General features: G+C 52.6%; 1 protein-coding gene across 2 annotated transcripts; it reads left to right on the top strand.

Moving 5' to 3' along the window:
• Positions 1 to 43306: 43306 nt before the first annotated feature.
• LRRN2 (leucine rich repeat neuronal 2) lies at positions 43307 to 105332 on the top strand. Of its 2 annotated transcripts, XM_059146348.1 has the most exons (3): positions 43307 to 43766; positions 51582 to 51767; positions 102295 to 105332. In XM_059146348.1, the coding sequence occupies exon 3, from the start codon at positions 102322 to 102324 to the stop codon at positions 104638 to 104640; it is 2319 nt and encodes a 772-aa protein (XP_059002331.1). In that variant the 5' UTR covers positions 43307 to 43766; positions 51582 to 51767; positions 102295 to 102321; the 3' UTR covers positions 104641 to 105332. The 2 variants fall into 2 exon arrangements, with proteins under 2 accessions (XP_059002331.1, XP_059002330.1); XM_059146347.1 differs by lacking the exon at positions 51582 to 51767.
• The last annotated feature ends 36849 nt before the right edge of the window (positions 105333 to 142181 follow it).

Here is a 142181-nt window from a genome sequence, read left to right as displayed (position 1 = left end):
GCGTGCCCCCCGACATCTTAGCCCAGTCTGATCCCCTGTCCAGAAGCCCAGAAGCCCACCCTTCTCTCTCTCTCTCCCTCTCTCTCTCTCTTTTTTTTAAAAAAGATTTTATTTATTTATTTATTTATTTACTTATTTGACAGAGAGATCGCAAGTAGGCAGAGAGGCAAGCGGGGCAGCGCGGGGGGGAGGGGAGCAGGACCTCTGCTGAGCAGAGAGCCCGATGTGGGGCTCGATCCCAGGACCTTGAGACCATGACCCAAGCTGAACGCAGAGGCTTAACCCACTGAGCCACCCAGGTGCCCCCTTCTTCTCTCTTAACTGCAATCCAGGCTGCTCCTCATGGTCCCGTCTTAACTCCAGTCTTAGTCATGAGCTTCCCCAGGCTTCTGCCGCGGACAGAAATATTTTGCAATCAGAAGCACACACCTTTGCATGTCATTGCCCTCTGTTTCACGTTTGCAAATTCTTGTCTTTCCCCATAGTTGTTAAGCAACGCAAGGGCGGAACACCACAACAGACCTCCTTATATTTATCCCCTCCCAACGCCAAGCAAGCACATTCAATGAGTACCTGTCAAATTGTATAAACCCGTTTCCACCCTTCTTTCCAGCTCCTTCTCTCAACCTACCTTCAGCCCTTCAACCCTCAATCCCGCTTTTCCCTCCTGTCCTCAGGGATTAGACAACCCAGGGCATAGGATCAGGCTTTGGCTTTGGAAGATCAATCGAGGCCCTCTGAGGAGCTGAGAAAGGGGCCCGAGTAGAGGCAGGTCAGCGGCTACTGCAGGACCCAAGGAGGGATGGTGGGAGCTGCCAGGGGTGGAGAGGAGGAGATGGATCATAGAGAGAGTCAGCAGGTCATGGGACGATCTGTGTGTCTCACACCACAGAGTTCCCAAAGCAATCTACTACGTCCTTCATTCGTCTCCCTCGACAACCATGACCGATACTGAGTGGATGAGATTATCCTCCCGGCGTCGAGGATGGAGAGGAAGCTGCAAAGAGTGGGGTCCATCACCCAAGTGTGCACAGCAGGCTAGGCCAGGCTTGGGGCTCCTGTTCAGTCTCCAGTGTCTGGTGCCGGCGCTCACACTGGAGCTGCCACGGGGGTGTTAAACTAAGGGTGTTAAACTAAGGAATCCTGACTGGGCTACCTGCCTGAGGCTATTTACACAGCTTCAATTGATTTGTTGTAACCTGTAATTATTTTTGCTGAATTTTTTTCATGCTCCATTTGTTTTCTTACTCTCCAGCAGACACACTTCAGGAAAAGGCCGGCTGGGAGGTAAATGGGAGCAGAAGAACCTGCCTGCGGTTCTGGGATACAGGGTAAGGCATTCTAGGTGCCGGTTTTCTGGAGTGTTCTGCTCCCCCACCCCCATGTCTCTTTCCCCAGGTTCTCGCCCTCCCCACGCATGGGAGGTGGAAACTCTTGAGCCATGTCTCCCCCACTCAGTGGCTCTCAGGTCTGTCTCTGACCAAAAACCTGCCAGAAGGGGAAAAACCTCCCCAGAGCCCCTCACCCTCTCCCTGCCATGTGGCCAGCTCCCCCTGGGCACATCTCGCAAGATACTGAAGTTTGGTGGTGGGAAAGGGAGGGAACATTGCAAGGGTGGATTGTTAATTTTTTAAATTAAATGTGACTGAGATGTCACCTTCCTAGCTGGCGGGACACCCCACTATGCTTGGAGTAACCCCTTCCCCTATTTGAGGCGGTTTGAGTGTTTGGGATACTTGGTCGATTCTCCAAGCTTCCGAAAGCTTGGGGGAAAGCCTTCTGCCCTTTGTTAAACCCTGTAGGGTTTCTTCAGGGAGGTGGAGGCGGCTCACAGAGTCCAGTCCTTCCATACCGACTTGGCCATAGACCCCGAGACCCCTAAGATGTCCACTCTTGTCCTGGGTAGCTGCATGGGTGTGGAGGGCTAGTCCCCACCACAAGGAGAACCTACCCCTTCCCTCAGTCCTCATTCTCCCCTGGGCTCAAACCACCCCCAGTTCCATCCTGCCCAAGCAGCAGCCTCCCTGTGGACCCAACTCTTCCTCAGCAAAAGCTTTGCAAAAGTTGGTTTTCTTCCGTTTTGTTCTTCAAAATTAGGGTGTGAACACAAAGAAGTTTTTAACACCTTCTAGGAGACAGAAGAGCTTAAAGCTCAGTGCTCAGGGCTTGGATGGCCTTCCCAGAGTAGAGCTGGGGTGAAGTCGGAAATGGCTCCCTGCTTCTGTGACATTCCTATAGTCAGGACAACGGACAGCTCATTTCTCCGTCTGGTTATCCTACCACACCATCATTCGCTAGGTAATTCACCCCTGCAATTTGAGATCCTCACCACGATTATCTCAAGACAGTTACTGTTAACCACATTTGATATGTAAGGAGGCTCAAAGACATTAAAAAACAAAAATTTGTCGGGGCGCCTGGGTGACTCAGCCGGTTAACGCCTGACACTTGATTCTAGCTCAGGTCACAATCTCGGGGTCATGAGATCAAGCCCCAAGAGGGGCTGCTTGAGATTTACTCTCTCCCTCTGTCCCTCCCCTCATGCGTGCTCTTTTTCTTTCTCTCTCTCTCTCTCCAACAAAATGAATAAGAATAAAATCTTTTAAAAATTTTTTGTCTAACAACACACAGCTATGAAGTGATGGAATGGTGACTTAAACCCTGGCCTGACCAGAGGCTGTGTCCACGGCGCCAGTCACCACGGGTGGAACTGAGTTCTCTCCACCAAAGGAATTTTCATTATCAAAGCTGTGGAAAGGCCAAAGAAAGAAATGCCCACATAAAGTCTTTAGGGGTCAGGGTCATGGGAAGCTATTTTCTGGAGGCACCTTCCAGAGCCTCTCAAATGTATACAAGGTCAAAAAATAAATAAATTAGAGGCATGAACCAATATGGGGCTCTGGTGAATGACAAGGGTTTAGAGGTTAATTGCATTGCTGTCCACAATTTATGCTGAAATGTGTAGAAAACTTGAGAATGGACTGATGGATGGATAGATGGACAGATAGGCAATAAAGCAAATATAGCCAAATGTTAGTTATGGAAATCTGGCTCATGGACATAGGGAGTTCACCATGGGCTTCTTTGAACTCCTCTGGATGCTTAAATTTTTCATAATAATGGAGGGAAAATAAATCACACAGGTGAGTCACATCCACTTCCCACTTCCCACTGAGGGAGCTCAGACATTAGGCACTGCATTCTCCCCAAGGAAGAGTCCTGGACTAGACCCTTGGGAATACAGGATAATAAACAGAGAGGCAGTCCCTGCTACGTGAAAATTTAGGATACCTGGGAAAAAATAGGACGGAGTCATAAACTCAAGTCGTAAAGACAGTGGGCTCTTTATTTTCTGCCCTAGCAGAAGGGGAACAGGATTACAAATTGTTTGTAAGTACACCTTGTCAAAACGCTTCTCCTGTTTGACTTGGCTGCATAGCAAGGCCCTCTACAGTCAAAGAGCAAAAAATGGCAGGAGGGGAAGGGGACCCATCAGCCCCCGGGGAGTTCAGAGGATCCCACAATGGAGAGTTTACCTTTGAGCCCCTTGAGGTGTCTCCAAGAGCCAGAGGGGCTCCTTTTAGTGACAGGTTGATTTAGTGGAAGGTTTAGCAGACTAGGAGCCAACCCAGTCCCAATTCCATCCATTTAAATCAACCTGAACAACTCATTGTTCTTCTTTTTTTAAAAAAAACACTTTATTTATTTATTTGACAGAGAGAGAGAGATCACAAGTAGGCAGAGAGGCAGGCGGGCAGGGGGGTGGGAAGCAGGCTCCCCGCTGAGCAGAGAGCCCCATGCAGGGCTTGATCCCAGGACCCTGAGATCATGACCCGAGCCGAAGGCAGAGGCTTAATCCACTGAGCCACCCAGGTGCCCCACATTGTTCTTTCTTGTTAAGATCACTAAATCATTGAGGCACATGGGTGACTCAGTTGACGAAGTGTTGGACTCTTCATTTTGGCTTATGTCATGAGCGCAGGGTTGTGGATTGAGCCCTCGGTCAGGCTCCACTCCGGATATGGGGCCTGCTTAAGATGCTCTCATGGGGAGGGAGACAAAGCGTAAGAGATTCTTCATCGCACAAAACAAACCTGAGGGTTACTGGGGGTCGGGGGTGGAAGGGAGGGATAGGGTGGCTGGTGATGGACATTGGGGAGGGTATGTACTATGGTGAGTGCTGTGAACTGTGTGGGATTGATGATTCACAGACCTGTACCCCTGGGGCAAATACTACATTGTATGTTAACAAAAATATTAAAAAAAAAAAAAAGACACACACTCTCTCTCTCTCTCCTCCTCCCCGCCCCTCCACCAATCACATTCACAAGCATATGCACATTTTCTCTTAAAAAAAAAAAAAAAAAATCCCTAAACCATTGCCTGCAGTCAGAATCTGTCTGCAGCTTGTTTTTCTATGTTGTGCAAATTGAGAATGATTTTTACATTTTGAAATGGTTAAAAAAAATCACAGGAAGAATAATATTTTGTGACACGTGAAAATGATATGAAATTCAAATTTCATTGTCCCTGAGTCAAGTTTATGGGAACAGAGCTGCTCTCGGTCTCTGATGCCTTGTCTACGGCTGCTCTCAACCTGCAGCCACAGAGTTGGGTAGCTGCCGGAGAGCCCCCACGGCCTGCGAAGCCCCAACTCTTTTCCTCTCTAGCTCTTGACACAGAAAGTGCGCTGACCTGGTATGAAGTGGCCCATCTGCTAACTTCACCGCTCCAGCGGCCCCCCTTCACAGAGCTAATATGAGAATCTAGGTTTAGTAAAGTGTAAGGCTCCGTAAGATGCAAGGTGTTACCACTGCCTCGATCTTATTTCTCTCCACACCATCCCTGCAATGGAGGGAGAATCTGGGTGGGATGTCTTCTCTGGTAGATGGCAAAACTGAGGTTTAAAAGGGGAGACAAGGGGCGCCTGGCTGGCTCAGTCAGGGACGCATCAGACTCTTGATCTCGCATCAGGTCTTGATCTCAGGGTTGTGAGTTCGAGTCCTGAATTGGGCGCCATGCCCATGCCCAGTGTGGCGCCTACTTAAAAAAAAAATTAAAATTAAAATAATAATAATAAATAAATAAAAAGGAAGACAAAACAGGCATGCAGAAATCAATGTCCCTACTTTAACCACAAGTCTCCCAGAGCAGGGGCCTCAACTATGTACCTCTGCAAATTCTGGCATGTACGGTCCTGTGTGAGAAGGACTGAATGGGGAGGACCATGCATTTTTCAGGAATTCCGTGAGACAGTTGCTAAAATACAGGCATTATTATTTTTTTTTTAAAGGTTTTTTTTTTTTATTATTTATTTGACAGACTGAGATCACAAGTAGGTAGAGAGGCAGGCAGAGAGATAGGAGGAAGCAGGCTCCCCGCTGAGCAGAGAGCCCGATGCGGGGCTCGATCCCAGGACCCTGGGATCATGACCTGAGCCGAAAGCAGAGGCTTTAACCCACTGAGCCACCCAGGCGCCCCTATTTTTTTTTTTATTTTATATTTATATTTATTTTTTTAAAAGATTTATTTATTTATTTATTTATTTGACAGAGAGAGATCACAAGCAGGCAGAGAGGCAGGCAGAGAGAGAGGAGGAAGCAGGCTCCCCGCTGAGCAGAGAGCCCGATGCGGGGCGGGGCTCGATCCCAGGACCCTGGGATCACGACCCAAGCCGAAGGCAGTGGCTTAACCCACTGAGCCACCCAGGCGCCCCTGATTTTATATTTAAATCCAAGTTAGTTAACATACCATGTATTACTAGTTTCAGAGTTTGAATTTAGTGTTTCATTAGTTGCATAGAATGCCCAGTGCTCATTGCATCATGTGCCCACCTTAATGCCCATCCCCCCATCCCCCTACCCAGCTCCCCTCCAGCAACCCTCAGTTTGTTCCCAGAGTTAGGAGTCTCTTATGGTTTGTCTCCTTCTCTGTTTTTATCTAAACACAGCTATTATTAAAAAGGAAATTACACACAGTTACAATTAAAAAAATGATAAAAGCAAAGGTGATAAATTCTCAAACTTCATCACTTCCTGATTATTTTACTATGTATTATTATTTCCTCTGCTCTGGCAGTTTTTTATGTCTGTTGTATCTGTGTGTTGGAAATACAATGGAACCGTGCCGCTGTGGCTCTCCTCCTGGCTTTGAGTTCAGCCATATCACGTTTGGTATCTTGAACTTGGCCATCGTGGGAGTTTACACCTTGGCAACTGGCAAGCCCTACGCATCAAGCGTTCCCGTCACCTCAAGGCTTGGGCTTGAACATTTGCCTGCACAGCACGGGGACCCGAGCTTCCAGTCACAGGAGACTCACAGGGGTAGAGGTTGAGCAAGTGAGGGAAGAATGACAGAACAGAGGGCAGACATCATGGGTACAGAAGAAAAGGACTGTCATGGCTGCATTTTTCTTGTTCCAAGAAGACTTTGAGCCAGGAGTATTTGGGGACAAAGGCTCCAGTACTCTTCCTGAAGAACCATAGAGCCTTGCTGTTTGCAACCTTTACTGTGATCCATATTTTTTTTTTTGTTACACCCCAGAACAGGGAGGCCCAGAAGAACCTGGCCATGTGGGGGACATTGATGCTGAAAGAGGTGAATGCCTTGCCGGGAGTCAATCAGAGCCTCAGAACCCTGACTCCTTCTCTTGGACTAGCTCTTTGCAGGGCAGTGACGCCTCTTGACTGCAAGCCTGCTGTCTTCCCATCAGTGAGGACCTGGCTCCCTCCCCTTCTGTCAGCAGGCATCTGGAGGCTTCCCTCAGTCCCAGAGAGCCTGACCCCCTGCACCCTCCCAAACCTTCTTCCTTTCCTCATGGCCCCTCAGTCATCTCCCGGGGCTATTTTTTTTGTCCTGAACACAGGCTCATTAAGAACATGGAGATAGGGCGCCTGGGTGGCTCAGTTGGTTGAGCAACTGCCTTCGGCTCAGATCATGATCCCGGACTTCCAGGATCGAGTCATCATTAGGCTCCCAGCTCCATGAGGAATCTGCTTCTCCCTCTGACCTTCTCCTGTCTCGTGCTCTCTCTCACTCATTCTCCCTCAAATAAATAAGTAAAATCTTAAAAAAAAAAAAAAAAAAAGAACATGGAGATGTTCAGCCCGTGAGTGTTTGGCACATGGGTGGGGTGACTGACTGTGGCTTTGAGAAGCTCCTGGTGGCTGTCTTGTCAGGCCAGCTGTCAAAGGGTGTCTGCTTTCCAACAAAAGGACTTGGCATCTTCACTTCTTTCTTCTTCTTTTCCCATTTATTTGCTTATTTATTTTCTATATTATAACCTTTTCATTGAGGTGTAACTGACACATAACATCATATTAGTATTGGGGGTATAAGGCCATAATGATCCAATATTTGTATGCATTGCAAAGGGATCACCACAAGGCTACTCACCTGTCATCCTACATAGGTAACATTTTTTTCCCATCTTGACTTCTTATATTCCTTCAGGATATTACTTGTTTTATATATATAAAATAATATATATAATATATATATAAAATAAGTATTTTATACTTATTTTATTACTTATTTTATATATATAAAATTTTATATATTTTTATATATTTTATATATATATAATTTTATATATTACTTATTTTATATATATTTATATATATATATATAAATTTTATATATATATAAATATATATAAATATATATAAATATATATATATATATATTTATTTTATATATATAAATATATATATATAAATATATATATATATTTATATATATAAAATAAGTAATATATAAAATTATATATATTATATATACTTATTATATATATAATATATAATATATATTTTTATATATACTTATATATATACTTATATATTATATATATACTTATTATATATATTATATATACTTATACTTATAATTATATATATTATATTTATATATATATATAAGTATATATAGTATATATATAATATATATTTTTTTCCTTATATTTCTTCAGGAGCAGTCCAGAAAAGAAGGTGCAGAGAAAGGGGCAGGGTGGTGTTCCTGAAGTCGCCTGGTTGGTAAGCCCATGAAATGATGTTAGTCATCACTTCCAGCATGTAGCATATGACACGGTGGCCTCTTGGAAAGTCACGGTTGGAAGGAACTCAAGAGATCATCTCATCAGGGACGTCAGGTCACAGATGAGGAAACAAGAGCAAAGGTACATTGCTAGCAAGGGGTGGTGCTAGATTCAAACCCAGACCACTCTGAACTTGGTTCTTTTCTCAAAAAGGAGCTAGAACTTGATCTCTGGACTTCAGACACAATTCAAAATCTATAGGAACCATTACTTTTTTTTTTTTTAAGTAATCTTTAGGGGTGCCTGAGTGGCTCAGTAGTTAAGCATCTGCCTTCTACTCAGATCATGATCTCAGGATCCTGGAATTGAGTTCTGAGTTGGACTCCCTGCTCAGTGGGGAACCTGCTTCCCCCTCTCCCTCTGCCTGCCACTCCCCCTGCTTGTGTGCTCTCTCTCTCTCTGTCAAATAAGTTAATATACTAAGTCTTTTTTTAAAAAAGTAATCTTTATTTTCCCTGAAGTATGCTGGGAACTATGAAATGAATTCAATAAATGCTGTTCCTACAGTGTGTAGTCTGGCTTACACTTCAAGACTGAGAGATGAGGAGGGCTGCCTGGGTGGCTCCATCGGTTAAGCATCTGCATCTGACTCCTGGTTTCGGCTCAGGTCATGATCTCAGGGTTGTGAGATTGAGCCCTGAACCAGGCTCCATGCTGAGAAGGGTGTCTTTTTGGGTTTCTCTCTCTCTCCCCCTCTCCCCTTCACCTCACTCATACTCTCTCTCTGTCCCAAATAAATAAATAAATCTTAAAAAGAAGAAGAAGACGACGACGACTGAGAAATGGACATAGACAGAAAGGGGGTTCGGGCTCAGTGATGGCATATGAAGAGAATTTGCCTTCTCTGACTGGTGGCTGAGTGCCAGCTCGCTGTAGGGAAGACACGGGCTTGAGAAACAGACCTGAGTTGAAATCCTGTCTCCACTGTTCATGAGCTCTGGGATCTTGGGCAAATGACTCAATCTCTCAAAACCTCAGATTCTCTGACTGCAATAATATTTAACAAGGATGTTGTGGGGATTAAATGAGACGTTTGTAAAGGACTTAGTATAGTACCCGAAGCCTACCAGATGTTCAAATAATGGCAACTTGTATTACGACCTAGAGCATTAACAGAGAGCGCAAGGCGTCCCTTGTGGGTAGAGCCCGAAACACGGGAACTGGAGAGGAAAATGCTTTGCTCTCTGGTGTCGGTCACAGGAACCGCAAAAATTCCTCGTCTCTGCCTTTCTCCTCTTAATACACGGAGAGCCTGAGAGACAGAGCAGTGTTGGTCCGGTTTCCCAGGCTCACAGACAGTCGTGTTTTTTTCAGTTAAGATTTGTAGTTCCAGACACGTTCTAGATTAGGGGCTACCGTGATGCACAAGCAAAGACTCATGGAAAATCCAATCGCCCCAGACTCTGACTCTAAGCCTGGTGTCTCTTCCAGACCTCACTCCTGGGTTCTAGGAAAGGTCCGGAATACCAGAAATGTCCCTGATTTTGTGGAGGAGAAAGGAGGGATGAAGAGGCTGCCACGTGCTGACTCACCCTGTGGCTCTCCACAGCACAGGTGAGGAGCGGGGGTCCCCGACGGGGGCCTCTTCCCTTGATGGCCCTTCCAGAGTTGGCACACACCCATCGCGGGCTCAGGGAGGCTCGTTCCCTCAGGACAATTGCCGCTGGGCTGCTGGGCCGCTGCTCTGGGCTCTGTGCCAGCAGACTCTGGCATTCAACCCAGTCGAAGCCAAGCGCAGAGAACTACAGACAGGACAGGTGCTGCATGTCAATGGCAGTGGGGTGAGTGGGTGGAAAATGCTTCCTGCTCTCCCAGTCCGCGTGTGCCCTGGCCTGGCCTGGCGAGCGCTTGCGGCAGAGAGAGAGAGAACACGTAGGTGTGCACATGTGGCGCGTGAGCAGGCATCCGAGTGACCAGGTCCGGGCAGGAGCCCTCCTGCACGGGGAAAACGGAAGAGGCACGTATGTTTGTGTGCATGGGAATGTGTTTGTGGCATCGGCGTTTGAGTGCGCGCTGTGTGTTGTGAGAATGGTGGGTGGGTGTGAATGTGTGTGTGAGCTGTACACATCCAAGACGTAAATAGATGGCAGAGAGGCTGATGCCGTAAGCCACAGACAAAAACTTTGCAGATGAATGCTTTCAGCAGGAATCTGGGTGTGTGGTCCGTGCTTGCCATTGCTGTAGAGGTCTGGTCTGGTCAATGTTCTGTGTGCCTCAGAGTGCCCGAGGACACGGGTGAGTGTTGTACATATATGTACGTGAGGTTCTACGTGTGAGTACTCCATGGTATGTGTGTATTTGCATACGTCTGGTTGTGCTTCTGGCCATGGTTGGGGACAGTCACAGGATTCCTATCTTCCTATCGGCCTAGGATTCGCTCTCCCATGGTCTGTTACCATCTAGCCAGCCTGAGTGAAACCCTAAAGGTCTAAGGATATCGAATAAGGCTTTGACCCCCAACTGTATCTGCTCGCTGCTCACACCCTAGTCACCCAGGGACACCTCCCTGATGGGTCCCACTACCCGGAGGAGCCTCCGACCCACGGGCTGGGCAGTGCAGGAGGCTGTCTTTCTTAGCCTTCTCTCGTCTGTCCCTCAGTGAGCAGGGCCTGTGGCTGAAACTGAACAGCTTTGCGGTTTGTCGTCGCCAATGTCCCAGTTTCCCACCCAGGGCCTAGAGGGGCTGGTTGGAAGGCCCAGATAATTTCCTCACTACCTTGTCATCTCTTGAAAGCTGCTTGCTCTAACAGGCCCCCTCTGCTCTGGGGCTGACATTCCTTCTTTGCTCATTTCTCTCCGCTTTTGTCTAATGAGGTACAGGAGGTTGCTGAAACTGACAATAGAATTATCTGGGATGCTAGATTCTGTCAATCTCCATGAGGAGTCCAGGTAGGGAGCAGTCAAAGCTGAGGGACACCTTGGTGCTGTTACTGCAACGGGGTTCCTGCGAGGGCAGACAAAACAAACTTTCCCCCAGACACTCACCCTAGGCCAGTGAGTCAACCTGGCTTCCAGCCCAGGCTGCAGCCTCTACCTCACCCATGCACGCCAGGCTGGGGAGCCGGAACAGAGGAGAAAAGTGCATATCCCTGCTGGGGGTGCCTGCAGGTCAGCGAGGCTCTCACCCTTTCCCAGAAGGGCTGCCTGAGCTTGGCTCAACAACCCTTCTGCACCATAATGACTTGTGCAAAGTCCAAAGCCTTTCTGTAATTTCCTGGGTGATGTTCTATAACTTCCAGTTGTATGAGCTGGCCCAGCAAATGAATGGAACCCCTGATGTATAGCCAGTTGGTCAAATGCACAGGTGATAGTCTGGGCTTATGATTGGCACCTGCAGGGAGAGGGTAGGGCGGTCTTGTGGGACTGAGTGAGCCCTTCATCTGTGGGATCTGATGCTATCTCCAGGTGGACAGTGTTATTATTGAGTTAATTACTTGGCGGTGTTGAAAAAAAAATTGGAATTGGTGTCAGAATTGGACGGTTTCAACCAATTGGGAAACTCAGTTTTTTCCTCAATTGACTAAAAAAGACTACTCAAAGGTTAGTCTTTTCAACAATGGAGCTTAGAACAACAGAATAACCATACCCCAGAAAATGAATCGCAACCTATACTTCACATCTCATAAATAAGTTAACTCAGAATTTGTTTAAAATGGATCATATAAGTCATTTTCCATATGGATGGTACATAGAACATCAAACTGTAAAACTTCTAGAAGAAAGCATGGGAGAAAATCTTCATGACCTTGATTAAGTAAAGAGTTTTTCAACATAATGCCAGAAGCACGATTCCTTAAAGAGAAAATGATAAATCAAATCTTCTCAAAATTCAAAACTTTTGTCCTGCAAATGACACCAATAAGACAATAGAAAAACAAGCCATAGGGGCACCTGGGTGGTTCAGTGGGTTAAGCTTCTGCCTTCAGCTCGGGTCATGGTCCCGGGGTCCTGGGATCGAGCCCTGCATTGGGCTCTCTGCTCGGTGGGGAGTCTGCTTCCCCCTCTCTCTCTGCCTGCCTCTCTGCCTACTTGTGATCTCTCTCTATGTCAAATAAATAAATAAAATCTTTTTTTATAAAAAAGGTAATACAAGCCACAGATGGGGAGAGAATATTTGAACGTCACATTTTTTAAATTAACGTACAGTGTACTATTTGCCCCAGGAATACAAGTCTGTGAATCATCAGGCTTACACATTTCATAACCCTCACCACAGTACATACCCTCACCAGTGTCCATCCCCAGCCACCTTATCCCTCTTGCCCACCCCCCAGCAACCCTCAGTTTGTTTCATGAGATTAAGAGTCGCTTATGGTTGGTCTCCCTCCTGATCCCATCTTGTTTCATTCCTTCCCTCCCCACCCCCCACAACCCCTCACCCTGCTTCCCAAAGTCCTCATGACAGAGAGATCATATGACAGTTGTCCCTCTCTGATGCACATCACGTTTTTGACAAAGGACTCATATCCACACTACATGAAAAGCCCTCAAAATATAAGAAGAAGAAAGTAAACTCCTAGTAAGAAAACAGACAAAAAAACTAGAATAGGGAGTTCTCCAGAGAAGACACAGAGACGACAAAGAGCAGATGGAGAAAGGTTCAACACCACTAGTCATTAGGGAAATGTTACCTTAAAACCACAATGAGGTATCACTTGGAACCTAGTAGAATGGATAAAAATGTTTTAAAAACTTTGACAAAACCGGGGCGCCTGGGTGGCTCAGTGGGTTAAAGCCTCTGCCTTCGGCTCAGGTCATGATCCCAGGGTCCTGGGATCGAGCCCCACATCAGGCTCTCTGCTTAGCGGGGAGCCTGCTTCCTCCTCTCTCTCTCTCTGCCTGCCTCTCTGCTTACTTGTGATCTCTGTCTGTCAAATAAATAAATAAAATCTTTAAAAACAAAACAAAACAAAACAAAAAAAACTTTGACAAAACCAAGTGCTAGAAGCTCCTAGAACAACAGAAGCTCTCCCACCCTGCCAGTGAGACGACTGATGGAACGGCCACTTTGGAAAACAGTGGGGCAGCTCCAGACAGAGTTAAACATGCATCTACTCTATGGCCCTTTAGTCCCACTTTTCTCTGCTTAAGAGAAGCAGAAACTCACGTTCACACAACAATCTGTTCATGAGTGTTTACAGCAGCTTTATTCAAGACCACCAAGAGCTGGAGCAACCCACGTGTTCTTTAACCAACAAATGGGTAAACCTAGCATGGTCCCTCCCCAGAGTGGAGTACACCTCAGCAGGGAACAGGAACAAAGTACGGATTGACGCACAGCGTGGATGGGTCTTAAATGCATTATCGAAAAGTGAAGGAAGTCAGATCTAGATGGCTCTTATTGTGCGATTCCACTGGTAAGACTTTCTGGAAAAGGCACAACTCTAGGGACAACAAGACTAGAGATGGGGAGAGGGGCCCACTGTAAAGGAGCAGGACACGGGGATTTGGGGAGTCATGGAATTGTTCTGTATCATGTCTGTGGTGGTGGAGACATGACTCTGCATTTGTCAAGCCTTGTTACCTCGCGTGCCACCAAGAGTGCATGTCACTGTATACAAATTTTTAAAAAAATAACCAGAGTGTTGGGGGGATCCCATCATGGACTAGAAACTAAGAGATCAACCAAACGAACGTTATGCGTGATTCAGATTACCCACACTGAAGGGGATGGGAAAGAAAAGAACCAAGAAACTTTGGAAAACAGTTTTGACCACACACTCTAAGGCTGAAGACAAAAGCAACTGTCCTCAGGTTCTGTACTCTAGTTAATAAATTGGCTTCTCACCGGGGTATGGGCTAGCCGTTCTGAAACTATGTCATGTCTGTGCATACTAGGGTTTAGCAAACAACTAAATATAATCGATTCTCCTTATTCACAGTAGTTATGGTCTATTAATCTCTGCAAACACTGAATTAGCAAATACCGAAGCACGGCTCCTAGGGGAACTACAGGGTGAGGTTCCTGTGAGCCTCTGTCGCAATGCTTTCATCAATCAATCAATCAGTCCAGAACCTTGTTTTAGGTGTGTTTCTGCGTAAAGATGCCTAATTTAATACATATTGTTGACTCATTAGCATTGAACTCGCAGCCAACAGCCCTATAACTCACGCCTGAACGAGGCTTATCTAAACACATATTTTCTCCATAAGACACATCCCAGCCTTCTTGAGGTTGGAAACACCAGACACTACTTTAGCACAACGCTTGGGGGCCATTTTAAACAGTGAAATCACCATCAAAAAGCACAAAGGTGTGGAAAATGTAGCACTAAATGGACCATGAAATGAGCACTTATTTACAGTCCGAGAGAGGAGAGAAGAAGGCAGAGGGCTCCTCCTTTGACCTCATCCAGGGCCACGTGCCTTGGGCAACTGAAACTCTTCACCGTTCTGCACGTTTCTGTGAACAACCACCCAAGTGCCCTGAGTGTTGATTTTAGTAGTATAAACAAATTTTAATGAATAGACACATTTGCAAATACAGAATCCACAGATAACAAGGATCAACTCTATTGTAGATAACAGGGGACAGATAAACAAGGTGGCAACCCAAGTGTTCCCTGAGGTCAGTTCTGTTTCCTGAGTGCCCTAAACTTTCTGGAGAGGGCTGGAAGGGCCCTGGAGCCCAAGCATTGACCCCCTCTTTTACAGGGGAGCAAAGTGAGGCCTGGGGATGGTAAGGAACTCATCTGGGTTACCATTAGCTCTAGCCTGTCTCTGTTTCCCACAGTGACTCTGCTCACATCTCCCGGACCTGAGCCCTTAAGAGTTTTTCAGGAATGGGGGTGGAGGGGATTGGCTGCTGGAAACCTAGGCCTCAGTTTACCCCGTTTGCCTCTCCTATTCCACCAATCTGCCAGCAAGACCCTCTAACCACTCTGCCTTGGGGTTCATTCTCAGACCTTTTCTCAACATGGGCAAGCACCCCCGAGGCATCTTCTGACATGATTCTCAAGACTCTTCAGTGCTATCTATCTGCGGATCTGTCGTTCCCGTCCAGAGCTCTTCTGAACTCCAGCCTCCAATTCCCAGCTTTCTTCTCGACATCTCTACCTGGAGACCTAACAGGCTTCGCAAACCTAACATTTCCAAAATGGAACTTTTATCTTTAGCCTGACTTTTATCTACGTTCTTTCCCATCTGAGTCAAGGGTAGTTCCAATGGCTCAGGCTCAAACCTTGGCCACCATCCCTCAATCCTTTGTCTCATATTCTACCTCCAATCCAGCAACCAATTGTGTTGGCTCTGGTCGGTCTGCCAAACAGCAGGGGAATTGTCCTTATGTAAAATCGTGCCCTGCCAAACAACAGGGGAATTGTCCTTATGCAAAAGCGTGCCATATCACTGGTCCCTCCAGCCCTCCAATGGCCTCTCACTCAGAGTAAAATCCAAGAGCCATAGATGATGCCCAAGGCCTCCCTGAGCTCTGATCTCTCCTTCCACCCTTCCCTTGATCCCCCAGCTCCCGCCCCAGGCAGGACTCCTCGCTGTTCCTGACCACCCAGGTGTGTTCCCCCAGACCCTGTGCTTCTATCCTTCCCTTTGGGAAACTTTTTCCGGAGAAAAGGTTTTTGAGTCTTGAGCACCTCCCCCACCCTGGATCCCGGGCAGATGGAAGATCTGGGTGGGAAATCTTTACCTGCCGGCAGGGGGAGTCCTGGAGTCCAGTTAGTTTCCTGGTCCGGAGTCCCTCCTGGGCGGCCACCTGCTAACCACCCTCCTCTGTTCGTTCTTTTTCCACTTCAAGGTTGCATTTCCATCTCTCCTCTCCCCACTTTTTGGAAAGTGTCCTTAATCACCAGAGAATCTAATTACCACTCCTTCTAAGAGAGCTCTCAGTCTCTGTTATGCAAATGTGGCTATAATTGTGTCAGGCAGGTTTTGTTGCCATTTCATCTTTCCTCCTCCCAAGTCTCCCCTCACCCTCACTTCGTCCTGAAGTTTGCAGCTCCCGTTGGCCCCCCAACCCCTTCCCCGAGAAGGCCCCTGAGGTCCCCGGCTCCCTGAGCCATGGAAATCACCTTGATTACCCACTCCAGATCCCACAAGCCACAATAGGCCCGCCTCGGGGCAAACAGAAGGGAAAATAAACAGCATTTAGTGGAATTTATTTTATTTCTTTGGAGATGCAAATCAGAACGTTCCAGATGAGCTCTGGGAGTGTCAGTGCGAGGCGGGAGGAAGTTGGCTCTGGGAATGGGAGCGGAGACTGCGGGAGGACAGGCCCCTTTGCAGCCAGAGGGCTGCAGTGAGGTGGTGCGGGGCTCTGAGGTGATGCGGGTGCGGGTGGGGGAGGGAGGGAGGGAGAAGCAGCGCCTCACCCCAAACCCCAAACTATTGCATTTGTTATCTTGTCTCTGAGCAGGGGCTGTTGGGAACTTCCTGTCCCTGACCTTGGCCTTGGGCCTTGGCGTCTATGCTTCCGGGATCCTGGGAGGGGGCCAGGACATTTTCCTCAGATGCCATTTCCTGGTGGCACTCAGTGTCTTCCCCAAAGTGGGCAAGAGCAGGAGACCGGAAGACCTGTCTGAGCTTCCATTTTTTTCATTCATTCACTCACTCAAGCAAATTGAGCGCCCGCTGTATGCCAAGCGATGTTCTAGGTACAGCGAATGTAGCAGGGAACAAATGAGACATAGGCTTTTGCTTTCTTTTTTAAAGATTTTATTTATTTATTTATTTATTTATTTATTTATTTATTTGACAGAGATTGCAAGTAGGCTGAGAGGCAGTCAGAGAGAGAGAGGGAAGCAGGCTCCCTGCTGAGCAGAGAGCCTGATGGGGCTTGATGCAGGGCTCGATCCCAGGACCTTGGGATCATGACCTGAACCAAAGTTGGAGGCATTAATCCACTGAGCCACCCAGGTGCCCCAAAACATGAGCTTCCGATCTAATGAGGACATAGATGGCTCACAAACATACGGATAGATCAGATGAGGTGGCAAGGAGCATCAGGAAGAAAACCCAGGATGAAGGGGCTAGAGAGCGGTGGGATCAATGCAGTTTGGAAAAGGGAGGTGGGGAAGGGAACTTTGAGCACAGCTCTGCAAAAAGGGAGCTGGCCGCCCAGGCCTGACTCCCCCCAGCCCCTGGGCTCTTCCGCTTGTCCCAAACCAGGGCTGAAAGGGTTCAGACCCAGGGCTGAAAGGGTTGAGACTGTGGTTTCCGGATCTACCTCTCCAAGGCCCAGCAACGCACCCACAAAGTGGGATCTGGAGGGCTGGTATGAGCACGTGCAGGTTACACGTGCGGGCAGTAGGCTCAGCTGAAAGACATCTTCCCAGGGCAGTCCTTCCAACCACTATGTTGCTACCAGTAGGACAGGAGCTTGACTCCCTGCTCACGGAGGTAGCTTTTTTGTAGTTGAAAAGGAGGCTTGCCCCCCCCCGGGGGGGGGACTGAGAGGCAGTGTGAGCAAAGATGGAGGAGACGCAAGGCCTTGGGGTGTTAGGAACCCTGGTCTTAGATCCAGCAATCTCACCCTTTCCCTCCCAGTCCCCACTTTCCCCCCTGAAGAAAGCATGCATCATGGGGGTCACCTTGAAAGCACATTGGTGCATCTATAAAACTCAATTGCAAATGTGGGTCCCTGATCGGTAGTAAGAGGTAATTTGTGTTCTACACCTCCGACTGCCTGGGTTATGAGCTCCTTGATGATGGGGACCAGATTTTTATTATGTTTATTATCATTTCTAATTCCTGGCATTTGGCACGTAGTAGGCGATCAGGAAATGCTTAATGAATGGCTCCCCATTTTTGACTCTCTCTTCTTCCCTGCTGCTGTGGCATCGGCCAAAGGCAGGAGACTCTCTGAAACCAGAAATCTTAACTTAAGTCTACAACAGGCATGACTCAGCAAAGGATTAAGGGATTTGGGGGACTTAATCCTCCATACGTGACTCCAGGGCAACAGTAGGGTGTTGGAACGAACACGTCTGGTTTCCGAGAAGAGAGTGCACGGCCCAGGGCTTCTCTAAGAGGGAACAAACTCATCTCAACCTCATGTCTCATCTGGACCCCAATATTAGAAACTAATTGCTCTGATTAGAGAAGACTGTGTCAACGATGCCTCTCCTTCCACAGGGCTATGTGTGTGTGTGTGTGTGTGTTTTCTTTTAAGTTGTGGTTATGAAAGTTGTTCTGCAAGTCTTAGTAGTTCTGCAAGTATTAGCTGAAGCTAAGAGTTTGCGTTCAGCTGGTTGCCGTGGTAACCCCTCAGCTTCCTTGGCTTCGCTCTCTCCCCCTCCGTTACAGAGAGACTCCCTTTCTAACCAGGAGGGCCAAGATTAGGGACAGAAAGCGGCCATTGTCCCCACCAGCCTCAACTGCTCCCAGACATCGAGGCTGAAGAGGTGTTGCTCTAGACCCTTGCACCTATCCGCCCGCAGCCAGGCTCAGGCTGGTACATGGACAGATGGGCTCCTTGCTCCAAGGTCACCCCCACCCCCATTCTGGTTCAGCCCCTGCCCCACCCTGAGAGCCAGGCTGGCGCTGTAGGCACAGCTGTGCCCAGGGGCTTAATTACACACTTGGGATTCGGTTCTCTCCAAGACCAGGTATTAGTTTTTAAAATAGAAGGATGGCAAGGGATTGGAAGGAAGACAGGAGCTGGTGAGAGGCAAAGATATCTAGGAGGAATGACACACAGACAGAGCTGGAAAAAGAGCACAGTCACCTTTTGATCTTTGGCTATTTTGAGCAAACAACAGTCCCCAGAGGTCACAGGTAAAGTAAGGGAAGCCAAGGTCAGGCTCAGAACCAACGTAGCCTTAGCCCAGACATTTGCCAGCGTGCAGGTTACCGCTTGATGGAAGAAAGCAGAAGAACCCACACCTCCCTCTCCCCTGCACTGTATAGGTAAAGGGCCCCACCCTTTCTCTGAATATTTTCCAGTATAGTTACCTTCTTAGAGCAAGGGGACAGATGCAAAGAATCATAGACTTGAGGTTCTGTTTAGACGAGATGACTGTGTTCCAGACACTGCTCTCATGCTATCACAGGTATTAACTCATTTCATCCCTCCAGAAAGCCTTTGATGTCGATGTAATTAAAAGCCCCCATTTCACAGAAAGGGACGGAGAAGTACAAAGTGGGTAAGGAAATTGTCCAAGGTCACACCCCAAGCATGTAGCCGAGCCAAGATTCAGGCTCCAGGGTTTACGTCTGCAACCTCTATGCTAACGTGGCTCAAGAGAACTTAGCTTCTTGTCCAACCATCTCACTTTACGCAGCGTCGGAAGTGACTCGCCCAAGGTCATCCAGCTTGTGAACAGCAGGTGCTCGGGCACGTGCCCAGATAATGAAGCCAGAGCTTATCCCTCCCCTCTGAGGAAGGTCGACAGGGACAAACTTCTTCAATCTTCCAATCCCAGTTGTTTCCCCTTCTAAAGGCCCATCGTCCTGCTGCCTTGGAGGCGCCCCTCCACAGATGCCCCTGCCAGCCCTGCGGAAGCCGCACCTCCTGGGTGAAAGCGAAGAGGCTCTGCCCAGCCGTCCTGCACAGAGTGACAGCACCGCCTACTGCCCTGTCATCTCTGCCTCGCTCGTCCCTGTCAGCCGCCTCCCAGTTCCCAGCTGTCTGTCAGCAGCTGCTCAGGGATATAAATAACCAGCCGTTGGCAGAGGCCCCCTGGCAGAGAAGGGCGGGGGCGGGGGTGGGGGGAGGAGACAGAGCGGGGTGGCCACAGGCAGGGAAGAAACTCAGGGGTGTCCTTCAGGCTCGGGACTCAGGGCTCAGATACTCTGAGCTGCTGCTCAGAGGTGCTCGCTGAGGCCCCAGAGAGGAAGAGGAATTGGAGTTTTGCAGGAAGCCACAGAGCAGATGACCGGAGCAGGCCGGCTCTGTCATGTGCCTGAGGCTTTCTGTCTGTTGGATGCCTGGTGCTACCACATCACCCCATTCTTCTCTCCATCACCCCATTCTTGAGGCAGTACACAGGGGGCTCCTCTCCACACACACACCCCCACAAATGGTGGGTATAAAGAGGCTAATTCTATAGAGTGAAGGGAGGTCTCCTGAGGCCTGACTAAAGCACAGACTACAGTCGAAATAAGGAGAAAGAAAAGGTTTTGGCAACACTGGGAGGACCAGAGAGTGACTTAAGAATCTGTAAACCTTTATCAGGCCCCGACCACATGTTGGGCGCTTCCCCCACCCATCACCCCATTTCCCTGTCTGCGGGGTCTCCCAGGGGTGGGCATTATCTCTAGGTCGCAGCTGAGGACATGGAGGAGTGTTAAGAAGCCAGCGCAGGCAAGCCTGGAAGGAACTTTCCAGAGCATCAGGTTCCATCCCCACGTGCTGCTGAGGAAAAAAGGGTGTCGAGGCCCAGAGACACACAGCAGGGAGTGGCAGAGTGGGCTGGAAGTGGCCAGGCGGCCCAGCTGTGTGGGTGACAGCCGCCGCTGACAGGGCTGACGGGGCTGATACCGGAGCAGCGTCAGGTGAACGGGCCTGCTTAGCTACTGCTGGGGGAAGGGCCTCCCTTGTGGAAACACCTAAGGGAACTATTCTCTGGGGGCCTTTCTAATACCTCTTGGTCTCTCTAGAGCGATGGTTCTCAGGCTTCTGGAAGCAGGCCAGGACCACCTGGAGAGGCCTTAAAAATAGAGCGCTGAGAGCCCCTCCATGGACTTTCTGAGTCTGTGGGTGTTTTGTTTCTATTTTTTATTTTCTGTATAGGATGCGTTGACATCTTTAAAACCTCCTGGAGGACACCTGGGTGGCTCAGTTGGTTAAGCATCCAACTCTCGATTTCAGTTCAGGTCATGATCTCAGGGGCGTGGGATGGAGCCCTGCATTCCCTCCCCACCCGCCCCCGCTCCCCTGTGCTCAGCACAGAGTCCGCCTGTCCCTCTCCCTCTGCTCCTCCCCCTGCTCACTTGCACACTCTCTCAAATGAATAAATAAAATCTTTAAAAACAAACAAGCAAAAAACCTTTCTAGCTGGGGAGAGAGCCCGCCCCTTCTAGGTCGAACCAATTCTTAGAGATGTCTGAGAGCTCAGGGAAGCATGTCTTTGAGATGCAAACTCACCCTGAGCACACATCCTCTGCCTGTCCTCTGCCCAACCCCATTCACTCCGGGAGGCAATATTCCTCTGCTTTCGCCATCCCAGTGCCAGGTCACTGACAGTCCGGGACCACCCCTACCACTTAGAGCCCCCCAAAATGATTCGAACTAGCCCATCATACCCTGTTTGCTCTTTGCTCTGCTCTGCTTTGCTGTTCCCTCAGAAACCCGGATAAAGGCTGTGGGCCAGGCTCTACCCCCCCACCCCCCCACCCCACCCCGTTGTTCCTGCTCCCTCCGTCTCCTGACAACACTGCTGTGGCCCCACGTGGCTCTGCACCATGTGCTTCTGTTTCTGGAAACTGTGAGTATAACAAACTGTTCTCTCGAGCTTCTCCTGCATCTCTTTGTGTGGCTGCCTCTGACCGACCATCACATAAAAGAAAACACAGGATACCAGGTGTGGTGTTGGGGGAGGCCCAAGATTTTGAGTTTCTCACATGTTCCCAGGTGATGCTTATGCTGATGGTCCAGGAACCCTACTTTGAGAACTATTGGTAAAAGGGGCTCCCAAGTAGCCAGAGAAGGAATAGACACATTTGCATAGGGCCAAGGGAGCCTCTGGAGAGGAGAAGGGCCAAGACGTTGACACCCTAATTACTCAGATTCAGTAAGTCCTGATGCACTGAGATGGGGACCTTGAATGGACACCAAGGAGAATTTAGACAAGACTCTGCACTATGGTCCCCGGACTGCAGCATCAACACCGTTGGCGGGGGCGGGGGGGTGGTGGATTTGTAAGAAACGCACCTTGTCAGCCCCCCTCCCAGCCCCTCATCCCAAGCCTGCTCAGTCACAATCTCTAAAAGCATGTCCCCAGTCTGTGCTCCGACAGGCTCTGCGGGACATTGTAATACACAGCACAATTTGGGATACGCTGATCTAGACTGTCTGGCCTTCATACTAGAATATCTTGATAGCAGAGTGGCTGGTTCTATGGCTGGAAACTCTCCCCAACCCAGCTACTTAGCCGGCCATCTCCCCAACCCATCTCAGCCGGACAGTGGCTGAGCCTGTGACAGACACTCAGTTGCGGTATGTCAAGGGCCCAAGACTGGGACCCTGCAGGGTGCGGCTGTACAGGAATCCAATCACAAATAGAAAGTCCCGGGACCACGTGAGCCCCATGCGGACCATTGTTTCATCAGCAGGGACAGAAGCATGGGCAGCTCGGGCCCTCCGATGATCTGCTCATAGGTCCCTTCCCACTGCACAGCCCGAGGACTTTCCTAACAAGTACAAGGGGCAAGAGCTGGGGAGCAAGACAGGACCATGGAGAAAGAGATCCTGGGGTTCTTGCTAAATCTGGCCAAAGGATGCTTAAAGGATTAACCCAAGTATCAAAAACATTCGTGACCTGATTTATACCCTGTGTTGATAAAGCACATCATCCCAGTTTATCTTTCGATAACTTCCTATTTTATGTATGCTTCTGATAGACAGAGGTGGTTGCTGGGACTTGAGAAGATCGGTTCTGACCCGTGGTAACCTGAGGGCAAGGGCTAAGGAAGGTGATCCTGGCAGCTCGTGGGGCCCGGCGTGTCTACCCTGCCTATCCTGAAGGTCCGCACAGGCCGGCAGCTGAAGAGGCTTCCCTGAAGCTTGATGCCCCAGAGGGTCTGGGAGGGGAAGGATAGGGATGACGCCCCTGAGCACCCCCAGAGCTCCCAAGCCCGAAGGCTTGTTCCCACCTCGTGTGTCTGCCTCGGCTGCTACCTCAGTCTGCAGTGTCCTTCTCCCTAGCCCTCACGACAAGCACCCAGGCCAGCCCTGCCCTCACGTGGTAGGTCAGTTCCCCTGACGCTGGACGCCCTGTATGCATCTGTCGGAACCCGCACAAGCTCTGCCAGATCCCCCAGGGGACAGAGATCCCCCCCGTTCCCCCTCCACCTTCCCCTCTCTTTAAACTCAGCACATAGTTTGGCGAACAAGACAGGTGCTACCCAGGTGGAGTTTATACTCAGATGGAGTTTATAGAAAGTTTTCCAAATAAAGAATTAAGCCCTGGATGACAAGCCTGAAATGCCCAATATTTTCCCAATTAAACGACCAAGACTTGGGTACCTCATTTGCTTCAGAGATACTCCTGCTCTGAGGCGCTCCCAATTGGATGGGGGAACCCAGCTCCCACCCCTGGAGAGCTCCAATCTGGTAGAGGGGACACATCCCTGGCCCTCAAGAAATTTCCGGGATGATGGGTAAATCTGTGAATCATGACACTGCTTCCTGCCATTTACCCGTCCCTTTGCATGTGGTGGGAAAGGTGTCTCCGGAAGCCCACAGGAAAAGTGCCCCTCAGTTCACAGTCCGGAGGGGAAGTCCACGGCCTCATATCAGATCTCAGAGAAGGTACTGTGTGGCCTGGCCAGGTGCCCCCCACCTTGGACCAATGGAGCACGGTGAAGAGGGGGGCTGGTTGGCTGGACCAGTCTGCACAGAGTAGGTTTGCCATAGGAAAGAGTGCTGGTGTGGGGGCGGGGGGAGGGTGGTAATTTGTGCTGGACACAAAGATACGGCCCCAGGCTGCCTCGGAGGCTGGACCCAGCCAGCCAGCCCAGAACATAGCTGTGGGCACAGAGGATGGAGGCCAGCGCAGATTTAATACCCTAGGGGCCACTTAGATGTGGGGGGATCCTGGCAGTTGGAGTCAGGTGGAATTAAGCAGGGAACACATACAGGGGTGGTGAATCTTGACTGCCAGTTGGAAATCGGAGGGCCACAGGTCTTAGGAGCACAGAGGAGACCGAGGACTCCTTTCAGAGGCTCTGGGGACAAGGATGGGGAGGCATGGGGTGCATTTCAGGGGTACTCAGGGACCTAAGGCTCTATCATCCCCAAAAACCTGGCCTAGGGCACTTTGTTCCTCTGCGAGGAGGTGGGGGAAGGGAAACTGAGAAAAATGGAGAGACAGAGACAGAGAGAGGTTTTTAGCCTGTGAAAGGAGCAGAGTATGGGGTGGAGAGAGAACAGGGGCAGCCCTCACTGTTGTCATGGCAACACAGACAAATCCAGCTGTGCCCGTAAACACCACTGTGTGTGAGTCTTTTTCTAAGCCAAAGCCCCAGGACAGAAAGGAAGGGGGACAACAGAGCCCAGGGTATGGGGATCACCCATAAAGAACTTGCACCCAGCATGGCTGGGCCCGGCAGAGGGGCCCAGGGACCCCCCAACAGGGACAGGAATAGGGGGCCTCTCACAGAGGTTACCTCTCCCCGCGGAGCAGACAGAGGAAAACCCTGAATGCAAAGGGCCTTCATCTAATAGAAATGAACCTTAAGATTATGCACACGGTTTACACACTAAGGCCAGTGGGGCCCTGTAGGGCAGGGGACAGGGCTCCCATCAGGTTGGCCAGAAGGTGGCAAAGCTCTGCCCACACATACCCCACAAAGCCACAGGAGCTCATGGCCAGGACTGGGTCCCTGCCGCATTCTCCTTGGTGGGCTCCAGATGGATCCCAGGAAGGCGGATCCCTCTGGTTGCTGGGGGAGGGTTGGCCTGGGAGGAGTCTCCAGCAACCCCGGGGAAGCCGGTTTGCTCCCCACCCTTGGCTCTCTCCCTTTTTATTCCCTGGCTTCCCTCTCCTCTGCTCAACTTCTTATGCAGCTCTTTGCTTCTTTCCTGCCTGCCCTGCCTCTCTGCCTGCCCACCCTGCTTTTCTCTCCTCTTCCTCTTTCCTTCTCTGCTTCAGTCTGCCTCTTGTTCCCCAGGTCCTCTCCCCACTCGACCCCCCCCCCCCACCTGCCTTCTCTATTTAAATCGATACCAAAGCCAGAGGAGTAGGTGGAAAAATACCACGCTGGGGACAGCAGGGAGGGAGGCTTTAGCGGGAGGCTTTTTGCTTCCTGCCACAGTAGAAGGAGAGCAGAGATCCCAGAAGCATTACCATGGGAATGCAGGTCACCCACGCACCCCGGGCACTCACAGCCTGCACCCCGACCCAGCACTGTCCCTCCCTGATGGCAGGAGACAAGGAGGGAGAGAGGGCCCCACACCGCTGTGCCACACTGCAGCTCATTGTGATTCTAGACCCATGGGGAAACTGGCACTTTCTGAAGTGTAGTTCATCTTGGGCCCAGCCCCACAGAAACCCTAGGTATCCTGCATTTGTTGAAGCCACCCAAAACCCCCGCATACAGAGTTGTGTACTGGTGTACCAAAGAAGTGGGGGGTGGGGGCGGGCTGGGTCCCTGCTCTGTGGAGCTCTCGAAGTTGCTGGAACACCTATGCCAGGCCTGTGTGCTGGATGGTCCAAGACCTGGGGCTGGGAGCGAGGACATGGGCCGGCCTGAACGTCGCTTGGGAAGACTTTCTCCAGAACCCAAACTCAAGTTCAATAATAAAAAAGGTCCTTTGATTCCCATTCTGCTAAACTAGAAATGCTCTTTAGTTATAAAGAGCTGTCAGTAATGGCCCATAAACAGATTCCCCAAGGCTTATAGACACTTATCTTTTGGGGGGCAACTACCCACCGAGGAGCCCCCCCACCTGGAAATAACAACACGAGGCGCAGGCTAGCCAAAGCTTGTCCCATGACATCACCCTGGGCCCTGCAAGGGAACTGTTGGCCCCGGAGATGCCCCAAATGGACCCAAACCAATATCCAGAGTCACCAAAGCATCTCCTGGATCCTAGAGAGTGGTCTGTGGGTGGTGAGGAGGGGGGCTGTCACCCCAAGAGCCTTTACTCCTGGTCCAGGGCCCTACACTGTGGGGAAATATGGATTCTGGGTCCAAGTGTCCCAGGGTAGAGTTGCATGTGTGAGTGTGTGAGTGTGTGAGTTTGAGTGTGTGTGTGTGTGTGTGAGTGAGTGATATTTCTGAAACACACATGCACACACCACACAGAGAGAGAAGAGACAGGACCCGGCCAGCAAGCACAGGCGGCAGGTAAGCACACAGAGTCAGTAAGGCCTGGGCAGTTCTCCGCTTCTCCTGGTACTCACCAGTTTACGCCCGCGGATCACAGCGGTTGTTGTGACATTCTAGAACACTTTGACTTTTCAGAGCTTTCTCGTCTATTTTCTCCCTTGATCTTCGCAGCAGTTTCACAAGGATCACGTTCCCAACTCCCAAGATGAAAGGCTCTGAACTCAGAGAGGGTAAGTGACTTGCCTAAGACCACACAGCTTATTAGATTCAATGTTTGATGTTTCCAGTGGGTCAGAAACGTCTTCCTTTTCAAAAAGAGACAGCGCAATACGCTCTGTGGCTCCTTGGTCTCATACACATCAGCTCTAACATTGGTCCAATACAGCCCAGGAACTTGCCGCTGTAAGACTTTCCGGGCCTGGGCCAGGGTGGGATGTGTGGGCAGCCGCCTGACAAGATGAGGCAGTAAGTAAGTAAAAGACCAAAATGCCTGAAAAAGAGGCATTTTTTTCATAAGACGTGTGACTTGATCCTCAATGCCGGTTTATGTGCCCATGCTCACATCACCTGGGTGACCACTCCCTGGTTGCCCGGATGTCCTCTCCTTGTCTCTGGGCATCCGTGTGGCCAGGCCTGCTCCCTGAGCAGAACCCCCAGTCTAGAATGGGGAACAGCCCTCCTTCCTGCTCTGCAAGCCCTGCTCCTGTGGGCGGGACACACACACACAGGGGCTTGACACAAACAAATGCAGAGACCCCAGCCAGCTGTGGGAGCTTTGCGCAGCCATGCCAGGGGGTGGATGGAGGGAACAGAGAGCACGTCTGCTGCATGTTGGGGCTGAGCAGCTGTGTCCTGGGTTCCGGAACTAATGCTCAGGCTGAGCCCTGGTCAGTATGTAAGTCCTCAGGCCCATCCATATATGGTTTGCAGTGAGCAGAGGGTGGGGGGCTGCTTAGACTCCACAGGCTCTGACCAAGGTCCTGAAGGTCCCTTTGGGTCTAGAGAAGGAAGGTGAAGTGGCAAGAGACCAGACATTGTCCCCAGCGAAGGGGTAGACAGGAGGTGCTTCCACCATGGAGGGCTGGGCCAGCCACCTCCTGGGGCCAGAGAAGGCGGCCAGAAAGCCAGGCCCGTCCTGCCCAGCCACAGCACCACGCCAGCACCTCTCCTCCGTCCTGCGGGTCTTCCCTGACTGTAACGGGCCTTCTGAACAAGCTGGGAGGGAGAAGCCACCGCACAGAGGAGGAGACGTAGAGGACACGGGCATCGGGTCCCTCTCAAATGACCGCCGGGCCTCCTTGCCTAAAGAGGAGCTCTTCCTCCCCCTGGCCTCATTGGAGATCTTCTGGAGGTTGATTTAAATCAAACTCTAAAAAAAATCCCTACCTTGTATCCCCGGGTTTATGTTCCCTTGGCTCCAGTTTCCTGCTTGTAATTTGGACCGCACCGAAAAGATATAAACATCTCTCGGTTTGAAGAGCCCCCTGAGGACCTGACAGTGGCTCCCCAGCCAGCCGCGATCAGGGAAAGCACTGGAGGTTAGAGACACCATCCTGGGCCATCCTGACTGCCCTGCAGCCTGGCCTGGGGGTGCCGGCCTCCCCAACAGGGTACCACAGGGCTCGGCTCTGGGTGCCGCCCGGCTCGGCTCTGGGAGTGCGCAGGAAACGCGGAGGAGGGCTCTTCTGCTCCCTGCACCGCGGCTGTGTTTGCAGTTTACAGCCGGGCACCTAATTTATAAGCTGTTTTTACTGCTGTTGTCAAACAGCCACAAACCAAAGAAATAAAGTAGCCAAAGGAACAATGGCTCCCCCTCTGCCTGGGCCCTCCCAGCCTGTTTGCTGTGTCAGGGCCTCTGTCTCAGGGGCTGAGGAGCCAATGCCCTCTGTGACAGACACTCCACAGTGACTCCCTCTGGCCCGGTTAGAGCAGGAGGCACACCGGAGGAGGTTGGTGGGGAAATCAAAGGTGGCTCGCCGCCATATTGGAACACCTCAGAGCAGAGCCCCCTAGGCCCCTCCAGAGAGAACCGAAGCTGTGTCCCCACCTCTCTGCCTCCTGGCTGACCGTACCTGGAATCCACTCTCCGGCCCTTTATGTGGCTCCCCCTCCAGCTTCTCTGTGCTTGCCGAGAGGGCGAGGACCAAGGACAACATTTGGGAGAAAGAAGGCCGTGATGATGTCCTCACCCCAGGGCTCCATGCTATCCCCCAGGGGACAGCTCAGCCATCACTCTGCAAGCCCACAGCCCTCGGGGTCCATAATGGAAGGCCTCCAGACCCGCACTTGAGGGGACGGTGCTGGTCCTTCGTGGGGAATAGTGTCTTCTAAAAAATGATACTTTGGACAGCGTTGGGCCCCCTTCTTGTCATTCCTGGGCAGGGCTCCTGGCAGGCAGGCGGTGGAGACATATGTGAGGGATGAAAGATGAGTCAGGGAGGGAAAGGGGGCACGAGCCCATGAAGGAGCAGCGGGCTGAGTGATAAGGTAAGGGACCCCGGGGGAGGGGGAGGCGTTTTTAATCTCTCTGGACCCTCCCACTGGACTCCAGCGAGGGGTGGGGGAGCCGCCATTTCCACAGCCGCTCCCCTCCAGGGGGCCTCAAACACATCAAGTGTTCGGTTAGATGTTGAGGGCCTCCAATGGCCTCTTCTGCAGTGAGAACTGTCAAGGCAAGCCTCTCATTAATCACGCACAGGAGTGCAGAGAAGAGGGATTGCTTCTCCCGGGGCATCCGGGAGCCTGTCACAGAGCGGAGTTTCCTGGCTGGAGGAGTAAAGGCAGCTGTGGAGAGCGGGGTAGGCCACGGTAACAGCGTTGTTGAATCCTGTTTGCTCTATTTCAGCGCTGATGACCATTGCAGTCACAGCTCAAGTCAAGGCCACCTTCTGTCCACGGCCACCCAAACCGCAAGCTCACCTAGACCCATTTAGCGAAAGTCCCTGCGCTAGAACTGCCAGCCTAAGCGACACCCCTGTCCATGTCCTTTAACCCACACAGAGACAGACCACAGAAGCCCTGCTCCTCGTCTCTCCTGCCCAGGCCAGGCCGCCCTCCACGGGTGCAACCCCATCACACCCCTCACTTGTAACCAACACCCCCTTCCCACTTACCCCCGCACTCAGCTAGTCTGTCATTCCACAAGCAGCGTGGGCCTCCTAGATGCAGGGAGCATGGGAGCCTGGACTGCGTTCTTGACTCTGCCCTTGAGTTGCTCACAGTCAGGCAGGGAATTCTGGCCTGAGAGTCAGGAGCAATGGCAAAGGTCAACCAGCCCAACCACCTCACGGGAAAGAAGCTGGGAATGGTCATAGAGGAAGCCCGTCGCAGAGCGAGCGCTAGACTTTCATGCTTTCTCCAGAATTGCAAGGTAATACGTATGCATTTGGCGGTCAGACAGACCAGGGCTCGAGTTCTGGTTCTGCCATTTCCTGGCCGTGTGACCTTTGAAAAGTTACCTAATGAGTCTGAATCTTAGTTCATCAGTGTTTCAAACAAGGGGACCAATGCGTTGCTTACAGTGTTCTCATAAAGGTCAGAGTAAGATGAGGTCAAGCGCAGGTCCACAGAATGAGTTCAGTAGATGGTCGCGCACGCGTGCGCTTGTGTGTGTGTGTCTGTGTCTGTGTGTTGGAGGGGTGAGTCCAGAAGGAGGAAGAGCAGTAATGGTGGCTTAGCGTGACTGTGGCAAGGATTTCACTTGTGCTCGCTCCCATCCACCCTCTGAATAAGCACGTTGGCCTTTGAGTACAGTTGAAGAAAATGAGTCACTTGCCCAGGTTGCCTGGAGAGCGGGTCCTGATCCTTCTGCCTTGTTCACAGCTCCTCTGACTCTCAGCCATACACATTTATTGAGCCCCTGAGGTTTACAAAATTACACTGAGGCTCTAGAGAGAAGAAGGTGAAATCCTTGCCATCTTGGAACATAGAGTTTGGGCAGAGAGGACATAAATATAAAAAAGTAACCGACAGTTAAATCAATGCCAACTAATCCTATGTGAGTTCCAGACCAGGAGGGGGTCACAGCAGGTTGTAATAATCAGGGAAGGCTTCACAGAGGAGGCAGGGAGTCCGGCTGGGCCTTGAAGGATGGGAAGGTTCAAGAAAAAGGAAAGGTAAGGAGAGACATTCTAGAAGGCAGAAATGGAATGCGCAAAGCCCCAGAGGTAGGATGGTCTAGGTATGAAGAGAGCACGTTGAGTTCCACCATTTTGTGTCGTCTTTGCATTCATTCACTCATCTCTTCACTCAGCCATTCACTTAACACATCTTTCTTGAGCACCTGCTATTTGCCAGGCATTGGGCTTAACCTTGGGCATTGGGACAGACAGACGGGCAAGGTGTGGACACTGCTGTCACACTCCATCTAATTAGCAAGACCGACTAGACAAGGTAAACATAATAAGGTGCTAGAAGGGCCAGTGGAGGGGCCCTTCAACCATTCTTGTGGGGCCAGGCAAGGTTTTCTCTAGGAAGCAGTGCCTAAGCTGAAACATGAGGGGTGCAAATATGGAATGATTGAAAAACATTCATATTCACTATCAGCACCATCAGCATTGTCAAAATAGCTTACATTTATAGAACCCTCACTAAGTACCAGTGACTAGACTGGGTGCTTTACATGCGTTCTCTTCTAATACTTAGGACATTCCTGTAGGAGAGGGGCTGTTCATTACCCCTATTTAGAGATGAAGAGATGGAGTCTGAGAGTTATCTACAAGGTTCATCTGAGTCACATGGCCAAGAAGTGGCAGTGCTGAGATTCACACGATGTCAAATGAGTCTTAACCTTTGCCACCTCAATCATTCACCAAACTGGAAGTCAGGAAGAAGTAGGCTTAAATCCCCAGCTATGTGTGTGTACACATTTGCATGGTTTGGGGGAGAGTGGTGGGAGGGTGTTTGTTTAACCAACTGATGGCTGCTGTCCCGTCTGTCCACAGTGCTCCCCAGCATCACTCCACCTGCCCCTACCCTCTGACGCTCAGCCTTCCTGCCCTGGAAGGGGCTGATCCTTCAGAGCATAAACCTGGTTTTCCAAAAAGCTGGAGAGCCAAAAAGCAAAGGAGCCCCCAGAAGAGCCAGAAGCATCTCATCCTTCTCATCTTCCCACACCCCATCAGCCCCTTTTGAAGATCTGGTCCCAGAGGAGATAGGGGCCAGGGGCACAGAGCAGGTCTGGCTCCGAGTTACTGCCAAGGCAGCTCAGATGAAGTCCCACATCTCTTGTCACCCAGACTCCCCCAGTTAACAAACCAGGGCTGCCAACCAGAAATAAATGTACGGGACTCATTCTCCAAGAGCGGCTGCGTGAGGTGCCACAGTGGGGCTTAAGATCAGCTCTGTCCAAGCGGGCCTAGTCTGTTTCTAAGGAGATAGGCAAGGGGGTGAGATCCACTCCCAGCTGATTGTCTACCATCCTGGGAGCCCCAGAAGATCAGGATGCGAAAGGTGGGGGGATCAAGTGTAAGCAGGGCAGGAGATAGTCCTCTTTCCCTTCCAGAGACTAGGAGGGGAGAGAGAGCAATGAGGGAGGTTAAATGAATCAAGACTTAGAATGGTTCTTTCAAACCCCTCCCCTGGTTGCCCCTGAGGGCAGGCACCACTAGGTACCCCACGACAATGGCAGGATGGGGCCTTAGATCACCAGAAGCCCATCATGGGTTCAGAGACTTGGCCCCCAAATAAAGCAGCAGCACAACCAAGTCCTATGGTAATTGAATTCAGGATCCTCCTTAAACTTGAAGGTGAAGCTGATTAGGCTTAGGATAATCAAATAAACAAAATAAGTTTATAGGCCTACTTCACAGGGTAGATAATCCACTTAGAATACAATACCCCAAGAGGAGGCATGGGCTCCTAGAGCTCCCAGATGAGATTATAATGATTCTGGGGAAATGGATTCATTGTGGCTTAGAAGAACTGAAGTATTTTAGCGATATTCCTGATATTGGAGAATGTAGAGAGAATCTAGTCCTTCTAAACCTATTCTGAGGCTCACACTTGAGATCAAAAGGAGATCAGAGGCTGATAAATGGCAGTACAAAAGCTGAAGGTTCTATTTTTTGCAAAACAAAAACAGAAACCAGGAGATGGACACTGGGACAAGCCACGGACCTTTTGCCGATTACACAAGCTTCATGTGCACTTGTACACGCGCCCATGCGTGTAGCTGTGTGCCATCCTATCACAGGTGTGGATTCATGTAACCACCACCATAATCAAGATAGAGAACAAAGATCCCTCATGCTATCCCTTTATAGTAACGCCATGCTCCGCTTCTTCTTTTCCACCTCCCCTCCTCCCGAGACTCTGGCAATCACGAATCTGTCTCCATCTGTATGATTCTGTCACTTGGAGAATGTCACATAAATGGAATCATTCAGTATGTGACCTTTTGAAATTGCCTTTTTTTCCCCGCTCCACATAATGCCCTCGGGATCCCATCCAGATTGTTCCATGTATCCGTCTTTCGTTAATCTTTTTGCAGCTGGTTCGTACTCTGTGGCATGGACGTACCACAGTTTGTCTAACCGTTCATCTCCTGAAGGACATTGGGGCTGTCTCCAATTTGGGGCTCTTACAAATAAAACTACTGTGAGCATTTATGTACAAGATTTTATGTTGACGTAAGTTTTCATTTTGCTGGGATGCATGCCTGGGGAGGAGAGAGCAGGATCACATAGTATTTGCTTCCTGTTTAAGACAAAGCAGCTGGGGGGGGGGGGTGGCGAGGAGAATGGACAGATAGACATGTGTGGGAACAGCAGGCTGGGAAAGGAATGTACGCTTAGTGCCCTGGAAAGACTGAGACCGCTGGGGGCATGCTGGGGATATGTCCAAAGGCAACGGGAAAGAAGAACTATCTGAGCTCCAAAGCTATTCAAAGCAGAAGTCAGAAACAAATTATGAACAGCAGAGTGATACCAGCCTCCCATAAACCCCTAACCATGCTAGAAAGATGGGCTGACCAGGATGATTTTCAAGCTGTGGTCATGTGCTGGTAAGTCAGGGCCCTCTACCCAAAAAGCACAAGCAGAAAGGCTTAATTATTCACCGAGGAGCTGTGTGGTCCAGCCCCAGCCTCCTCCGACCAGAGGGTCTGCCAGGGGAGGGCCCCAAACCCTTCACTCTCTCCCTCCACAGACATTAGCTGAGGCCCTTCTATGTGCCTAGCACTGTGCCGGGCTTCTGTCTGCACCCAAAGAAGCTGGCATCTGGACAAGCAGCAACCACTTAGAGGTAACACGAGTTCTGCAGAATAAGAGGATGTTGAGGGCTGTCCCAGGGCAGCTTAAGAGCATAGGCATCTCTTTGGGGTGCCTGAGTGGCTCAGTCTATTGGGCGTCTGACTCTTGATTTCAGCATAGGTCATGATCTCAGGGTCATGGGATCGAGCCCCGCACTGGGCTCTGTGCTGTGTGAGGACCCTACCTCGGATTCTCTCTCTCCCTCTCCTTCTGCCTACCCCCAGTTGTGCTCTCTCTCTAAAACAAATTTTTTTAATTAAAAAAAATCAAGCATCTTTCTCTTAAAAAAAAAAAAAAATATATATATATATATATATGCATCTCTACAAGCTTGAGCTTCTTAAAAATGGTGGACTCCAGGACCTGTGGATGAGAGACCTTAGGAACAATGGCGAACACTCCCTGAACACCTTGTCAGATACCAGGCCCATGCCAAGCATTTGATAATAATTTAATACTGTAAGAGTCATGCAACAGGTACTTCCTGAATTTCCTACTATGTGCCAGAATGACCAAAGAGGACACTGATTTCACAGGACAGGGAGAGTGACAAGAGACAAAAGCCTCCTAGAATAGTCCCAGTCTAGCATAGTCCATGCTTTTCTGATCTCCTTTGCTGGATATTTGAGTAATGATTCAGGGATTCTCAAACGTGGAGGGGTGGGGAGGTTTAACCTCTAGTTTGGAGCTTAAATAGAGATTGAAAAGCATATCTGAAATGATACTATAATTCTACATTTGGAAAATAAACGTTCTTTCACTTTTATAGTAAAAACTAGAGTAATTCAGGCTTGATAAGATGGTCTTAGCTTGGGGCAAATAATACATTATGTGTTAATAAAAATAATTTTTAAAAAAGTTGGTCTTAGCTAGTGCCGATCCACAGAAAAGGAAAATTCTCGAAAAGGGCAAAGTTCTGGGGCAAGACACAGCAGAATCTTTGAAGGGGTGTGTGCCCTTTTTATGCCCCTCACAAAGAGAGTTTGAGTGAAGAAAAAAACACCCCACAACGTTGTTCTAGGAGGTTCTCATACTCGTCCTGGCCCCATCCGCATGGTAGACACTCTCTCTCAACTGAAGTCAGAAAGCAAGAGCTTCGGGACACCAGTCGGGGGCCTTGGGTGCCTCCTGCACCATCGTTCTTTGATTAACACTGTCCCTTTCCTCCAAGAAGCCCTTTGTAGATGTCAGGTTGTTTCCCTTTTCTCAAGTCGTCCAAGGAAGAAAGCATCTCTCATTCTAGAAGCTGGGGCCAGCCCCGCCGGAAAAATCCAGTCTGTTGGTGAATTTGTCGGAGAGTCTGTCTGGGTGGTCAAGGTCCTGTGCATCAAGCGTTCCTTTTGGGAAATCTGGCCGCTGGAAGGCAGGGAGTGGGAGACGATAGGGCCTCCAACCTCAAGCCCTCCCTCAACGGCATCTGGCAGCCCCTAGAATGTTCCAAACCTCAATCCGTGGGAAAGGAGCAAGATCAGCTTCTTCTCTTTGTCCTTAAAAAAAAAAAAAAAAAAAAAGATACATTCCAGATAATTTCACCGTGATGAAGAACCGCTGAAGTAGCAAAGGAAATAAATTAGCGCCGTCTCAGCTAAAATCACACACAATTAAAACCTGGATCTGAATGTACTTTCCTGTGCAGAGGGAGCATCTTGACAATGACACGCATTAGTCATCCACTCAAGCCACCCAAGTCCGTGTGTGGGGAGACCATCCCCGGGATTGCAGGGGAGAGCCGGGAAGGAGAGGGGCTGGGTGCCTGACCCCGTCCTCAGCTTTCCGTCCTCCCACGTGGAAGCTGAACATTCTGCCTCTCTGGGACCCAGGCATCCAGGATGAGACCCACTGTGAAGGGATCTGGACCATGACCTGCTTATGCAGAAGTACACAGAAGTGGCCCCAGCTCCGGGATTCTCTGACAAGGGTCCCAGCCTATAAGGAGCTCAGCATCTGAGAGATCATGTCCCCCTCTCCTGTCTTCAGGCGGATTGGTCCCCCTCCACTCAGAGAGGCATAGCAAGAATTTATGTTCTCAGCTGACTTCTTCCCCCTGCTTTTCTTTTTCCTGTCCTTATAATTTTTCTTCTTCCGGAAAAGAAAAGAAACCCTGCAGCAAAGGAGATGAAAGAAAAAGAGCACAAAAAAGACTTTATGAACCAAAAGGCCCTGGGGATCCCCACCTAGAGAGACTGGTGCCCAAGTGACAGGTGTTTGTCACCTCCCCTGGGGATAAAATGGGCAGGAACGTGATTCATGGCAGAAGGAGCAATAGGGATGAAACATAAAGATGAGATTTCCAAGGTGAAAATTTTAATCCCTTTGACAAGAGGCTCTCGGGGATCATGGGATCTCTTTTCCACCAGAGGCAGGGGAGCTATGGAAGGAGAAGAAAGGAAAAAAAAAAAAACAGACCAATCAGGTGGGCTTCCACCAGAGGACCTGGGGCCTCCCCTGGACTGGGAGCCCCGCCTCCCCACCGAGGACTGAGTGAGACAACACCCAGAAGCTCCTGGCACAGAATCAGGGGCTCAGTGTCAACTTCACCCACGCTGCTTATCATGCAGGACAGCTCTTCATGGCAGGAAAATGGACCAGGCTGACCTCTGCTTGATGAACCATTCATCCTCAGCCCTCTCTCCCTTGGTCCATCGTAAGGCCTGACAGTCAGGACTGAGGGCCCAGGGCGCTTGCTTTAGGCTGTAGTTAGGCTGGGACTGGGCTGGGACTGGGGTGAACCAAAATGTATAAAGGCACCCACACTCGGGGTCCTGCGTGGTCAGCCGAGAGCGACTGCTTCTGTAAAGGCTCTAGCTAGTCTCTTTATTTTTTTAGCCTTGCCATTCAGCCCTCTGCCTTTACTGTGTTTCTAGAACCGAAGAATATAACAGCCCTTGATGAAGCCACAATCCCGGGATGGGGGTGGGAGGTGTCATCTGGACTCCTTAGTTTTTACTGATTCACTTCTCCCTAAACCCACAGAGGTAAAATGAAAAGAACAAAGTCGGACAGAACAAAAATCACTCATCAATAGCGCTGTTTGATATGGGGGGAACAACTCAGTCACTCACCCCTGCCCTCAAAACTCCTGGATGGGAACCCCCACCCAGAGGCTAGGGGCCTGGAGGGGCAGGGGGAGATGTGGGAGGAATCTCTCCTGTGCACAGAGAGCTTGTGGGAAGTCTGCCAGGAGCTGGGTCTTCTGCTGGGTGCTCTAGGGAAACAATAATGAGTGATACAGTTCCTTGGGCGGAGTTTATAATTTAAGTAGGAAGGTGGGACACCCAGATAAGGTAAATTGGATGACATTCAGAGGATTGCAAATAAACACAGAGTGACACACACCAAGACTATTCCTGCAGAGGGGTAACAGAGTGGTGTGATCAGAACCCGAAGTAAAGGGGGGGACGGTGGGGGGATGAAGGAATCCTGAAAAGAGTGGAATTTTCTCCATGGTTTATTGATAGTGTTCTTCAAAGTGTGGTCCTCAAAACCACTTGGGAAAGCTAGTTTCAAATGCAATTCAGGAGCCCCCCCCTTTAGCCCAACGAGGTGGGATCCAGGAAATTACGTTTTAATCAGTTCCCCAAGTAGTTCTTTCGCACAACCAGCTTAAGAAGCACGAGTTTAGAAAGCAAAAATAGGGGGTGCCTGGGTGGCTCAGTGGGTTAAGCCTCTGCCTTCGGCTCAGGTCATGATCCCAGCCTCCTGGGATCGAGCCCTGCATCGGGTTCTCTGCTCAGCAGGAAGCCTGCTTCCTCCTCTCTCTCTGCCTGTCTCTTTGCCTGCTTGTGATCTCTGTCTGTCAAATAAATAAATAAAATCTTAAAAAAAAAAAAAAAGAAAGAAAGAAAGAAAGCAAAAATAGACCCAGGTGGTGGCTACTGGGACAGACCTTGGGAATGGTTTTTTGGAGAGCCCCGTGAGCTCTAAGATCTATGTTGGAATTAATCCAAATATTAGAAGTAAGACCATCAAAATTTCCTTCTCAGAGAGAAAATAAGAAGGAAAATAGAGGGGTCAGAGACAGGACAAAGAGAAAAGGGCAGGATCCGGATACATAGAGTCCCAGTTTCTCTGCCCCGTGAATGATTTCTGAAATGCAGTGTTCCAAAATGAATAGAGTCTGATTGGAAAAGAAGACAACCAACAAAAGTAATGCCAAGGAAAAAGGCTGGATTTGAGTAAATACTTTATTCTTAAAAAAAAAAAAAGATTTTATGTATTTATTTTACAGAGAGAGAGAGAGAGAGATCACAACTAGGCAGAGAGGCAGTTGGAGAGAGCGAGCCTGATGAGGGAGAGCTGAGCAGAAAGCCTGATGCAGGGTTCAATCCCAAGACCCTGTGACCATGACCTGAGCTGAAGGCAGAGGCTTAACCCACTGAGCCACCCAGGTGCCCTAAATACTTTATTCTTAACATATGAGATACCCCATGTGTAACTCATCTGCGGGCTTCGAGAATAAATAACCAATGTTTGACAAAGACACATGGTAAGAAACACGCAGAACACCGTGACTCAGTATACACATGTGTTCACATGAAACTGAATGAAAGTACAAACAAAGCATGTTTTCTCCTATTCTGTTTAATTTTTTAAAACAAGTTCTTATTGTAACCCACCCATACGTTTCTACCCGCCATTCGAGAAATATTGACGTAGATAGGTGATAAATAAACACTTAGGGACAAAGTCTTTTTGACAGCCTGTGGGTCAAAGTCAAGTGAATATGTCTTGTGCACCCCTGGTGCTAAGCTCTCAGGAAACCTAACCATTTTCCGCTCCTGCCTTTAAGGGTCTTCTCAAAAATGTACTCCTCCAGAAAGATCATTCCAGATCAGCCTTTTCCAATGTCAAGCACCCCAAGCCCTCTTAAAGTTTTCCCATTCTGGTGTGTGTGTAGGCAGTGCTGACATGCACATCAGAATCAGCCAGGCATACCCACAAATGATGCTGCCTGGTCGGTTTCTTTTCAGACGCACCATGGGGCACGAGACCTTGTCCGTCAGCTTCAGATCTCCGAGAATCTCCCTCTTGCCTCTACGGGTTCCGTATAGAGGGAAGGGGGAGTCTCTCTGGTCCTTTCCACCACTCCCTCCTGCACCCCCCTTCCCAAAATAGCAGTTCTCCTAGGAATCTTTTGAATACATTAAATTAAGCAGAACAGGATTTGGTTACCATATTGCCCAGTTTAACTGTTTTGTATACTCAGATTCAGTTGAACAGAGTACAAGTGTATCATTTACAGTTGATTAAATATGGTGTTTATGGTATGTACACTTATTCCTATAAAAGTTGGGCACCAGGACCTTGGTGAGGAATGTAATTTCCATTATCACATTGTTTCTGGGCAAAAACAGATTCAACCTCCATCATTTTTACCTGCAGCGCCTTTTCCAGGAATCCGAGGACTCCCTGCTGCTCCACACAGCTCTGCCATCTGCAATGTCCTCCCGCCCTCTGGTTCTCTGTGTTCCAAGGGTATCTGTGGATCCCAAGAGCTCCCTGAGGGCAGAGGCCAAGGAAGAGCCCGGTTTCGTGGAAGTCTCTCAAGAAAAGGAACCAATACAAAATTCAGTCCAATAGTTATATTTCTTTAGAACCAGGGAGATCACAGCAATGTACACAAGCTTGGAAACTCAGATCCCTTTCTTCCAATGTCTCTTCATTTGATTGACCAGAAATACTTACATAAAAATGCTTCCTGGGCACCTGAGTGGCTCAGTGGGTTGGGTCATTGCCTTCGGCTCAGGTCATGATCTCAGGGTCCTGAGATCGAGTCCCGCTTCGGGTTTTCTGCTCAGCGGGGAGCCTGTTTCCTTCTCTCTCTCTCTGCCTGCCTCTCTCGTGATCTCTCTCTCTGTCAAATAAATAAATAAATAAATAAATAATCTTTTTAAAAAAAGTTTTAAAAAATAAATAAAAAACAAAAATAAAAATGTTTCCTATTTGCAAAAAGGCCTCCTCTCCCTACCGAAAACACTCTACAACTTCCCAGCTTTCTCTCCTCATCCCACAAGTGAGCAACCCCAAAGTTTAAGCTTCATCAACTTTCCCACGCACTCACTTCTACTAGGGACCCTGTGCTCAACTTTCACTATTTCCCAACAGCCAAAAACAGGGCTCTGTACTCGCTGAGCCCAAACAGGGAGCGGTCAGAGAGCAACAGGCATCTTGGGGTAGCCTGTCTCAAAACAGGGTTCATCCACTGACCTGAATCAGAATCGCCCGGAGAGTTTGGCCAAATGCGGATTCTGAGAACTGCGGAATCTGAATCTCGGAGATCAGCGGGTATGTATTGTTACACAGGTTCTGGGTGAAGTTTAAGTCTAAGGACCACTGCTCTGAGCCACACTCTATCTACCAGGGGCACTGGTAGGATAACAGTCCTCAGGGACTCCAAAGGCCCCATCCAGGAGCCTCCTGGTGTGGGGGCTGGGCAGAGGCGGTCTCCAGCAGAGGAGCGCCCACAGAAGGAGGTGGCACCACACCCTCAGCCTTCCTTCCCTGACTCGGTTCATCTGCTGGGTTGCAGGAGGAACCCTCCTCTCTTCACTGCCCCACTGCACAAACAGCATGCCGACTCGCTCTGTGTCTGACCCCTACTTTCAGAGCCCAGTGAGCTGCGCTCAAGATCACTTTATAGGGGCGTGTACCCAGCATCTTTCTCCAGAGACACTCTGGGGTCATGGAGTCCCAGCCTTCCTGGCAGGGAGTTATGCATGGCTAAGCCTAGAGATTAAACGTATGATGCAAAAGGTCAGTAAGAGGGCCATTAAGTCCTCTGCTAATTACCTAAGAGCTTCCAAAAGACTGAACTGAGTCCCCATCTTTTTTTTTTTTTTTTTTTTTTTAAAGATTTTTATTTATTTATTGAGAGAGAGGTAGTGAGAGAGAGTATGAGCGAGGAGAAATCAAAGGGAGAAGCAGACTCCCCATGGAGCTGGGAGCCCGATGCGGGACTCGATCCCAGGACTCCGGGATCTGACCTGAGCCGAAGGCAGTCGTCCAACCAACTGAGCCACCCAGGCGTCCCCTGAGTCCCCATCTTTTCCCAGCAAAGTATCTGGCTTGGAGCAGCTGCCATGGGAGCCAGGTTGAGACAGAGAGAGAAAGAGGGAGAGAGACTCCCATTTACTGAGGCGTGCTATGTACCAGACACAGTGCTCGCCACCAGATGTGCCCCAAACCCGTTACATCCCACTAAGGTCCTCTGAGAGGGAATGAATACCCTTGTTACTACCCTCCTCTTGAAGAAGTGTTGTAAGGTGGCAGCCCGGTGCTTGGACTTGGCCGTCAGATAGCCCTGCATTTAGATCTCAGCTCTATTATTACTAGTTACGTCAATGTATGACGTTTCTACCCCCACCTCCAGAGTCCTGGGGCTGGTGGACTTCTCGATGAGCAGATGCATGAAAGTGCTTAACATCATGCCTTCCTTGTTGGTATGCAACACGTGTTCACTGGGACCACTTGAATTCATATATTTACCTAGGAAAGAATTAGAGCTCAGAGAAGTGAAGCATTTTTCCCAAAGCAACACAAAGTAAGTGATAAAAGTTTCAGACCTCTGGCTCAAAAAACGACACTCTTTCCTCCATCCCGCTGGGTTATGTGAAATGTGTAGTCAACTCAAGGGAGCGTTTCCTCATTCTGTCCCCACAGAAAATGTTGGGATTCCCTTATTCCTAACCTGCTGTGGGTCTTAGAGGGTCTGTCTCTGAGGACCCCACCACTTGCTTTGGCCCCATCTCTTCTTTAGCAGCTGGTTATTGAGCATCTACTTACTGAAAGGTACTGGTCATGACTTGACGCTGTGTGGGACAGTCTCAGTCTCCCCAGAGGTGCACCGTCTGGTCGTCTGGGTGGGAGCTGAGACACACAGGGCCACAGGCACAGATACTGCAGGTGGGCAGGCCCTGGATTGGATCCTGGCGTCACGGAGAGAGTCAAGGACTGCTGACCTCCCCTCCTTTTCAGGATCAGGCTGTGAATACGCAGACCCCAGGAGGGCGAGATGGCTCCATGAAATTGATACAGGACCCAAACACTCAGGCTTTAAAGCCTGGAGGCAAGTTTTGACCTCTTTCACTCAATTAGCCCAAATTAGAGTTCTGCCAGGTCTTCCCGACCAAGGCCCACGGCATTTACTCTCCATGCTCACAGCTCCCTCCCCATAGCTCCTACCACATCTTCCCCTCTGGTCTCCCACCTTCCTGCCTCTCTCAGTCCAAATCTCCTGTGTGCTGGGCCACAGCTAAACTGCTCAGCCTGGCAATTCAGGCTCACTAGCTGCCCCCACTCTAATGTCTCCAGTACCGTGTTATAGTAGGAACATCGTGTGTTTCTAGAAGAGGGTTCAAATTCTGCCTGTAGATCTTAAACTAGCTGAGCCTCCATTCTCCTGTCTGTTCAATGGGGTAAGGACCAACTCAGAGGGGAAAATGAGAGAAATATGTGAAAAGCCCTGGCAGCTAACTAGCTGCGTACATTCCCTCTTGCCCCCTAGCCTCCACATAAGCCATTCTACTCTGCTTTTCTCCACTTTCCTGCCTTGGCTGCCCCCTGTTTTCTCTGTCACTTCAAATCCTATCCTACCATCTGGACTCAGCTTGAATCTCAACTCCTCCATAAAACCTTCCACGAATAAACCCTAGCCAATAATGGCTTTTTCATTCTGTATTTCTATGGCACTTCCATTGCCTCGAAATGTTAAAATTTGTTTCATATACCTCCAACTCATCCTCCTAAGCTCCTTGAGACCATTATGCCCCACGGCAGGAGTGGAGGTGGGGGGGGGGAGTAGAGGTGGTTTAGGAGGTACAATGGAAACTTAATACCTGCTTATTGGCAATAGGAAAGTGAGAACCCCTTCTGTGCATAGAGAATACACAGACTTTCAAACTGACTTTATAAAAGCCTCCAGGCATGGAGTTACCACTGGCTGTGCCCTTGGAAAAGAAAGAACCAGAATGCTCTGTCCGGAGCTCAGCTCACAGGAGGCATTGATCACACTCAAGACCTAAAAGAAAGAAGGCAGACTAGATAGACGCCACTTCTGGCAGGACTCCCCCTACCTTGGGCTCCCCCTCACCCACTCCCCTATGGTTGGTTCTGCAGGCTCTGCTCAAACCCCATCCGCGGGGCGTGGCCTATCGTGGAGCTGAGCTTGCCTGTATTCTGAGTGATCCAGGCTGAAGGCCCCACCGAGGCAAGGGCCTCAAGCAGTGTCTTCCAGAAGACTCACCCTCAAAAAGCCCCAGTTCGTGATAGTGACCCAGCTTTTGGAAGGCATTGGCAGCAGCCCAGCACCCACCCTCAGCACCCATCAGCTCCTGCTCTCCTCTCCCAGTGTTCATAGCACAGCCAGCAGAACCGGCACCCCCAGAAGCCAAGCCCCTGAGCGGACTTGCCAGTTCCTGACTAACGCCTATGGAGGTTGCCATCCTTCACTGAGGGTCGTAATGGGAGCTTCTTCCAGAATGCCAGAGCTGCCAGCTCAGGGGGCAATGCTGGAAGGGCATGAGAGCTGGTGGGGGGTGGGGTGGGCATTCCACTCCGTTCTTTTAGGATGAGAGGTGCCTGTGCCCAGGAACAAGTTCTAACCCATTCACTGCATTCCTCAGTCTGCTGTTAACTTGGGAGGGCAACAGAAATGTTGTCTTCGGAGCACGCACTGCCCTCGAGATGCACCTGTCCTCTAAAAGCTGCTGAATTTCCTCTTCTGTCCTCCCGGCCTTTACAAGAGGCTGAGGCAATATCAGAAGCGCCATCCCTTTCCCCTCCGATCTGGGCTCCGCTCCCCTTTTTCTCAGCTAAGCTTAGCGTCCAAAGGCACAGGACCACCCCCCGGCCCCAGCGACTCCAGCCTTAGCATCGGCCCCACCCAACTCCTCCCTCCCGGGTGCGTGTGCGCGTTAGGGAGAGGGGGGCCTCCGGCTACTCAGGAGTTAAACTAGCAGCGGGACCGAAGGGGAGGGGGTGGCGTGGCATGCAGACGGGGAGGAGGCGACCGGAGCGGGCCGCGGAGGTTGGGGGAGCAGCGGCGAAGCGGGCGGGCAGGTTGAGCGCGAAGCCGGGAGGAGGGGCGCGCGGAGGGGCGCGGGGCGCGCGAGGGCCTGCTCTGTGCACTTGCGGCCGCGCTGCGCGGAGGGAGCGCCCGGCTGTCGCCCGCCAGCCTCCGGCCACGACGCGCAGGGCGGCGCGGAGCCCGGGGCGCGGACGGCGCGGGCGCGGGCGGGGGCGGCGAGGACGGCGATTCTGCGGCCGCGCTCGCCCGGCGGGGGCCCAGGACCGCTCCCCGGACGACTCGGCGGCGGGGAAGGCGCCCGCGACCCTACCCGGCCTGCGCCGGCGGCCCCGGCGCGGAAGGAGGGCGCGCCCCGGCCTCCCCCAGCCCAGCCCCGTGCTGAAGCCGGAGCCGAGCGGGGCGCGGCGGCGCGGGCGGCGGACGGCGGCCCCGGGAGCCCGGACGGCGCCCGCGGGTGAGTGTGCGGCCCCGGGCTGAGCCCGGGGCAGCGCGGGGGCCCGTCGGCGTGGCGGCGGGGGGACGCGGCCGGAGCGGCCGGGGGCTGGGGGAGGGGCGGGCCGCGGGCGGCCGCGGGGACGCCGGCCCGGGAGCCTGGGACTCGGGGAGGGAGGCGGTCGCCGGGGCAGACGGAGGCAGGGCTGGTTCAGAAGGTAAAGAAGGCAGCCGGCCGCGCGGGCAGCACCCGAGGCGGCGGGGGAGGGGGCGGCCGGGCCGTAATCCCCCCGGGGGAGGCCCGAGACGCCCCAAACTGTTGCTGGATAGAGCGGCGCCCGGAGATGTCTGGCAGCCGAAAGGTGGCCGAGGGGATAGAGAGGGCGGGACAGGGGCCGACTGGTGGGGTGGAAGCTCTCCGGGGCCGCTCGGAGCTCGGGTGTCCGCGCGGAGGGACAAGGTGGCCTTGGTGTCTGTCCGAAGTATCTGGAACCAGGAGCCAGGCTTCTCCCGGGCCAGCAGGGGTCTGTCCGCAGCCTGCGATGGGACATTTGGGGGTGGGGGATGGGCCGGCCTTGGTCCCAGCCGCGGGGGGCGCGGGGGGGCGGGCTCTGAGAGTAGGAAGCGGCTTCGGAAGGACAGCTCTGGGCCCACCGCAGCACCCAGGAGACAGGAGGGGGCTGGCCAGCCACAGGTGGTCCGTCAGTCCTGCAGGCGAAGGGCGGCGCAAGCTCTGGCTGCCCAGCCAGCGAGGAACCGCTGGGTGAGGGGGGACTGACCTCCATTTAGGGCTGAGCTGAGAAGCTAAAGAGGTGCGGGAGACCTGGGCACTGGGGGGTTGGCCCTAGGGATGTTGCTGTGCACCCCCCCACACCAGTCCCTGTTTTTCCTCCCCCGCCGAAAGAACAGGAAGGAAAATGTCAGCTGGGCTTTGTGCTCTGTTCCTCAGGCTGCCGCAGCTCCCATCTGTTGGAGCCAACGCAGCTTCTAATTGGGCGACCGGCAGGGTCGGGAGGGGGTGGGCTGGGCACAGCGTTCAGTTGCCAGAGAGGGGTCGGTCAGTGCGCAGTTTGTAGACCCCGGTGGTGGGGTGGTTGAGAGAACGGCCTCCTCCCAGGGTCAGGGGAGTAGAGGCAGCTCCCCAGCAGCTTGGTGAGTATCACTGAGATTTGGGTCTTTCCATGTAGCAGGCCAACAGCAGACTCACTCTTCCGGGCCAGCCTGGGATGGGCTTTGGCCCGAGGTCTCCTTCCTGAGTAAGAAGGCCAGGTTCGGTTCCCAAAGCCCACTGCTTCTTAAAGGTCCCACCAACAAAGATCACTGGGCATGGGGTAGGCAGGGGCTGTGTCTGGGGCATTGAGCCCCCGCCCCTTGTAGTTATCAGGAAAAAAAGTCAGCTGTAGGTGGCCTGACCCATTTTCCCAGCTGGCCAGGTGCCCTTCTGTGGAGAAGAGGCAAGAGATGGGCACAGCTAGGGGTCTGAGCCTTCTAGGCCCTTTTCCTTCCCCCTGGGTTGCTTCACACTGAGTGTCCTTCTTCCTGCCTAGGGGGGTCCCTCAGAACCAGGATGGGGCCCCATCTTTGGCAGGAACTAAGGGCACAGTGCTTCAGGGACTAAGAACTGCCCAGTGCCTGGTGGACACCTAGTATCTAGGAGCATCCCCAGATGCACACCCTCCCCCTGGCACCCTCCTTCCCGAGGAGCCAGCAGAGGCGGTGGGAACTCAGGGGTCTGCTGGGATGAATTCCCCAGCAGGCTGTGACAGCAGCTTTCCTCTGTAACTGTCCAGGATTGCTCCGCACTTCTGTTTTCTCCCTCTGCGTCCCTCCTTCTTCCTCTTTCTCTCCTCCCCTCGCTCTCTTTCTTCCACGGGTATCTCCTTGTCTCCCTTTTCCTCACACTGCTCTCCAAGACCTCTCCCTCCCCCGCTTCCTGATCTCTGTCTCCACCTTTGCCCTCCTTCTGTTCTGAAAACTGCAGCATAAACCTCAAGGCAGGCATGTGTGCTCGGTTACCAAACGTCCTAAGGTGGGGACACACGCACTGTTGGCTTTGTTGTACCCCTTTGCAGAGGAGGCCGGGTTGGTGGGCCTGGCAACTTCATTTCCCTGGCATGCCCCCTGGCCCCTGCCATTTATCCCTCCTAGCCCACCCCTATCCATCTTTTTATTTCAAAGAAAAAGAAAGTCCATTGCTTTAAAAAAAAAAAATCAGCAATTTATTGAGCACCTACTATGTGCCTGGTACTATTTTAAGAGCTGAGAATATAGCAGTTAAACAAACCTCCATGTCTCAGGGCAGAACTGAACTTGTATTTGGACTTCCCGGCTGATTAGTTCTGTGCCCACCAGCCTCTTTCAAAGACCCACTGCTTGGGAGTGGGGGAGGGTAGTGTGAATAATCCTAGTGAAATATCATCATCATCATAGCAAGTGATCTCTAACAGGACGAGCCCAGCAGCTTACAGCATTACCACTTACCCCAGAGCTTACAGACCCAGGATCATTCTGTCCTTAAGACATTTCTGATCTAAAGGCTGGTCCATTTGTATCTTACCATTTATCTGAGAGGTGGAGCAGACGGCCAGTGTTTTAGATGGAGGATGGAGAAAGAAATGTGTTATTTAGCACCTACTAAGCACCAGTCTGTCACCAGCTTTACAAAAATTATCCCATTTGATGCTCCAGACAACCTAAGAGCTAGATTGTCATCCCCTTCTTCAGAGCTAGGATACTGAGGACCAGAGAGCATAAACTACTTGCCCCAGGTCACACAGGTCTCTGTTTTGAAAGCACTAATTGTCTGCAGTTCCTTTAGCCTCTATGATGTCTGTGACATCTGGCCCCTCATGCAGCTGTCTGAAGGTACATTGTACCCGTGTGTTTCAGAAGGCTGCCTCTTCTCCTCAGCTAGAATGTTAGAATATAAAAGGATCTGTTGAATGGTTGCATGAATACATTTTCTCAGGGGCTCGGCGGGGGCTTCTTGGAGGAGCTGGGACCCTGAGAGAGGAGGTGGAGAGGGTAGTGGCTCTTCCTCATTCCACACAGATTAGTGACAAGCTATAGGCAGGCAACCACCCCCCAGCCGCACCCCCACTCTGCATCCAGGTAGAACTGATGGGAAATTGCTGTTTTCATTCAGGGTCAGGGTGTAGGAGCTTGGTCCATGGCCAGTGTAATGAGTCAATATCACTGGTGCTTCTCAGCCTCCTTGGACCGATGGGCCTGGGCTCTATAAAAGCTCCAAGGCCAAGAATGGGGGTAGGAGGCTTTGAAGGATGCAAGAGCTACCTGGAGGGACAATGGGCAGGGCCTGGATGGGGCGGGGGGGAAGGGGGATAGTGATCAAAGAACAAAAGGAGAGGAGCACAAAGGCAGAAGAGAAACTGGGAAACAACAAACACAGAGCAAGAGACTAGACAGAAGCAGGGCAGTCGAGGTGTGCTGCGGTGGGATCCCTAAGACAGCGAATAAGAAGGGCACCTTTATCTCCTACTTCCCTGAGAGGCTTGGGTTTCTCCATCCTGCAGCTCAGAGGCTGGAATATTCACCAGGTTAGCCTCAAACAGGCATTGGCTTATGCAGTCAACCCATCCTTTCTAAGCATCTACTATGTGCACAGCCCCGTGCTTGGGACAGAGGGTCATCAGATGTCACCCTTGCCTTTTAAGAGTTCACAGTAAGAGTGTAGAGTCTGGAGCTACACTGCGAGGGTTCAAATCCAGGCTCCACCTAGGTGGAGCTCCATTTCTAGCTGAGCCATGTTGGACGTGTCACCTAACCTCTCTGTGCCTTGGTTTCCTTGTGTCTAAATGGGATAACCATAGAATCTGCTTCGGAGGGTCGTTATGATGATTTAATGAGTGAACCCATGTAGCGAGCTCAGAACAGAGCCTGGCCCGGTAAGTGCTGTGGGACTACCGCTATCATTAAGTAGGGGCGGCTTACAGCAATTAGGAAGTGCTGTGATACAGGGTGCGCAGACAGGGGGACTGGCTCTGTCTGCGGGTTAAGAAATGGCTCTCAAAGGACATGACATCCGGAGCAAGGCTTGAAAAGGAGTCAGCCGGGCACAGATGGTGGGTCTGGGGACCATGGTGCGGAGGAGCCTGGGACCCCGGAGTCGTGGATGAAAAGGGGCCTGCTGTATGTGCGTCACCATCTGTGGATATCAGGAACACCTTGAATGTGGCCCACCTTGGCCTCTTTGTCTCCAGTGCCCGGAGACATTGTTGGCCTTTGGGCAAGGGAGCTGGTGCGCCCTTGCTGGGACTGGCCTCATAACCATGTCCTCTCCAATGTTCCCATGGACTGAGGGAGCCGTTTTGTAGGAGGTGAGCAGAACCAGGTTTGGTTTAGAACTCAGTTTCTCTCTGGACATTTCTTCCCCCCCGCTCCCTACTCCTTCCCTGCTGATCAGCATTTGATGGACTTGAGGTAGGTCTCGAACTGAAGAGGAGGCAGGGGGTTTCTGGGGCGACAGCTGTGTCTCAGCCTCCCCCTCTCACACTGAAATGGCACTCACGGTAGCCGCGGGTGTTTATTGAACACTTACTATGTACCAGGTGCTGTGCCTAGTGCTTTACATCCGTTCGCCCATTAAATCCTCCTAAACACCCTGATGGGGTAGGTGCTTTTATGACTTCAAATTTAAATGCAAGGAAACCAAGACTCAGATTCAGTAACCTGCTCAAGGAGCATAGCTGGAAAAAAAACAGAGGAGTTAATGTTCTCTCTGACCCAAGGGCTCCTGCTCTGGAACCACTCCAGAATCCAGTGCCCCCTGGACCTCCTAGAACATTCTCTGGGGGCATCCTGCCCATTCCCTTCCCTCCCCCGGCTGAAAAGTTCCCGAGTCCTGTCCAAGCTAGGAACTGCCTGTCTCCTTTGGGGGATCTTCAGAGAAGGTCTCCCATCTTCTTGCCCCTGTAGGTCATAGTTCTTTCAGAGCCAACATTGTTTCCTTCTGTATTAGCTAAGTGCCTCTGGGGCTGCAGGAAGCCAGTGGCCTCAGAGAAGGGGGACCCTAAGAGCTAGTCCCCACAGCCACATAGTGGGAACCAATATGAAGGTGACTTCTGGGAGATGTGAGCATGGGACGCAGACCCCAGATTGGGCAGATTAGTGGGGTTGGTTTGGAATGAGCACTGTCAGTGCGGTGTCTCTAACTAGGGAGGCTCATGTGTCTTGGGAGGAACAAGGACAAGCCTTCATATTTACATGTCACAAGGTGGATCCTCCAGGAAAAAAAAAAAAAAAACATAAGCAAGAAGGGGCAGCAGAGTTAGACAGCCAGCCTGGGTCCTCCAGGAAAAGTGGGTCTGTCTTACCTGACCCTGTCTTTTTAAAGACAAAGGAGGGGAAGAGAAGAAAGGCAGAAAAGGTTTTGTCCCTCTTTAGAGTGTTCTCAGTATGAACATTCAAAGGCAGGTGATGAAGTGTCTGTCTTTGGCCTGGGAGGGCAGAGGTGCGACATCCAGGGGAGCGAGCGAGCACAGAGGGGCAGCTGCTGGGCAAGCCAGAAATTTAAAAGCTGTGTCTGGGCGTGGGGGGTGGACTTGACACAGGACCTTGCCGCCAGTGCCCCCACCCCCGCCTTCTACTTTTGGACAGACCTCCCAGTGGGATGAAGGCAGCTGGGGCTCGCACAGCTCCAGGCCTCTGAACTTCGGAAGGTGCTTCCCCAGCATTGGTCCAAGAGTGGAATGCTGGAATGCCACTTCTGGAAGGGACTTCCAGAATGTTCCTGTCCCTGGCCCATCTCTGGGCCATCTCAGAAACAGGGTGGAACTGGGATCTCTTCATTCAGCAAGTATTAATTAAGCATCTGTGCTAGGCACTGGGGGAACAGGAGACAGTGAACACCCAGACATCTCTGTCCTTGTGGAGCTGACACTTCATGGTCTGGGGAATACAGTAAAATGAATAGTATGTTTGAGACTGGCGAGTGCTGGAAAAAAATAATAAAGCAGGGGTGGGGCAGTGGGAGAGTCTGTGTTAGGAAGAGGAGAGTTTGTAATTCTGTACATGGTGGCCTGGGGAGACCTTGCTGAGACGGGGACATATGAGCAAAGATGAAGAGGAGGCGAGATGGGAAGGGCACGTCAGGTGGAAGGAACAGCAGGTGCGGGGGCTCAGAGGCAGGGCTGTTCCTGGAGGGTTTGAGAGACATTCGGAGGCCAGATCTCGGAGAGCCTGGAGTGAAGAGTTTTCCTCAGAGCCAAATGGGAGGCGCCTTTGCAGGGGTGAGAACAGGGGTGACGGGAGCCGACCCTTTAAAACCTGAGGTTGCCGCTGTATCCATGTCAGTGTTTCCCTGAGAGGCTAGTCAGGAAGTTCTCCAGCCATCGAAGCCACCGTGGTCCATCCGTCCTGACCCACTAAGTCCCCGTTTCCCGGGGCCCGTCTCCCAGGCAGGATGGGCCGTGGGGTGGGGGAGTAAGTAAAGTAGTGTAAGACACAGTCCTTGCTGGTAAGGAAACCCACCAGTCAGCTGGGGAGGCAAAACTCATACTCACAAGCAATAACGAGGGAATAATACCAGACAGTTATTTAAAACCAAGCGCTAAACTGTGTGATTTAGACTATAAATGTTATCAGAACTGCGAGCTCTGTGTGGGAGTGTATAGGAATGCTTCCTCGAGGAGGTGCGACTGACTTGGGCCTAGGGAAGGGATGCAGTGTGGCTCTGCAGAGGGGAGGGCTCTTCCATGGGGAACGTACAGCTGGGGGAGGGGGAGAAGGGTGACCGAGGTGAGGGCAAGCATCAGAGGGAGATGTAAGCTCCCGGGGGCAGGCCCTCAGTCGAGGGTCCCTCCTTACCCTGCCATCCTGGGACAGGAGAGCAGCCCTTTAGAGAATGGAAACCTACTCTCCCGGGCTCCTGCCCTCTCCTCTCTGTCCTTTGAAGCCCTCTTGATTTTGCACTCTCTGGCTGTTTTCATGTATCCGCACTCTTTTGGTCTGCTGTCATCCACCAGCCTCCCCCCCCCCACCCCGTTCCCCCTCCACCCCTGCCCCAACACCGCGGCACCCCCCCCCCCCGCCCCCGGCTGGTTATCTGGAATTCCCAGGAGCTCCCCTTTTTTTACCCAGTCTGCAAGCAGCTTTTTGTCTCCCTTCCCTCACTGTCTGTGCTCCTTTGAGTAGGTTACCCCTAGACCATTCCAGTGGGTTTCACTTTGAGTTAACTGGAAATAAAGTTGTGCAGAAAGGAGCAAGCATTCCCCCCCGCCCCATGGTGGGGCAGGATGGGGGGTGGTAAGTCTGTCCTTACCCTGGAGAGAGGCTGCCTGGGGCTTGGCAGTTTGGGCTCACTCCTGTCACGTGGAGAGAGATTGCTCTAGAGTGGAGTGGCGTCCATGGATAGTGCCTCACCCACCCGAGACCCAAGTGGACCCTCCTCTCCCGGGCCATGCACCAAAGAGCGGGGGGCCAAGGGTCACATGGGCAAAGCCGTCTGCTCCACAGTCTTCTCCCCTCTGGGTGGGGGGGCAGCCTGAGAAAGGAGAGCCCAACAGCTCTACCCCAGAGGCTCCAGGCACCTAGAAGACACAGGCCTAACCTCAGAGCTCCTCTGCGCATGGTTCGCAGTTCAGAGTGGCTGGCATCGGAGCTGGGTTAGAGCCCCTTCCCTAACCACAGGCCCTTGGGCGTTTGACCTAACCTCTCTGAGGCTCCGTTTCCTCCCCTATAAATCCGAGTTAAAGGCGCCCACCACTTGGGGCGGTTCATACCGAGAGCTGACAGCAGCGAGTGCTCAGGGTGTGTGGAAATCTTTACCTCATTTACACAGAACGTTGTGAAGTAGATATGATTCTCCCTGATTTTGCAGTTGAGGAAACCAAACTGGGAAGCTGGGAACCATTAAGTAACTTGCCAGAGGCCACGCACAGCCAGCAAGCGGCAGAGCCGAAGTCAGCCCCAAACCTTCCTGACGCCAGAGCCCGGCTCCTCCAGCACCACATTAACCGAGCTAATCTGTGTAAAGTGCCAGCTACAAAGTAGAAGCTCAATAAATGTGAGTTCCTTTTCTCCTGCATGCCCCCAGGGCAACTCCTCCAAAGAAGAGCTTTCCCACCACATCCCGTTGCTTTTCCAGTGTCCCCGGGGACATATGACAGAGGGAGCGAGGAGAACCAGCTGTCTGCTTGTACCAAGGGTAAAAATAAGGCTGGGAGAGGGTGAGGAATTTGCATAAAATCTGAAAACACCTGGGCTGTGATTAATACCCAGGGCACCTTTCTTGTGAGACTCACATTGTTTTGGATGGTCAGCAGAGGGGGGTCTCGCAGAGGTAGGAACGGAGGCCACCATGTCCCCCCAACCATGTTGGGGCCTGTCCCACCTGCAAAGGATAGAGTTGATCCTTACGGGTCCTGAAAGGCGCTGGCAGGAAGATCCTCAGACCTGTGCTTACTGAACTTGGGCACTGTTTCCGGAGTTTGTTATAAATAATCTGGGGAGTCCTCTGGATAAATCCAGGAAGAAGACAGACAGTATTGAAGGTCAGGGTGTGGGAAGGAAGGATGCTATCTCAGCTTTATGACGATGCAATCAGTATCCCTTCAGTGAGCGATGGGGGTAGGTAGAACAAGGTCATGGCCTCAGGAAACTTTCAGTCTGATGGGAGAGATCACATGCTGCATACACAGTTCCCTATGGCTGTCCCTGGAAATAAAAATAAGAACAGATGATGGCAAAGGAGTCTGAATACAGGGGTGCTCACGGAGGGGTGAGGAGAGAGCCGAGACGGGTGGGTTCCCCAAAACGTCTCTCATGCTTTCCTCCCCGCAGCCCCTTTTTCTGGTGGACATAGAAACCCATCTCCCTGCACACCCCATCGGGGCAGCCCGAGCCTGCCAACATGCACACTCAAGGGGCAGTCCACAGGGTTCCTCCCGGTTTCTTCGCCAGGACCCCTCCGGGAGGAAAGAAGGTGTCCAGGTCATAGCACTTTAAAACTGGCAGCAGTCAAGAGTCCTTTTTTTTTTTTTTTTTTTTTTTTTTTGCCAAAAACAAACTATACAACTGACCCTCAAACAGCACAGGTTTGAACTATGCGGGTCCGCTTAGACATGGATGGTTTCAATAAATACATCGGAAAACTATTTTGTAAATAAATGTGAATTTCTTTGTCATATCGTTCTCATTTTTTAAAATTATTTATTTATTTATTTGACAGAGAGAGAGAGATAACACAAGTAGGCAGAGAGGCAGGCAGAGAGAGGGGGAAGCAGGCTCCCTGCTGAGCAGAGAGCCTGATGTGGGGCTCGATCCCAGGACCCTGAGATCATGACCTGAGCTGAAGGCAGAGGCTTTAACCCACTGAGCCACCCAGACACCCCATATCGTTCTCATTTTGGAGGTCCAGCGTTAGTAACCTAGGTAGTATCTCCAGCACTTGTATCACATAAGACAGCATCGATAATGATACTGACGGACGATTCATCTTATAAACAAATGACGTACATTTACGGTATCGATAAACACAGCACAGCGTTGTAAATGTGTTCTCTCTTCCTTTTGACTTTTTTTTTTTTTAAGTAGACTCCACACCCAGCATGGAGCCCAGCTCAGGACTTGAACTCAAGACCTGAGCTGAGATCAAGAGTTGGGCGCTTAACAGATGGAGCCACCCACGCTCAGTCTTGTGACGTTCTAAACAACATCTTTTCTCTTAGCTCACTTTATTGTAATACAGTATATAATACATATAATGTGCAAAACACATGTTAGTCAGCAGTTTATGGTATCAGAGAGACTTCTGGAAGGTCAGCAGTAGGCTATTAGTCGTTCAGTTTTTGAGATTTGGGGGAGTTGAGAATACACATGGGTTTTTTCACTGAGCGTGGTGGGCGTGGGTGGGTCAGTGTGTTGAACTTTGTGTTCTCCAAGGGTCAGTGGTATGTGTGTAGGGTAGGCAGACTGGTGGCCTCCCAAGGATGTCTGCCTGAGAATCTGCAGAACCTTCGAATATGTTATGTTGTGATACAGCGGAGGGTACTAAGATTGCAGGTGGAATTAAGGTTGCTAATCAGCTGCCCTTCACATAAGGAGATTATCCTGCATTAACCGGGTAAGGCTAGTGTAATGAATCACAGGGTCCTTTACCTGTGGAGAAGGGAGGCAGAAGTCGTGAGAGTGATGAGATGTGAGGAAAGACTTGGTAAGACTTCCCTCTTGAGAAGACAGAAGGGGCCGTGAGCTGAGGCATGTGGGCAGCTCTAGAAGCTGGAAAGGGCAAGGGAGCAGGTTCTCCCCTCCGAGGCTCCAGAAGGAGCACAGCCCCACATGGTACTCTGGTGTTACCCCTGTGAGACCCACTTTGGGCTCCTAGCTGTAAGATAACAAATGGGTTATTTAGGCCCTCCAGTGCTGTGGTTCTACATGACACCCGCAGCAGGAGACTAGAGGGGCAAAGCCAGTGGACCAGACCCCCACGGCCTTGGCCTCATCCTGACCCATAGCTGCAGAGGAGCCCCTTCTAACTCAGAAGCTCAGGAGAGCTTGGTTGGAAATACACCGTGTGGGAAACCCGATCGAGTTATTCTCAGTTAATGAAACTGAGGCCCCAGAAAAGGGCATGTGCCGAGGCCACCCTGAGCTGGTGGAGGCAGGGGCTGCTCGCTCTTGTTTTGCCCGAAATTGCTGGTGCTTACACGCATTCGCGCCGGCCCGCGTCCATTTCCAACAAGCGTTACGTGTGTCTTCTTGCTGCCAAAGGCCCGGTACTGTGCGTAGCATGGGGCAGAAGCAGAGTGAGTTCCAAGTCTGGGAAGATGAGACAGTGCTGCCTGAGAGCTGGTCCTGCCTGCAGCCCCTTCCTGGGCTCAGTTTCCTCCAAGCCCGGGCATTCAGCACAGGTGCCCTTGGGCCCCAGGGTTGGCCCGAAGCTGGGTTAGCATTGCCACCTCCTCCAGGTGCAGGCGGGCTCCGTGAGGCGTCGGGCTCGCCCCCACCCCCACCCCTCCGTCACCAGCCTCTGGAGCAACTGCAGGGGCCCGGGAGGGGGCCCAAGGCCCGGAATCAGCAACCTGAGAGCAGAGCGCCTTATCTCCCCTCTGCCAGGCGCGTTGGCCCTCCCAGCTCTCCCCACAGCACACCTGAGCCACGGGCCGGCCCCAGGGCTGCGGGCTCCTGGTATCGGTCTCCATGGCAACCCCGTATTTGCCGTTCTGGTTTCTAATGACTTATTGGCATGTGTGGTAATTTGCAGAGCTTGGCATGCAGAGCTGGGGGAGCTAGAAGGAGGTGGGGGTTGGGGGGGCAGCGAGAGGGCCGCGGCAATGGTGAGGGGGTTGGGGTTTGGGATGGAGAGAGAGGCCCGCTTTCCATCCCACTTCACCCTTTCCTGTCCCTTCTGATTAATCTCTGGAGTAAGGGAGCTGCTTCAGGCCCAGGGCCCCCTCTCTCGGGAGCATCGGCTCTCTCCCGGGCCCCTGAGCGGGAGACAGGTGGATGGACAGATGCAGAGCACAGCTGCTCACCTGTCAGGCGGAGGCGGGGAGGCAGGGGGCGGGTGCAGGGGGCTGGCAGCAGCAGTGTTCATCGCCGGCAGGTCAAAGTGCCTGTGTTTGCTGATGCTCTCCTGCCTGCTCCTGGGGTCCACCAGTCGCTCTGCCTCATGGAAAGGGAAGCTGGGAAGGTCTGTCGCCGGGATGAGTCCTCCCTGGCCTTCGAGGGACTCAGAGAACCAAGCCCAGCAGCACTGAATGAAATGCCAGGTTGCCTGGGTCATGGGTGAACCAGGGGAACAGTCAAAGGGGGTGAGATGAGTGAGGGCCTGGCCCTCTTCACTTTTCTTCAGCCAAACTTAGACAACCTTGGAAGCAGTTCCCCGGGGTAAGGCAGGAGGGAGTCCCCTGCTGAGTTGTTGCAGCCTTCCTGCAGGCTTCTCTGCCTCCCCCTTTGCGTCCGTCTCTCTCCATTCTGTTCTGTGTGCATGCCCTCAGAGGTGGCCTGGTGTGCCGCGAAGATTGCGGTTTTAAAGTGGGACACCTCTGGGTTAGGATCCTACGGCCCCTGCTTACCAGTTCTATGACCTTGGACATGTTTCTTTACCTCTCTTTGAGCCTCGGTGTGCTCCTCTGTAAAATGGGGTTAAGGGACCCATCTCACAGGTTGTGGAAATGAAACCAGCCCATACTTGTGAAATGCGTGGCACCCAGTAAGCGCCAGTAAATACCAAAGAGTTTTAAAAGTGATCATTGATTGACGCAAATACACAGGAGCAATGTGATCAATAATTCAAAAAATTCTAGTGGGCTTGAGTTTTCTTTTTTAAATATTTGAGAGTAGTCTTCGTCTATTCAGTAAATACTCATTGAGTATCTACTGTGTACCAAGTACTGGGTCAAGTGTTGGGTTGTTCCTGGTACAATTAGGCTGCAGGTGCATACCCAAGCATATCGCATCTGATGGGAGACGGAAGGAGGGGGAGGCCGAGGAGGGCCAGGAGCCACAGGAGCGTGGTCCAGGATCGGCCACAGAAGCGGATCTTCCGTGGATTTCTGAGAAGTAGCTGGCACCAAGAGAAGGGTTTGCATTGTGATGGCTCTGTCCCAGTCCTGTGCAGACGCACCTGCTTCCTGACTCCTCAGAAGCAGTGAGTCTGTTTGTGGGACTGGACAGTGGGTGAAGGAGCCCGTGGGTGGCTGTTCCTCCACTTCCATAAGCTCCTGCTGAGGCTTGAGGGGACCACCTGTGCAGGGACCACCCAGCCACCAGACAGAAGAGGGGCAGACGCACCTCCCCTCCCCTGGGCACCTGAGCCGATCAGAGCTCCTCCGCCGGTGCTGGGTGGGAGGCGGGAGGAGCAGTGGGGAGCTGGGAGACTTGGCTCCTGTCTCTGTCAGCAGATGGACTTCTGCCGGCAGCGGGAGTCTGTCTGTTCTTCCACAAGCCTCCCCGCAGCCCCCTCCAAGACCAAGCAGCAGAGATGCGCACGACGGAACGTCACACGCGGTGGGGGCCCTGGAGAGTGTCTGGCCCATGCTTCCCCACTTTCTCATTCACATTGGAGCACACATGCACAGCGATGATGGCTCAGGAACTCCGACCCAAGGGCTAGGGGGTGGAGGGGTAGGGGTGGAGCTCAGCATCTCAGCATGCCTGAACCCATTCGTGGCTCCTTAACGTCACTGGGGAAAGTCCAGCATAGCCAAGCCCCCCAACCTATTTTTATTGATAAGAAATCTGAGACTCCAGGAGGGGAAAAGACCGGCCCAAGGTCACACAGCATGTCAGTCTCGTCAGAACTACCTATGAATCTCTTCTGACCCTGTGCGCCATTTGCTATCTCTTCTTATGATTCCCGTTCTCTTTCCTGAACTTTCGCTCTGGAGAATGTACTTGAGATGCAAGAGAATATAATTTCTCCGAGAGACGTATTCCCCAAATCTTAAAATCAGGCTGCATTCCCCACCCCCATCACCAGCCGCTCTCCTCATGCAGGGAGGCCTTTGGCATCTGCCCATAGACATGCTCCCCTTTCCCAGGCTGCCCATTGTCCTGGTTGAGACCAGCGACTCTGTGGACCGCTCTAACTACCTCAAACCATCAGCCCTTCCCGCCCCAGCCGGTCACCTGACAATCTGCCATCACCTGAGGGTCACCGGGTGGAGACACCCTGCTTTCTGGTCACCACCTCCTGGTCACTGAGCTTGCTTGTCCAGTGACTATTGAACAAGCATTCTGAGGCCTTAGGGGATCTTCGGTCCACTGGTCCCCTCAGTCCCTCTCCTCTCTTGCCGCCTGTCACCTTCCTCTGCCGTCCCTTCTCTGAGTCGAGATACATCCCATGTCCTCTCATTGTAAGAAATGCCCCCTCCAATATCCCAAACTCTCTTGACCCTCTGTCTTTCTACTGCCCCAGGCTGGCAAAGCCCCAGTTCTGGGCTAATCACTTTCTGCTGCTTTCCATCTGCATCCAAATAACTCAACCCGCTTAGAAAAAGGCGCAAAATAAGGCAGATCAGTACCTCCAGAAATTCACCATCACTAACCCACCTTATTCTTCAGAACTGCCTGGTGCTCCCACCCCACTCCTCTGGCGGTCTCTCTCCTGATTCTCCACAAAGCCTGTTTCCCACATTCTTCTCCGGACCTCGACCTACACCTGCACTCTCCATGGAGGACCTCACCTCCCACTTCCCAGAGAAATACGAGTCCTCAGGCAGGACCCCTCTACTGAACGCACCAACTGCCCCCCGCCCTGACACGCACACACCTGTCTCTGCGCCAGTCCTCGCTCCCACCCTCTCGTTCCAGCAGAGGAGGCCACGTCCCACTCCCCTTCTCCCCAACCTCTATTTTTGTTTTTTTGTTTTTTTTTTTTTTTAAGATTTTGTTTATTTAGTTGACAGACAGAGATCACAAGTAGGCAGAGAGGCAGGCAGAGAGAGAGGAGGAAGCAGGCTCCCTGCTGAGCAGAGAGCCCGGTGTGGGGCTCAATCCCAAGACCCTGAGATCATGACCTGAGCCGAAGGCAGAGGCTTTAACCCACTGAGCCACCCAGGTGCCCCCCAACCTGTGCTTTTGATCCTGCCCTCTGGTCTCTTCTGGAACATCCTTCCCATCACGCCCACGCTTCCCCCATCTTCAACAACAAAGCCAAAAGCCTTCCTCAAGCCCAGCTCCACTTCTCCTTCCGAGCCGGGTCTCTTGGGAGCGCGGACTGTCGTAGCCCTCCTCATGTGCGCACCACCCCCAGCTTCTTCCTCTGCCCCACTTCGGCCTGGCTTCCTCCCCCCTCACTCTCCCGAAACAGCTCTCTGTGTCGCTATACCACGGAGCATATTTTAGTTCTCAGAAGCATTTTTCACTCCTTTCTGACACTTCCCTTTCCCTTGGCTCCTCTGGTCCCCTATTCCTGGCTTCTCTGCTCGCTCCCAAGTCATCTTGCTGACTCATCCTTCCCGTCTCCATCTCTAAACGTTGGCGTTCCGTCTGGTCCGGTTCAAGGCATTCTCTTCCGACTAGACACTTGTCCCCAGGCCATCTCATGAAAGGCTTCTGTGATCAGCCCCGTGCAGGTGACACCCAGAAGCACACCTCCAGCCTGCATCTTTTCATCTCCGTTGGGCCCCTTACATGCCCCCGCCTAGTTGAGTCGGTTGGATGTCTCGGGAAACCTGAGACTTGACATATCTAAAGACAGAGGCAGGATTCCTCTCCTCACCCCCTCCCTGCCTTCTCCACCCCCTGCCGGATCCCTTTCCAGTGTCCCCTTGGTTTGCGAATGGCCCCCGCTCCAACCAGTTGTGTGCGCTGGGAGTCAGGGTCCACACTTCCCCTGCATCCGGTCCCTCACCGGTGCCTGTCTGATCCCTGGGGAGTACCGAGACCCAGACCCCACCCCCCTGTCTCCACTTTACCCCAGCCTGTGCCCCTGGGGTCACCTTGTGACCGACATGTGAGCATCTCCCCTTGCCCTTCAAGTCCAGACTTCAAATAGCTGCCAGAATGACCTTCTAAAGACACAAGTCTGGTCTGGTCACCCTCTCTCATACCCTCAGAACACTTTGGTGGTTCCCAGGGCCCTCCCCGGCTCTACACTCTGCACACCGGCTTCCTCCAGCTCTGTGACTGCTAGGCTCTTTCTGGGCTCATGGCCTTTACTCATGCTGGTCCCTGGCCCTTGACCACTCTTTCCATCCATACTGGTCCTCCCTAAATTCTTGTGGCCATTCAGATCTCTGCCCAAATAGCCCTTCCTTTGAAAAGCTTCCCTTGAGGGCCTCCAGAATCTTATCAGGCCTGTGGTAGACACTCTGGCAATGTCCTGGATTCTTCCTTCCCACAACATGCATCATGAGATCTAATTAGATAATTGGGTGTTTATTAGATAAACGTCTGTCTCTGCCAGTAGACTGTGACCCCATGAGAGCGAAGGCCCTATCTGTTGAGTTCACCAGGCACTGGCGCTTGGCACCTATTTGGCGTCCAAAAACTGTTTGGGGAGTGAATTCATTAGTGAAAGCTCTTTAGGCACAAAAAGGATCTCATGGGAAAAACTACCCCGAGTGTGGCATTGGTAGACCAGATAACCGCTGCCTGGCCTCTGCTCCTCTCTCTTTTCCTTTCCTTTCTCTGTCCTTGCGTCACTAAAGACTCTGCCCAGATTCAAAGGGGATTTACTCTGATTTTCCAACCAGAGGTGCAGGTTGAAGGAACCAGTTTCGGGAGCAATAACAGTCATCAGTCCCATCTGAACACTTCCTCTCAACCCACAAGACTCTTTCATGCACATCATGGTTGACTTTCTGTGTCCCTGGAGCCACACCCCAGCTTCTGGCATCTTCGGAACCCTTGTTGCACCATGGGGGAACCCACAGCTCAGGAAGGTTTGGTGGCTTTCCCAGTGTCGGGGTTGGTCAGTGAGGAGGTGGACTTGGACCTGTTGTCTGTGGCCCCACTTTCCATGCGGTGTGCACCGCTCCGTGCACAGGCTTGTAGAAAAAAGCATGTGGATTATCCACTGTAGTGGAAGGAGTAGCCCACCAAAGACAAAAGCCCACGCGGGGAGGGAAGGAGAGTGTGGGTCTGGAAGGTGACACGCGGGTTGGTTTGCAGTAGGCTTACGGGCTGTGTATAAGGCCAGTCCAAGTTGGCTTTGCAGAGCCTGTGCGGCGCCTCTCACCTTCTCAGATACTTCCAGTCCTTCATTCAAGGCTGGGACAGAGGCACTGATTCGGCCCTCTCCGAGGTCCCGACGGCAGGAGTGCCCAGGGAATCCACAGAGTCAAGAGCAAGGGTGGCTGAGGCTGGTGGAAGACAGTGGCTCCTTGCCCCTGCCTCCTGAAGGACAAAGTCTGGGCTCTTGAGACATTCACGGCCTCCCTGGCTTGGCTTATGCCTACTTTGCCAGCCTCTTCCCCTCACTCTTTGCCCCCCAGAGGCCCAAGTAGAGCCAGCTGCCCCTGGTTTCTCAGCCATCCCGTGCGGTTCATACCTCTCAGTTCTGCTTGGACCGTTCCTTCTGCCTGGTGCCCTTCACGGTCCCCTCACCTGGCTGACTCTTGCTGTGCTTCGATACTTGAGTCTAGTGACATCTTTTCCAGGAAACCTTCCCCCAAACCCACAGAACTCCTCCCATGTACCGGGCACACTCAGCATATCCTATTAAAAACCTTTCTTTGCTGTGTCTTCCTCTTCTGCTAGATAGGAACTTCCTCACGGCCACAGACCGTGGCTTCCAGCTCTCCAGTGCCTGGTATATTGTAGTCACAACAGCAACATATAACAAAGGCTTATGATGCACTAGATGCTGTGTGATATGCTTGATACTAAACCTCAAATATACCCTCAAATATCAAACCTCAAAAATACCCTTATGCTCCAAGTACTATATCCCATTTTTAAAAAATTTTATTTTAAAATATGCATAGAAAAAAATTTAAAAATAAAATAAAATAAAATATGCGTAGGTTTACTCAAACTGCAAAGAGATGTCCAAGGAGGTCCTGAGTACCCTTCACCCAGCCCTTCTATGTTAACAGCATACCTAACTACAGTACGATATCCAAACCGGGACACGGACACGGATGTCACTCACAGAACTCGTCCAGATTTCCCCAGTCACACACGCATTCATGCGTATTCCTTCGTGTAACCACCACCACGGTCAAGGTTACTTACCTGGACCGTCTCTGGGCTCCCTGTGCCAAACTTCAGAGCCACACACCCCCTGTCCTAGCCCTCGGCAGCCCCTTGTCCGCCCTCCATGGCTAGGATTATGTTGGTTCACATATGTTACATAAATGGAATCACACAGCCTGTAATCTTTTGTTACTGGCGCTTTTTTTTCCCCCCCATCAGCATAACTCCCTGGGGTTCATCCAGGTTTTTGCTGTATCCACAGTTGGCTCCTTGTGTTACTGAGCAAATCCCGTGAGAGGGATGTCCTGCCATTCGCTCTTCCTGCACTGGGGACACCTGGGTGGCTCCGACAGTTGAGCGTCTGACTTCGGCTCAGGTCATAACCCTGAGGTTCCTGTATCTGTATCAGGCTTCCTGCTCTGCGGGGAGCCTGCTTCTCCCTCTGCCTGCCGCTCCCCGTGCTTGTGCTCATTCTCTCTCTCTCTGAAAAACAAACAAAATCTTAAAAAAAAAAAAAAAAAAAAACCTCTTCATGCACTGCAGCACTTTGGCGTGACCCCCTTTCAAACGAGAAAACGAACTTGCCCAGGGTCGCCCAGCTAGTAAGTGGCACGTAATACACATTCATAGGCACCCAATAGATGTTTATGGTACCAAGTTCAATGCATCGAGGACACCTCACGCTCTGCTCTGGGGCTTTGCAGGGAGGAGCTGCTTGGTAGAGGCTTGCCAGTGAGTGCGGGCAGGGGATGGGGTCTTACGTTTACACAGGTAGAGCTGACTCTAACGAGCCCTGTGCCTGGGCAATCCCAAGAGAGGGTGTATGTCCCTCAGTGTCTTGCAGAAGCGCGCTCTCCCTGTTCCTTGGAATATCAGAAAAGGCACATTGGGGCAGTAAACATGACCATATACGGGGTCGGCACTTCATGGCCTAAAACACCCAAAGCTATTGGTTCCCAGTTACTATCAGCCATACTTGCACAGTATTTTGCATCTAATTTGCAGGTCGCTCATTTTTGCACAATCCCAAGAAACCTTCCGGGCTCCTGCTCCTTGTCGCCCCGCCCACTCAGCCCTTCGGGTGGTGCTGCATCAGGGTCAGGCGGAGCCAGGGGCAGCCTGCACAAACAGTGGGTTGGGTCCTGGATGTGCCCGCTTAAAGCTGAACGGCCCCCAGGCCGTGTGGGCCCGAGGAAGAGGAGCCGCCTGTTTGCCACTCTGCAGGGGCCTCCGGAGGCTTAATTAAGGAGGATTTGTGGAGCTGCTGGAAGTCCTCAACCTCAGGTGCAGAGAGCCAAATGCGATTAAGTGATTGGAAAGGAACCACAAGTCGGACGAGCCTTGCTCGTGGGCACAGTGCCCAGGAGATAGGTTAGCTGAAGCACCCTGCCGTCCCCCCATTGGGAGAGGTGAGGTCACGGGGAGCCTGCCCCAGCCTCCAGCGATACACTGGACATGAGTGGGGTGTCCAGACTGGGACCATCACAGGGGGCGTTGGGGAAATGTGTCCCAGGGCCTCTGAGGTAACCCGTTTGGCTTTATTCCAATCAAGGCCTTACCAAGGGCCATGCCTTAGAGGAACACATAAAGGGGGGTATGTCCTGCCCTCAAGGAACTGCTAATGGGTTGACCTACCCTCAAAGCAAATAAATCATTAAACGCCAAGCTAAATCGTACCAGTCTTAAAGCCAGTGGTAGTTGGTAGAAAGGACAGACGGTGTTATCTGGAGAAGGTGTCCTAGAGGAGGTGGGAGGCACACCCAGGTATAGGATTGGCCTAGGAACAGGTTTTTCAGCGGTGCCAGCCCAGACTCGGACTTGGGGAGAAACTGCAAAGGCAGCGCCAGGGGGACGTTCACAAAGAGGCATAAAACCAGACTTCACAGTAATTTTGACCTCCCGGCAGGCCACCTGGGATTGTGTCCTCAGAGTCCTGGGAATGCCTGACCACTGTTGTCGGACACACTTCAGAGGACGCGCCCAAGAAGGGTGGACCCGCCGTCGGGGTGGTTGGGACGGTGGAGGGTCCGCTGGGTGAAAAAAAGGCAAGTGCAGGAGTGGGGCCAAGGTGTGCGTAACTCAGGATGTGGGTGGAGCTTCTGTACTGTACCTGGAAGGGGAGACGTTCCCCCTGACGTGGTGACGGAGGAGGAGCTGCCGGGGGACGGGAGGCCCCATGAGGGCCTAAGGAGAGGTGGCTATGGAAGCGAGGCGAGGGGGGGGGGAGCAGGCCCCGGGGGGTGGGGGCGAGCGCTGGAGGCACAGGTGCAGCGGAGAGCACTCATAGAAGGAAGGGACACAGCCCTGCGGGGTGATGCTGGCCAGAGCTCCAGAGCCCACCGCCGAGAACCGCTGCGGGATGGAGCACAGCTGGGAGACCAAGAACCCCTCACGGGGGTATCTGCAGATCTGCAGGAAGCTCTGTGTGCAGAGGGGCTGACAGACAGAAGGGGCATTTCGATGGCGGTTTCCAAAGGCGGGGAGACGATAAGAGGAGGAATAGGTTTCCTGAGGACGAGGGAGGAAACCTCCCTCCCAAGTCAGAGGGAAGCAAGAGGGAGTGGGCAGCCAGGAGGCGGGCAAAGGAGGCCCCGCCTGCCCCGTGCAGCCTGCCCGGTGCACCAGCCCCAGGAGGCCGTCCAGGTGATGTTTGCAGAGGGCAAGGTGTGGATGGGAGCACCCAGAGCCCCAGAGGAAGAACAGGGCTCTGCAGAGTGCGCCAGGGCGGCTCCGGGAGCGGAGTGAACAGACGGCCGCGGAGGGCGGGTGAGGCTAGAACCCGGAATCTGTGATAGGGCCGGGCTTTGGGCTTCCGTACTTACTCCCGCAGTACCTGGGGGACCAGAGGCAAGTGGGGAGAACCACTAAGTTTCTCACGGAGATGGGGCAGCCGTGGCCTGTTTCCCATACCGCCCAGCCCTCTGCACAGAGACCCTCCTGGCCCGGCCTCCTCCTGCTCACAGCCCAGGGAGGAAGGCTGCTCGCCCGGCCTCGCTGTCTGAAGAGCTCTCCGCTTCTCCGAGCTCGAGGCCATTTCTCCTTGGCCTGACTTATCAATGGGCCGGCTTCTCAAAGAGTCCCATTTGCCCTCCACGGCTCTCTCCACACCGTTCTCATTTTTCTCCCCTCCTCCATCTCGCAGCCGTAGCTTAATAGACTGCAAGAGGGTCAGACTGGGAAGATGAATGCGGGCCTGTGGGGGACCGCGTCCTGCCTCTCCATTAGGGAGGTGATGGAAGGCGGGGAAACAGAGAATGGATAATCCAAGCAGACAAGTGGGCAAAAGGAACAGCTTGCAGGATAATCCAGTGTGGCCATGCGAGCCTGGTGTGTGCCGTGAGGAGCTCACTGCCTCCGAGTGGCTGGTCTAATTAGGTCTGACTTCGAGGGCACTGGTTTCATATCCCAGGGCAGAGTAGGCAGTGAGAAGAAACCAGGGTGGGCAAAGAATGTTTGCTGGAAGGAAGCCACCAAGCGGACAGTCCTCTAGCACACGTGAGCAGAGTGCAGGGTCTGTGTCGGCCGCCACTGTAAGACTTGGCACCCCGGAGCAGTCCAGATGCTGGCAGTTCAGCCCAGGACACAGCTCCCTAGGCAGCGTGTTCCTCGCATGTTGTGTGTTGACCCCTTAATGGCCACATGAACGGGGGAGAATGCCTGGGTCAGGGCAGAGAGCCCGTGTACATCCCGGTGCCCACCTGGACCTTGCTCCCATGCCCTGGGTCCATGGACTGATGCCAATGGGTGCTCTTTGCCCTCCCCTCTGGCCTCGACATCCTGTAGGATCTTGAGCAGCCACTGAAGCTTCCAGGGCCTCCACATCCCTGCTGAGGCCAGCTTTCCGTCTCGGTCCCTAGATGGTGAGGTTAGGAAAACCCGTTTCCAATCATCATGAAACCAGGCTGTGCCCTAGCTAGGCAGTGGCATCTCCCAGCCCTCCCAGATGACTTCTGACAGGGCTGGGTGGTGTTTCTCAGGGTCCAGACAAGGGACGGTGGCAAATCTGGAGCCATCTGACCTGTGCTGAAGGCCTTGTTCCTGGCTGTTTATCAGTTGTTTGACCTTGAGCAGGTTATCCTTTACCTGAAGGTGAATTTTTCATCCATAACACTCACACCTGTCTAACACAAGAGGTTTGGGGAAATCTAGTGAGATAATGTGTGAGAAAACATTTGTGCGGATCCTTCACATGTGCTGTCACTCTGAGAGGTTGAGCGGGAGGGGTGGCAGGGGACAGGGAAAGAGGGAGGGGCTTGAGCCCCACTGACCAGAGTTCACAGTGCAGCCACTGGGGAGTCTGTGGCTTGGACACGTGGGTGCGTGTGTCTTCGTCTTGGTTTCATCTTCCGTAAGGGGGACATGAGGAGGGCAGGCCAGGGGATTATTGTGAGGGTCAGGTGACAGACACCATCTTTGTAAAGGGTCAGGCACACGGCAAGCCCTCCCCAAACGTGGCTCCCCTCCCTGTATCTCAGCCCTCCCAGGCCTTCCAGTCAAGGTCATCTCAGAAGACATCCTTTACATCCATTTTCAGACATTCAGCCAGTCCTGGTGTTCAGCTGTGGAAATATCAGCCCATCCACACCCTTCCCACGGTCTTCTCTTTAGCCCTGTGTCTTCAGGCTTGGGTTCCTTCTTCCCGTCCGGCAGCAGGTGCTTGAGGTGCTTGAGGAATGCGTGACGGGTCATACCCAGTCCCCAGTCCCCGTAGTCAGTGTCCCATTCCATGGTCCTCCACCTCTGCTTCCCTAGCCACAGCAGCACCAAGGGTACACGGGGACAGGAGTGCTGGAGAGGTCTCCTTGCTCGGAATAGTGCTTTTCCTTGATGAGGGAGCACACTCCCTGTCCTAATCCTGCTTTTTTTTTTTTTTTTAAAGACTTTATTTTTTTATTTGGGAGAGAATGAGCAAGCAAGAGAGAGAGAGAACGAGCAGAGGGAGAGGAAGCAGCAGAGTCTGCTGAGCAGAGAGTCCGATGTGGGCCTTGATCCCAGACCCTAGGATCTTGACCTGAGCTGAAGGCAGACACTTCACTGACTGAGCTGCCCAGACAACCCTGTCCTGACCCTTCTTTGCCCAGAGAGCTGCCCCCACTTTTCCCACGACTGCTTCCTCTATGCTGCAGCGTGGCCAACCTCTTACCCTCCCTGCCAAGGGCATCTGGGAGTCCTTAACCACCCAGCCGCCCCTCATGGCTGCCAGCAGGATGGCAATTAGGCCGTTTGATTGGGCAGATGCCCAAGCCCGTGTCATCTCATCTGTGAACCATGTGTCTCAGAAGTCCCCCTGGGAAGGATGCAGATGTCAACAATGCACATTCCCAGGCAGCGCTCCAGACCAATGAAACAGATTCCAGGGCTCCCAGCACTCTGCATGTTACATAAGCACCCGTGGGATGCTTACGTGCAGTAAAATTTGAAAACCTTGGGTGTCTTTTTTTTCCCCTTCATTTTTATCAAGGTAGAACTTACCCAGCGAAGCACGTAAATTGTTAAGTGTGCAACTTGATGCATTCCTACAAGGGGTTTGTAATAACCCCCCATGTGACCACAGCCCAGATGAGGACACAGAAGCCCACCCCCCTGCAAGGGCTCCCTCATGCACCTTACACTCCAGAAACGCGTGGAGAGGTGGCCACTGTTCACTGTTCCAGCAGCATAGGTTGGCTTTGCTGTTTCTGAATTTTATACGATAGGAATACGTGGATTCCTTCACTGAGTACCATTTCATACTATCTACTCCTAAAAGCCCAAACAACTTCTCTTCCATTCCCTGCACTTGCCCTTCCCCCAGTAGGTAGGTAGATGGCTAGGTAGGCCGGCAGGTAGATAGGTCCTCACCTTAAATCCCACTTGTCACAGCTTCCCCTCTGTCCTCCCCTCCTCCAGCCTTGTGGAGATCACAAGGTCACCAGCCTTCAAGCAGGAGTGCTCCTGGAGGCCCCGCCCCCATTGCCTGAGGTCCCGGAGGACTGATCCCCTGTTTCCCTGCCAGTCTCTGTGTCAGCTGCCCGGGCCCCTCGTCTGTCGTGTGTGGACTGCCAGTGAGTCCAAGCACATTCCAGATGAAATTGGCCAATTGAAGGTACAAATGAAAAGACAAATGAGATGGAAATTGCCCAGAACAAGCCTACTTCTCTTCAGGAGGTACCAGTCCTGACATGCTGAGTGGAGCCCCCTCTTCGGGCCTTTCCCGCAGCTGAGGTCAGACAGGCTTCCTGGCCATGGGGAACCCTGTCCCCTTTGCACCAGGCCAGGCAGAGCAGCAGCCCAAGAGGCTTTGGGGGTTAGCTAGCAGGGGGGCGGGGGCATAAGCGGGGACAGGCAGAGGACACAAAGCAGAACAGACACAGGACAATACAGAAAGAAGCTTCTGTCATTCCAAAGAGAAGAAAAAGGAATATTCTGAGCATCTACCATGTGCCAGGCCATGTGCTGGGTGTTCAGAGCACAAAGACTGACACAGCTTGCCCTTGAGGGCCCCCCAGCCCAGGGAAACAGAGAGAGAGAAAAGGGGTGAGGAGGAGAGAGAAGGTAGAAGAGATGGAGGGCAGTGGTGCACACAGCTGGAAAGAGGAGGGAGAGCAAGCGCCCCCCCCCCCCGTCCCCTCCCCCAGCCAAGGCCATTTCAAGACCCGGGATGTGTTGGAGCAGTAGGTACAAAGCAGGGAGGAAGGAGTTGGAAGGAGGAGCAGCTCGGCCTGGCTCTCTCACCCCTGCACCAGGGAGGGACAGCCATGAGGGCAGCCCAGAGAGAGACCTCACACACAGCTACCTGGTTCTTGGTAGCATGACAAGGAGTGAGCTCACCAGTCTAGTGAATGGGATGAACCAATAAGCAAAATATTTGTACAGAGATATACTCCGTATTATGTAAAAAGGAGTAAAAAAAAAAAAAAAAAAAAAAAAACCCAGGAGTTTTCGATCCTGAGTCTTGTGCATTTTCTGAGTCCAGGGTGTTGCAGAGAGGCAAGGCGTGCAAATTTGTTTTCATAAGGAAAGTGAAATACAATTTCTGTAATAATAATAATAATAATAATACTAGCAAACACTTACAAAGCACTTAGCATGAACCAGGCTGTTCTAAGCACTTAACTTGTGTTAGTTCATTTACATACTAAATATTGGGGGGGGGGAGGCAGGGACACATACATTTCAAAGCCAAACACAAGTGACTTTCAAACTATCTCCTCCTCACCCTAGCCTAACTTGCACATGAAGAAAGCTGACCCCTAAAAGAGCTCTGAGTCCACCCTCCCTCGCTTGGGTGACCGCAGAGCAGAAGTCCTGGGGGGGCTAGATTTGGAAGCAGCTCCAGGAGCACTCGAATGATTCCAGATCTTGGGCCAGAGGGTCACCCTCTCCCGCCCTGTCCGCATCCTCATCCTCTGAGCTGAGGTGGTCCGAGAAGGCCCCATGCTAGGTGCTCAGGGAGAAAGGGAGCCAGGTGACATCCTGAAGGTGATGGCTGGTCGTAGGGGTGAACACAGTCGTCTAAGAACTACTCTCTGCCCATTACCAGAGCCAGAATCCACATGCATCACACCACTGTAGATGTCACTGAGCCCGATTGTCACCAGGGAACTGGTTTCCATAGCGACAGAGGTACACCAGACCCTCGACATCTCCAGGAATCCATCACAGCCCTTCATGGGTCTATGACACGGAGATCGCCACGTAATTTTCCCCCATAAAATGCAGCCATGTAGGACTGAGAGCCGCAGCGAGGCTGGCTAGCGAGGGCGAAGTCCTCGAACTCAGTGGCCAGGACATTGCTCAGGATCAGGCTCCCAGCCCGTGCAGCTCAGCACAGCGCCCTGTCTCACGTCGGGTAGGGTTTGCCTGTTACAGGAGAAATCACTTTATGAGAAAACCAACCATGCTGACCATCGGCTGCTTCTCAAACCACAAAGCAAAGAAGGGACTTCAGTTAAACAAGGTGGACTAAATGCATCCATGGTCCCGTCTGCTGCCGCGCCCACATAAGAGCAAAGGGGTAAAAAAGACTCAGCCCACCAGGGTAAGAGAGAGGAGAACACAGCCCATCAGCAAAGCCTAGCCATCTGGGGAGTTGAGAAGCTAACTGACTTGGGTTGATAGAGAAATACTGGAGACCCCCATAGAGGAGCCAGTGAGAAAAGGGCAGATTCTTGCCCTAGAACCACAGAAAGGCTTGGAAATAGGTGACATCAGAAAACAGGCTCTAGACCAGGGCCTGACGCAGGAGAGTGATCCCCTAGAGGGATTCCTTACCCCATTTCATCACAGACCTATCCCTACTTTACCCTAACAGCCTCCTGGAGAGAACTTGACTCATCAGGGACACTGAGCCCAACAAGTGCTGGCCTGGGGACATGGGGACAAGCATGGATGGAGATGAGAGAATGTATTGAAAACTGGCGGGGGGGGTGCATGCCTGGGTGGCTCAGTTGTTAAGCATCTGCCTTCGGCTCAGGTCATGATCCCAGGGTCCTGGGATTGAGCCCTGCCTCCAGCTCCCTGTTCAGTGGGGAGCCTCTTTCTCCCTCTCCTGCTCCCCCTGCTTATGTTCTTTCTCTGTCAAATAAATAAAATCTTTAAAAAAAAAAAAAAAGAGAATGAAGTTTGCTGCAAGTTTGCAAGCCAGTGGGCAAGCCCCTTGCCCATTTCCTCCTGCTGGCTTTGGAAATGCTGGCTTTGAAAATGCTGGCAGCTGGCCTAGCAAATGGACACTTCTGGGGGCTCTCCTGAACCCCCCACCCTGTGGCCAGACCAGCCGTTAACAGGTTCGACCTATGCAAGTAGAGCTTCTGGGCACCTTCGAAATGCCTCACTCGTCAATATGAACCGGAGGCTAAGGGTTACTAGATTTTTGCAGAAAGCATCAAATATTAAAAAAAGAAGAAGAAGAAGAAGAAGAAGAAGAAGCATAAAGCCAAAGTAAATAGAAAACAACTTGAAGAAGCAAGTCCTATGCAAGGAGCCAAAGAAAACATACCCCACCACCACCAGCAGCATCACACTGAACATCCTCAGGGAGAGGAGAAGATTTGATACCCATGGAACATCTCCGAGACCTTTTTAAAAATTTGAGAAATCATTCACATACCATAGAATTCACCCTTTTAGAATACATAGTTTAACGGTTTTCCATCTATATACAAGGCTGTGCACCCATCACCATTACCTAGTTCCAGAACCTACTCATCATCCCCAAAAGAAGCCTCATACCCATTAACAGTCACTCCCCATTCTTTCCTCCCCCAGCCCCTGGCAGCCATGAATCTACCCTCTGCCTCTGGACATTTGCCTGTCCTAGACATTTCATAAGTGGAAACATACAACACGTGGCTTTCGTGATGTGCTTTTTCACTCGGCATGTTCTCAGGTTGCATTTGTGGCGTGGCGTGGGTCAGCACTTCGCCCCTTCTCATGGCTGCACGATACTGCACTTTAGGACCATTTCCTATGTTCTTCTTTCATGTATCACCTGATGGACATTTGGGTGATTTTTGCTTCTTAAGGAAAATGCAGAGAACAGGAATGAGCTCTTATAAATCGAACATATATATTCTGCTTCCTTAAGAGAAAATGATTATTTCCAAATTGCAAGTATCCACCAGGTGCCCAGCACTATAAGTGAAAATAGGCCCTCATGAAGACATATTTTGAAATTTCAAAACATCGGGGATAAAGAGAAGATTCTACAGGTATCTAGGAAGAAAAAGACAGGCCTTAGGGTAAGCAGCAGACTTCTCCCCAGTACACTGGAAGCAAGCAGATAGTGGGAAAATGCCTTCAAACCTGCAAGGGAAAGTTATCTTTTTTTTTTTTTTTAACATTTTATTTATTTATCTGACAGAGAGAGATCACAAGTAGGCAGAGAGGCAGGCAGAGAGAGAGGAGGAAGCAGGCTCTCCACAGAGCAGAGAGCCCGATGTGGGGCTCGATCCCAGGATCCTGGGATCATGACCTGAGCGGAAGGCAGAGGCTTTAACCCACTGAGCCACCCAGGCATCCCCGGGAAAGTAATCTTTAATCTAAAATTGTATTTCTAGTCAACCTGTCAATTAATGACAGAGATCAATTAAAGACATTTTCAAACATGCAGATTTCCAAGAACCTTACTTCTTTTTCAAAATAACTAAAGGGTGTGCTACTCCAAATTAAGAAAGATGACCTCAACCCCAGGGGGAGAGAGAGACAGAATGTTTACCACCATAGGAGAACACATGAAAGGATCCACCAGCATCGCAGAGGTTAGCATGACGAGGTGGAAAAGGAGATTGTTGGGAGAAGAGCCTAGGTGGCTTGGTCGGCTGAGCATCCTGACCCTTGATTTCAGCTCAGGTAGTGATCTCAGGCTTGTGTGATCCAGCGCTGCATGAGGCTCCACACGGAATGTGGAGCCTGCTTAAGATTCTCTCTCTCCCTCTCCCTCTGCCACCTGCCATCCCCTCTGCCCACCCCTGTACTCTCTCTTTCTCAAAAAACAAAAAACAAAAAGTTTACATTTTCTCCATATGTTTTTCCATATTTCCTAATTTTTTAATAACAGTGCTATACTGTACCCAAATTACTGTCTATTTGTTGGCAGAGAGGGATAGAGAGCCCGAGGCAGGAACGGTGCAGGGGAAAGACATGCTGCTCTGAGGGCCAGCAAGCTGCTCTCACCACCGCTCCCCTGCCCTGCTGGCGCTCCTCGCAGCTCCATGGCTGCATCAGATCTGAGTGTCTCTCTGCTCTGCTGGGCTGAGAGCGGCCCCAGGACAGAGCTGGGTCTTGTTCATCTCATTTACCCCAGCGCCTGGCAGACAGCAAGAACAGAATCTGTGCTTCAGCAAATGGAGAGAGAGAGGGAAGGAAGGAGGAGGAAAAATGAAAAATAGGAAAGAGGAAACCCCCACCAAAGGTAGACCATAAACTGAACGAGACCCTGGGGTTGGGATGCCGTGAGGTTTTTATAGACCTCCTGGACAGGAGATCAGGTTGGCTAGTGATCAAGGAAAGTGACCAGACTTGGGCTTCCCTCGGGGTTCCCCAACCTGGGGCCAGAGAAGCCAAATCCTAGAGTCGATCACTCCCCCCAGCATAGAACTTCAGAGTTGAGAGGGACTAGCTCTCACATGGCCAAGTCCTTTCACCTTGTGGATCAGAACCAGAAGCCCAGAGCTCTAGTGTGTGACCTTGTACAGCTCACTTCCCTGCTCTGGGCCTCAGTTTCTTCCCTTGTAAAACAAGGAAGAGGGACGCCTGGGTGGCTCAGTTGGTTAAGCAGCTGCCTTCGGCTCAGGTCATGATCCCAGCGTCCTGGGATCAAGTCCCATATCGGGCTCCTTGCTCCGCAGGGAGCCTGCTTCTCCATCTGACTCTGCCTTCCACTCTGTCTGCCTGTGCTCGCTCTCGCTCACTCTCTCTGACAAATAAATAAAATCTTAAAAAAAACAAGGAAGAAAGATGAGGGGGATGTGCAGCTGTCCTCCAGCTCTGACCTTCCCAGGCTCTACAGCATCCCAGGAGAGGGAGGACCAACTCACCTGGCTTAGGTGGGGAATCCCCTCAAGGCACACTCCCAGGAGAGGGTAGAAGGTGGAGGGAAGCCTCCCCCTCCCAGCCAGCTCTTTCCATCACTGCCAGCAGCTTCTGAAACGCATACAGGTGCAGAACAGCCTGCGGCCCTTCTCTCCCCCCAGGAGGTGGCCCCTAGCCTGCGACAGCAAGGGTGCCCCCGGCTGCCTGTGTCAGAGTCACCTGCTTGGGAGCGAGTTCAGCCTGCGGGCTTCTGGGCTCAGGGACCAGAGGAGTGGGATGGGTATTGGCATGTTCCCAAGTGCTCCAGGAGATCCTGGGGCATGTTGATTTGAGAAATGTCCGATTAAGGGGGTTGGTGTTTGGGAGAGGAGGTTCAGTGCTCGTGATCGAAATAACTACCATTTATCCAGTATCTGCTCCACGTGGGGCACTTTTGACATCTCTAATCTTTACAACTACCACCCTGTAAAGTAGGTATTATTACTGTAATTGTACAGAGGAGAAAACTGAGACCCAGAGCAATTAACTTGCCAGACATCAAGCAGCTAACCAGACAAAGAGCCAAAAATTTGAACTCCGGTCCTTCTTCGCTCCTCCACGACACAACCCTGGCTCCTTGCTTTGCGCCTGAACAGCTGCTGCTTGCCCATCCCCAGCATTTGGAGGTGACCCGCTGAACTGGGGGCTAGGGGGCGGTTCACAGGAAGGCAGTGGGACTGAGGAGGAGCAGAGTGGATCGAACAGGAAGCCCAGTGCCCATCTCTGATTTCCCTGTCCCTCTAGCCCTAAGGCATTCTGCAGGCTCCTTGATGCCTTTTGGATAGGGTGTGAAGTGTCCACAGCCTCTGTCTTCCCTCCCGCCCGCCCGCCCATGATCTCCCTAATTAAAGACACCTGGAATCCTTCCCTCCCCGCCCCCCGCTGTGTGCAGCTGGCAGTGCACCTGCAGCCTGCTGGGAAAGGTGGCCATGGCACCTGGTACCCTAACACCCAGAGACACCTGCGAGAGTTCAGCTGGGGAAGGGAGGCAGAGCAGGGGAGGCCGTCATTCATAAGGCCCTCCCTGGGGACGAGGTGGGTGCCAGGAGTTCTCACCCGCCCCCCCCCCACAACCTGCCCCCTATACATCTTAGTCCCAGGTCGCCCTTCTAAAGAGTATTCTAAGTGTCCCCTAACCCTGACCCTCCCCTGAGAGGTGCCCACCTCAGAGCCTTTGCTGGCTGTTCCCTCTGCATTTACAGTGACCAACCATTTGGCTTGCCCGAGACGAGGGGATTTGGGGGGGGATTCAAGATTTCAGTGCTAATGCCAGGAAGTGGGGAGGAATGGGTCACCCGACCCTGCCTCCCCCTCCGTCAGGTCTCTATCCACACGTCCCCTTCTCAAGGAGGTCGTCCCTGGCCCCTCAGGGGAAAATGGTACCAAGTCACTCTACCGTAATTCCGCGTTTCGTTCCTGAACTTGTTTTCTATCATTGCCATACATTTACTGTAAACTTAGCAGCTTAGGAACAGCACCGACGCGGTGTCTCCCAGTTCTGTAGGTCAGAAGTCCGTCCGGGTTGGCTTGGCTGGTTTCTCTGCTCCAGATTTCAAAAGACCAAAATCCAGTGTCCGCTCTGGAGAGAATCTGCTTCCATGTTGGCTCTTCTGTTCCATGAGGCGATAGGACTGAGGTCCCTGTTTCCTGAGGGCTGTCAGCTCCTAGAGGCCTCTCTTTGACCTCCGTGTGTCCATCTCGGAACCAGCAACACGACATGAAATGCTTCAGTGCTCGGGACCCCGCTTCTGCTTCCCCATGGAGAAGGGTCACTTTTCAGGGCTCGTGTGATTGGATTTCTCCCATCCAGATAATCCAGGGCACTCTCCTTAATCTTGAGGTCTTTAACCTTACTTGCCTCTGTGCTGTTCCTCTGGCTGTGTTAAGGCTAACACAGTGCCAGGGAGGAGGGCATGGACATCTTTGGAGGGCCATGCTGCTTCCCGTGTTCCTTCAGAGCCCTCGGCACTGTCTGGTGTCATACTAACTCACACGTTGAGTCCATTGTCCATCCGGCTCCACTATCATGAACTCCATGAGAAAAGGGATTGTATCTCTGTTCACTGCAGGTCCCTAACCCTCCTTAAACATACCTACTGGCGCACAGTAGGCCATTGGTGTTTGTTGAATGAATGAATGCCGCCAGGGCTGTTGAATACTCAGTAGAAATAAGAACATCTGGCAAGCAGAAGGGCGCTTCCCAGAGCCCACCCTTAAACCGGTGGGATTGAGGGAGCTCGCTAGGAGACGCCTACCTGAAGGCTAGGGCGCCCCCTCCTGGCATCTGGAAGCCCTGAGCGAGGCCGGCTTCTGAGCCGCTGGACCTTCTGAACAGCGCCTTCCACAGCCCTGCCTTTCTGACCTGTTCTCCCCTCCTCCCACCGGGGACCCCCAGACCTTCAGCCTCTCCCTGCCCTGAGGATCCCCAAGGGCAGAAACCTGAGGCTGGGTGGCTGCCCTGACCACCATGAGGAGGTGGAGGACCAGCCCAAGGGGAGGCCGAGTTGCCACGCCTCAAACTGGGTTCAAAGCCAATCCACCTGGGACTTCAAACAATTAATTTCCCCAATCTGCAAAACGATCGGCTTCAGAGGGAAAACAATTAGCCCACTGCAAATTGTAATTGTCATCTCACTCCTGATTTTAATTTGGACTAATGAGGGCTAAGTGATTCTGGCTTCCTCCTCCCCCCCCTCAACACTGCCCTGTGGCTCTGGGTCCTCACCTGCCAGCCCGGTTGGGGGGGGGCACTTAACCCTTAGCTGCCCGCCTTGCACCAGTGGCTGAGGGACACTTTCGGGCTGGCATGGAGCTGTGACTGGGCTGAGCAGGAGAAAGCAGGTGCTGGCAGGAGGGCCGGGAAAAAGAGAGTGCCTCTGGCCCACAGGGGAGCTGCCTGTTTACAAGGCTCCTAGGCAATCAAAGTTTTATTGAACAGAATTGACTACTGGCTCGCTCCTCTGTCACAGCTAGTTAATTCTGGCTGCGCGGTCTCGGGGGACCCGCTTCCAGGAGCATCCGGCTGCCTCCCCTGGGCCAGGGCACCTCTGCCTGGTCTTGCCCTTCCCTTATCCACCCCACTGCTCTGGGGCAGCGAGGCTGTGATTCTCTGCAGCTGGGGGGGCTCCCAGGCCCACCATGTGCTAGTCATGGGGGTCAGGTGGGTGGTCTAATGCTGACTCCCTCGAAGCAGATGAAGGCCTCGAGAGGGAAGGGACTTGCTCTAGGTCACACAGAGGTGTGTCGTGCTTTGTTATCACTGCTGAATTCCGTCCTCCCTCCCCAGACACTTCTTTTCTCTCGTGCCCCAGGCTTGGCACCCAGCACAGTGCCTGGCGAACTGCAGATGCAGGAAAGGAGGAATGCAAAGTCCTGAGTCCTAGTCTGTGTCCCCCTACCACACCTGTCCACGCTCTGATACGGCTGGTTTGATTCACTCATTCACACGTCATCCGTTCTTGGCTGTCTGCCGTAGCAGTGTGCCGGGAGCCCTACTGGGTGCTGGGATCCAGAGACCAGCCTGCCCTCAAGGACCTCCCAGTCCAGCGGTTCAGCCCAGGGCCCCAAACCCTCAGCAGAACGCTCTTCAGGGAGAACTGACCCCAAGTTGTAAAGGAACCAACCCTAGCTCCTGGCTTCTGCTCCGGGCTGGGGGGCAACCCTCAGCTCGCACACATCTTTGAGTGGCTGCGGCTTGTAAGTTTGGAACCAGGAATGCTGAGCTCTTGCCCCGGCTTTCTCGCTGATGTGCTCTGTGACCTCACACACGTCCCTTCCCTGGGCACCAGGCTCTGCAGCGCTCATTTCTGGATCCTGTGACTATGGCAGAACCTTTTCCTGGCCTCGCGTGCTGGTGGAAATCCAGTCCAGGCCTGCCACCACCGCCAGGTAGCCTGGAACCGCTGGGCCTCCTGTTCCTCATTTGCTGAATGGGGATAGTGGTAACAAAAGTGTGTTGCATGGTGACAACCTCCATGCAGGGGAAAATGTTTACAAAACAGAGGACAAGCGCCAAGGGCGCACGTGAGCCTGTGAGGAAACCCTGCCGTCACACAAAGGACAGTGGTGTTGGCGTGTCCTGATGGTCCCCACAGCCCCTCAGATGCCACCCCTTAGCCCAGCGGAGGCACATGGAGAGAGGGAGGCACACAGAACTGGGAACTGGGAGAAGGGCTTTCCTGTCTCTGAGCCTCAGCCTCCTGAGGCCACGGGACTGGTCCTGTCTCAGGCAGCTACCCTGACACCCCAAGCCCCGCAGTGCAGACTCCTCTGATGTGAGGGCCACTGTGAGAGCTCGCAGCTCCTCTGTGCCTGCCCGGGTCCTCTTGCTGACCCCTGGGGGAAGGCTGTGCTACTCCAACCCTCTCCTCCTCTTTACATGTTCTCCATCATCTTCCCCCTCCCCTCGAACACCCCCAGGCCCCCCAACGCCTTCAGTTCCAGCCCTCTTATCTCCCCCACGGTTTATCAGGCCTTTGGTGGCTTTAGCTGGGCTACCTGCCTCAAATTCCTGCCCTCCTCACACTGCCCCCACCCCTGCCGCAGCACCACACCTCCCTCCTGCCCCTCCTTGGCGGGGCCCGAGGGGAGGGTGTCAGGAGGTCAGGTCCACAGCCTCAGTGCCAGTCTGCTCAGAGAGAGCTTGGAACCCATCATCATACGCCCGTCTCTTGTCACTGAATTAGAGGAACCAGCCACTCCAGTGGCAGACACTCACGGCAGACATTCTCTCGGGAACCCCTCCTGCTGCAGTGTGAGCCGTGACCCCAAGTGTCCAGGTGTGCGGTCACCTGTGCACCCACCCCCAAGCTTTCCCTCCTTCATAATGCATGCCTGGTCTTCCGCTTCTGCTCAAACATCTCACACCCAGCTGCTGAGGGGACTGACGGAAAGGAAGCCGGCTCCCTGGAGAAGTGGGTGTCCCACTGGAGATGGGAGGGGAGGGTTCTGTCCTCCTCAGAGTCACTAGTCTTGGGACCTCCCTCTGTGGCTATCAGACAGCACCTCCAGAGTGCGTTAAGCACGGAGGTTCCTGGGTCTCACCTCAGAGAGTCCAAAGCTGGGAGTCTGGGGTGGGTTCCAGGAATCTTCGTGAGGAACAGGCGCTCTGGCTGCATTTACGGCTCAGGGGGACCATGGAACACCTTGGGGAGACACTGTTCTGGATCCACCAAAAGGAGCTCTTGTCTCTTGCTCTTTTTTTTTTTTTTTTTTTTTTTTAAGATTTTGTTTATTTATTTATTTATTTGACAGAGATCACAAGCAGGCAGAGAGGCAGGCGGTGGCGGGGGAGTGGTGGGGAAGCAGGCTCCCCTCTGAGCAGAGAGCCTGATGTGGGGCTCGTTCCCAGGACCCTGGGATCATGACCTGAGCTGAAGGCAGAAGCTTTAACCCACTGAGCCACCAGGCACCCCTTGTCTCTTGCTCTTTAAGGCCTTGGAGTTTAGGGTCAGAGAGAGAAGCCATCAGCTCCCCATCTGGCCTTGTTAGAGGCCTCGAGGCCAGGCTGACCCTAGGATTTCCTTGTGCTGCCTTGCTCGCCCTGGTAATCCTGACCTGTGTCCCCAGTGCACTGACTAAGAAGTGGGAGCCACCAGAGAGGAGAGGGGCTGGTCGGGGGCAGCAGCTGGGAGCAGGGACGATCTCTTTGGGAAGGAGATCCCTTTCCCCAGGGATAAGGCAATGCTGTCGTGTCCCTAGCTAAAGGTTTTAGGCTCCTCTGTAGACATACCTGTGATCAGAGCACTTTGAATTCTTCGCCTGGGCTCCCTCAGCTGGTCACAGCCCCAGGGGTCAGATTCAGATGCTCTAGAAGCTTTGGCACAGCCCCTGGCTGGTTTTAGACCCCAACCCAGAGGGCAGTGTTGTCTTTGCAGGAAGGCACGAGCACATCACATCACCCTAGGACACGCAGGAGCACCAGCGCTACACCCCCTCCCTTCCCTGGGCCACTAGGGCTCCTTGCCCCTCAAAATGATGCAGATGAGGAAACAGGCTTCCGGAGATCAGGTAATTCATAGTAAGGGTCTGACTTTTGGGAGGACTCAAGGCACAGGCCCAATCCTTTGGTTTTACAGTAGAAATCGAGATCTACAAAGGGGTAGTGGTTTCGGATTCTCACGGAGAGCAGAAGAGCTAAGTGTGCAGCTTAGTGATCAGTGATGAGGCTTAGAAGAACATTCAGCCCTGCCCCCAGGATGCGGGGAGGGCCCCCCCACCCCCGATGTGGAGCTGGTGTCAGGCCAAGCCTTTTCCACACATCACATGATTTGGTCCTTATACCTGCCTCCCAAGAACACACTACCACAGTTTCACATTTGACAAGATGAGAAGTCTTTGGAGATGAGAAGACTCGGAGAGGTCAAACGACTCAACCAAGAATCCTTGAGTAAGGTGTGGAGGTGGGATTTGAACTGAAGTCTTTCTGACCGAGTCAGTGCCAGCACGGTTGAGTAGAAGTATAAGGCAAATCACATGTATGATTTTTTTTTAAGATTTCACTTATTTATTTGACAGAGAGAAAGAGATCATAAGTAGACAGAGCAGCAAGTAGAGAGAGAGGAGGAAGCAGGCTTTCTGCTGAGCAGAGAGCCTGATGTGGGGCCCAATCCTAGGACCCCGAGACCATGACCTGAGCCGAAGGCAGAGGCTTAACCCACCGAGCCACCCATGGGCCCCCACATGTATGATTTTAACATGCCTGCAGCCACATTACAAAGTAACATGTCACAGGTGAAGTTAATACTGTTATTTAACCCACTATATATCCCCCAAATTCTCATTTCAGAATTTCATCAGGGTATTATTAATGAGGTATTTTGCGTTCTTTGTCCACATTAAATCTTCTCAAGCTGGTGTGCATTGGCACGTAGAGTGTTGTGTCACTTTGGCCACGTCCCCAAAGCCAGATGACACACATGGGAGCTACCATATTGGACAGGGTGACTCAGCATAAAATCTGGAGCCATATCCCTTGGTGTCTGCTGCCCCTGACTTCCTGCTGGCCTCAGGGAGCAGCCCCCCCTTCCTCTGGGCTTTCTCCGGACAGTGCTCTCTTCCCGTCCCTCTCACCCAGCGCACCTTCAGTCTCTCATCAGCTGTCCCCCCTTCAATCTCTCCTGGAGAAGGCCTTGTTGTCAGACAAGAGACCTTTAAATAGGTGAGACAAAGGTGACAAATGTCCCTCATTTACATTCAGGTTCTCTGGCATTTTTTGGCCCTGTTGAGTGACACCTCTATCCAAACATCTCATTTGGAAATGTCAGAGTGGCCTTTGATAAGTCATCTGTCACCCTGATGGCGGCTGACAGACGGGGGACCGTGCGGTAGCATCTAATACACTAGAACGCGTCTTTTACAATTGTGGACTATTTTATTTATTTAACGTGGCATGAAATCTCTCTTGAAGGAAAGAAACCGTTAACCTTGCCACACCAGGCTCCTCAAGGGCTTCTTCTGCCATCGCTTTCCAGCCTCCTTTCCCAACTGGTAGAATCTTCCAGGTCCTGCAGGTCAAGCTCTTAGGCAGCTCCTCTCCCACTCCCGCAGGAGTCAAGATAGCCACCCTCGAGGCACCCCTACAGGTCGCTGTCAGAGCTACTGGCCCCCTGCAGGGCCGTGGCTCTGAACCCAGGTGCTTGGGGTTGTCCGTGAACCTCACCTGGGTCCGGAAGCCGGGAGGAGATCGAGCCTCCTTCTCAGGCAGCCACCGTCTCCCTGGATGCAAATGCTGGTCCCTCTTCCCTTCCCCTTCTCCCTCCTGCCCTGCCCCAGCTCCTGCAGCCCTCCGAGCCTGCCTGCAGCTGCTCTCCCCAAGGGGCTCTACTGCTCCCCCAGCTGTGCACTAACCCAAGCATCTACAGTCCCTACTTTCTCTCAGTTTCAACAGGAACACGTGTAGGTTTTTGGAAAGGAATGGTCACTAAAAACTAAAGAAAAACAATAACACACGTGGGGGAAAAAATAACCTCAAAAAAGCGTAGAAATAAGTCCCGAGTTTTTTTTCCGATCGCATATTTCTGATCAAAAATAAAGGCAACTCAAGTCCCTGATGAGATGGGCCAGTTCAGTCCAAGCAGCCTGCCCCTGGCTCTTTCCCCAACTTCACCCTTGTGTCTGGAGTGCCCCCTCATTTCTCACTCTGGAGGGCTTCCTTCCCAACCCCCCTGCAACGTTTTCACCACCATTTGGGGGTTGAGGCTTTGGACAAATAGTGCAGGTAACCAAACATGGTGGGTTAGAAACAGGCAGAACATAGGTTCCCGAGTTGTCACTGAGTTAAGAGGAAGAAATTGCTATGCTGGGCACCTGGGCGACTCAGTCCATTAAGTGTGGGACTCTTGCTTTCAGCTTGGGCCATGATCTCGGGTCATGAGATCGAGCCCTGCATGGGGCTCTGTACTCAGTGGGGAGTCTGCTGGAGATTCTCTTTCTCTCCCTTTTCCTCTGCCCCTATCCCTGCTTGTGCTCTCTCTCTCCAAAATAAATCAGGAAGTCTTTAAAAATAAAAAGAAAAGAAAAAGGTTTTCGCTGTGAGCCTTTTCCCCGTTCCTGTTTCATCTGGGGGCTGTGTGATATTTTCCACAGAAGATAGCATCTTGTAAAGAAAAGAACACTACTCCAGACCTGAACGAACTCGGCTCTCATTTTGGCTCCGTGCCACTTTGTGCATGGCTCTCTGCCAGTAAGCCACCTCTGAGCCTCAATGTACCTCATTTGTGAGATGGATCAAGGAAGCCAGTCTCGTAGAGCTAGACCTAACACAGCCAGTGCTCACGATTGTCAGCCCCCTTCCCCAGCCCCTCCTCAGCCTTTCCTTCTCCCATGCAGGTATGAGGTGGAGAAGGTTCCAGGCTTCCTCTACCCTTGCCTTGTGGCTTGGAGCAGCCACGTGCGGAATCCAGATGGGATGCACATGTCAGCCTCTGTCACCTGCCTATGAGTCTAGTCGGGACACAGGGCTGGGCCCCACGTCAGCAGGATGCAAGCAAGCCATCCTTGAGGAGGGACTGCCCCCTTCACAGGAAGCCTTCTGTTAAGGGGGACCCCACTGCCAGCCCCGGACAAGCGCACCATTTGTTATTTTACCCCAGCCCACATTTATTGACCACAGACCACTTGCCAGACTCTGTGCAAGGTTGAGGGGAGGCCGGGAGGGACCAGGCCCAGCCCAGGCTCTGCAGAAGCCCAGATTAGGGAGGCAGATGGCCTTTTCATGGTGCCCGCTACGCCAGGGAAGGTGCTGTGGGAGCAAGCCGAGGGACAGAATGTGTCGCAGGGGAGTTGACAATTGAGCTGGCGCTTGGAGGATAATTACAAGCTCCCCAAGCAGGGAATGGAAGGACATTCCAGAAAAACAAGTTCAAAGGCCTGAAAGCACAAAAGAGAGCAGCTTTTAGGGGAAGAGAAGAAAGAGAAGAGGAGGGAAAGGCCTGGAGAGGTGGGCAGGGATGGGACTTGGGCGGGGGTGGGGGGGGTGGTGGGCAGCTATGGCTGGAGGAGCCTAGGGGTCTGCCCTTTGATCGAGGGGAGCAGTGACCTCTCGCATCACAGGGAAAGAGATGGAATGGAGCCTGTGGGATCCTGACAGGATATATAGATGGCAATTGTGGAATGTCAGGACAGAGCACTATAAGGGACACTTCATGGAGGAGGAGGGGCCCCAGGCGAGCCAAGAAAAATCAAAGGATCAGAAGATTCTGGTCGATGTGGGGAAAGTGGCCTCTAACTGCCATTGACGTGTCACCTGTAACCACACACCCAGGGCGCCCTTTCCTCTGATATTGTAGTGACGCAACAGACAGATGGAGGCGTGCGGGTCCCCACGTGGGCCTGCCAGGGAGGAGAGCTCATCAGCTGAGCTCCTTCTGTGTACCTGCACTAGGCCAGATTGCCAGCATTGCCTCATTTAATCCTTGGGATAACCCCATGAGGTATTATTCCCATTCGACAGGTAGAGAAACTGACAGAGAGGCTGAGTAACTTGTTCAAGGTCACACAGCTAGGAAGACACAGAAGTGGGATATGAACTCAGCTGCCAAAAGGCTTTGTTCTTTCTACGCTGCCCTGCAGAATGTTGGGTTCCCAGCTTCCTCTACCTGATCTCCTCTTAGCCCTGGGGTTCTGGAGGAGGGTATATGACACTGATGCTGCCTTCATCATTAGAAGGCTGTCACTAGGGTGACCGGGAACAGTAGATACAGAGCTGTCACAGTGAGAAAAATGAGGGGGAAGGCACTTCATCACTGCCTCTGGCTTCGAGTAGCCACGGCTCTGCCTGGCAAAAGACTCTGTTATCGTCCTGCTGTAGCTGTGTCCCCAAAGTCATCCTAGCCCCCCTCTTCAAGCAGGTGGAATCCAGACCTCAGAATCCACCTCTGCATCAGGAAGATGAAGTAACCTTGGCCAGCCCATCATCATCAGAACTGACCAAGGAAGAGGGCAATGCTTCTTAACATTTTGGGGTCTATGACCCCATGAGAATCTGATGCAAGCGTTGGCCCTTCTCTCCAGGAAAACACACACACATGTGTGTGCGCACGATTGTAGGTACTTCCACACTCTTCGGTCCATCTGTGGACTCGAGATTCAGTAGGCTTTCTCCCTGGAGATTCTCGGGGTATACATTCATGATAAACATAGTTCCTGACCTTGTCTCCCCTCATGACCCCCTCTTTGTCCTACAGTGTTTAGAGAAAGCAAAAGAAATGCTCAACTCAGGTCTAGTAATTGGTTTCAAGAGTGTGTGTGCGATGAGGTTGAAGACACTGGCCTCAAGAGAGCCTTGTCTTCTCTGCGGGTTGAAATTGCTGGCCGTTCTTTATGTCCATCAGGGAGTGGGCATGTGCCTGGGGAATCTGTCGCGGGCTCTCTGTCTGAAACTCCATCTGCCTCCCCACCACTCAGGACCCTGGGAACTCCAGCTTGCACCACATTCACTGGAAAATGCTTTGGAGGAGAAGAGCCCATTGTGGCAAGGTCCCCCCAACCCTGGCCACCCCCGGAAGCTCCTGTCCCTCCCTGAGTGGAAGCACGTACTCACTGAATAAAGCTGCCTTATCACCTGTTTAAACTAGACATTGGGTGTGTGATGATTCCTGGCTGGGACTAGAGAAAGCCATCAGCCATCCTCTGCAGGGACCGGGCCTGCCGGCTGTGTCCCCACTGGCTGCAGGAGCAGGGCGGTAGTCCTCCTGAGGCAGAACTGGCTGTGTGGGTAAGACCAGAGGTTGGGGGGGGTGGCTTTGGAGGTTGGGCGAAGACCGCTGACCCCTCGCTCCCTCTCTGACCCTCTCCAACTCCTGGGCACAAGGCCATCCCAGAAGGGGAAGGGGATGGAGTGGGGAGGCCTGGGGTCATTTCCCAGCCCTGCTGTGGCACTGAAAGGGCAGCTCCCAGCGCAGATCTGTCTCTCGTACACCTGCACTGGCCACCCAGCCCCGAGTGGGAAAGCATGGTGACACTAAGGCTTCCCGGGTCCCAAGGTGAGGCTGTAATGCCTGCAGGTTTGCTGTTGGCCCAGGGTTCTGAGGTCTGGCAAGAGACGCGATGGAGAAATATAAGCTACAGCTGTGTTAATTATTATTATTTTTATCGTTATTGCAGAAGGGAATGTTCCCCTGTTAAGTCCCTGGGAAAACGACTCTAAAAACAAGTCGGCACCACCCAGGACTTGCATCCAGGAAAGCAAGCCCTGGCAAGGTCCGGCCTCCAAATCCGCCCCTCCCAGCTGGTTCACTTGGCTGGGCGCACACCTCCCTGCCCGCCGCCTCCCCCAACACACACACATGCTCGTGCAACATACGCACACGCTCACACGTGCACACATACACATGTACCCTGCCCACACCGCTCCGGCAGAGGGGAGGGTGATGAGTCCCTGGAACACTCTGGAAGAAAAGCTGGTGAGCCTGTAGGTAGCAGAGCCATGTGAGGGTCCGCAGGAAGACCCCCTGCTTTCGTTGTTCTGGAGATTTCTGTTTTGCACACATCATCCCGTAGGCTCCCTCCCAGCCTAGCAATTGAGGGCGTTAGCATCGCACAGGGCCGGACTTGAGGCACGGCTTCTACAGGTGCTAGCTGTGTGATCTTCAGCCAGTTGCTTAACTTCTCTGTGCTGTCACTTCCCTTTTACTCTCACAGTGGCAGGGGGTGGGGGGCAGATTGTGTGGACTAAATAAGAAATAAGCTTTGTAAAAGGCCCAGCACCTGGTAAGCATTCAATAAATGGTACCTATAGAAATTCAAGACAGATATTCTTGTCAGCATTTGGCAGATGAGAAGAAACAGGGCTCCATGAGATTGTCCCAAAGTTGGTAAGTGGCAGAGCTGGGATTAGAACCTGCAAAGTTCTACCCAGACCAGTTCTCTTACTGCCAAACCCTTTGGAGACAGATTTTTCCTGGGAGAGTTGGCGGCAGTGTGGAACTGAGGTCCCTTGAATGGGGCCTTTGGCCCTCCCCAGCAGCCAGCTCTGTCCTCCCTGATGTCCCTCCCCCCCACAACTGCACACCCAGCCACCCCTCCAGGGACTTCTCAATGGGGTCAGCGGGGCTAGCACCACAGCTGTGGCTTGGTCGCTGCTAAGTGGAGTTAGTGGGGACAGGTAGGGGAGACCCTGGAGCCAGGTGGAAACCTGAGGGTCTGGCAGGGGCAGGGAGAGGATGGTGATGAATGAGGAGTAAGGGCGGGGGGGGGGGGGGCAGAAGACACAGGCCTCCGGAAGGCGCGGGGTTCGCTACAGTTCCCCAGGGCTCCTTCCAGAACGACGCAGCCCACATTCCCAAAACCTGTGTCTTCCTATCAGACAAGAACACATCTTTAAGCCCCGTGGGAAATCCAACTATTAAATTTGCTTTTCAGATATAACACGATTGTGACTTTATGGTACATGAATTATATCTCAGCGCTGTTTTTGAAATATATAATCGTGTAATACGTACGTGTAGGTGCCCATGTACATGTCTTGTATGCGTTTTATATAGATATGCGTTGTCAAGAGCACTGGTTCTTGCCCTTGACTAGCTGTATGACCTTGGGAAAGAGGCTTCATTTCTTTTTAGCCTCAACCTTGCCATCTGCCTAATGGGGATAACAGAGTTATCCCCGCTGGGTGGCTGGAGTGGAACCCACTCTGCAGGGCAAAAGAGGAGAAGATCCCCAGCCTTGGAAGGTAGCAGGGGGACATGCCTTGAGTCCTGGCCTCTGCACTCGGCCTGTCTGCACTTACTGCTCCGCCACACATTGTACTTATGAGATCTTGGGCAAGCTGTTTAGCATCATTAAGCCTCAATTTCCCTTGCTCTAAAAGGGGAATGCCAGCAGTTCCTACTCCGAGGGTGTGGAAGGGTTCAGTGAGATAATACCTGGGAAGCACAGAGCTTGGGGCGGGCAAGGTGAGGCATGTGTAGTGGATCCCGCAGCGGGGTCGGAGGCCTGGGCCCAGAGGTACTGAGTGTGAAGGCGCTCTGCGAATGGCAACACACGGGGTCCGTGCTGCTGATCACGGTCCCCAGACTGCTGCCTGCAGACCTAGGCCAAGGCCCAAGCTGGGGGGCGGGAGGGGGGGTGGCAGTCACAGCTGGGACCCCCTACGCTCAGTGATTGCTTTCATGAAGCAGAAGGGAGGCCAGAAAAAGCAAAGCAAAGAAAAGAAAACCCCAGCAAATTCTCTGTCCTCCCCCAGCTCTGCAGCTCCTGGGGGATCTGAGCTGCATAATACAATGGGATTTAATAAAATGCCTTTAACTCACAAAGTTTGTCTGCTGCCAGCTCCTTAATTAAATTGCCTAATGCTGCTTTGCGACGGCAGCAGAGACTCGCGTGTTTAAAGGGCACCGTGTTGCCATGGCACTCCCCCAGCCAGGGAGGGCGGGCTGGGGGGGGGCATGCAGATGAGGCGCAGGGTAGCCCTGCCTGCAGTGTCCTCCCCGCCACCCGCATGCACACACACACTCGCACACGCACACGCACACACTGCGATAGCCTCTGATCTGATTTTTCTGGGAAAGCATCAAATCCTTGCTAAGAATGCTGAGCCAGGGCTTTAGAAAGGGGACACTCGGGGGCATCTGAGCACAGTGGAGCCAGCTGCCAGGAAGGGCCACCATGGGTTCCAGGCAGAACCCTGGGCGCTCGGGGCCACCCCGTGAGGCCAGGGGTGGGGGGCAGCCTGGCCCCTCCCTGGCCGCTTACTCCGGCCTCCCCAGGTGCAGTGTAAAAATACACTTCCCAGCATGGGCCCCCACCTAAGAAGGGCGGGAAGTACTGGGCAAGATTCTGATTGGTTTAATGAGAACTGGAGGAGTGGGCGGGGGTGAGGGGGTGATGTTCTTTCACACAGGGAGGGTGAAGGAAAGAGAAACACACATCCATGTCCGATGCAGTGTTTCTCAATCCTGGCTTCCTATTAAACCACTCGGGAATTTCCCCCCAATATTTTACATGAAGCATTTGAAATATATGGCGAAGTTGAAGGGATTTGGCAATGAACAACCGTATACCACCATCCAGATTCTACCCTTAACCTTTTCCTAGACTTGTTCTTACCTCCCTCTCCCATCTATCCATAAATCCATTTTATTTTTGGTGCATTTCAAAGGAAATTGCAGACATCAGTACACTTTGCCCTACATACTTCAGCATCAACGACAACGGAGTTCAATTTCGGTTTACAGGGTTTTCTCTTTTGATATAAGATTTACATACAAGGAAATCCTGGAGAGGTTTTTTGGGTTTTGTTTTTAATACCATGCCTGCATCGTACCCCCAGAGAGCGATCTCACTGGACTGGAGCAGGATGTAGGCATCAGAGTATTTTAAGAGATCCCTGTATATACGGGGGGTGCGTGGGCAGCTCAGTCAGTTAAGTGTGTGACTCTTGGTCTCGGCTCGGGTCTTGATCTCAAGGTTGGGAGTCCCCCGCCTTGGGGAGCTTCCCAGTGTGGAATTGCTTTAAAAAAGTAAAATAAAAATAAAAAAAAAATAAAAGAGCCCTCTCTGATTCAATGCTGCAGTCAGAGTTGAGAAACAGAGATAATAAGAAGCAAAAGACTTGTTTTTATTTCCCCTAAGCAGAACGTAGAGGTCCTCTGCCCGCTTCCCTTCCCCTGGTGCTCTCCATGTGTGCATTGTACAACCACGGCTGTGCTTCGTTGGGGGAGGGGGGCCTCTGGGTCCATGTGAATCCACTTCTTCTTGTGTTAGCATTATATTATACACATCTAATGTGTCTTTCCAGTGGCAAAGGCCATACCTGTTTCAGATTCCGTACCTGTCACCGTGATGAAACCATACAAGTTTTCATATGATGAGTAGGGTATTTATGAAATGGCAGTAGATGGAGGAGGTGATGGGTGTGGTGACGCCAGCCAGGGCGGCATGATGGGGCTGGTGCTACTGGTGGAGACGGCAGGCTGCAGGTGTGGTGCGGCGGTGAATCTGAGGGCACAGCGCTGTGGCGATCGTTATCCTGGTGATGCTGCTGGCGTCACCCATCCCGCAGGGACAGCGTGCAAAGAGGTGCTCCTTCTCCTTGCTAATACCGTCTAGGAAGAATGTTGGTTGTCCCAGGGCCAGGAGGTTGGTCCGTCTATCTGAGAACACCATTGCATTCAGAGAAGCTGCCTGAGAACCTTATCTGCTCCCAGAGACCTGGAAGAGGGCCCGACAGAGTGGCAGTAGCTCCACGCTCAGCCACCCTGTCCCACGGCACTTGAACAAGACCCAGCTCCCGTATTAAGTACAAGTGGGTCGTTAGGAACATGTACTTAAGACGAACAGTCCTGGGAGCCAGCTGGAGTGGGATGCCAGCCATCTCATGATCGATAGAGATTTTATTTGCTGCCTACGTGGTTTCCTGTTCCTTTCATGCCTGGTACGCTCGCGGGAAGACAGAGGAGAAGTGCTCTGGGTCCCTCTCCGTTAAACCAGGCAGGAGAAGCTGAGAGGCGCCAAGCCCCAGAACACTCCCAATCTCTCATTACGGCTGTTAGCTGGCGTCCCTCTGAACAGTCCTGGGCTGCTGGGTTTCAGAGAGATGTTAAAGGATGAGAATGAGCTGCTAAGACATACTGTCCTTTTAAAATATGCACATAAATAAGCCCATAGAATGATGCCAGAAAATACGTATAAAATAATGTCCAGGAGCACCTGGGTGGCTCAGTGGGTTAAGCCTCTGTCTTCGGCTCAGGTCATGATCCCGGGGTCCTGGGATCAAGCCCCACATAGGGCTCTCTGCTCAGCAGGGAGCCTGCTTCCCTCTCTCTCTCTCTGCCTGCCTCTCTGCCTACTTGTGATCTCTGTCAAATAAATAAATAAAAATCTTTAAAAAATAATTTAAATTTTTAAAAAAATAAAAATAAATTTTAAAATATGTTGTCCAATCCTTTCATTTTACAGATGAGAAAACCAAGGCCAAGTGGGCAGCAAATAAGAGAGTGTTGAGAACAACAGTAAAAATACCGCTCGTGGATATAGCGTCTCTAACGATGCAGATATCTCACACCTGGGATCTGACCGGGTTTTTAGACCAGGCCAACGAGCTGGCAACAACTTCCTGCCCATCTGACAGACGGTTCCTGGGCCCCTTCCCAGACTCTTGCCGCCAGCGATGAGCCCTTCGTGACATATTTGTAGCACTGACGGCTCAGAGTGCACCCTTCACACTCATGTGCTCATCTCCTCCCTACCCTATCTCTACATGAAGGACAGAAGGTACTAGTCTTTTTTTTTTTTTTTTAATTTATTTATTTATTTGACAGAGAGAGAGATCACAAGCAGGCAGAGAGGCAGGCAGAGAGTGGGGGGGAAGCAGGCTCCCTGCTGAGCAGAGAGCCCGATGCGGGACTCGATCCCAGGACCCTGGGATCATGTCCTGAGCCGAAGGCAGCGGCCTAACCCACTGAGCTACCCAGGCGCCCCAGAAGGTACTAGTCTTATCCCTGTTCTTCAGAGGAGAAAACAGAGGTTCACGGAGGGGAAGCATCTCACCAGGCTTGCACAGTTAGTAACTGGCAGAGCGGGAACCAGGATCTAAGTGTCCTGTGTCCGTGGGCCGGGGCTGCCATCCCAAAGTACCAGGAACCGGGGGCGGTTAAGAACAGTAGAAATTTATTGTCTCCGTGCTGGAGGCCTGAAGCCTGGAGTCAAGGTGCAGCAGGGCCACACCCACTCTAGAACCCCAGGGGAGACTCTTTGCTCCGCTCCCCCTAGCTCCCGGGGCCGGCCGTTGGCCTTTGGCTGTTGGCAGTCCTCAGCTCTCCGCTGTAGCCATCACATGGATTTCTCTGCATCCAGACTTTCCTCCTCTTATAAGGACACCAGCCCCTGGAGGAGGACCCTCCTTAACGCAGTATGAACTCATCCTAACTTGATTACATCAGCAAAGGTCCGATTTGCAGATTAAGGTCACATTCACAGGTACTGGGAGTCGGGACTTAAATATATCTTTGGGGGGGGGGGTGTTTAGAGTTCAACCCATAATGGTCCCTATCCCAAGCCCATGTCCTTCTACAACATGCTACTTACATGCTGTGCTCCATCTCACCCCCCACTGTCCTCCCTGTGTGCCACCAAGGACAGGGTGCTCCCCTCTCCTGCAGTGCAGAAAGTGGGGGCTGGCTGGGCCCTGCTTCATCTTCTGCTCTTCCCAAAGTATTACGAGCTACTAAGGTAGAATCATGAAATATAGGTGGACTTTTTATCTTTTTTATTCTCAGACAGTAAAAATCATTGAGACTTGTCCTTAATTAGTTTAATTTTGAAGCTTCTAAATATTGATTTAACCTCCACTCCTTTGTACTTGCTGCAGTCACTGAATTATGCCTGTTATTGATTACAGAGGGAAGCATTTCCATCCGCCGGGCTGTGTGGCATCAGGGAGCCCTTGGTCCCCCAGCAGGTGCCCTGGGCTCAGAAGGCACAGACAGGCTTGGAGGGGAGGGTGCCTCTGCCAGACTGGAAAGGGCCTTCCTTTTCCAAGGAAGGAGAGCTGTTCCTCATAGGCCATGGGCCAGTTTTTTTCTCTTGCGTTGGCTCACAGCAAAGGAAGTTGAGTAAGAAGTCACTGGAAATCTCCCCCATTGCATTCTGGGTCCTAGGAGAACCGGGCAGTGGGGGGTGGAGGAGGAGAATGTGGGGCCAGGGTCTAGAGCACAGGTTTTGGAAAGCAACCTTTAGGCTTTGGCAACAGCCAGAACCTCGTCTGGGTCATGTCTCTACCAGCTAGACCTTCTTGAGCAAGGTCCCTGCCCTCTCACGTCTGGGAAACAGGGCTCTAACCCCCCTCCCACAGTGTGCCTCCGAGCGCTCAGCGCAGGCTCACGTCAGGCTGCTGGCCCGAGGCCGGGCTCACAATCAGTTTTCAATCCACAGTTGCCACTAGCAGCATTGCTGTCCCACCGGGAAGCACACTGTATCTTCAGGCCCTGACTCTAGGACTTGTTTGCTGCAGGACCTTGGGCAAGTCATTTACTACCCTTTCCAATAAAGTGGAGTAATGACCTGCGGCGCCTGGGTGGCTCAGTCAGTTAGGCAGCTGGCTCTTGATTTTGGCTCAGGTCATGATCTCAGGGATGTGGGATTGAGCCTGGCATTGGGCTCAGGACTCAGCGCGGAGTCTGCCTGAGATTCTGTGTCTCTCTCTCCTTCTGCCCCTCCCCTGCTCTTGCTCTCTCTTTCTCTCTCTTAAAAGCAATCAATCAATAAAACCATTTTTTAAAATGGGGTGATGACATCTGCGACCTCCCTGGGCTGTCCTAAGGATCACGTAGGATCACAAACCCAGCAGAACTGAAGTGGCGAGGGGCATCCAGTCCTGATGGGTTATGACCGAAGGCCGTGGTAGCCGCCGCCTGGAGGCTCCTTTGGCCACACTCTGCGGGCAGTAGCCTGTGCAGACCATCCTGGCTCCGACCGGCTGCTCCAGCCTCTTTGCCACATCAGCCACATTCTCCAGCCCGAAGGTGGACCATGTGGTTCTTGGAACTCACTTCCTCTGTTTTTATTTTGTTTTGTTTTGTTTTCCGAGGACCTTTGCTCCTGGTGTTCCCAATAGGCGTAGAATGCCTCCTACCATCTGTGCGACACTTCCTCTGGGAATTTGTTTTAAGGAACTTTATCATGATACAATTTGCCTTGTACAATTCAGTGACTTTTAGATTTGCCTAAATGTGTGACAAAATCGCGTTCTCTCTGCTAGGCTGTGCCCCTGCTCCCTCAGTATATGCTTCTGTGACCGCTCTTATCAGATGTTAGTAGATCAGGGTTTTTTTGTTTTTTTTTTTTAATCTGTGACTCTCGGCCTGCCCTTCCCATCGCCTGGCATCCCTACCCCCTCATGGTGCCAGCACACGGTCGGGGCTCTATTAATGCTCACTGGGTAAACCGTTTCCTTGTGGCCCTGACAGAACGGGTGAGGGGATCTGGGATACCCGAGTCTTCATTGTCACCGTAGTGATGAGAAACTCATCATCCCTGTGGCTGTCACTGAGTGTGCCCAGCAGGCAGCATCCCCAGTTTGCAGTTTGGATCTCAGCAGGAGGGGCCTTACAGGGGACCCGGCCCCGCTAGCCTTGAGCAGGAGCATCGGTCAGAATCCCCCCGCAGAGGGCTTGTTCGGCCTCGGTTACCAGGGCCCACCCTCTGAGCACCTGACTCTGCAGCCATCCTTGGGCTGGGCTCAAGGACCTGCCCTTCCAACAAGTTCCCAGGTGACGCCGCCATGGCTGGTCCGGGGACCCCCGTGAGAGAGCAGCTGGTCCAGCCCAGCCACCCTGTTTCACAGATGAGAAGCCCAGTCCTGACACGTCCCAAGCTCTGCCCCCAGCTGAGGGGGCAGAGACTAGAACGCAGCCCGATCGTGTCCTGTGTCGTCTACCCTCGGGTCCCGTGTCCTGACCTCCGCTCCCTGCTCTGGGCCTCAGGGAAGATGCGCGAAGGGCAGAGAAGCCTGGAGAGAACTTCTGAGAGACGCTCATCCCAGGCCTGACCCGGGCTGCAGAGGGAGAGGCCAGCGGCACTGGGGAGGGGACCCGGAGGAGGTGCTGAGATCTGACAGGCCGTTCTCACTGCCATTAGGGGAGAAAACAACCCACCGGCAGGGCCTCCACCACAGCCAATTACCCCGCAGGCTGCCCGGACAGCTGACAGAGGGAGAAGGCGGGAGCCCTGCTCCGGGACAGAGGCTCCTTCGCCGCGTGATTTCTCTCTGAGCTTCATCTGGCAAACCTGCTGATGAAACCAGTCTTCTTTTCTCTCCGCCTCATCAGTTTTCATTCTGATTTCATTTTCCTTTTCCGTTAGCAGAGGTTTGGCCTTTCTCCGTGTTTAACTGGTCTGCCTCCCTTTCTCCTCCCTTTCTCTGGGTCCCAAACCCTCCCCCCACCCCTTGTCCCGGGCATCTCCCAGCGTGCCCGGGGTCCCTCCCTCCGCACCCCAACACTGTGGAAAGAGAAACCTCCTCATCTAGCTCCCCATGCACCTCAGACAATGCTGATCCCCTCTCTTCTTTCCAGGGCCACAGAGCCACAGAGCTGCTCTGGGGCCGCTCACAGTCCGAGAGAGGAGGCGTGGGTTCTCAGAGGATGAGGGAAGGAGCAAGGGATTGATTAATTTGTAGGAGAGGCCACGGTCAGGGAAGACTTTACGGATGGGAAGGAAGTCCCAGGATATACAGGTGAGACCTCCTTGAGCAAGGACCCTGCTTGTGCAAAGGCTCAGGGGCAGGAGAGAGCATGGATTGCACCCCTCCGAAGTCCCCCTCCCCCACCCTTTCCCTTTGCCCTTGCACCAAGCCCCCAGGGATCTCCTGTGTTTCAAGAGATATTCTGGGGGACCCCTGGGTGGCTCAGTGGGTTAAGCCTCTGCCTTCGGAGAGGCAGGGAGAGATCGCTCTCTGTGTGTCAAGTAAGTAAATAAAATCTTAAAAAAAAAAAAAAAAAGATATTCTGGGGCCCCGGCGGAGGTGGGGGTACGGCAGCCTTTTCGGAGTAATGCAGGAACTGCCCAGCAACACCCCCCAACACACACACTGGATTGTAGGAGGGCCAAGGGGAGCGGCAGGGAGGGAGGCTGGAGAGGCCTATGGGTCGGCAGCTGGGCTTGGCTGCCCATCTGACTTGGGAGGATCCATAGCCCTTGTGGAACGACCATGGGCTGCCCGTCAGGCTGGGCCCTGTAGAACTCTGGCCCCAGCCTCTCCCAGCTGCTACGGAGCATCTAGGGGAAACAGAGGCACTGCTCACCTAAGCCAGGAGGAGCCATGTTGTTTATTGGGTGAGGGCTGTCGGACAGCAGTGACCTATAAACGAGCTGAGTCCCAGAACTATCCTGGAGACTTGAGACAAGACCCCACTGGGAGGTCTCAGAGAGGGCAGCTAGCTGCACAGGGAAGGGGTGGCAGCCTGCAGGGGAAGGGTTCCTAGGAGAGGGTGCCCGTGCCTTGGAGGCCAGGCAACCAGCGACGGGACAGTCTGGTGCTGGCTTGCTGCAAAGATGGTCTAGAAGCCAGGGACCGGGCCTCAGACAGACTGAGGTGGATGAAACAGAAGGGGGCTCTCCTAAGCACCAGGCATTTTACAGATGTGCTCTTCCTCCAACTGCCCTGGGAGGTAGGCTCTCTCCCCAGACCCAGAGGAAGAATCCGAGTGAGGGTGCTCAAGGTCACCCAGCCAGCGCCAGGACTCAGGTGCAGAGTGCTTCTAGCGCCCACCCCTGAGCCACTAACCTCAGCTCTCAGAGGGGTTGGTGGAGTCCACAGGATTGCCAGAGGGGGCTTGGGACTACTCTAGAAGGGCGAGACTCATCGTAGGATCATGTGGAATCCAGAGACAGAGAAGCCTGAGTCGGAGAGCAGTGCCATCTCCACCAGGGGGCAGGCCCAAGCCAGGGGCAGGGGAGCCAGGGGCATACATAAGAATACAGACCCCAGGAGCAGCATGTGTCTCCTTGCGGGGGGGGGAGGCAGAAGGGCATGAGCGCAGACTCTGACCAGCCTGGTCTCTGAGAGCACCTGCGCAAGCAGCCCCCCTCTCTCCCTGCTCTGCCTCACCTGCCCCTCCCTCTTGCTGTCCTTCTGCGGATATTTCCTAAGCTCCTACTGTGTGCCAGACTTTGGAAGGAGGGCCACACAGTCTGGTGGGAGACACAGACTGAAAGGAACCAGCAGCTCATTATGGAGGGATGCTGGGGCACCATGGGAGCCAGGAGAGGGGTTGAAGGGTCAGGGCAGGGGTCCTGCGGGTGGGCCGAGGGTCGGCAGAACCTGGCAGCACACGGCAGCCGCAGACTCATCCCACAGTTCCCCGCCCCCCACTCCCCTGCAGCCTCCCGCAGTGCAGCTACCTCTTGGCACCCTCCACGGCTAATTAAGAAAGAAAGAGGCAGGCTCCCTTCCAGACACCAGAATTCTAGCACCCTCTGCCCAGGCCAGCCAGGAGACAGGGAATGGAGAGTCTTCGGCTTGGGACAAGGCCCTGTCCTCCAGGGCCAGGGAGGGGTTTTTCCTGGAGTGCTCTCTCTTGCACTACAGAGGAAAGGGGGGCAGGGTGGAGAAGGGAGCCCCCCATCCTTTCCCCAGGAGGTGCCCTCCCACTTCCCTCTCTACTCTCCTCCCGCCACCACCTCACCACCCACCCCTACCTACTCTCAGAAATCAGCTCCTGGCTCCAGAGCCATGGAAATAGAAAGGGCGAGCAGTGATACCCTGGACCCCAGTCTGGGCTTCCCATGTTCCAGCTGCGGGCCTTGGTCTGACCCCACAGCTCCACTGAGCTTGAGCTCTGGGTCTGTGAAGGACCCAGCTCTCTGCTAATGGTTGGGAACCAGCTAGAAATCCTGGCCCAGAGCGGGCGCTCAGGAAAGTCACACCTTTCTTCTGAGACTCTGCCTTAGGTCATCCTTCCAGAGGCATCAATGGGAGCAGAAGGGACTCTGCCTCACAGAAGAGAGGTGCTCAGTGGAATAATGGTTTTCAGGGTTTTACCACAGTGACCCAAGGGCAAAGTAAATGCACGGTTTTGCATCACGTTCCTGACTGTGCCCAAGTGTGGATGTGTGCATGCAAAACAGAGCTAAACTTTCGCAAAACAGCGCTAGGTCTAGTTGCGTTCAGTGTTACTTTCTATAGTATTTCATTTTTTAAAAATGCAGATTGTGACTCACTTTAAAAATTGTTTCCGTGCCCCAATGCATGGGCTGAGATCGACAGTGCACACCGTAGAAAGCCTCCAAGCCCTACAGGGAGCGTGTGCCCTGCACGGGGCTCTGAGGACACATGAACCAGTGACAAAGCGCCCTTGCCTCTAGGAGCTCACAGCCTGATTGGGAAGTCAGACTCCCGGACTCACCATAAGGAAGGGGCTCCTCGGGAGGAGGTCTGTTCCAAGAGTCTCGGGGGCTGGGATGCAGTGGGAGAGACCACCATTCTTGGAGGGAGTCAGACCTGTGCAAAACGTCACCGAGGAGGTGGCATGGGGGACGACGGGCTTTTGTGGCTGAAGAAGACCTGACGGTTGGAGTTGGAGAAGGGCTTCGTGGGGCAAGGGGCCCCAGGTGTGGAAGGGACTGGCAAGTGTCCAGTTTCGCAGGAGTGTGGGGTGTCTGGGAATGAAATGGCCACAGAGAGGTGAGCGGGAGGCCCCCCGAAAAGGCTGACTGACGTAAGGGTCACGGCAAGAAAGGAGAGGAGAGAGTAAGTGCAAGCACTGCGGCGGGTGTGGGAGGTGGGAGAGGGACAGGTCGAGGTGGCGGAGAGCTCCCGTCTTGGAGACCGCTGGACGGCGGGGCTGGCGGACAGACGTGGGAGGGCAGAACCAAGAGCAGGCGTGGCGGGAGATGTGGGATGTTGGATGTGGGGCAAGTCGAGAGGAAGAGCCTCTGACACAAGGGCTGTGGAGAGGGCCGGGGATGGCGAGCAGGGAGGCTGAGCTTCTCCTTCCTGGCCACCCCCACATTTGTCCTCATGCCTGGTGCCCCATTCTCTGTAAAGGGAAGACCTGGATGTTCGGCGGTAGACAGGAGGCATCAGGAGGTGGCCAGGACCCCGCAGGGCTTTGGGGAAGCGAGGTTGGAGGAGAGGCACAGAGCAGCCAGGGGTGTGTGGGGTGGGAGGTCATCCTGCCATCTTCCTGCCTCGGGCACATGGCTGGATATTGACTGGGAGGGTGCCCTGGGATCCTTCTGGAGTGCTGGAAATCTTCACATCTTGTGTTGGTTGGTGTCCGTCCGGGTACCTACTAATGGGGAAACTCGTGGAGCCGCGCACTTGGGACGAGTGCCATGTACGTACTCTGCTGTACATATGTTACACTTCAAAATATTTTTTCTAAGTTTATCACAAAAGGTGAGAGCTGAGACGTAGGTGGTAAGATGGAATGAGAGGCAGCTGTGAGGGGGCCGAATGAAGGCCAAGAACAGCGCTCTGTACACCTGACCCCCGCACTCCCCCCACGGTGGTTCTGGGAGGAGGGTATTATCCCCACTTCCCAGCTCGGGCATCTGAGGCTCACAAGGTTGCCTGCTTGGCCCAAGGTCACACAGCAGGCAGCAGAGCCAGGCTGACTCTGATGCCAAAGCCCAGGCTCTTTCCGCTCCACCGCTCCTCCTTTGCATAAGTTATTTATGGAATTCACACTCTGCAAGGCTAGATAAACGCTCAGTTCCCCTCGGCTCGCTCCGAGGTCCTGCCTGTCTGTGATTCAATGAGAGGTGGGAGTGAGGAGCTCGGCTCACCTCCCAGGAGGAGCAGGAGGCCAGGTGCGCTGATGGAGGGCTGGCCTCTCTCCCCCTGCGCCCCTCCCACCCAGCGCTTATCTGCGAGTGAGGAGGCCGGAGTTTATCAACGCTACACTCAATTATGCTGCCCATCTGTCTCCGCAGCTCAGAGAGACCTGGCACTGAAGCGGCGAAGGCCAGGCCATCGATCACCACCACCGCTCCTCCCTCCGGACCCTTGACTCGGGCTCTGGGAGGCTGGGTGGAGGCTGCGGGAAGGGGAGGGAAGGGAGGAGAGGATGAGGCTCCCTATCCACCAACCACCTGGAGGAGCGCACGGTCCCAGCCCACAGGAGCTCGGGGACCCAGCCGGGGGGGGGGGGGGGGGGGGGGGGGGGGCCGGCGCAACAGCTTCTCCCAAACTCTTCGTGCCAAGGATCTGAGTTTAATAGGGAATGTAAGGGACCATTCCACACTTCATACCAAATCCAGAGCAGCTGCCTGGAGGAGGTGAGTCCCACATACCTTGCAGAGCCAGCTCTTGCAAGAGAAACTTTGTCCCTGGAGTGGACAGCCCTGCTTCCCTGACTGTGGCCCCAAGGCCTTCAATCTCCCATCACTGAAGGCGAAGGCTGGCCAGCAACCCCCAGCCCCCAGTCAGAAGGCAGGCTGAGGTCGTGTGCAGCCTGCTGGCTCTGTGCCCCCCTGGTGCCAGGGCCAGCCACACTCACACAGGGACAGTGTCTTCCCTGTGCTGTCCAGGTGGAGAGGGGTGTCCCTCTAGCCTGAAATCAAGGAGTGGTGTCTGCAGGGGCCCATCAGGTGGCTCTGGGGGAGGAGGAGCTGAGGACCCAGGTCAGCTCTAAAGGGATTTGCATCTGAGGCAGGCGCTCTGGGTCAGCCCTGTGCTCTGCTCTTATAAGGCAGACTTGGATCCACCAGGCAACAAGCCTTGGCTGGGCTGGTGGCTCAGGTTCTGGAGTCCGAGACCTAGGTTTGAATTCTGGCCCAGCCATGTGGAAGCTGCATAACCTCTGAGAAGTTACATAAGCCCTCCAAGCCCTAGGTGCTTCCGCTGAAGGTCCAGACTGAATGATCCCTTCTCCGCCTGCATGCGGGGTCGATGGGAGGCTCATCTCTTTCACCGCTGGTGTCTTTCACAAGCACCCTCTGTATGCGCAGCCCTGCACTCAGTGCTTTGGGGTTGCAAAAGCTTGTCAGACGTGGCCCCTGCTGCAAGGAGCTTGAAATCCAGTTGAGAAAAATGTCCACACAATCATTTGAACTCCTGCTCACCCCAGAGATTATAGATAAAAGGCAATTAGCTTTCTCTGCAGCTCCCGGCAGAGATTGCTAATCAGCCTGCATGAGTGGGCATGAGTGGGCGTGTGCAAGACGGCCTGAACCCGTGTTGGCAGGTGAGTAGGCAGCTCGGTGCTCCTCCCTAGAAGGGGCTGCGTGCTCAGCAGCAGGGCAGAGGACCTGTCTGGGCCATTGCCAAGCCTTGGGATCAGGGGTGTGGCCAAACGTGAGTCATCCAGCCACTGCCTCTCTCTGGGTGTCCAACCCCAGCCGAGGAGGAGGCCCTCTGCCTCCCGCACCTGCCTAGCCAGAGGGGCATGAGGAGGAGCGTGCTGCCTGGGGTAGAGGGAAAGGCGACTCTTGGGAGGTTTTTAATTAAGTCTTAAGTGGCTCCTTCACCCCCTGCGCACATCTGAGCCCCTGTAGCACAAAGGTGTTAGAACAGAAGTGTTGGAGGAGAGACACCTGTGGCTCAGTCAGCAGCCAAAGCCAGGAGGATGCTGGAGCCTAGCAGAAGACCCCCTCCCCAGCCCCGCAGCCTTCTCTGCCCTTCAGAACTGTCCTGGGCTCTCCTAACGATTTTGCATTTTTCAGCCCTGCCAGAGGGTCACTCTGTAAAGGTGTGACAGTTTCTCTGTCTCTGCCAAGGCTTCCCCATACCACCTGGCGGCCACGCTGGGCCACTGTGGGCGAGCTCAGTAGGGGCCTGTTGAGCAACAGGACCCAATTTCTGCTCCCCCACCCCCCGCAGAAGTCCTAGAGCTGCAGAATCTCGCAAGCCCAGGGGATGACCGGAGCTGGACGAGAGCTCACGTTTATTGAGCTCCTTCTGTGTGTGCCCCACTCCGCTCCCTTAACCCTGATGATCGCCTCATTTTAGACATAAGGAGCCGATGCTCTGAGAAGTCAGTCAGTAGTATGTCTTCCTAGCGTGCTTTGGTAGGAAGGGGTAAGTAATAGTAAGATCTCTCTGCCGGTGGGTTCTGCTCCCTCATGCCAGGCCTAGGCAGGAGGCAGGGGCCTCTGGTGTGTACGTGCAGGAGGACAACTGGCCTAGGTCCAGGCCCATGACTAGGTCATCCTGGGACTCAGCTGGTCCCTGTTGCCTCTCCACGCACAGAGTAGACTGCAGAATCCCCTACCGTCTTCCTGCCCACCACTCCCTGGCTTGAGCGGCCAAGTCTCCCGGGCTCCCCTGCGCACACATGTGCGGGCCTGCATGCGTGTGGACACGTGTGTTTGTTTGCTCTCAGTTTTATGTCAGGACACCCCCCCCCCCACGCAAAACCTCTGTGCATTTTAAGTCACGGTTGTTTTCCCAGCTTCAGAAATAGCTGCAGAGGAAGGTGGGAAGTAGTCAAATGTAAACAGGCGTACCGCTCTCCTGCTCAGGGGAGGGCTCCCTGCCTCCAACTGCTCCCCACCCCTCCCCAGCATCCTGGAAGCAGGCTGAGGTGGACACAGAGCCCCTCTGGCCGGCTGAGAGGCACCTGCCTAGAAGGTAGTAGCACACATGGCCCCAGGGGACAAGAATGGGCAGCCAGCTTCCTGTAGCAGTGGCCTGGGGACAGAGAAGTCTGGTTCAAGTCGCCCAGCCTCTGGACTTGGGCGGACTCCTGTCTCCTGCCGCTTACCAGCTCTGTGTCTTGAGCCAAATTCTTTAACCTCTCATGAACCTCAATTTCGTCATCTGCAACGGTGTGGGAGGGGGGATTAATGCTTATCTTGTCGACTCATTATGATGTTATGGCCGTTAAGTGAAATAAGATATTCAGAGTCTTTGAAGAGCCCGGGCACATCTCAGGTGCTGTAAGTGCTGGGTGATTCCCTGATACCCGCATTTGGAACACTACCTGAATGGGACCTCTGCTCAGGAAGGGACTGGGCCCAGCAAGGCCCGCTGCTTTTCCCCCATGTCGATTGTAGGCCAAGGCTGGACTTGCCTCCAGGGCCATGGAGCCTGGCCTTGGGATCTGTGGGAGAGCCCGGATTACCCATATCTGGGAGGGGGGAAAGAGCAGTGGCTTTGATTCTACACTGGGGGTAGGGGGGGATCCTCCAGGGGGTGATGGGGCCCTGGGGCCACAGAGATTGAGTCACACAGTAAACATTCACTGGGCCCCTGCTGTGTGCTCCTAACACAGTTATGACTGAGAGAGGTCCCCAGCTGAAGAGCCATTTCCATGAGATGGGGTCCAGGCTAGGACAGAGGGGAACGTGGGGCTAAGAGCATGAGGAGGGCCCCTTAGGTCAGCCAGGGGTGGGGAGTTTGGAAGAAGCTTCTGTAGGAGGTGACTGACCTTGAGTCTCAAAGAACAGCTAGGCCTTGTCTGGGAGACAGAAGGAGACATGGGAAGGGGGCATGTAGCAGGATAACTCAGCTTGAGAAGGCTGTGCACATCGGGTAAAGGGGGAGGACAGGAAGAGAAGCCAGGAGGTTGGCTATGGCCAGGTCATGTACCTCACCTGCCGTGCCAAGGAGCCCAGGCCCAGGCTTCTTCATCCCACCTCCTCCTTCCGGTGCGCTCAGCCAGGCTGCTGGACTGGTGGGAAAGTTGCTAAAAACTGAAGCTGTACACGAGGAGAATCCCAAGCAGATCCCGGGCGGCACCAGCCACTTCCCTAGCCAGTCTGGGTGTGGGCTTGGGGGTCACTGCCTTCCTACTGCCAGAATCCTGGGAGCCCCCTCACCCGGAATCTAGAATCTGTACTGTTTCCACCACCCCCTACCCACACTGCTCAGAGGGGTGCCTGGAAACTCTCACTGTATTTTCCATTTACCCAATGAGCCAAGGAGGGAGGGGGAGATGTAAGAAAGGTAGGAGAATCTGTTCCACCTGTCTCGGCTCAGAAGGACTGTGGAGATGACAGAACTCCGGCATCCTCTCTCCCCTCCAGACACGCACGCACGCATACTCCTTCCTGAGTTATCCTGGAAGCTTCTTGGTTCATTCTTGCCCTCCTCCCAGGAAGACTTACTCCCTCAGCAGATAATAGAAAAGGACACTAAAGCCCTAGAGTGGGACACCTGGGTGGCTCAGTGGGTTAAGCATCTTCCTTCGGCTCAGGTCATGCATGATCCCAGGGTCCTGGGATCAAGCCCCGCATTGGGCTCCTTGCTCACCAGGAGCCTACTTCTCTCTCTGCTGCTGCCCCTGCTTGTGCAAGCTCTCTGTATTCTATCTCTCTCTCTCTCTCTCTGAAAAATACATTTTAAAAAATAAAGCCTGAGGGCTGTAGGAGAGAACCCAGGAGCCCTGAGTGTGGCCCAGCCCACCTCTCTCAGCAGCTTTGCCCTCCACAGTCAAACAGGGGAGACACAAGCAGGGGGAAATGGATTCTGCTTCCCTGCCTCCCCCTTATTCTGCATCCTCTTCTTCCAGGGCTGCTGTGATGGGGCGTGGTGATGAATGAGCCAGCCCAGCCCCAGCCGACAAGGATGGAGAGCCGCACCCGGGAGGGTAAGAAGCGACGCCCACCCATCCCCACGTAGAATGACTGTCCTGGGAGGACCCTCAGCCTGTGAACTGGCAAGAGTGGAAGGACTCCAGACTCTTCTCGTGGATGGTCCCCTACCCTGCAGCTCCATCATGAGGCTCCTTGTGGCCCCCCTCGTGCTGGCCTGGGTGGCTGGTGCCACTGCCACCGTGCCCGTGGTACCCTGGCGCGTGCCCTGCCCCCCTCAATGCGCCTGCCAGATCCGGCCCTGGTACACACCCCGATCGTCCTACCGCGAGGCCAACACCGTGGACTGCAACGACCTGTTCCTAACAGCCGTGCCGCCCGGGCTGCCCGTGGGCACTCAGACCTTGCTTCTGCAGAGCAACAGCATCGTCCGTGTGGACCAGAGTGAGCTCAGCTATCTGGTCAACCTCACAGAGCTGGACCTGTCCCAGAACAGCTTTTCGGACGCCCGAGACTGTGACTTCCGGGCCCTGCCCCAGCTGCTGAGCCTGCACCTGGAGGAGAACCAGCTGACCCGGCTGGAGGACCAGAGCTTCTCGGGGCTGACTGGCCTACAGGAGCTCTATCTCAACCACAACCAGCTCTACCGCATCGCCCCCAGGGCTTTCGCCGGCCTCGGCAACCTGCTGCGGCTACACCTCAACTCCAACCTGCTGAGGGCCATCGACAGCCGCTGGTTCGAGTCGCTGCCCAACCTGGAGATCCTCATGATCGGGGGCAACAAGGTAGATGCCATCCTGGACATGAACTTCCGGCCGCTGGCCAATTTGCGCAGCCTGGTGCTGGCAGGCATGAACCTTCGGGAGATCTCCGACTACGCCCTGGAGGGCTTGCAAAGCCTGGAGAGCCTCTCCTTCTATGACAACCAGCTGGCGTGGGTGCCCCGGCGGGCCCTGGAGCAGGTGCCCGGGCTCAAATTTTTGGACCTGAACAAGAACCCACTGCAGCGGGTAGGGCCCGGGGACTTCACCAACATGCTGCACCTCAAGGAGCTAGGGCTAAACAACATGGAGGAGCTGGTTTCCATCGACAAGTTCGCTCTGGTCAACCTCCCCGAGCTGACCAAGCTGGACATCACCAACAACCCCCGGCTGTCCTTCATCCACCCCCGCGCCTTCCACCACCTGCCCCAGATGGAGACCCTCATGCTCAACAACAATGCTCTCAGTGCCTTGCACCAGCAGACGGTGGAGTCCCTGCCCAACCTGCAGGAAGTGGGTCTCCATGGCAACCCCATCCGCTGCGATTGCGTCATCCGCTGGGCCAACGCCACGGGCACCCGGGTCCGCTTCATAGAGCCGCAGTCCACCCTGTGCGCTGAGCCGCCAGACCTCCAGCGCCGCCCTGTCCGTGAGGTGCCCTTCCGGGAGATGACAGACCAATGCCTGCCCCTCATCTCCCCCCGCAGCTTCCCCGCCAGCCTCCAGGTGGCCAGTGGAGACAGCCTGCTGCTGCACTGTCGGGCGCTGGCCGAACCGGAACCTGAGATCTACTGGGTCACTCCGGCCGGGGTCCGACTGACGGCTGCCCGTGCGGGCAGGAAGTACCGGGTGTACCCAGAGGGGACCCTCGAGCTGCGGAGGGTGACGGCAGATGAGGCGGGGCTGTATACGTGTGTGGCCCAGAACCTGGTGGGGACTGACAGTAAGACGGTTAGTGTGGTGGTTGGCCGGGCTCCCCTGCAGCCAGGCCGGGACGAGGGATGGGGGCTGGAGCTCCGGGTGCAGGAGACCCACCCTTATCGCATCCTGCTGTCTTGGGTCCCCCCACCCAACACAGTCTCTACCAACCTCACCTGGTCCAGCGCCGCCTCCCCCCGGGGCCAGGGCTCCCCTGCTCTGGCCCGCCTGCCACGGGGCACTCACAGCTTCAACATCACCCGCCTCCTTCAGGCCACGGAGTACTGGGCCTGCCTGCAAGTGGCCTTTGCTGATGCCCACACCCAGTTGGCATGCGTATGGACCAGGACTAAGGAGGCCACTCCTTGCCACAGAGCCTTAGGGGACCGGCCCGGGCTCATAGCCATGCTGGCTCTTGCTGTCCTCTTGCTGGCAGTGGGGCTAGCCGCCCACCTGGGCACTGGTCGGCCCAGGCAGAGGGTGGGTGGGCGGCCTCTCCTTCCAGCCTGGGCTTTTTGGGGCTGGAGCGCCCCCTCGGTCCGAGTGGTGTCTGCGCCCCTCGTCCTGGCCTGGAATCCAGGAAGGAAGCTGTCCAGGTCTTTGGAAGGGGAAACACTGTCCCCACCATTGCTGCAAAATTCCTGAAGCTCAGCCTGCTCCCCGCAGTGGACAAGTACCTAGGACTCCTTTTTACCAAAAGGGAAGCGGTCTGGGCCAGATGCTCTGCCAGGAAAGTGACATGGAAGCGCGTGCTGGAGGCCTGGTGGCTGGACCGAGACAGACAGGGCTGTGTCCCTCCAGGAGCTGCTCCTACTGCCTCCAGAAAGTCGCCATTACCTTCTGGGGGCCAGTCTGCTGACATCATGAGGAGCATCTCCGAGGAACAGGAAGGACTCTGGCCGGAGCCTCCCATCTCCCTAGTTGTCTGTGTGCCCAGAGGCGCCTGGGCCCCTGCTTGGATGTCCCCTGCCTCTGTCCCCAGGCCCTTGGCCCAGGGGGAGAAGCCCCCTCCTCTTCTCTTTCTTTGTACAGTTTCAGTTGCTTGCTCTTTCCCCTCCTGGGCAAGGGCTGAGGGAGGCCTCTCCTCCCCACCTTGGGGGACCACTCTCACAGTGGGTCCCCCACCAGATCTTGAAAGACATTTGGGGAGAGGGATGCCCAGGAACACCTCATCTTGGCAAGCCTGGATTGGCACTGCAAGGTTGACTTTCTACAGGCAATTTTGTACCTTTGTGGAGAAATGTGTCACCTCCCCCCAACCCCATTCACTCTTTTCTCCTGTTTTGTAAAAAATAAAAAATAAACAAGAATAACAATAATAGGGGGGAAAGGAAACAAAAGGAAAAATCATCTTTGACTACTACGTGTAACTCTAAAGTCCTCTTCTCAGAGATCTGTACACCCAGCTGCTGGCTTGGGGAAGGGCTGAGACGGGGCAGGAGGGGAGAGGGAGATGGTGATAGAGGGCACAGGTGTTCCCTGGGGGTCTGAATCTGGGCCTACTCCCCAGAGCCCCCGTCAGTGTGAACAGGAGAGCTGGGGGCAGAAGGGCAGAGAGCAGGAGAGGCTGACGGGAGAGGGAGGAATCACAGGAGGAAAGGAGAGGGCGGGAGAGGAGAATGGAGAAAAGCTCAGAGAGATGGAGAGAGTGGAAATTTCCATCACCAAACATTGTCACCCCTTCTCTTTCCCTGATAAGCAATTAACATGCCAGTGCCTAGGAAGCACTTCCCGGCCTATTTCTAATTAAACAAACCCAAGAGGCAGAGTCATGCAGAGAATTGCAAATCATCAGGACAGCAAGAACTTTGGCTCACTGGGGCAGAAGGGGGTGTGGGGCGATAGAGGATTTGGGGAGGGGAGGACTGTGGGAGAAAGAAATTGCTGCATTGATCTTTCTGGTCCATTTCAGCATCATCTGCAATGAGCTTGGTTTGCTTTTGCAGTATTTTCTTTTTAAAAGACAGATTGACTTCTTAGGACCAAAGGCAAAGAGGAGCATCTGTCGGAAAGGCTGTAGAGCCCAGGGGAGGGGCTGCTGTGGCTGATCACGGGGCCACAGCCCTTGCTTCTGGAAGGGACTAGGAAAGCCACAGGTCTCCTGAGACCAAAGAAGCACCACGTGAGGCTGAGCACCCCTGCTCTCCAGACACAGATGGCAGACTTGTTGCGATTTGGCTCCAAGCCGCCGCGGAGATGGCAAATGGACACGCAGGTAGAGACGGAGCATCAAGCCCCACGGAGCCAGGGAAGAGGACACTCGCCCCAAGGCCACGGGCAGGGCTCCTCCGCAGCCCTTTGGTGGCCACAGATCCAGAGGCTTTCCTCCTGTCAGCCAGGGGGCGCCCACATCACAACCACCAGAGGGCTTGTGGGGCACAGGTGGCTGGGTCCACGGCCAGTTTCTGCTCTAGATCTGGGAGGACCCAGGAATTTGGATCACTAGGAAGTGTTCAGGGGACGGAGCTGCTGCTGGTCGGGGGACCATGCTCGGAGAACCCCAGAGTCTGGCCTGTGGGGGCTAGAAGGTTTCACTCCCTCCTCTGTGGACCCCAGCGTGTTTAGGGGTAACAGTAGGTTCTGGCCCCAGGAGAGACAGAAAAGGGGCTGGAGGGTGGTCTGTCCGCCCCTCCCCCACCACAAGTGGCCTGCTCGGCCCGCGTTAGGAAATGACCACCCTCTGCCCCGTTCATGCCTGCTTTTCCCCATGGGCCAGTCATGTGCTTTTTAGGGTAAGGGGCTGGGAAAGCAGAGACAGGACCCACTGTCTCCCTCTCCCCTTTGGGCACCCATGGCCAACATTCCTAACAGCCCCCCTTTCCCGCCCCCTGTTCCTTCCTGGGGAGCTTTAGGTTCTGGTGGCTACTCCTGGCAACTCTGCCCACTGACTGGAGCTGGCCGGTGGGATCTAGCTTGCTCTCCATTGGTAAGGGTCAGGCCATACCCCAATCCAGAGCTCTGTGGGGAAGATGTAGGGCAGAGCCTGGGCTGAGCATGAAGAAGGGGAGTCAGACATCGATGCCTCTCCTTGGGCACTGGTTGCCTTTCTTGATCCGGGCCCCCATGGCCCGAAGTATCAAGGTGTCGTTCCCCTAAACCAGCCCTCAGAGCCATGTAAGCCTGGGGAGCCCCACAGCCCCCTCCCATCACCACCGCAGCTGCCACCCAAGAACTTTCCTACCAGCCCCGGGCCTGGTCCTAGCGACCCAACCTCCAGCCGGAGGCCCAGGGCCTTTGGCCTGCGAGCTCAGAACACCTGTATGCATGCCTGAGCCTGGGAGGCAGAAGGCCTCTTTGCCACCCTCCTTTTGCACAGTCTTCTCAGTTGCAGGGAAAAAGCCCTGCGAGAATGTGGAAGCCCTGAGCCCCCCCTCCTGCCCCCCACGCGGGCAAGGGGATGCACTCCTGGCTCCCAGTCCTCATGGTTCCTGGGACCCCCTGCACTGCTGCCTCCTGGCTGCCATGGGCCTTATACTTCTTGTGCCCTTGACAATGAATCCCTCCTTCTTTGGGGGGGAGGGGGAGGCAGGGAACTGTTGTAGGTATATGAACCTATCTCTCAGCTGAATCCCCAGTCCTAAATAAGTGGCTACCCAGAGAAACTGGGTGAGCTAGCAGAGGAGGGAGGGAGTGGCCTCTTCCCTGTCACAGAGATGTCACCGCGGGGCCATAGCCAGCTGGGGAAAGGAAGGAAGAGGTGCTTTGCAGGGTATTGTGTCCTAGAAGAGCTAGAAACCAAGCAGATGAGAGCCAGCAGCCCCTCCCCTGGTACCGAGCAGGGTACTCGGCTCAGGTGTGTGGGGCTTGGCAGGGGGACAGCGCCACCACGCCCCAAAAGTCTGTTTAGACACCATCTCTGTGGGGAGAGTCTCTGTTTTCACACTGGACCGAGCGTGTGGGCAGCTGACATGCTGGGTCTAAAACAAAACAGCCATTAAGCCTGGTCTCTTCTGTGCATTTAAGATGGATTTTTCTTTAACCGTAAATAGAAAACAGTATTTATTTCCCTTTACATTTTAAGTTATTACAAAGGGTCTGTCATTTCCATACATCGAGATGATTTCAAAACGCGGCCCAGCTCTTGGGCGTATTAGCCTTCCCTCCCTAGGACATGCCCCTTCGAGATTGCCCTGCCTGCCACGTGCTCCACCACGGCTCTGACTGTGGAGCTGGGACACCGTTCCGTGGCTCACCGCACAGCCTTCCCACCGTCCTGACGGGCTCCATCACTCCGCGTGCCTGGCGTGGCCACTCAGCCACCTACACGCCGCTCAAACACGCTGTCTTGCAGCCCACGTTTCTGCACACTCCCAGGGACACGCTTTGTGGGAAGCTGTGTGAAATGCGGAGAGGGTGAGCGGGAGGCAGTCCTGGGAGCTAGCAGCCTAGTCCCCACTCAGAGAAGTACACGCTGTTGGCTAAGTGAGTGTAGGTGACCAGTTAGAGTTTTACTGGTCTCCGCACTGAAAATCCTTTGTTTCAGGAAGTCTCCCAGTCCTGGACAAACTGGGATGGTTGGTCAACCAAGTCTGGCAGCCTCTTTCTAACTGTGCCCTCTTCTTTCCTCCCTTCCTGTCCTGCCTGGCCTTGCCTTGCCTTTCCGGACCTTTCCTTACCTTTCCGGACCTTTCCTGATCTTTCCGGACCTTTCCTTCCTTCCTTCCTTTCCTCCTTTCCTGTCCCTCCCTCTGCTCCCCCCCCCAACCAACATGTCTCCCCCAACCAACAAATAGTTAATGAACGTAACTAGGTGGGAAGCATAGGGGTCGGAAATGGAGACGCAGGTACACATCTCTGAGCCCGTGGACCTTGCACTGTCGTGAGTGGGGAAAGTTGATGGACAGGACACACAAGCAAGAATCGACCGTATGCAGGGTGGTCATGAGGACTGTGGAGAAAAACGTAAGTCACCCAAGAGGGTTGGGGGACGATGGTGCCTTGCACGGGGTGCTCCGGGAAGGCCTCATGGGAAGCTGATATTGGAGCAAAGCCCTAAGGGAAGAGTGATCCAGGCCGAAGAGAACAGTAAGGGTGAATGAAGGCCAAGAGCAAGGAGGTTAGTGTGGCCACAGCGAGAGAGCAAAGGGAAGGGCAAGTGTGAGCCTTCCTGGTTGATCCTTCAAGGTCGCTCCCACCATCAGGTGTGCAGGCTCCGTCAGTGCCCTGCCCTGCAACAGCCAGTGGGATTCGTTCCAGGGAGTGAAGAACCACCCTGACCGGCCTTCAGTGCCATCTCGTGCTTGTCATCAAGCATGTCCCTCTGAGGGAGAGGCTGCAGGGACAGCAGGAGTCCCTACCCTGCCCTTCTTCTGTCCACCACAGACAACGCATTGCTGTTCCGGCCTGACGTCTGCTTTCCTTCTTGATGATTTTCCAGAGAGAGCCCCTGTGTGTTCTGCAGAGTTTTCCCAAGGGTCTCATCAACCCGTCTTTCACCTTCCGCATACAATTCCAGCCCTTTGGCAGGATCCTTTTGCAGCCCTCTGATTCAGAGCAGCTCCTGTATTTTTTATAGACAGCTGGTAAGGAGGGCTATGGAGAATGTCTGTGCACCAGCCTCTCTGGTCAGCATTCACATGCCCCACTGCATTTCAAACCCTTATAAAGGGGATACCACTATCCCCATTTTACTAACTGAGGTATCAGAGCTCGGGAGAGGTCAAATGACTTATCCAAAGTCACACAGCTAGTAGGTAGCAGAGCTGGGATTCAAACACGGATTCCAAGGGCTCGTTTTAACCACCCTGCTCGACTCTATTCAAATTCATACATTTTAAAAGTATGTCAGGAGTTTTTTGAGAACACAAGAACTTCTAAAATCTGTGTGCACTGGAGAGCTCCCCTGTCCAGCCACCTTTATTTTTAGATGTTGCCCTCTTTTCTTCTTTCTTTCTTTCTTTCTTTCTTTCTTTCTTTCTTTTTTTAACACTCAGTATAATTTGCGACTTCATTGTCAGGACTTCAGTTTTAAAACCTCTTGAACTCTATTCTCTTGAGAATCACAGTTTTGGTTCCTTTCTCTGAATTCTTGAAGCATGCTTTGTGGAAGTCTGGGGGGGTGTGTCTGATTTTTGCCCCCTCACCCCTCCCTCCCGTAGATGCCAGGAACTCTAGAACAGTGTAGTGGCTTCCTCCAGGGGGCTGATCGCTCCCCTCACCAACCAGTTCTTTGTTGTTGGTCAGAATTATGTCAGGAGCAGCTTTCCCATTGGGTTTCCGTTGCTTCGGAGCCCAGGCGGCAGCTGGGCAAGTCAGGAGCTCCTCGGAGACCCAACGCCGAGCCCGACACGGCACCAAGCAAGTATCCAGGTGGCAGCTCTGGCCTTTGCACCCATGTTAGAGCACTAATTAGAAAATGCAGTCCCCCATGGCCACCTTCTGACCAAGTGGCCCAGATCACTGTCCTACCACAATGCTCGCCTGAGCCCTTCTCCTGTTGTCTTCATCCAAAAGCTGGCTCTGCTCCTTGTGACCTTCCATGACACCCCCACTCTGTGCCCGGCATACACTCAGTGTCTTTGTGTCCCTCCAGGTTCTCTTTCCTGTAGTCGCCGACTAAGGAACCCAGAGATCCCCTGTGCCTTGTTTGTAGAAATTTCCGATCCCCACAGCTCCCCACTCCCACCTTCAGCACCACTATGCAGACAAGTGGTCTTGCTGGGGGATGCCTTAGAGCTCTGAAAGGGCCATCCCTGAAAAACGGTAGCTGGCTTGGCAGCAAGAGGACTCGAGTACATGGACATGGTGGTAAGGAGCGCTACTTCATCCCCTGACTGCTGTCACCAGAAATCAAAAAGGGCCAGGCTGTCAGCCTATAAGGACAAAAGAAGGAACCCGGCCCAACCTCATGGTAAGAATAATGGGCGGCCCACTGCAGCCCATTACTAAGCTCTTGGTTATCTACTTTCTCGTCTGTCCTTGGTAATAACTCAAGGAGTCAGGCAGCACAGATAAGATTATTGTCCCCATTTTACAGGTAAGGAGACTGAAGCTTGGGAAATTTAAATCATTGACCCCAGGTCACACCACCAATAAGGGTAGAGCTGGAATTTGAACACAGATCTTCTAATTCCCAATTCCCCTGTTCTACCCACTTACCCACACTATCTTCTACATCGAAAACAAGAAAGCAAGTGTAGTACACTCCTCTCGGGGATCTGGGAGGCTAGTTGGCAATAATCAGGCACTAACTACAGACGATAAAAAGAAGATGCTCTCACTTGTACTGGCAAGGGTTAAAGGAATGGATGTGTGGTGGACGGGAGCAAGAGCCCCAGGACTCACAGGAGAGGGGCTGACAGAGCAGAGGAGCCTCAGTAGAGAGAGTGAGCTGTGACAGGTCCTAGTTTCAGAGCTTAAGGGTCACCAGCCACCACTTATGGAAGTCCCGATTCTCACAGCTGAAGCCAGCCACAGAGTCCTCTGATTCAGGCCCCTGCCTTCCCCTGGCTTCAGTGTCATTATCTCCATTCATGTCACAGTGCAAGGGAACGAGCCCTCTAGTGTCCTGGCTCAGGGCAGGGCTGGACTGAGTCCTCCTCCTTGGGACCCTCCACTAGAGCCAGTAGCTCAAAGATGGACCTGGAGAGTCTATTGGCCTCTACGAATTGCTGACAGATTTTTCTGTGTTGATTGTGAAATTTTCCAGAGAGAGGACACTCTGGATTTAATAAGACTCTGAAATGGGTCCAGAACTCTGAAAAATCAGGAATTACCACATGAGAAGGTCCAAGAGTCACACTCAAAAGCGCAAAGCCTTAAGAGTCCAGTCGGGAGCTGCCAAGGGAAACAGGGACACCCCCAACATTTTGAGAATCTGTTGGGGAGGATCCGAGTGGCGGACATCCACCATCCCTGTACCTTAATGGGATTCAGATTTCCGCAGGTAGACATTTTTTTTTAAATGAAGGAAGTGAATTCCCCGTGTTTTCATTTGCAAACCAAGCATTCCTGGGCCTGCCCCTAACCTTCAGTCAGCTTCAGGCTTTTAGCTCATCAAAATCAACAAGCCTCCTGGAAATGTGCTGCACCCCCATGTCAATTCCATGGGTTCCTCAACCCCAGGAGCCACATTAGAGGTCCCGCCGCCAGGGAACAACATCTTTCTGACTACTATGTGCCGGAGGCTGGCACGGGATTCACCCAAGTGCCTTGGGAAAACCAGTTTCAAGGCTTCCTCCTCTGTAATCTTAGGTAGATTAGAATCACCCATCCTGTTCTGCTTCTCCTTAATGTCCCCTTCCACCGTTCTTCAACGTCTCTGACAACCCCCCCACCCTGCTTGTTCACACCCCAGCTGTGTGCCCACGTGCCCAGGCATGTGCTTGCACCAACACACACAACCTTGTAAATGTCATTTGCAGCTCTGCTCCAGTCCCGCATTCTACACACCATCTGCTAGAAGCTATTTTAAGCACCTAATAAAACCATTTTAGAATGAATCCTGAGGTATTCTGCCCTTTGCTTCCCTAGGGCAAGAGCAGTTGGGCTCCAGATGGAGCTCCATCCTGGCACCAAGTGACAGGGAGAAAGAATCCACCCAGGGCTAGCGGGAGACCCCAGTCCCTTCCCCACCAGCAGCACAGTATGTCTTGGCTTTGACCATGCAGGACCACATGCAAAAGGGAGGACGTTTGGGTCTGGACAGAGGGATACACCTGGATTCAAATCCTGGCTGTGGTCCTGTGGTAGCTGTCCACTTCATCTGTGAACAAGGGCTGGTGGACCTCACTCTGGTGCCTTGGGTTCGGGACCAGTGCCCAGACGCTGCGAGCTGCCTCGTGAGTTGTTGGGGGATTCATGAGAAAATTGAGGTAAAGCACCTGGCACTTAGTAACGTAGTGATTCTCAGCCGTGGCTGTGCATTAGGATCACCAGGGGAGCTTTAAAAACTGATGCCCAACTCCACAGACCAATTAAACCTGAGTCTCTGGGGGCGAGATACAGCCATTACTACTTCTCTTTAAAGCTCCCCAGGTGACTCAAATGTAGAGTCAAGGCTGAGAGTCACTGTAGTAGGAGCTCAATACGTTCAAAACCACCTTTATGACTGAGCCAGCTGCCCCTCTTTTTCAGGACCTCTCCTCTCTCCCCAGGGCTCCAATCATCCACTCCTGGCTTCTTCGGGAAGAACTATGGGGAAATAACCTTGCCTTTGTCTTCTAGTGTGGCTAGATGTGAAGGCCCATTGGGAGGATGGGTCCTGCGTTCAGTGAACCTAGTCAGGCATTCGCTCAGTCATCACCCAAGAGGCAATGGCCATGTTTATGGTGTGCCCCAGGGATACAGGGTTGAATAAAGTCAGCCCTGTCCTCAGGAGTTCGCACCATGATAGAGACTAATGACTCTCTCAGATCTGGAAGAGTCTTCCAGGCCCCCCCCCCCATCCCACCATAGAACTTCCCTCTACAGCCGCCCCATCATCTCCTCGCAGCTTAAAAACTGGAAGTGACAGAGAGCTCCCATCTCATAAGGCAGCCTGTCTGGTATAGCAACTCTATTTGTTTCAAATTTCTCTCTTAGACTGAACCAAAAGCCTGGCCCTGTGATTCCTACTCATTAGCTCTGAACTTCCGGAGCACTTCAGCCCAGGCTTCCCCTCCCACGTGACAAAACCACAGCTCAGGGGGGCTCCCTCAGTGGTGGGAGCCACTGAGACCCGGCAAAGGGACTGTAGCCGACACCACCCTCAGAGCATCAGAAGGCCAAGATGGAGCTCCTTGTGACCCAAGTGCTAACTCTCCGGCTCCCACAGGTTGTGCGGGGACACGAGAGGCAGCGTGACACAAAACACTCACAGAGGAACTGACCGCACTCGGACCGTGACCTCCCCTCCAGTGTTCTTTCCCGTTGGCCCACAGCCTCAGCCTGCCCCAGCCCAGAAATCTTCATCAGTCCCTGCTGATGGTGGGTGGTCATCACCTCACAAACAGATACGATGGAAAACCACTGCCAAGGGAAATGGCGCATCTCGACTCCCAACCGTGCGAGCAGTGCTTCAGCCACTGACAGAGCCACGGAGAAAATAAGTCTCGTAGCAGGGTGGGGGGCAGTCAATAAATAACTGGAGACAAGAATGTCAACAAGGATCATGACACAACAGCTCCCTCAGAAGTCAATGCGATAGAGAGAAAAAATTGGGAGAGGCCCATGGGAAACAGACGAAGAGCTACAGTTTTTACAAAACAAAAGTTGTGTTAAGATCCTGCTGCAAAGTCCAAGAAGAAATGAAGAGCCTTTCCCCTCCCCTTGGGAGTCTACCTTGTGATGAGGGAGTCGAGTCTCACCCAGTGAAAGCGTTTTTGTACTAGGCCGGCAGTACAAGATGGCGGCGATCCAGGGTTAGATGGAGGGGACAATGCACCAAGCCAGTATCCAGGAGGGGAACACAGATGAAGAGCTCAGAGGAGAATCAGCCAAGACTAGGGAGGCCAGTGGGGCTTTGCCCTGTTTTAATTTATTTGTTTGTTTATTTATTTTTAAAGATTTTATTTCTTTATTAGACAGAGAGAGAGCACAAGTAGGCAGAGAGGAGGCAGAGGGAGAGGGGGAAGCAGGCTCCCCGCTGAGCAGAGCGCCCGATGCGGGGCTCATTCCCAGGTACCTGAGATCATGACCTGAGCCGAAGGCAGCGGGGTGCCCCTGCCCTGTTTTGAATAAAGACACCGGCTCTCCTCCTCCTTGCCGACCCCTCAGCAGACACCCACTTCATCCTGGCGGAGAGAAGCCACAAAGCTTAGGGAACCCGAGTACCTGGCACACAGAGGAACTCAGTCACGGTGCGTGTGTGGTCAAGACCCCCGACACAGGCATACAATGGGTCAGGCCTAATGGCAGAGTGGGGCTTGGAGCTGGAGGAACCCCTGCGGTGGCAGAGATGGGTGCATCTGAGAAACCACGCAAGCCACTGGGTGCCCGCGGCCGAGCCCGTCGGGGTGTACTACCAGCAGGCCCATGCTGGGACCCCCATCGGGTCCAGCTGCTGTAGCCAGAGGGGGCATGAGGAAGGGCAACGTCGCACTTAAGCCAAAGGGAAATCCACAGCAGCCTTCACTCCGCGCTGACTCTTCCCCAGATGGATCGAAGGGGCTGCCAGCCTGTCAGCCCAGCCATCCCCTGGCTCCAGCCGGACCTCAGGGAGCTTTCTGGAGAGAAACCAGGTGAGAGAAATACGGAGGGAGAGACACCCCGGAGGAGTGTGGGACGAAAAGCAATATCATGTTTCCCACCTTTCCGCCTGCCCATCAATTCTGCAGAGAAGAAACAGGCTCTGATTAGTACAGAGAGGGAAGTAAGTAAGTCTGTATTGGAGGAGAGAGTGTATGTGTGGAAGGGATGCTGTCGAGAAATTGGCAACTGGGACCCTTGGCCATGGGTACCAACTGAGGGCTCAGCTGCCTCTCTTCCCCCTCCTCCTCCTCCAGCTGCCTCTCACTCCTCCTCAACCCCAGTGAGGACAAGGGGGAGGGCTGGGGACCTATGCCCTTACTTGGAGCAGCCCAGAGGAGGGGAGTCAGAATCTGGGTTGAACTTCTCTCACTTCCCGCTGCTCTCAGAAGGAGAGAGCTGCTAACACCCCACCACCCACCCTCCCCGCCTGCTTGGCTTTAAAAAAAAAAAAAATTTATATAAATGATATGATTTCTTTATTTTAATTTTTAATTGTGGTTTAAAAACACATGACCTAAAACTTACTATCATAAGCGTTTCTAATTGTGCAGCTCGGAAGCATTAAGGGTACTCACAGTTGTGCAACTAGGATCCGGAGTTTTTTCATCTCCCAAACCGGAAACTGTTATCCATTAAGTCAAGTTCCCGCTGGCCCCTCCCCCAGCCCTGGGTAACCACCATGCTACTTTTTGTTTCTGTGACCTTGACTTCAAATAAGTGGAATCATGTGGTCTTTTTGTTACTGGCTTATTTCACTGAGCATAAAGTCCTCAAGGGTCATCCATGCTGTGTAGCAGGTGTCTGGATTTCTTTCTTTTTTAATACTGAGTATTTCCTTGGATGTAGAGACCACATTTTGCTTACACATTTCTCCACTGATGGGCGCCTGCCATGCTTCCAGCTGTTAGCTCTTGTGCACAAGGCCGTTGGGAACATGTGTGTGCAAACAGCTTTCTGAGACCCCTGCCTTCCCTTCTCTGGGGTCTTGACTCAGAGTTCAAATTGCAGGATCATGTAGTCATTCTATGTTTAATGTTTGATGAACCGCCGTGGTGTTTTCCATTCCCGCACCATTTTACCTTCCCACCCACTGAGCACAAGGGCTCTCGTGTCTCCACCTGCTTTGTTTTTCAGAGGTCCCTGAGAACAATGGGCTTCCCAGCACCGCTTGACTTGAAATGAGAACATCAGTCCGCACGACTGGTGTCATCGTCCCCAGGCTTCTCGGAGCTCACTTCTCCGTCCACATTTGGGGCAGTCCCGTGGCCGTGACCTGGGCCCTGATGAGCTCTGTGCTCTAGCAGGCCTGCGAGGAACAAAGAAAACAAGAACTTGCGAGGCAGTGAGTCAAGCAAACTCCCCAGAACAATGGTGCTCCTATAATCGCTCCTGTTGCGGGAGCACTTCGCGATGAGAAAGATTTGGGGTAAGAACAGGACTGCCGCCCCATCCACTGGCTGCGTGGGGCCCATGGTCAGAGCCCAGGGCAAAGGGGATGAACGCAGGAGAGGCTGGCTGAGGACACAGGTGTGGAAGTCCAAGCCACTGTCAGCTCTCCCCTGCACCACTGTGATAGTCTCCAACCTGGCCTTCCTGCCTCCCTTTTGGTGTGAGGCAGCAAATCAGCAGCCAAAAGGCTCCTTCTAAAATTCAGATTCAATCCAGTTCCTTCCCTGCTTCGAATGTGTCGTAGCTCCCCACAACCCTCAGATGAAACTTCTGGACACGTCAACACTGCACTTCACCGCACAGCCCCGCCCACCTCTCAGCACATCTGCTGTGTCACTCCCTCCTTGTCTGAGATCCAGCCACACGGAGGAGTTTCCATTGCTAGAACATACCACGCTCGCAGTCTATCTTGGGACATTGCTTACAGTGCTCTCTCCACTTGGAACATGCTCCCCACAGCACTGTCCTTCCTCTCTTCGTCTAGCTGGTTCTGTTCAACCTTAGGGTCTTAGCTTAGATGTCACTTCCTCCAGGAAGCCTTCCGTGGCCGCCCCCATTCTGAGTCGGAACCTCTTCTCAGCATTATAATGGGGATCGTGAGAATCTTCGCACACTGGGTGTACTCCCTGGTGACTTGCTCATGTTCTGAAAAGACTAGGTTCTGGGAACAGAGCAGTCTTGTTCACTTTTTATCCCTGGCACCTTGAACGTGGCCTGGCTCGGTGTAGATGTTCATTACAAGTTTTTGATGAGTGAATGAATGTGTGAGTAAATGCATGCAGGCCTGAATCAGGAGACTGATGAGACATGGGAGGAGCAGGGGTGGGGGATAGGGGGGTGGAGGGCAAGGGGGTGGGGGGCAGGGGGTGGGGGGGAGGGCTGGCCAGCTTCCATCCCCCTTCCACCCGCATAAAGTGTTCTAACGTGCAACCACGAATGTCAAGTTTAAAATTAGCCGGATCTTTCAACTTCCTTCTTGTCTTCTGGCCTTTCAGGGCCTCCCCAAAATTATGGGAAATGAGGGTAGGCAGAAGGGCGGGGACCAAGCAATGAAACGTGAATGCTGGATTCCTTTGCAATCTGATCCAAAGCTCTGGATTATTGATGTCTTTGACTTTATCTAGCTGTCCCCTGCCCTGTGACACTGAGGAACGAAGAGTTTATGGTTTCTTCAAGGCCTCCTGGTGTCCCAGTTTCTGCCCAGTGATCGTGTCCTTCCCCCTTCGGCCCTCCTGCCATGGCTAGGAGACAGCTGGGATCTGTGGCCTGTTGCCCGGGCAGCCAGCCTGGCCGGGGGGAGGGGGAGGGTAGCCTAGGAGCCAGGTGTGACGGTGATGCATCTCTTCGAGCCCGGCTGTAATTGGCCATTCCCTGTGGAATGGAGAGACCTTAGCACGACAAAAATGTCCCCTACTGCATCCTGAATCTTTTTCATATAACTGGTAAACGGCGGGTCCTGGAATTGGAAACGTTTATAAGGGAAGAGAAATGATCTGGGGGAGAGGCGTGCAGAAGGGGGTCTGTCCCTAAGGGCTGGTACTCTCCCCTGGGGCCCCCAGAGCTGTCCATCCTGGGAACACAGACGACTGGGGACTTTTATGTAAATACGGCTGTTGTTATCGAGCTAACTCATAACAGCACACAGGACCCCAAAGAGCTTTCATTTCCATTAGCCCTGTTACTCCCATGGCATTAGTCCCATGACGGCGGGAGCGACAGCAAGGGCTCCCTACAGCGACAGCTCAGTTCTTCACCAAATGACCTTGTGAGACAGGGGTGTCTCTGCTCCTCCCAGAAATCCCAGGAGGTGAAGAGTTTTAAACTCATTTTATAGACAAAGATCCGGAAAGTTTATGTGACTTACCTAAGATCAGGTCTAGGATTCAAACCAGAGTCCACAGGTCCCCAAGCCATTCCCTCATGGGGCAGGTGGGTGAGACGCAGCCCTTTGTCACACAGCGAGCTGACGGCAACATTGGGATGGAAGCCCAAGACGCCTGCCCTCTCGCAGCTGCCATGCTGTGGCCAGCAGGAGAGAGCAGAGCCCCACGCGCCTGTCCTCTTTGTCCCTGGGTGCATTTGGTTCCCTGCCCTTACCGATTTCAGTCTGTTAGTGACCTGGAGCTCTCATGCTCATTCCCTTCTGGGCATCAGGAGCCACGTTACATCCTAATGAGGAGGAAATCCAAGCCATTTAGCCTGGAGTTGCACGAAAAGAACACATCTACGGAAAACCACCACCTCCCCACGTGCACAGGTCCCAGAGGACTCTACCTGGGCTCAGGTGGAAAGGCAGCGTGCCCTCTCCTTCCAGCCTCGACGGGAGGCCAGACTGGGCTTCTGGACCTCCTGGCTCCCACCCCAGTGTAGCCCCCTAACTCACCTCTTTGTACTGCGGCCTGGAGGTTCAGGGGGATGATCTGAAGGTTATCTCATGTGCAGACTCAGCTCAGTCTGGAAGATACTTTTTCCAGTGAAACAAGATTCATTTGCTTCCAAGGTAAGGATGGAAAGGTAGACGAGGCTGAAGCAAAGGTTCAACAGTTGTTTTCTAGATTATTCTGCTACATCACCCGCACATACGTGCATGTGTACTCACACACACACACACACACACACACACGAACGCACGCACGCACACGCACAGCGTGCAGCTCTGCTCCAGAAGACACTGCCACTAAGCGTCACCCCATAAACCAGGAGCAGCACTCCAGCTCATGCACGGGCTCCCCTCCCTCTCTCCCTGCCGTGCTCTTAGACCCGGAGACCAGAATCACAGGTGACTCAGACCAGACCCAGGGGAACTTGTCGGTCCTGCCCTCTCCTATTATCTCCTGCTCTGAGCTAAGTTCCATAGTCATTCAGCCAAGCAGCCCAGAGCAGGGGAAGAATTTCTCCTGCCAAAAAAAGCTAATGTGAGGTGAAATGGCATTAATAACCATATAGTGTCTAGACAGGAGGCAATGGTCTGGAAAGTCTCCGCATTGGGCAGACCTCACCTTGCTCAGCCTGAGCACCCCAGGCTAACAGTATTTGCAACCAGAGGTAGGACCATCGTGGGGAGGAGGGAGGAACATGGTTCTCAGGAGTCCACAGAGGACACTCAGAACGAATTACAGGCAGGTAGGCTTCAACTTGACGTAAGGAAATTTTCTAACAGCCAAATCTGGCTAAGCGACACATATCCCGGGCACAAGAGATTGCTTATATCTGCTTCCACAGCCAGAACATGAGCTCTCTTTTGAGGTGGTGAGACCTCCGGCACTGTGCATATCCCAACGGTACAGAGGAGGCTTTATGAACACAAGCCACCATGTCAGACCCATCAGGCTTCAATTCCCGACTCTCTCATTGACCTGTTGGGTCACTTTGACGAAGTTACCTGAAACTGCTTCTTCGCCAGTATGTATGCATAATTACCTTCTCGAGTTCTGAGGTTTCTATGAGGTTAATGCCTACAGAGTCCCTCACGAAGGTACGAAAGCACTAGATCAGTTGAAGCTAGAGCAATCATTAGATCGAACAGCAAGCAGACACCAGGGGCTGCCAGCAGGGGGAAGTCAACAAAGACAGTCTCTGAATGGTGGGGGATGGTGCTGGGTCAGAGATGACCTCTAACCTGAAGGTACACAGATTTGCTCATTTTGTCTCCTGTTCTTTTTTCTCATTCAACAAATGAAACTCTTATGTGGGAGAATGTATGCTTGCCCCTGAATAAACAAGGGGATGAGACACTGCCCCACTCTTCCCTCCCTCTGAGATTTCTTTAATCATCCCTTGCCTGAAAGCCCTCCTCAGCTGATCAGAAAGATGAGATATGGGCATGCACAACACACACACACACACACACACACTCCACGACAATCACTCAGCTCTGTGCAAAGCATAAATGTTTCAGGACTTGGCTGTTCACTCACCCCTGTAGCCCACTCTGGCTCATGCACCACCTCCCAATCTGTCTCTGGACCTTCTTCATGATCCGCCCATGGCAGCCAAATCTGTGTGCCACATCCTGGTTCTATTCCTGAACCTATTCCTTAGGAAAACAAACAAACAAACAAAGGTCTGCAGACCACCATCCTTACAAAAGTGACCCTGAATACCATTCATTCCACTGGGAACCATTGTCTGTTTCAGGAAAACAAGTCATGCCCTCTAGACCGGTGGGATCTGAAACAACCTACCTGGGTGGAGGCAGCTGAATGGCCCCCATAGGTTATTGTACCAAGTCAGGAGCCCAGGGCTGATTTCTGCTTTTGGAATGGTCAGCATTTAACAATGGCAGGTTAGCCTTGGTGAGACTCTCTGGGGAAGCCTTTGCCATGCCCTCAACTTGTCACCGTGGCCACTGGGTTCAGAAGCCCACTGAGCAAACCCTGGGGTTGCTAATGGAATTGTCTGCCCAATTACCAATAGGAGCTTGGTAAATATCCAATGGAACACAGACATCCTCAATTTCTGTGCCTATTCCAAGAGGCCCATCCACATATCGTTTCCTAACTTGCTTGTCACCAGTTCTTGAATCTGACCTCTTTCAAGTTCTTGACCATCTGGCCAAACCATTAGCAAAGTGCATGACTTAGTGAGAACCTTACCTCAGGCCCTCTTTCCTTCCAAGCCAAGTAGTCAACAAGTTGTACTACTCAAAGTGCTCCCATCGGGAGGATATCTGTCCTCTGTCCATTTCAAGGGCACTTCTGAAGAGCCGTACCGCTAAGATAGTTTACCTTGGATGGATATCGAACATTGTGAAGAGTTTTGCAAAGCCATCTTGATCATTCTCCTCCTTGGTCAACTTCCCATGAATCTATAGAGGTACATGGAGGCAGATGGGGCAGAGCCCCAGGAGTGGGCACACTGGGGAGGTTGAGTGACTTGTTACTAGAACTTGCATGAGCCATTGCAATCTTCGTGGCCAAGTTCCATGGAGAACATTTGTCCTTGATGATGAGGTGCTGCTGGGCATGCTTAAATTGATGGCTGGGTCCACATGATGAGTAGCTTTAGCTGCAAACTCATGTGCGGTCCAGGGGTCAGGAGATTTGCCTATCAGGGCCAGGACAAAGCCAAAATCATTGCTGAAAAGAATAGCGACCTGAGAAACTTGGCCTCTGTCCTCTCCTCATGCCTCAGGACCTCCAGTGGGATGCTCTTACTGAGGTTGCCACAGGTGGCATCAGCATCATAAAACTGGTCTCCAAAATCCAAAGGGACCAGCTTCCAGACAACAGGAAGTAACAGGGATAGGACTTACCCTCCCACTGAAAATAACAACAACAACAAAAAACAGACAAATTAGATGAAACAACCATTTACAGGACATGGCAAGGCACCAGGCAAGGCAGCACAGTGATCCTTTCGAGATGGTAAATACAGAAGACCATCACTATGGTTGCCCAGGCTCACTACCTTCAGGGAGTGTCCGGGCCATGGTGGGTGGGGAGGCTCCCAGGTGGGGGAGGGCTTTCAGATGGGGCCTGGTGGGCTTGCAGAGTTGAGGAGATGGTGCTGAGGGTACAGGGCAGGTAGAATTTGCAGAAAGAAAGCTGCAGAGAAAGAGTTGCTCAGAGGCGGACCCTGGAGATCCACACGGAGAATCTCCCTCAATGACAGCTGAGTTCTCATCAGCATGTGCATGCGAAGAATCTGTGCAAAGGGGAGTGGGGGGATGGACATCAAAAAGGTGAAGGGGAACAGTGCTCACCACTCACACGAGCTCCTACAGGCCCGACCAGAAGACCCCTGACATGCGGGACGTCGAACAGTCTTGTCTCATCAGCTCTAGATTATGGCTTCTCAGCTTTCTCAGCCGACATTTGGGGTCTAGTTCTTTATTGCACAACAGGTGTAAACATTCACATACTGTATAGTGAGCGCCAAAAATATGTGAAGCAAAGATTGATAGAACCACAAGGAGAAACTGACAAAGCCAAAATTCCAGTCAGAGATTTCCATCCCCTGCTCTCCACACTTGCTAGAACAAGCAGTCAGAACACAAGCCAGGTTATCAATGACTGGAACAATCCTCACCGGATCTCACCCCATCCCCACCGCACGGCACCCTCCCCAACAGCAGCCGAGAGCACACATTCTGTCAAGTAAACACGAAACTTTGATCAGGAAGGATCATCTTCTGGGCCATAAATAACACTCAGTAAATTTTAAAGGATTGAAGTCATACCAAGTATGCTCTCTGACCACAGGAGAAATAAATTGGAAATCGATCCAGAAAGATAACTAGAAAATCCCTAAATATCTGGGAAGTAAGTAACACACCGCTGAACAATCCATGGGCCAAAACAAAGGGAAACTAGGAAGTGTTTTGAATGGAAGGAAAATAAAAATGCAACATCTCAAAGTCATTGGTGTTGGGTTAGTGGAACTCACATGCTTTTATTATTAATCATAATAGCTAAAATTTTGGGGGCACTTTTTATGTACCAGGTGTATGCACTTTTCCTATATTATCCCATTGAATCCCTAGAAAAATTTCATGTGAACAAGGTACTATTATGATTCTTGTTTTCTACGTGATGAAACAGAGACTTAGAGAAACAAAATATCAAAGCAGTCCTTGTGGGGAATTTATAGCACTAACAACACGGCATAGAAAAGAAGCAGCTTTCGAATCATCTCTCCAGGCTTCCTGCTGTCACTGCCCTGCTGTCGTGATCTGTGTGTGTCTTCCCTACCAGCGTGTCCGCGCTCTGAGGATTGTGCTATATCATAGTCATCCTTAGCCTAACGAACTGAATACAGTGCCTGGTACCCCCACCCCCCGTGCCAGCCTCCAGAAACACGACTTGACCAAAATTTGATGCTCACTGGTTGCCTTGTCCTAGGAGCTAGGGAACACCCCCTGTGCCTGAGACTTCTACTCCATTCCATCTGGAATAAACAAAATTCTGGCCCCCTAACCCATGTTATGCCTGTGTGGACCTGGAGATGGGCCCATTCCCCAGTCTGGTCTGTGAGGAAAGATCAAACCAGCCAGCCAGACCCTTGAAAATCCAAGCTCTTTCCAACCATAGGGCTTTGCCCTTCCATGTCCCTCCTTCCCCAGTTCTCCATGTGTCCGGCCCCTTCTCATCATTTTGATGGTAGCTCAGATACTCCCCGGGAAGCCTTCTGAGATGAATATGCCCCTAATGTTCTCAGCCTGGCCAGCACCTGTGACCCCCCTCTTTGGGTTTCATCACTCAGACTCTGTTTTGCTTAACTACTTCTCCCCGAACAGACCCAGTCCGGGTGAAGCTGTCAGTCAAAGTGCCCCCGCTCACCCCTGCTCAAGAACCAACACCTTGGTCTCTGTATTGCGACTCCTGGGCATTGTCACCAAAACAGAACACGGTCAGAAGACATTTTCCCCAAAGGCCACCTTCTGAAGAGACGGTCTGTTGGTGCCTGCCACAAACCAGCTCTGGTTCCTATGCCTCGCCTTCCCCTGTTTCTCTTTTATCCTTGAAACTTCCAGAAATTTCTTTTTGCTGAGTCAGTTTCTATTGCTTAAGGGAAGGAACTCTGATACTAGTTTCCCACCCTCGGTCACTATGTAGTCCTTCCATAGCATATTTCAAAATCCAAAATGATCTTTAGAAATTTGTTGACATTTGGGGTGCCTGTGTGGCTCAGTTAGTTAAGTGTCCAACTCTTGATTTTGGCTCAGGTCATGGTCTCAGGGTTTTGGGATCCTGCCTGCTTAGGATTCTCTCTCTCCTTCTCCTTCTGCCCCTCCCTGCTTGCGCACTCCTGAACACTCTCACTTTCTCTCAAAAAAGAGAGAGAGAGAGAGAGAGAGAAAGAAAAGAAAAGAAAGTCTTAAAAAAAAGTTGTTGACATTTATTGTCTGCCTCTGCCACTAGAACATAAGCCCACGTCAGGAGGGACCTTTTCTGCCTCGCTCCCTGCTGTCCCCCAGCACCCAGCTCCAGGCTGCCGTGGGGTGATGGGGGCCTCCAGAGGGAGGCAGGACCACACCGTGGCCTGGGACTCACTGTGAGCTCTGCTTACTGGAACACTGGTTTGCAGGAAAGAGAGAGGAAAGTGGGAGCCAGTGAAGGAAGCTCCATCTTTCCTGGGGAAGAGCAAACTCCAGCTTGGGAATTCCCAGCCACAGATCGCAAGACCTGATGATCTCTCTTCTGCTCCCCCTTTGATCTCGACCAACCCTTTGTAAATCTCAAGCGATGTCTTGTAAATCTTTAATTACAAGAAAATTGCGGCCCAACCAGCGAATACACGGAGAGTATTGATAAATGTTTAAAATTGCCACAGCAGCAGATCTGAAGGGATTAAGAGAAGATATATTGGAGTGACAGTTATTAAACACTACATCCCAGTAAATGTTACAGAGCAGATAAATAATGCAAACTCCCGACAGCCACTCTGTGCTCCGTTAAGGACAAGACTGGGGTGATCTGCTGGGGATGTGGTGTCAGAGGAGGAAGCCGTGGACTTAGCTCCCTGCCTCCTGGAGGCTTGCCCTGCCTCACACTCCCTCAGCACCGCTGTGTCCACAAAGCAGCGGTAGATGCTGACCGGAAGCAAAGGGAGAGAAATCCTCTAGAATGGTTGTATTTGGAGAACTCCAGCTGCGGAGCCCTCCTTTGGGGCTGTCCCTCCAGCAACCCTCAGTCCTTCTTTCATTCAGCTCTGTCCTCATTCACTGTCCCACCGTTCACCTAGTCCCTCCCTTATGCCCTGATGGACTTGTTATGCCCCAATAATGGGTCCATGATTAAAGGAGTGAAACTGATATAAAGCGAAGGTCAAGCAAAGCTTTATTTCGTGCCAAGCATCAAGAATCTAACCAAACGTTCGGGGACGCCCCTCTTACAAGAGAGGGCGACCTTCTCTGTTTCACAGACTAGTTTTTAAGGGCAAAGGCCATGCGGTCGGGCCTGGCCACGCTCAGGTGGCCAGTGAGATTGTAACACACACAGGAAACTCCACAGTGATGCTAGGTGACCAGTTGAGTTACAATTTACCCTAGTAGACATTTGACCCAGCCTATCACCTTGGTTGGGATTGGTGCCCAAAGGCTTGCAAAGGGCGGGGCCCTTACTCCTTGGTAACCAGGGAGACAGTATGCATCCCCCCACTGATCGGATGTCTCCACCTAGCCCGACCCACCCCTGTATTTGAGCTTTGTTACCTGAGGCTGGTTTCCAGGACTTGTCTCCAAGTAAATCCTCTGGGGGAAGGGGAGCAGGGACAGTTTAACTTTAATGAAAGTCTCTTGCTAAATAGGTCCATAGAGACTCATTCATTTCTTCATAATTCACTAGTGCGTGTGTTCTTTCCTGCATCAATTCAATGACTTACGCTTGTACTAATTTATGTAGTATGTGTTCACTCACTGGTTAAACACATACTAAGCACTTGTTAAAGCAGAGAAGATACAAAGGTGAGGAAGACCCGGCCCTTGCCCTCAAGATCTGAGAGCCTCGTGGGGGGTGGGGACCAGAACGATAAAATATTACAATAAAGGGGACACTTGGGAAATAAGTGAATCAGAGAAAGACAATTATCATATGATCACCCTGATGTGAGGAAGCTGAGAGGCAACATGGGGGGTTTAGGGGGTAGGAAAGGAATATATAAAACAAGATGGGATTGGGAGGGAGACAAACTGTAAAAGACTCTTAATTTCACAAAACAAACTGAGGGTTGGTGGTGGAGAGGAGTATGGACATTGGGGAAGGTATGTGCTCTGATGAGTGCTGTGCAGTGTGCAAACCTGGCGATTCACAGACCTGTACCCCTGGGGCTAATAATACATTATATATTAATTTTTAAAAAAAAAAGGTGACACTTAGCATTTGTAGATTCCCTATTTGCTGTTTGACTCTTCAGTAAGCAACCTCAGAGGTCCAGGGTTGTCTCAACAACACAGATTTGAACAACATATACACCAAGGCTGGCTGTGTGGGACTGAGGAAGACACGTGACACAGGTTAGAGAGCACAGGGAAGGCTTCCTGTAGGAGGTGACTGCCTGTGTACCGTCTATAGCCAGGCAATTAGCTGTAGAGCTTGATTACTTACAGCAACTTCCCAACTCATTTTATTTTTTTAAAGATTTTATTTATTTATTTGAGAGAGAGTGCACACATAGTGGGGCAGAGGTGTGGAGGCAGAGGGAGAAGCGGGCTCCCTGCTGAGCAGGGAGACCAACTCAGAGCTCTATCCCAGGATCCTGAGATCATGACCTGAGCAGAAGGCAGACGCTTATCCAACTGAGCCACCCAGGTGCCCCTCCTACCTCGTTTTAAAGATTAGGAAATCAGAAATCAGCTTATCCAAGGTCACAGTAATCATGGCAGAACAGAATTAGAACCAGAACTGACTCCAAAGCCAGGCACTTTCTTTTTTTATTTATTTAAATTCAATTAACTAACATATAATGTATTATTTGTTTCAGGGGTACGGTCTGTGATTCATCAGTCTCACACAGCACCCAGGGCTCACTCCACACACCTGCCCCAATGTCCATCCCCCATCCCCCACCCTACTCCCAGCAACCTTCAGTCTCTTATGCCCTTTGTAAGACACTTGACTGCTTCCCTGGGGGCCTGGCCAGCCACCTTTCTACAGTGAAGAAGAATGGGAAAATCTCTTCCCTAAAAACAGTGCAAGGGGGTTTTTCCAAGTATTTATTTGAGAACTTGAGACTACAGTTCAGTAAGCTTAGACAAACAAGCACATGCCACAGAGGCCACCACCATTCCCAGTTTCTCTTGCCATAGGTCGATTTCACCCGTTCTTGAGCTTCACATAAATGGACCCAAAGCTAGAAAAGGGTTTCTTCCAATTTTTTTTTTTTAATTTATTTTCTTTTTAAGTAATCTGCACACCCACTGTAGGGCCCGAACTCATAACCCCGAGATCAAGAGTTGCATGTTTGGGGTGCCTGAGTGGCTCAGCCGGTTAAACGTCTGCCTTCAGCTCAGGTCATGATCCCAGGTTCTTGGGATCGAGTCCTGCATCAGCCTCCTTGCTAAGAAGGGAGCCTCCTTCTCCCTCTGCCTCTGCCCCTCCCCACTTCTGCGGATGCTCTCTCTGTCAAATAAATGAATAAAATCTTTAAAAAAAAAAAAAAAAAGAGTTGGACATTCCACCTCCACTGACTGAGCCAGCCAGGTACCTGGCTTTCTTCCTCTTAACATAAAAAGAGAAGGTTTTTTTTGTTTTTGTTTTTGTTTTTAATTTGACAGAGAGAGATCACAAGTAGGCAGAGAGGCAGGCAGAGAGAGAGAGAGGAGGAAAAGAGAAGGTTTTAATTTTGTTTTGTTTTGTTTTAAAGATTTTATTTATTTATTTGTAGGGAGATCACAAGTAGGCAGGGAGGCAGGCAGAGAGAGGGGGGGATTCAGGCTCTCAGCTAAGCAGAGAGCCCGCTGAGGACCCTGAGATCATGACCCGAACCAAAGGCAGAGGCTTAACCCTCTGAGCCACCCAGGTGCCCCAGAAGAGAAGGTTTTAAAAGGAGGCTTTCGTGGGGCGCCTGGCTGGCTCAGTTGGTAGACCATGCGATGTTTGATCTCAGGGTTGTAAGTTTGAGCCTCATGCTGGGTGTAGCGATTATTCAAAAAAAAAATTTTTTTTTAAGTGAGAAGTACTTCTGTAAGAAGTTAAAGGCAATCCCTCAGGAATGTCCAACACAATGACATGACATATCCCCAAATGTGGAAAAGGCAAGACCAGATGGCACTGCTCAAGCTTCCAAAATCCCTAGTTCCATTTATGTGCCCCAACCCTCTAGGAGGTGGTTGTTAACCACAGAAGCTCAGGGGCCCCTGCTTTTGGGGCTGGGGAGCCTCTGATCCTTCCGGATTTCTCCCCTTACCTCTTCTCAAGGCGTCAGCACTGGGAACGTACTTGGGTCCACTTGTCATCTGCTCTCCTACTGCCCAGAACCCCAGGAGATCCAGTAGCCTCCTGAGTAAGAAACGCTCAGCTCTCTCTGGCCTCTAGATCCCTTCCTAGTATTGTAGGCTGCACTGTACTTGTCTGCCCACACCTTCCTCGTGTGCCCAGGAGGCTGGAATCCAGGTGTGTTCAAGGAGGCCCACCCTCTCCTGGGAGGTCCTGGGCCGCCATCTTGGTTCTGGCTTTCTAGGAGCTTGGCAGCCTCTACAGGAGACACAATCTCTGCAGGGGCTTCTGCCCTGCTTCTTTTTTTTTTTTTTTTTTTTTTTTGACAGAGAGAGATCACAAGTAGGCAGAGAGAGAGAGAGGAGGAAGCAGGATCCCCGCTGAGCACAGAGCCCGATGCGGGACTCGATCCCAGGACCCTGAGATCATGACCTGAGCCGAAGGCAGCAGCTTAACCCACTGAGCCACCCAGGTGCCCTTCTGCCCTGCTTCTTGTCTGTACTTGTCTGCCCAGCTTCTCTCTGAGTCAGCTCCTGTCCCATGCCTCTCATCCCTGTCAAAGCGAGGTTCTCTTTCCAGAGGCCCCACCAAGACCTTGTTCCCCGTGTAAAAAGTGCCACGTTTCTCCTTTAAAGAGCAGGAACAACAGAAATGGCTTGACTGACAGAACAAAAAGTTAGCTCAGGGAACCAGCCTTGTTGACTGAGGCTGTGACATCCAGGTATCCCCCAGGGAGGAGCAGAACATTCCCCAAGACTGCTCAGTTAGAGTTTCACTGTCTGGGAAAATTACTTTTCTATATGACACAACTGGAAGCAAAATTTCCTGGCATGGGGTGACTGGGGAAGGGGAGGTGGATCAACAATGGACCCCCCTGCTGTGACCAGAACTGGATCAGATGCAGAAATGTGGGCAGTGACCTCAGGGCACCCTGGATGCTCCAGTGTCTCCCCCTAAAAAGGCTGTGGCTGAGCCAGAGCTGCTGTGAATGACCAACTGATTTTTTTTTTTTTAAGATTTTATTTATTTGACAGAGAGAGATCACAAGTAGGCAGAGAGGCAGGCAGAGAGAGAGAGGGAGGGAGGGAGGAGGAAGCAGGCTCCCTGCCTAGCAGAGAGCCCGATGCAGGATTCGATCCCAGGACCCTGAGATCATGACCTGAGCTGAAGGCTCAGTGGGTTAACACTGAGCCACCCAGGCAGCCCCGACCAACTGAATCTTTATTTGATGTCCTGAACATCTCAGCAGTAAATATCTGTGGTTCAGTACTAACATGTCTTGTGGCATCCTTTCAACACACCCCTCACAAAGGACTCGGTCTCTGTCTCACCAGTTACCTGCGTTGTGCTGCTCATCCCAGAAGGAACGAGGGGTGGGGGCAGGATAGTATCCCTGTTCCAGAGTCCATCCATCAACAACCTTAAGGGGCCCTTCAGAGGCAAATGCCTCTTTCATTCACTCTGATCTGAACAGAGCACCTGCTCTGTTGTACTATCTCCCAATCGTCTCTGTCGCTTTCTCTCTGATGTAGTCATTTATGCAACAAACCTATAATGAACTTGAGAGGGAATCTAGGGCAGTAAGGAACGCCAGCTCTGGAGCCAGATTTTCTGGGTTCGAACCCTAGCTCTTCCACTTACTAACTCTATGGTCTTGCCCAGACTCTACTTCAGATATCTTGTCTGTGAACTGGAAATAATCCAATATTCACTCACAGAATTATTGCAGAGTTAAGTCAAATATGCAACCTGCTTTCGAGAGTTTCTGGCACATAGTACTATAGATGTATTTCCTATTAAAATAAGCATTATCGGGGCGCCTGGCTGGCTTAGTCAGTGGAGTGTGTGACTCTTGATCTTGGGGTTGTGAGTGCAAGCCCCATGTTGGATGTAGAGATTACATCAAAATAAAATCTTCTTTAAAAATAATCATTATTGGGGTGCCTGGGTGGCTCAGTGGGTTGAGCCTTTGCCTTCAGCTCAGGTCATGATCTCAGGGTCCTGGAATCGAACTCCGCATCAGGCTCTCGGCAGCCCAGAGCACTGACAGCAGCCGATGCTGGCGGGCATGTGGAGCAACAGGAACTCTCATTCGTTGCTGGTGGGAAGGCTACTTTGGGAACGTACAGCTGCTTTGGAAGAGAGCTTGGACGTTTCTTACAAACCATACTCTTACCATAGGACCCAGCAATTACGCTACTTCTTATTTACCCAAAGGAGTTAAAAACTTATGTTTTCACAAAAACCTTTCAAGGATATTTACAGCTGCTTTCTTCCTCATTGCCAAAACTTGGAAGTGAAGAAGATGTCCTTTGGTAGGTGAATAAAGAAACTGTAGTTCATTCAGACAATGGAATATTGTTTAGCACTAAAAAAAAAAAAAAAAATGTGCTATCAAATCATGAAAAGACATGGAAGAAGCTTAAATGCATGCTACTAAGTGAAAGAAGCCGATTGGAAAAGGCTACATACCGTGTGATTCCAACTACAGGCCATCCTGGAAAAGGCAAAACTCTGGAGATGGGAAACAGATCAGTGGTGGCCAGGGGGTCGGGGAATAGAACAGGTGCAGCACAGAGGACTTTTAGGGCAGGGAAACTCTGTAGGAGACCACAGTAGTGGACCCATGTCATTACATGTGAGTCCAAACCCACAGAATGGACAACGCCCGGAGTGAGCCCTCGTGTCAACCACCGACTGCGGACGACGATGACGTGTCTGTGTCGGGTCGTCAGCTGTATCAAATGCACCCCTCTGGTGGGGGTGGGGTGGGGATGGTGGGGGAGGCCGTGTGTGGGGCTGGGGGGGAAATCTCTGTACTTTCTGTTCAGTTCTGCTGTGAATCTAAAACTGCTCTTAAAAAATAAACCCTATTATAAAAAAAGAAAAGAAAAGAGGAAACGAAGGGAAGGCAGGGAGGGAAGGAAAGGAAAGGAAACCAAGGCAGCATCAGTGAGGAGGGAGAGGGAGACAAGTCACATCCGTGAGGATGAACTGAGGTGAAGGGCAGAGGAAGGTTCCGGAGGGATCCCAGGCAGTTGGGTGAGGGGCCCCATGGAGGGTGTACTGGAGGAGAAGCCGGTCTGCCTGTGGGATAGAACTTGGGTCTCAGCCGCACCGGCTTTGTGAGACAGTTGGGGCGGGTGTGGGGGCTGCAGCGGGCATCTAGGTTTGTGGCTCTGAAGCTCAGAGACGAGGTGTAGTTCTGGGAGGCACCGGCATGTTTCAGCTGCCGGTTTAAGCCAGAAGATGGAGAAATTGCCCAGGACAACGCGGAGAGACGGACAAGTAGGCCCAGTCTCTGCAAGGATTGTGCGTGGCCCCCCCAGTACCCCCTCCTCTTCCCTCTGAACCCCAAAGTGGAGCCTTCTTATAATCCCCATCAAACATCAAAATCAGACAGTTGGGGTTCCCCCGCTTGAGAAAAGGAACCCTGGTCAGAGATTTCAGGGCTCCAATTCAGGTGGGGATGGGTTTGCCAGACTGAGAGGAAGGATGGGGAACTCTGGACGCAGCTGGTGGGGAGGGGGGGACACGCAGGAGAGGAAAGAGGTGCAGGGGGAAGGGAGAGAAGGGGTAAGGTGAGAAGGAAGGGGAGGGAGGCCTGGGGGAGCCAACCCAGCAGGAATACTGCTGACCTTTTTTTTTTTTTTTTCCTTAAACTTCTGGAAGCTAGCATTTACGCTCAGTGGGAAGGTTGCTTCTTACCAGAGAGATGAATACAGGTCAATGTTTTAGGCTCTAGTTCATTAGGGCTGATTAAAAAAGAAAAGATATTGAAACTTGGAGAGCAGTGACTCATCCAAGGTCACAGCCTGACAAGGGCAAGAACAGCGTCCGTGACATGGAAAGGCTTTCAGGATAGGATGGAGCGAGCTCGTCTTGACTATGTTCTTGGGAATCAGCCCTCCCTCCCACCACTTCCCGGGGGTCCAAGGCGTCTGCAGGTGGAGAGGTGTCTGATCGGGATCTGGGGCTCAGGGGCAGGGGCTGGGGCTGCACATGCACCAACCTGCTCCTGCCTTGGAGGCCAAAGCTGCATTTGTAGCTCAGCGTGCGTGCTGCGGGGATGGCCCAGGGCTCCTCTGCTCAGCGGCTGCACACTCCAAAGCCAGCTTTATGAAGGAGGACCAGCCATTATGTCCCACATAGAACCTCTTTATGGACCTGCAAAAACTAGGCTCCCAAGTTGGCTCGCTCTGGGGGACCTGCTTGAGTAAGCTATGTCATCAGTCACAGAGAAACGGGCCCCTCCGTCCCAAAGATGCCCTGCACCAAAGCCTGTAAGTCCAGGCTGGGCTGGGAGGGGGACACCCACTGAGACACATGGGCCCTGGCCTCTTGGGCAGTGATGCACGGGCACACTTGAGGAACCGCGCCAGGTACCTGGGCACGTAGGAGGCGCCCAGAGGCCCAGCTGCCCAGCAGCCCCTTTCCTAGAAACTGCACATCCATGTGATCACAGCAGGAGTCCCCGGGCTTTCTGCTGCCGCTACAGCCACGTGGCTGGACCAGCTGTGGAAGACCACCTGAGCTGAGCCAATCAGAGTTCTTCCTTGAGGATTTGGAACCAAAAGATCCCAAGGAGATCTGGCTTTCTCATAAACAAGAGAGACGTACACTTCAGAAGTGTTAGTGGTGACCATTTTCCGCTCTGCAGGCAAAAATACAGAAGCAGCTGGTCTAAACAGCAAGAAAATGAGTCAGACCTGACAGAAGACCCAGTTGCATCTATGCCCTTGGGTTCCACGATGCCCTACGATTCCTCTAACAAAGTCCCAACTTTTGCTTAGAGTTGGTTTCTGTTACTTCCAACCAATAAATAGTTAATGGAGTGGAACTCAATCATTCTCGACCCGGGGTGACATTATTCCCCAGTGGATGTAGTATCTGAAGACATTTTTGGTTCTCCGAACAAGGGGTCAGGAGTGGGTAGAGCTCGTGGGCGCAGGCTCCCGTCTGAGCAAGGAGCCCGATGTGGGACTCAATCCCAAGACCCTGCGAATATTTAGTGATGAGAAGTCTCCTCTGTTGATAGTGGGAGGAAAGCCAATTAGCGCAACCCCAGTGAAGAATCATTTAACAGTGCGAGGGGCCTTAAAATGTTCACTCTTAGATCCAATAACTGACTTTTAGAATTTATTCTTCGTAGAAAAATCTTAATTCAGAGATAATATACAAAGATTTATGCAGGAGGATGTTCATTGCAGCTTTATTTACAATGCCTGAAAAACTGAACCAACTTCGATATCCAACCACTGCATATTGGTTCCATAAATTGTGATACATTCATATCACAAAATAATATATGTAGCACTTAAAACCTTGTTTGGAGAGATAATTTAATAACACAGGGAAATGTTCATTTGGTCAACTAAAAACACAGAATAAAAAAAATTTGAAATATATATAAGCGCAGAAAAAAAGCCTGCGAGGAAATGTATCAAAATGTCAGCTGTGGCCATCTTGAGGGAGCAGGCTCACGGCCAGCTTCAGTTTCCCAGTCTTTGAAATTATTTTCTAATTCTTCTATAATGAACATGGATTACTTTTATAATCAGGAAAAATTAATACTAAAAAGGAATCCTGGAGTCCAAATTGAAGATAGCTCAGATTTATTCATTCACCCAAAAATAAATACAGTAGGCCCCCACACACACCTTAGCCATGGGAAATTCGTTCCAAGACACCAGGGGACGCCTGAAACCACAGAGAGTACCAAATCCTATGCATCCTGTTTTTTCCTACGAATACATCCCTTGATGAAGTTTAGTTTATAAATTAGGCACAGTAAGAGATTAACAACAATAATTAGCAACACAATAGAACAATTGTAACAATGTACTGTAATAAAAGTTATGTGATTGTGGTCTCTCTCAAAATCTCTTACTGTGCTGTATTCACCCCTTCTCATGATGATGTGGGACGATAAAACGCCTTCATGATGAGAGAAGTGAGGGGAACGATGTAGACACGGTGACCGAACATTAGGCTACTGTTGACCTTCTGATGGTAGGTCACAAGGAGGATCACCTGCTTCCAGACCACAGAAGACCACAGGTAGCCAAACCACGGAAAGTGAAACCACGGGTGATGGGGGGACTACTGCATGTACATGAAGGTTCTACCAAGTTCCAGACATCGTGGACAGAAGATACCCTCATAGGGTTTCCAGTTGAGAAGGGAAAGCACTTCAGAATTTCCAACCACTTTCAAATTCATGATCATAGACTCCCTTTGAAAAGCCTTTGCTATGACTAGTTAATAGCTACTATTTGTTGAAAGCTTACTGTGCATGTACTAGATGCCTTACAATTTGGATCTCATAATCTCTGCACAACACCTCAAAGAAATATGGTCAAGTCTCGGACAAGGTCCCACGGCTGTGGGCAGCGGTCAAGATCCAAATCAGATTATCCTAACAACCAATTACCCATCTACTCTGTTCCCTGCCTCAGTGGCTGAGGATCTGTGAGCACAAGAAGCAGGTAGACATAGGATTCACTCCAGAACCATGCGAGGTGACAAATGGGGGTCACAGGGAAGATTTTAGGGCTGGCAGAGCCAGACAGTAGAAAGGGACAAGGTGGGGGCCCAGTAGGCCGCAGATGGGGCATCTAACTGGAGTTATTTGTCGTTACAGGGAAGGCTGTGGGGTCAGGGGTCAGGGGCGCTATCACAGTGGTGCTGGGAGCAACTCCTCAGAAGGAAGAACAAGAGAAGGAAAAGCAAAAACCGTTTTTAGAATCCGGGATTCGAAAGAAGAGGGCTGTGATGGAGGCTAGAACAGCAGCAGCTGTGGCCACCAAGAACATTCCCTCCCTAGAAGTAAGTCCATTAGAGAAGTTTCAGAAGAGGGAGAGGCAAGACAGAGGGGCTGTGTTCACACCGCAGAGCACAGCCCCGGGAACTTTGGGGATGGAAGGAGATCAGGGGACTTCACAGATCAGGCAGGGCTGCTGAGTTTGCATCTTGCCAGTGGAAACCAAGGGAAAGGCCCCTGCTTCCATGGTGACCAAGAACCCCAGGACAGTTGGGCTTGGAGGGGATGGGGAGCCCCGGAAGGGAAACTGAAGACTCTTAGGAACTCGGGATCACTGGATTCACTTTGCACATTGGAATTTGGAATTAAGAATTGGAATTTGGAATTTGGAATCACTTTGGAATTAAGCAAGCAGACTGGGTGTGGCAGCATGCACTCAGGAGGGAGAGGATGGCTTCCGCGCTGCACCAGCCGACCGACCCAAAGCCCAGGTCGCGGCTGTGGGCAGTGACTGCTCGCCCCTCCGGTGGCAAAGGCAGAAGCTGATGGCTGGAGAAACACCCAGGCAGCCTGAGCGGATTTCCACCCACAATCTGGCTGTTTGCTCTAGTTCAGTGGGAGTTAGAGAAACTTCCAGGAGAGGGTGCAGGGCTGGGAGTCCAGAGGCCTGAGTTCGGGTCCCAAGTCCCCCATACATCACAACACCAGACACCTGCCCCGTAACCCGCCCCTCCAGCTTCCATGTTCTCCAATGCTGAGGGAGCATGACAGTGCCCCCTCCACCCCTCCCGGAGAAGTCCCTTCCCCCAGGGCCTCAGGGTGCCCCTTCCCACGCAGGAGGCGATCATCACAGCACCTGCTCTCATGGTGGCGGCAGGAGCAGAAGCGGGTAACACCCGTGGCTGATCTGAGACCACAGACCCCAGAGGGACTGAGAAAATACAAAGAACTTCAGGTTCAAATAAAAGGTGCTATTTCCTTCTTCCCTGTGTACAGGCCCCCAAAACAGGCTCCCCGAAGGCTCCTGGCTGCCTCCCTCCCGCCCTGCTTCCTCTGCCCTGACGGGGCTGGGGTGCTCCCTCTGGCCCTCACCAGCATCTGGGCTGGCCCTTAGCTGCACATCCTGCAGTTGTCTGTGTTTCCAGTTCTTGTTTTGTTCTGTCTCTTTCTTAGCCTCTTGCCTTTGCTTAGCCCTCCCCACCCCACCCCCCACCATGAGCTCCCTGTGCAGACCGGGTCTCTCTGTCTTCAAACCCTGGATGCTAGTGAGGTCTAGGTGCGTTATTGGAGGCCCGGGAAGCGCGTGTGATTTGAATGAATGGGCAAATAAGATAATGCACCTGAAATCACTTTCGACAGTCTTCAGAGTGATCACGGCTAAGAGTTCATTCCGCAAATTTTCATTGATCACCTAGAGCTCTTTGCAGGGCCTCTGTGAGCTGCCCTGCACAATGCGTAATGAAGTCCCTGTCCCCAGAGAGTGCGCAGGGTAATGAGGACAAGCCCTGGTGTAACTTTCTCTTCTACAAACTACAAGAACACAAACAGAGTAACGCAAAGATATGCTGTCAAAGAGGCCCCGGGCGAGGCTGTGCGAGTGCCGTCAGGACCTGCTCCCCTGGGGGCTTCGAGAAGGCTTCCTAGAGGAGGCGCTGGCTTCAGAGCTGCCTTGTCCAGGGGCCTTGGCTAAGCCTGGGGCTGCTCACAGCACCCCCGCCCCCAGGGAGCCCTGGCCCTGAGGCCTCCGCAGCACCCCCTCTGGCCAGGGCCGCAAGGCCAGCAGAAGCAGAGGGCACTGAAGCTGCTGGGGTGCAGAGCTTTGGTTGGAGGCCTGGCGCCGCCACTTCCTGGCCATGTGACCCGCCATAGTTCCTTTTTCCAAGTCTCAGTGTCCTGAGGACAACAGCAGTGACTGACGCAGGGGGTGACACTTTAACGAAATTACATGCACAGAGAACGAGGAACATAAAGGAAGAAACCTCTCCATGAACGCCAAGTCTCTGTACCTCTGGGACGCGTCAGAGAGGACCCACCAGAGAGCAGGGTCCCTCCCACAGGGCGGGTAGGACCCCCAGCCTCCCCTCTGCCGCACTCAGCCAGCCCCTCCCTGCCATCTCCCGGTCCTGCCTGCGTTCCCAGAAAATGCAGGTCTGCCCTTCCTCATTGTAGAATGAAGCTGTTGTCCTTGAGGTCTCTAAGACCCCTTCTCCCCGACTCTCAGGGGCTCCCAGGCATTTGGTTAAGGTCAAATCTCAAGCCAGGGCCTCCTTGTCTTTCCCGGGACCCAGGCCCCACAGATACCCCACTCATAGCACTGCTCCCTGCCCCACCTCCTCCGTCTCCTACTTCCCGAGCAGATGTGCCCCCTGTCCATCTGCCCCTCCGGGTCAGAGCAGCGGCCGGCTGGGGAGAAGGAAGAGGCCGTATTCACAGCAGCTTTGACCATACCCACCCAGTGTGCTGGCCTGGAGCCTCCCCACTACGCAACTGCTCTGACGTGTACCCTCTCTCGTCTCCTCTCTCCTCCCTCAGCCGTGCCCCAACCTCACGGATGCCAAGGTCAACAGCCAGAGCTACTCGTAGCTGGACTCTTTGCTGGGGGAACGAGAGCCCTCCGACCCGAGCCTCTCCGGGGGAGGCGAGCTGGGCCTCTGCTCGCTGGGTCTCCTCTCCATTCCGTCTGTCCTGAGGCAGCTCCCTGCGTGCGAGGTCAGGAGGGGCAGTCACCGAACACCTTGTCTCACACGTTAGAGCTGCAGAAGCCCAGGAAGGTTCCATGGCTTGCTCAGGTTCCCGTGCAGGAGCAGGGGGAGGAAGCCACTCACTGTCTGATAGACGCTTGGTCAGGCCACCAGTCCGCCTCATCCCCCGACGCCCATAGCCACGTCCAATACGGCGGTGGGGCAGATGGAAGCGCAGGAGAGGGATGCTGTCTTCTAAGCCAGTTCACTGTGGAGATTCAGAGGAAACTCGAACTATAAAACTGGCAGGCGTAAGAGCACAAAGGGGAAAAGATCGACCGAAGACCACACCCCTAAAGAAAAGAGGCTTTGATCCACAGACCCGCTTACTTGGCCCTCTGCAGCCCCCAGGGCCCGGCACAGCACCCCTCCTATGAATCCTTGAGGTTTTTTAAAAACATAATCTCTATGCCCAATGTGGGGCTCAGGACCCCAAGATTAGGAGTCTCGAGCTCTACCAACTGAGCCCACCAGGCACCCCTGAATCTTTAGTTAAAAGAACAGGACGCACATGGGGATAGGTGTCAGCCACGTGCTCAGTCTCTCCCCAAAACGGCCCTTCCCGGAGAGCGGAGACAGGTCACAGCTCCCCTCCCTGGAACACTGGCTCTCCAGGGGAGCTGGGAGCAGAACGGTCTGGAAAACCATAGGAAGCAGAGAAGGAAAGAGGAGAGTCAGGAATAGGAGAGCGGATGCGGAGCACAGGCCAAGGAGAGCCCAGGTTCCAGGCCATGCTTGGTGTCTCTCCTCGGCCCTGGCCTCAGGGACAAGATGACCAGTGTCCTCAGTTCCAGGTCATAGCAGCGAGGCCATGTGCGCTCCTGAATGAACTGAAGGTCCCAACCGGGACTTCTCTATCTCCGTTCCCTGTAGCTTACAGCCCTCACCGACCACCAGCGGCTGCTCCCTCCACCTGGACGATCCTTGCCCAGTGTTTCTGTCACTTGCCTTCAAAGCAGTCTAACAGAAGAGAACGTTCGTCTAGGAGGGCAGAGTAGATAGTTGTTAAGTGTACGGACTCTGGAGGCAAATTGCCCAGATTCAAATCTCTGTCACCATATGCTGTGTGACACCTGGCAAGTCATTTTTCTCTGTGCCTCAGTTTATCCACTTGTCACACTGGGTCACAACAGTGGTCACAGGGTTGTTGTTAATGAGCTAATATCCGTAAATACCTGATTAGAAGAGCACAGGCCGTTATCGCTGCCCTGACCGCATCGCCCTGGAGCAGCAGGCCAGGGCTCCTTTCCGAAGCAGGGGTATGCACTCCCATTCAGCCAGGCGGCCATGCCCGGTCCCCCAGCCTGGGAGCACTCCCTTATGCGTGGTCCTCCAGGCCATAGCCGAGAGTGGAGACATGGGACCATGATGCAGGGGCGGGGGGGTGGGGGCAGTTCCCTGGGAGAGGAGTATGGAGGGAGCAGGTGGGGAGAGTCCGGGAAGAAGGGAGTAAGCACGTGGGGACTCCCAGATTCTCACATGTCCTTGTCCTCAATGTAATACCAGGAAAGGGATCCCTGCAGACTCCACAGAGGGCAGGGCTGAGCTCTGGTCCCAAGGTTCCTTGCAGAAAGACCTCTCACTCTCTGAACGTGAGCTTCCCACCCTCACCGCCCCTGGCTTCCTGCTGGAAAGTCCTAAGACAAATATCCTTGCCACCTGAACCTTAATTTCTTTCCAAAGCTCCCATTTGGCCTAGAGGAGGAATTCACAGATTTTTCTCTCCAGAACTCAGAATCCCAGCCTTATTTTGAAAATAGAGCATTTGTCCCCCATCCTTTACCTGACAAAGCTTCCTGGACTTGAGAAAGAACATTTTTGATCTGCTCTGTCCAGGAAGGGAGGGAGGCAAGAGGGGGATGGGGCGGGACAGGGTCGAGGACCTACATTCTGCTACAGCGTGGAAGGGTGAACGGCACACAGCGTTCTGAATGTGTGAACCAGCACAAACTGTCCTTCTCTCCCGGCCGGGACCCAGTCAGTGTTTGCTGAATGAGTGACTGTTACCAGCCTGGGATTCTGTCTTTCCTGCTCCGGTAAGTTACAAAGACCGTGCATCAGCATTTAACCTAGCTTACCGGCAGTCTTTGTTTTAGGCTCCCAGGCCAAGGTGAAAACAGTTTGCCAAGAAGTGACACTGTCTGTGTGGGACCATTCACTTTCTGGCTTTGGTAGGGGAGGGTCTCCTTGGTCTGGTGCTGGGACCGGAGGGTGGGCTCCGCTTCTCCCTCTCCAGTTCTCTGGTTCCCAGTCAGATCGGGGTTAGGCTGCTTTCCTATGTGAAACTGCCCTGGGACCCCACAGGCAGCCCCAATGAATGACCGCTCTGAGGGTCTTTCTTTCTTGCTGAGCCCAAAACCATGCAGGGAAAATGGGGCCATGCCTGCAGGATAGATTCTGGCCTCGGGTGGGCCCTGCTTTATTCGATGCCGATATGCAAGTCTCTCCCTAGTGTGGTGATTGGTCCGTCTGTCCTCGGTCTCAAATTCTGCAGGGGAATCATACGCAGACCTGGTCACCACCTGTACAGCAAGCATCCTGAGAGATTCTAGGGGCGATAATTTCTGAGTAAATTACTTGAGTGCAGAAGGGTCCACCACGGGAGCTGGGGGAGGAGAGAGCAGGGACAGGAGGCGGGAATAAGTGACTTGTGCATTAATCACAAAGCAATCAGCGGATGACAAGGGGCCCTGGAGCCACTGGGTCGGTCCAGGTGGACTCAGCAGAGGGAAAGGTCGCCCTTGCTGGGGAACTCACATCCATCACTAAGACACCCGCTTACCTGACTTCCGTGTGCCCAAGCCTCCTGTAACCCAGCTTGGCCGAGCTGCTGAACTGGCCTGACTCATTGCCCTTGATCCACGGCACCGCGGGCCATCCCAGCATCCTCGTGCCCGGCCACACCTGGCCGGGGCTGCGCAGTCTTCCTGGCCCGGCACACTGCAGAAGGAGGAGCTCCGGCTGCTGACCTTCAGGAAAGCATTTACTGGGTTTGGCCAGCTCCTGAAGGCTGCCTACTTCTCTTCCTATGCCCTGTATCTTCCCCGGTTACCAGGATCCAAAGGAGAGAGGGACTGAGGGCTTGCCGCTCTCCAACCAACCTACTTGTCTGACCCTCCCTGGCTTCTTCCTTCTCCTGTCAAACCTACCCCCTCCACCGCCTACTTCCATCCCCACTGAACACAGAGGCCCTCGCCAGTCAGAGCTCCCAGCTCACCAGCCCCTGCCCTTCTCTGACTGGGCCCTAACCCTTGGATCCATTTGTTTCTGACATTATTTTCCTTGCAAGAGTGCTATGCCTTCCAGGTCATTTCCATGTTAACGGGAGCACTGTCTTGACCCACATGTAGCACTTAGCAGTAGATTTCAGCGGTGGTGATGGGTTTGGGGCGGGAAAGGCATCTTGACCGGACAGACTTAGCTCTGAATTCAGAACCTAGATTTAAATCCTGGCACGACCTTGGGCAAGTCATTTAACCTCTCCTAGCTCTTCGTCTAGAGCAGGAATAAATACATCCACCTCACAGAGGTGAGGATAGAATTTAATACATACATATGTTAAGATCCTGGTTACAAGGTTGAAACAACCCTCCTTAGCACCGTAAGGCTGGTGCTTCTAACACGGGAAACAGGATGAGGGGAGGAAAATCAAACTGTCCTCACCAGCCCAACCCCCACAGGGCAGGTGATTTTAAAGCCACCTAGCCTTGATTACCCACAGCACCTGTGTACTCATCCCTCTCGGTAAAGAATTATTTTCTTGACATTTCTTTGCCATTACAGCCATTCCTTTGGGTAAAGCCTGATTTTCTCCCCCACCCAGGTCCTCTTTGGACATGTGAAAACCCTTGGGAAGTCAAGGTTACTAATACTGTCATGTCAAAAGTTTATTTTTTTAAAAATTTTCGGGGCACCTGGGTGGCTCAGTGGGTTAAGCCGCTGCCTTTGGCTCAGGTCATGATCTCAGGGTCCTGGGATCGAGTCCCGCATCGGGCTCTCTGCTCAGCAGGGAGCCTGCTTCCTTCTCTCTCTCTCTCTGCCTGCCTCTCAGTGTACTTGTAATTTCTCTCTGTCAAATAAATAAATAAAATCTTTTAAAAAAATAAAAAATTTATTTATTTATTTGACAAGTTTATTTTTTTTAATTTTATTGATCTATTTGAGAGAGAAAGAGGGCGTGCTTGTGAA

Source organism: Mustela lutreola, chromosome 14, assembly GCF_030435805.1.
Source record: "Mustela lutreola isolate mMusLut2 chromosome 14, mMusLut2.pri, whole genome shotgun sequence".
Lineage (NCBI taxonomy): Eukaryota > Metazoa > Chordata > Mammalia > Carnivora > Mustelidae > Mustela > Mustela lutreola.
Note: the sequence above shows the minus strand (reverse complement) of the source record. Positions and strands in the feature narration are given on the sequence as shown.

Bases quoted from the DNA above. Each gene is read 5' to 3' on its own strand.
- LRRN2 (XM_059146347.1), top strand. From the start codon at position 102,322: ATGAGCCAGCCCAGCCCCAGCCGACAAGGATGGAGAGCCGCACCCGGG.